Source organism: Mastigoproctus giganteus, chromosome 3, assembly GCF_048544385.1.
Source record: "Mastigoproctus giganteus isolate SK-2022 chromosome 3, ASM4854438v1, whole genome shotgun sequence".
Taxonomy (NCBI): Eukaryota; Metazoa; Arthropoda; class Arachnida; order Uropygi; family Thelyphonidae; genus Mastigoproctus; species Mastigoproctus giganteus.
The window spans coordinates 196,739,034-196,853,565 of record NC_143577.1 but is presented as its reverse complement, the minus strand read 5'-3'; the positions used below and the strand labels follow the sequence as shown (position 1 = coordinate 196,853,565).

Below are 114,532 nucleotides of genomic sequence, written 5' to 3'. Positions count from 1 at the left end.
TGATGAAGTCGTATTTGGTACATGCAGAAAATTAAGATTGAAAATAAATTCGCACTATTAGAGATGATAAAAAAAAGTTAGGCAGACTATTACATTTAAAATTTCGGTTCTCCAAAGAAAAAAGAAGAAAAAAAATTTTGGCTCCTATCGATACAATGCCCGCAGAAGTTGACTGTGGCTTTTATGCAATTACAAAGGCCAAGTAAAGAATAAATAAACCAAATTAATCAGAAAATCACAAAAAAATACTATACTACTAAATTTATATCAAAAGTTAGAGAAAAACAATTTAAAATCAATAAATAAAATTCCACTTATGAAACTTTGGCTTGTACAACCCGTGTGGCTCCAGTAGCCTTGTCAGCAGAATTATGCTAAGGGTTTGCTTATATCTCCTTCACTGTCTTACTTAATATAATTGGATAATTCCATCCGCTCTAGATGCCATTTTATATCAATTGTTGACATAAATGAAAGTGGAGGAGAAATCTCAACAATTTCTCCTCCCCTTTCCTTTCAGTTATCACAATCATTTAACTCATCGTTAGAGTTTGATAAACTTCTGGCATCCCCTTCCATAAAGAATTCATTTGTGAACGTAGATGCAAAATACCTATTCAATTTGTCCGCAGGGTTATCAGCGGTTAACCCACAGACATCGTGGCCCAATATGATTCAACCCATTCCTTCTACTGTTAATATAAGCATAGAAGTCTTTGCTGATTTTCTTTGCCAGAGACTTCTCATAATCTGCCTTAGCTTGCCTAATCTCCTTTGTGACTTGATTACAGACTAATTTATACCTACCATAGGCTTCTGTAGCACCTGATAATTTATATGCATTCAATGCACTTTTCTTCTCTGCCATGTGTCTCAGTAGTTCATCTGACATCCATTTAGGTCTAAGCCTTGAAAAGTATTTATTTGTTGGTATGTAAAGTCTAGTAGCATCTATGATTACTTCCCTTGAATGTTTCCCATTTAAAATTTGCTGTTATCACCATTATCAGTTGGTCCCACTGCATAGAAGTTAAAAACTGTCTAAGACCACTGCAGTCACACTACGAAAGCAAAAGCCTTTACTCTTGATAGTTGCTGTCCTTTAATTAAATTCTACATTATTACACTGATCGCTGTAGAAGTAAAATGTAAATTTTAAGTAATATTTGATTGCTTCATAAGTTCAGAAAGATCAAAAGTATGGTGGAACAAAAAAGTCTGAACAGTGTGGTTCTGTGATAAACAATAAAAAGTCTGTGAGTACACCTAATACATTGATATATGGCACTCATGCAAGAAGCAATTAGTCATATACTGGACAACATAAGATTGAATAATTGTGGCCACTCTATTTATTGGATCTTAATCCTTGTCTGGATTTGTGAAGGATAATGTCTACAAGAATAAACCGCACATTGAAGAAAATGAGAATAACAGGTGCTGGGAAAGGTACCTTTGAAAAATCACTGGCTGCACTCATGGTAAATTTAATTTGACGCTTGTGAATGGCCTTTGATACAAAAGGGATCACATATTGAATATATTTTTGCTTGAATAAACTTCCATGTCGCATGCTTTTAATGACACCAAACCCCATTGTCAATGCAATTCATCAAAAAAATATAGGCTTCAAAACTGTGATGTCTTGTCTATGTATTTTGTGCATTTATTTGATATCTTATATGCAATATACAGTCGGGTCTGGGAAGTTGTAATGCACGTTAAAGAGGGCCTCTTATTTTGGCCTCGCAAAGTTGAAAGAACAAAATACACAATTTTCCTTCTAACTGCAATGAATATCTGGAGTGTAGTTGGAGCAGTCAGTGCAGTCACCGCAAGAGATGCAGTAGACTAGACCACTTTGTAGTAAGGTGGGAACTGGTGTTTTCACTTTAGAGATAAGAGATTGTAACTTTCTGCCTGGGAGTTGTACGCATTTTATCCCATGTGATTTTAGGACCCTAGAAACCTGTTGTGATAGGTTTCGGTAGTATGCGATAAAGGCGCTCGCGCTACGTGGTCATGTGTCTGTAGGTCATACCTGTCAAGGGTACTGGTGGGATAGCCACACCTCGCAAGATCCATCTTGACTTTAGCAATCTTTGTGCGCCTCTCATCTACAGAACTAGAGTGGGTCCAGGCATGGGTTAAGGTTCGTGCAGTTGCAAGAAGATGGCTGCGTGCATGTATTGACCGGAAGTTGGTAAATTGGCCAGCACACATTGGTTTACGATAGACAGTTGTCTTTAAGCGCATGCCCTCGCATCAGACAAGTATGGTATGGTATTGTCCAATTCTAGCTCGATGGTGAATTTTATGTAAGGTGACAGAGAATTGAGGCGGTCACCCGAATTTCTGGGGATAACCACAAACATCATCCACGTAGCGACACCAAAAGATAATGGGATCTGGTACATTCGTAAATGCACGACCCTCTAATTCTTCCATCGCGATACTACCCATGGTTGTGCTGTGCACTTGTTGGTAAATGGAATCAAACATAATTGCACCACTTGTTAAGTAGTCTGAGGGTGGTGGAGATATCGTCTAGTGTTAGTTCAGTTCTGCTGCCAAGGATTTGGTCGTTATCCAAGAGTTCCTTTGCACATGTAATGGCAAGTTCCACTGGGATGGATGGAGATGAAAAGTGACACTACATCAAATATGTAGTGTCACTTTTCACCTGATTTGATTTTCTGAGATGGATAGGGTTTGGATCCATTCTATAAATTCACTACTGTTGGAGACTTTGTTGGTGGTCTTGCCTACTAAGGGAGAAAGGAGCCCCCAAGACAAACATCACTAATTCATAACTTGACAAGCCACAACAGGAGACTAGTCTTAATGGTATACCTTCTTTGTGAATCTGCCAGATTCCACAATTCTACGAGCTACCAAAGATTCACAAAGAAGGTATACCGTTAAGACCCATTATCTCCTGTTGTGGCTCGCCAAGTTATGAATTAGCGAAGTTTGTCTCAGGGCTCCTTTCTCCCCTAGTAGGCAAGACCACCAACACAGTCTCCAACAGTAGTGAATTTATAGAACAGATCCGAACCCTATCCATCTCAGAAAATCAGATCATGGCATCATTTGATATAATGTCACTTTTCACCTCCATCCCAGTGGAACTTGCCATCACATGTGCAAAGGAACTCTTGGATAACGACCAAACCCTTGGCAGCAGAACCGAACTAACACCAGATATCTCCACCGCCCTCAGACTGTGCTTAACAGGTGGTGCAATTATGTTCAATGACTCCATTTACCAACAAGTGCACGGCACAGTCATGTATTTACGAATGTACCAGATCCCATTACCTTTTGGTGTCGCTATGTGGATGATGTTTGTGGTTATCCCCAGAAATTCGAGTGAGACTCTTAGACCACCTCAATTCTCTGTCGCCTTTCCTAAAATTCACCATCGAGCTAGAATCGAACAATACCATACTTAGACACCCTTGTCCGACACGAGGGCACGTGCTTGAAAACAACTGTCTATCGTAAACCAATGTGTGCTTGGCCAATTTACCAACTGCTGGTCAGCACGTGCACACGGCCATCTTCTTGCAACTGCATGAACCTTGTTTACCCATGCCTGGACCCACTCTAGTTCTGTAGATGAGAGGCACACCGAGATTGCTAAAGTCAAGGCAGACCTTGCGAGGTGTGGCTATCCCACCAGTACCCTCGACAGGTGACCTACAGACACATGGCCATGTAGTGACCAACAGGAACATCCAAGGTAATGACTCAACCGTAAGCACCTTCATCCCATACTACCCAAAGCTATCAACAGGTTTCTAGGTCCTAAAATCACATGGGATAAAATGTGTACAACTCCCAGGCAGGTTACAATCCCTCATCTCTAAAGTGAAAACACTGGTTCCCACCTTACTACAAAGTGGTCTAGTCTACTGCATCTCTTGCCGTGACTGCACTGGCTACTACATTGGGGAAACGGCTTGGAAAATGTCTTTCGGAACACGAAAGAGCCATCCGCTTAGCGGACATAGAACACTCAGCCATTGCCGAACGCTTCTGGTTAACCCACCACGACATTGACCCACACCACGATGTCGTGATTGTAGATAGGTCCCACCACTACTGGCGGTGCACCTGGTTGGAGTTGCTGAATACCACATGCTCTAATACCTCAGTCAACAGGAGCAGTGGATGTAGTGTCCACCCTATCATTGAAACAACCATTTTGTTTTTGATGAATGACAAACATTGGCAACATGCGTCACAGCCACAGGCTTCAACATCCAACAATTAACCATCAAATCACGCAGTACATGACTGGCAGTACACGCCCTCATGTTCCACACTCTTAACTGTCAGTTTTACTGACGAAGGATAGCAAACTAACCGAAAGCTTTTGTATGCATTTAATTTAATATATGTGTGTTTCCGATTAATATTAAACTTGTCATTACTTATTTTGTCTCCATTTCGCTGTGTAATGTAATAATCCAAAATAATAATAATGAATCCAGAGCGCACAGGCCTCTTTAATCATATTGAGCAACATGTTTTAGTGATGTGCATCTTCGTAGAGTTGATGCATTTCAAAACCTCTAACCCAGTGATGGTGGGGGGAAATAAAAGAAATGCTGGAAATTTTTTTTTTTTTTTTGTGTAAAATATACATTGTAAGCATTAGGACTGCCACCTCTCTAGATTTAAACTGGAGAGTTGGCAAGTCTAATGCTTAGTGATACAATTTAGTTGGACAGTACTTCCTGTTTTGCCAAAGTAGATTCTATAAAATTTATGGGGAAGAAGCATTTTCAATGTCAAGCTGTTTCTCTGAGGTTCTAAATTGCATGGATTTTAACAGCTAATGCCTAGAAGAGTAGTGTTAAACTGTAGAAGATTTGTGCTTGCCCTAGAGTCTCGGGTGCAAGAATTAATCTTTTTAAGCCAGTACTAAATGGTATCCTTTTCATTTGGGAGCCTGGGTACATTGCCCTCCCAAAGGACTGGCTAACATCTAGGGATATCTGTACAGTGTGGGAGATTATTCTCAAAATATAAACATAATGGCAAGAAGCTAGCTAATCTTTTTATAAACATTGTCAATTGCATTGATATATACAGGAATTTTTTCCAGAAGGGACAAATAGTGATTATCCCATTGTATAAAGCATTGGTTAGGTCACATCTGGAATACTGCATAGAGATTTGTAAACCTCATTTTACAAGGACATAGACCTGTTTGGAAAGGGTTAAGAAAAGAGAAACAAGATGAATTAGGGGAACAAAAGGATTTTCTTATCAAGAAAGACTAGCATTCTGTAAATTGCAGCATCTATGAATTAGGCATGATTGATTGATTGATTTTGGTTTTTATGGCACATGAGCAACTAAGGCCACAATGTGCCAAGTTAACATAAATTAGGCATCTGCAAGCTTTAAAGGGGTCAAGTAAGCTAAACACATGTGTGCACAAACACACACACAGAGGCATCAATTTAAATTGAATAAGGATGGTTGCTAAAATGGATGTGTGGTTATTTGCTTTAAGCCAGAAGAGTAACTGATTGTTGGGATAAAACCTTCACGTGTTGCAGAAGTGGGCAGTCTGAATAAATATAGTGGATTGGGCAAGTGAAGTAACTTTTTCTTTCTTTTGGTTGATGCCTTATAAGCTTTTCTTCCTTGGATCATTATGCAAGAAAGCAAAACTTAAAGGTGCACTTAAGAAACAATATTAAGTTCCACTTTTAAACTGGATGTGGATAGATTTGAAACATGCTCTCTTAAGTACAGCATGACTGACTACTCACTAACAAAACTACCATATATAGCCAGTTGTGTCACTGTGGGGAGCTGAAGGGGGCGGGTGACCTGGATAACTGCGTTGGATTTTAAAGAGTATGGGGGAGAAAACTGTGAATCGCATGGACAACAGAATATTTATTTTCACTACTGTTTATACTCCTGTTTTCTTTTATCAGATGAACATCATAAAATTTATTTTCCTACTAGCTCCATTCACTTTTTGTGGCTACGATTCTACATTTTTACAGCACAAACAAAATGATTTGCAAAACCTTTTGTTCTATAAGGCTTTTTCATTATAGTAGAAAAAGTACATTGTAAACCCTAAAACATTGCTCAGTCTATAGCACAGCTGCAGTCTTTGCAGGGGGTGCACTGCACCTGGGTGCCAACGTTCAATTGCCAGAATATAAGTGCCCGAAACTTATATAAAAATATGAAAAAAATTTTAAAGGAGGCACCAAATTTCAATTGGCACCCAGGTGACAAATTGTGATTGGCACCCGAGAAGGTGCCACATAACCTAGGAACGCCCCTGAGTCTTTGTATGTTAATTACCAACTCTGTTATTTTACTGAAACTTAAATTTGTTTTTACCCAAAATAAAAAATTGGAAATGGGTTCTAACCAGATTGTCTGCAATTAACCAGTCCCACAGATATTAAAGAAAACCAGGTACCATCCACAGTAACAGACAAAGTACATCACACTGTTTGATGTGTGGTATGTTGTGTTGTGATATTCTTCCAATATATTTACAATGCAGCATATATTTCCACTTAGACTTTTAAGATAATACTTAACATACAAATATTGCATTCAGTATTTGAATATTATACAATAGGGTATAAGCTGAATTTATTTTTTTATATTATTATAATTATCATGTTATTTTATATTATATTTATAGCAAAATGCAGGCTATTACACAATGTTTTAAATTTTTGTATATATAAATAGAATGTTAGCTTAGTATTATTAAGTCAAATTCAAAAATGGTACTTTCATTTAAAAAAAACCTCCATGATTTAGGGTGTTTTTGTTTTTTTTTTACCATTATTGGATTATGGCACTATAGTTTTACTTCGGTATCCACATCCTTCCATATAATTTTTCAGCCTTCCAAAAACACAAAATCTGCATGACAACAATTCAAGGCTGGAAAGAGGATGCTCAGTTGCTTCCAAGTGACTTCTAGTTGGTTTCCATATTGAGTCTTGTTTGGCCATACATTGTCTTGTAACTAGATGACATCTGTCAAACTGGTTCTGTTTTGTACAAAATCCAACTCTGGAGTTCGTACATGATTACACGGGTTCCAGCGTTGATGAACAGAGGTTAAACAGTCCACTGGCTGTTTAATCTCTGCTCATCAAATGAAACATAACATATAACAAAGTCTTGAATTTCTTTGGTTGTGGTGAAGATTGATGTTTCTACTGAATGCTGCATTACCTGCACTGTGGTTCAAAGTGCTTGTGATGTATCTCATCCACAGTGACTGTGTGATCCAAGAAGTTGTTTCCTTCTCCATATCATATTAGCCAAAAGCACAATCTCATTCACACACATTTCTGTTCATTGTTGAGACTCTTCGTAATCCACTTTGCACAGGCCTTCCTGTATACTGCAGTTTGTCATGGATGATATAAAGCACATCAACTGTCATTCACTGATCCACCCTGATGCTGTCTGCCAAGGCAATTTCTTTAACAACTGTGGAACTTTTTCATGGTCATCCTCCACAGTTTTTCTTCTTTCAAATTTATGATTTGCCTATATGTGCACTCATGGATAGTTGTCAGTGTATATCTTTTCTATATGCTCATGAATTTCTTCTAGGGTAAAGGTTATAATTAAACTTCACTTTTTACTGCCTACAGATGGAAAAAAATTTGTTCCAAAGTGCCACCAAGGGGGTAGCACCTTCCATTACAAAGGAATGAATACACCTCTTGCTGTTCAACAGGTTATTTACTCCTGCAAATGCTGGGTTTGAAGGCTGATTGTGCAAAGTTCATGTTCAAGTGCACAACATGATAAGCTGCATTCTACTTTGAGTATTTATCACAACTTTCAAAGAATTTATTCTTGTGAGTGATGAGTTCTTTTGTTTTTGTGTGATATACAAACAAAATAGTAACATCACAGCAAACTTCACCAACATGAAATTTCAAATGGAAAAAAATTTTTTTTTTTAATCACTAAATGTTACTAAACCACTTGTGTGCTGCTGTGTTATTACCCAAGATCTGTGTTGAAGTGAATTGGATTTTGCTGAAGGATAATGCTACCTACATAGATACATTTTGGTTAATCATTATTTTTCACTATAAAAGCTCACTTTCATTGTTACATATCTGCCTTGCTCTTAATTGTGCAACTGTTCCCTTTTTATTAGTGTAAACAATCACTAAAATGTCATTTCCAAAGTTGGAAATGTCACATCTGGCAACACTACATTCTGTTCAACAATGTGTTCATTCCCCCTGGCCTCTTAAAGGAGGAAAGTGTCATTTAAAGGAATTCATATTTGCTAAATTAAAAAATAATAATTATCTTGGAAATCTTTTTGAATTCACTACATATGTACATAGTAAATTTTTTATAAAATCAACTAGGCCATTGTTTTGTGCCTGTTCAGAGGTATATACTTTGCAGGTTTGCATATTCCCTGGAATAAAACAGGAACTTAATATTTAGATCTAATCACCTAATAAAAATAGACAAAACAGAATATTAAAAAAAAAATTTTTTTTTTTATTCAGTCATGCCGATCCCTATTTTTTGGAACTGCGTCTCTCCATAAATACATAAAACTTTCGGCACCGGTCAAAAGACAGGTCTCAGATGGATGGTAAGAAATGGTGTGAACAACTCTGTGGCCCTTGTGCTGGATTTTTGTTTTCATGGAACCCTGAAAAAAAAAAAAAAAAAGAGAAAATTGTAATTAATTATGATTAATTACAAAGTTGTCACTACTGAGGAGTTTCTCTTGAATTGGAAAAGTGCCAGTGTATTATTAATACATAAAGGGGGAGGCTCTAAGAGTGAAATGGGTAATTACTGACCAGTCAGTCTGATCTCCATGATAGGGAAAATCATTGATGCACTGATAAAGAGTGTATTACAGAATCATTTAGATAGAAATTAAATTCAAGGAAACACAGCATGTTTTTTTTTCCCTATTGTTTTATGTTTTAATGAATGTTTTTATTTTTTGGCCAGTGCAGCAAAAAATCAGTGCTTCCTTGCTCCATTCAGCTAATACTAATACTGTCATGAATAAGCAAAATCTTCAAATATTCATTTATTTATTTGTCCCTGGTCAAACATAAATGGAAGAAATTTGTTCTGTTGATGTTAACAGATATGAACATAGTGTTTGGGGAGCCACCAGTGGTTTCCCACAACTGTGCCATAAGTGCTCTTGTGAAATATGCATTACTCTGTAAAAGCCAGACAAAAGTATTGTGTGTGGAAATCCATCCACAGTAATAGATTTCTGGCTTTTGTTCTGAACCAGTTCTGCCAACCCAAAGGTTGCGGGTTCGAATCCCGCCTCTGGCTTGGATCAAAGTACTGCAAAAACCTTGGGAGGTGCACTATGGTCACAGAAGCCGATGCGCCAACAACTACCAAAAAAAAAAAAGTTCTGGCTTTTGGCTGCAGGGCCACGGATGGGACCCCACATTGCCCGTATGCACTGCTAGGAGGTAAGACAGACTGCTCGGTATTCTCTGGATGGTCTCTGCCAGGGTCGCCTGAGCTTCCTGAGCAAAAACCAAGTTAAAAAAGAAAAAAAGTTAATGTGGGGGGGAGAGCAGATGTTAAGTGTGGATGGAACAGTAACAAGTATTGGGGATGTAGAGGGGAGGCCTCCCCAAGTTAAAATGGAGATATTTCCATAAATCGAGCAGGGAAAAGGGGAAGTATAGTAGAATAAGCAACTTTGGTCAACTTGCTGAATTACTTCCAGTGCCACCAATTTCAGACCTATAAACTAACACGTCCATCAAAATCCACAGAGTGCTAACCTGCATGCCCACTGCTAAGAAATTTGGTACTAGTTTGAAAAGATTAATTCGTTGAGCTTAGCGAGTTCATTTTCCTTTGCATTTTGGTTACTATTATTTTAATTATTTCTGTATTATTTATTATTGGCGTAGCGAGTTAATTTTTCATTGCATTTCAGTTACTATTATTTTAATTATGTGTATTATTATTATTAGCATAGCGATTTCATTGCATTTTGGTTACTGTCATTATAATTATTTTTGTGCATTATTATTATTATTTTTTTTTTTTTTTGTATTTGTCTGCTGACATTATGAACGAGAAGTGTTTCTCGTGTAATAAATGTGGAGTGCAATTATACTGATTTCCGAAAGAACATTTAAGGTAATTTATTATAATTGATAGAACCAGGAAATATATAATGAAATGTAAAAAACAAAAAACTCTACTGAATAGCTAATTATTAACTAATTCCAAACTTATTACATTAATTAATATGAATAAGAGGTAAGTAGCAGCCATTTTCAATCCACTGCAGGATGGAAGCCTCCGCAAACAATTCATATTGAGGGAAATGGACCATAATCTGCTATGCACTGGTTAGCAGATCAACCATATTTAGCTGTCAGGGGCTTGAATTGCAGTCTACTCAAACAGTGTGTGCCACTGCACTCCCACTTCTGACCACTCAGCTACATTAATATGAATAGTGTAGTGATATTAATCAAAGTAATAGTTTATCGAATAATTAAATAATTTGAATTTATAGATGTAAAGACATAATTGAGTTGGGGAGTTTACTCTTCCCTTATAAAATGTGCAGTTCTATATACTGTATATGCCATTACTGCTTGTATTAACCTTATTTTTTTTAAATTATCATCCATGATTTTGACTTTTTTTTTTTCTGGGTTACTGACTGGCTGAAAGCAGTTGGTAAGTATGATAGTATTCAACATCAAGATAATTATGCATCATTATTATATAATAATGCTAGACTGTGTGGAGCTCATCTTTATGATTGGTGTTTTACAAGCAGTGAAAGGGAAACTTTATCAAATTTGCTTGGCCAAATATGGAGTTTCTCCTTCAACTGATTGTGAGGCGTTCAGTCCGTTTTTCAGCCATGCCCAAGGCTTTTGCTTTTAATGTTTACCTTCAAAGCCCAAGTACTTATAAAGTTATTGGGAAGGAAGCTCAATTTACCAAGCAGAAAAACCCTGAAGCATTTAATGTTGAACATTGTTAATAAGCCAGGATTCTGCCCTGTTTTGCTGAATTGTTTAAGGAAGCAAATAACAGCTATGCAGGAAAAAGACAAACTGTGCATGCAATGAATAAACAAAGTGCATTATCCCAATTGTGAAAATGATGATGCTGCTGTTCTTCTTGACCTCTTAAACCATACTGATACTTTGCTTGAATTGGCTCACCAGAATGCTAGTGAGCCAGTAAGTCTCACTGACAAAGTGAAAGAGTCAGAATCAACCAGGTAGAGTGAGGATATGGATATTTCTGATGAAAATGTACTGGCATATGTCTCAGGTTACCTAGCCAGAAATATTTTAAAGAGCAACAATTGTGAAACATATAAAAATTTATTATTAGGTCCAAAAGATCTTGATATTGAAAAAATGTTGTTGTATTTTAAAGATTTTAATGTGAGGAGTATGGATTGAAATGGCCATCAAAGGAATTGTTGAATACAATGATATGTGTATCAAATATCTTCTTTTCTGAAGTTGATATTTCATAAGTTTTTGAATGAAATGAAATTTGGTATTTCATAAGGAAAATTTTGTAAAAAAAACATGTTTTATTGACCTTGAGTGGATTTGGAACCAGAGGCACAAAGATAATATGCAAAAAGTGCTTATTCAGTCTTTCTTGAAAATTATGTTAAAACAAAAAGTGAAGTTGGCTTACTGGTCTAGTCCAGCATCAAAATCCCTTAAAAAAATTGAAATAAGCACATGTAACTGGGAAATGTTAAACATGTGCTGTGAAAGCTAGAAGGAAAAATTGTCATGATTTTTTTTATTAGAGATCAGTTGTATCAAAGCAATATTAACTGACTATTCTGAACCACATAAAACATGACAAATCCACAAATAAGATACAATTTCATTTCAATTGTATGTAATTCTATTGTTTGGTGAACTCCAAACCACTGAAGTGTCTTCTTCTGATTTTCAGAGACATTCCAAAGTAATCTTCAGAATGTCTCTGAAAGCCAGACCTGAAGATTATTGTAAATATGAAAAACACCTGTTCCTTTTTATTAAAAAAAAAAGTTCAGAATTGGCATCATAGTTTAAAAGAAAGGTTCTGATATTGAAGATGACAGCTCCCACTTGTTTTAGTCTAGTGAACTGTCCACAAGAAAATCTTAAGCATTTTCAGAGTTTTATCTGTATCAGTATCTTTCTTACAACTCCAGTATGAAAATTATCTGAATTTTGATGTTGGAGTTGTAAGAAACTGATTTTTGTATTTGCAAAGAAAGCAAAGCTTATCTCTCAGTAACAGCATATCACAGCATCTTTATGATTTATTGAAGACTGTGACAGTGCTTTATTATTATTAATTTATTTGTTTATGTTCTTGTACTGGGCATATGTCTTGCTTTTAATTTTATGACAAATCAGTATGTTTTTTTTATATATATATATTACAGGACAGTTCATGTGATGATATTACTATTTCAATTTACAGAAGACAACATTATAATTTAAATCTTTCATACGTAATGAGAAACTTTATAAATTAAAGGAATTTGAATAATAAAGTGTGAAGTTTGTCCTTTTTTTTTTTGTCAAATAAATAGTGATCTAAATGAAAGAATGCTAAATTTTGTTAAAGAAAATAAATAACTCGGCAATAAAACAGTCAAAATTTAGTCACATAATTGTATTCCAAATTTTTCATTGATTCCAGATTCTTTGTATTTTTGTGTAGTATACAAAAAAAAATTATTAGTGGCTATGGTTAGCAGCTGTATGATACAGTGGCTCCTCCGTAGCCAGGTGGGAAGGAGCAGCAGTGTGTAGCACACACTTCTTGATTAGACTGGGGTTCGAGCCCGTCACCCCCAAATATGGAGGATGCGGAAAGGTCAGGGAATGACCACCACATATTCCGGAGTAATATGGCCTTAGTTGCTAATGCTCCTAAAAACCAAAACAACAACAATATGATACAGTGTTCATTTCATAGGATGCCATAGCAAAAGTAATAAATAAAGGAAAAGAATTAAATTAAAAATCTGAAAACATACATAAATTACCATATGTATACTTGAGAAATGAATTTAAATTATAATGGAGAAAAAAGGGGAAAGAAAAAGGTAGTGGGGCGAAAACAGAGGTTTGAACTGAGGAGGAAGAAAACGATGGCTTTTAGCATTTCCACACGGCTATCACAACTGTTAATTTAAACTTGCCAATATTTTTACTTCTGTTATATTCCGTTATTCTTTTGTCTTTTACACTGTCTTTTATTGTATTGAAACAATAATTAATTGTGAATATGTCATACTAATAATCAATGAATTGATATATTGTCCGTTGCAATTACAAAGCTGTAGAAAATTCTCCACCCACTCTTCGTAATGTTCCAGCCTGTTTCTTAGGTCCGAAATTGGTGGTGCCACTTTCTATGCGTTTTAATGTGTAACCAGAATTAACATTATAGTCTATGGGAGTTGACACTCCGTATCTTATGTTGATCTAGGTCGGTATGAGATGTTTGGCTGGAGGGTCTTGGTTGGTCTCAACCTCTCTGGTCTTAGTCAGGTGGATGTGGTCATTGTTCCAGCAGTTTCTTGTGAAGAGCTTCTGACAGTATTGTGAGAAGGCCTTGTACACTCTGTCACTGTCCAACAAGTAGTGCTCCTGGTCTTTTGGACTGCAGTTAATTCTGGTAATCAGGATGCAACGAAGGTGGTCGTACAAGGGATAATCATGCATTAGGTGACTAATTCTCCACAGTGGCAGAGAGGATCATCAATAATTCTAAGAGTTAAGAGCTTGGCTCTAATGGATCAGAGTCCTGTCACCATGAAGATTGCATGCAGGCCAGGGAAGAACCATGGAGGAGACTTGGTATATGGTATATACCTTGGTGATTTGTGAGATAAATTTCCTAGTGACGTCTCCTTTAGTGGAGTTAGTCCATCTATCTTGCCAGGTCTGCTGTAGGTGGAGGTTATGGTGCTTCTTTTCAGCCTTCAAATTGTTTATGGGACTGATGTGCCTTTTGATAGGTGGTAGAGGAGCCTGCATCAGATCACTTCCAGGTCCAAAGGGAGGAAGCCTACCAGCACCTGCAGGGCATGGGTGCTGACAGTACAGCAGGCCTGGGTAAGGAGAATTGATCTTTAAATCGTTGAGCTTATTTCTATTTACTGCTATTTTTGCTCCTGGATACCATATCCCTGAGGCATATGTAACTGCTGGTAGAAATACTGCCCTGTACAACAGCAAGAGCAACGACAGTTGAGGCCCCAGTCCTGCTGATTGCAAAACAAGAGCCTGATTTGCAGAATTTTCTAGTTGTGCTCTGCTGTCTGCAGTCATGGCCAAGGTCAGGTTGTCATCTGTATAGGCCTGGGAGATAACTTTATTCGAGTTAGTGGTGAAGAACTCATCAAGTATGACATTTCAAAGGAGCGGCCCCATTATAGAGCCTTGGGGACAGCCCCTGTGAACCTGGTGTTAGACCCTCCAGTATGGTGCATTGACATGTATTTATCTGGCTGTTAGGTAGCTTCTTATGGTGCTATAGAGGCTTCCAGGAAGATAGACATGTCATCGATGGCTGAGGACACTCAGCCAGCAGAGTGAGTCGAACATCCCAGCAAAGTCTATGGCAGTAATCAGGAAATATTTTCTATTGGAGTTTGTGGCAGTTGTCTGGATATTCTGAAGGGCATCAACTGTTGAGCATCCCTGTTTGAAACCATACTGGCTTGTAGAGGATAAATTTGCTGCATTGTAGGAGATATTCAAAAAGCTTGCTTAGGGCAATCAGTCAATATGAAGATGGGATTTCTGGAGGCTTGGTTGGGTTTTCAGAATCAGGCATATGTTCACTGTCTTCCAATCAGATGGGAAAAGTCCTGTCTGCAACCAGTGATTGAAAGGTATGAGGTATTCCTTATGATCTCTGGCTCAAGTAGGTCTGGTCTTGGACATTTATTGTTGCAGAGTCTACTGGTTGCGGTGTGCAGCTCTACAACGGTGAAGAGTGGCTCTAGATGTTCTGGACTGTATGTACTGTTGTCCTGGCAGAGTTGCCATTGCAGACTTCTGTGAGGGTCCATTAGTTAGATAATTGTATCCCTGGATGTTATTAATGGATCTCTGATGAGGTTATGTTGCTTTGCAGGGTTCTTGTTGCTGTCATTACCTCCCCTTTTGGGGAGTTTGTTGGTTGTGACTTTGAAGACCACTCCCCAGGGGTCAGTGTTTCTGGTGGTGGCAATTAAGTGTTCCTATGATGTTCGCTTGTATCCTGATGGTAGCTGTGTTTATATTTCTGGCCTCTCTGTATTGCTGGCAGGGGGCTTCCAACTCCACGGCATGCCAGGACTGTTGTGCTTGTTGGAAGGCTTTTCTTCGGGAGTTGACCTACCTCCGTAGGTGCTGGAGTTCTGGGCAACAGCATGGAACAGCACGAGGAATGGTGAAGTTGCTTCTTTTTGTAATTATATTTGTGACTTTTCTCTGGTAAGTATCACGATCAGTGGGATGATAGTTATCAGCCTATAGCTGCTGGGCTAGGGAGCAAATCTTCTCCACAAAAAAGATGCTATACCTGTGAAGGGTGAATCTTGATTATGCAATTAATTTTTGTTCTGGATCAGTCACATTTATAAATAACAGAAAATTTTATGATATTGTGAAGTATTACACTTTTCCACCCACCTACTTCATAATACCACCTCTGGACCAAACACACGAAAACAAAAGTAAGGGAGAAGGAAGATGTGCGTTGCCAGGCAGAAGTTTAACCAAGGATATTTGAAATTGACTGTGTCAGTTATTGCCTTTCAAAGAGAAATGAAGTGTCCAGAGCCCAACCACCAGGTATGAAGCATGTGAAGAAATACATGTTGTAAATTTGTTAATGTATATATTAATAAATTACAGTGATATATGCAATGAGAGGGAATTCTGATATCATGCCACAATTTGGCAACACAACTTTGGAAAGTTCTGTTGTATGGGTTTAGCTTTATTTCTGATTTTTCATTTCTGGCTTTTTTTCCCTCTCCCCCTTCCACATCAGGAGATGAGCCACTAACAAGAGCTGCATGGGCCACAAGTGGCCTGTGTGCTGCAGGATGAACTGGAATGTTGGGTGATGGTGAGAATAACATATTGCACATCAGTAGATTATATAGTCATTGCAAGAGGGGTATTTTAATTTTATAGAGGACTGTAGCAACATGATATTGAAATGAGTGGCAATGAGATCAGTGTCAAACTGACAGGCGTCCAAATTATTTTTGGAATTAAGTGTATACATATATACTATCCTACAAGAAGTATTCAGACACCAACATATTTGGAAAAACACCCAAAACATTTTCAACCACTTCCTTGTAGGAAGTAGCATCCACTCCTCCTTCAGTCAGTTGCTAACTCAGCTGTAGAAGAGCATATTGGCCATGCCCTGACTTGGAATAGGAGTTCATTCTAAAGGTGTTTGGATCTTAGACCACCAAGGCAAGTTGTCTGGTTTTATTTTCCAAATTCTATGAGATTTGTTTCTTTGTTTTAGAGTTTTATGGCGCATTAACATCTAAGGCTATAATGTGCCAAATTCTATGAGATGGAGCTTTCGTACACAGAGGGGGGCCAATTTAATAGAGCTATCAGTGTAGGTACTAAGGAATTGTCCATGGTACCAGTTTATGTTTGAAAAAGAAAAAAATTGTCACACACCCTGCCAAAATATAGAAAAATTACTTTTTTTTTTTTTTTGTCAATTAGAACATTGCTTTTCCATAACACGTTTATCATCATATAACAGTGACAAGTTTTTTTTTGTTTTTTTATAAATTACTTATTCATTTCAAATAAACACTAACAAAAGCAATGCAGGACCAGAAACTAGAGCCAATTTTGGTGTAGCTGATTTAGTCATCCTTCAACTGGTGTGAGGATTTAAAACTATCATTATACACATGTGTGGTTAATTTTCTGTAATGTATCTCTCATGCAATGAGAGCCAATTTTGAAGTGGCACGTTACTTTGTTTTGTTGATTTATGAATATAATTACATTTATATAATGTAGTTGTATTCATAATTCAACATGTAACATTTAATGATTTACAGTATTAGTTATAAATACAAAATAAATATAAATCAGTAATAAATATAAAAAGGTATTTACTTTTATTTTTTCAGTGTTACTGTGGCAGTTCCATGGCTCAATGGAACTGCATAGCCAGCTGTCAATGGTAGTCAACAATATTCTCAAGCCAACACCCAAACTCATCCATCTGATCTTAAGGCTGAGTAACATGGCTCATTGTTCCATAGGACCCAATGATTCCATGGCCCAAGAATAATGGGCTAGGTACCACTGCAAATGATATTTGGCATTCATCCTGAACAACTTTTATATCCTTTCTTGCCACCATCAATATGAGAAGAAATTATGTGGGCTTATGGTGAAAACATATCACACAGCTCCTTTCGAATTGTGGATGCACTTACAGATGCTCCTGTAAACATCTAGAGTTCCAGTGTAATATTTTCTATAATATCACATTCACCTTGAGGATATCACTCAGTTTGCTGAGTAATATCCTCAAGGTGAATATGATATTATAATATACTTTTTTTTGACAATAGAGAGCTATTAAATGCTCAATTATTCCTATGAGATTCAACGGGGATTACCTTTATTTTTTTGCTATAGGATGGCTTCTTTCAACCAACTCTCCTAGTCCAACGCATTAATGATTAATTTGTAACAATGATATAATTATAAGATTAATCAAACGTCTTCCCACTGTCAGAACAGTAGCAGGACAACCCCATGGTATCAATATTGGATACCCAACTCAACCCAGGGTTCCATCCCCCTGCCAGTAAGGAAAACATCACATCCAACATCATTAAACTAAAATTAAAAAAGCTTAACTGCATATAGAGCAATATTCTCTTTATTCCTTAAGACTAAGGCTTTTCGAAACTACATGTTTAGAGGAATAAGATCAAACCAAAAAAACTGTCTTATGTAGTACTTTTTTGTTCTCCACGCATGCATATAAATGACCAATCATCAGATAGTAGGAATGGTCTACGAATATTAATTGAATTTATACATAACTTCATTTTGAGGGTTTCCGCAATAAGTAATTTATAGTAATTGTGTTGGATATTTATTATTTTTGGTCATTAAAACTAAATATATGTTGTTCATTTATTGCATGAAACGACAGTTCCGATGCATTTGATCGACCTGCCCGAACTGAAGCTTCACATTGTTCTGTTCGACTCTGAACCATCCCCATGGTCTAATCTACATAAACCGCATCGCAGTTTTTACATGCAATGCTGTATACAAGATCATGTTTAAAGGTAGATTTCTAAAAAACGTATATAATTTATTCGTAGATTTGGCTATAATTTTCATGTCAGTACCTTTTGCATATTTGATTACGTTTGTTTTACCATTGCATGACAAAATATGGTAGTAAAATGTTTTTTGTCCATGCCAAATTTACGTACATTATGTGTTTCCCGGTTTTATTTATTTTTTTTCATGCTAGAGTTAATTTTGTTTATAATGGTTAAAGAGTAAACCCTGTTTATAAATTTCTTTGTCAGCTCATTTATTTCTGACGTTAATAAAATCTGGGAGGAGGAATATTTAAACGTGTTAATAAATTGATTCGACTTGACTGATTTTTTATACGAATAGGGGTGGTAACTATGGAAATCTAAAAGCATTCCTTTATTAGCATTCCTTATCCATTCCAGATTAAAATTTACATTGGAAATAGAAGCAGAAACACAGTCCATTAATTTCCTAAATTTTACTACACATAGATTAGATCATAAATTAAATTTTAGTATATATACAGAAAACCCACTAATAAAGGAATGCTTTTACATTTCCATAGTTACCACCCCTATTCGTATAAAAAAATACGTCATGTTGAATCAATTTATTAAAGCATTTAAATATTCCTCCTCCCAGATTTTATTAACGACAGAAATAAATGAGCTAACAAAGAAATTTATAAACAGAGGTTACCCTTTAACCATTATAAACAAAGATAATAACTTTAGCATGGAAAAAAATAAATAAAACTGGGAAACAACACATAACGCATGTCAATTTGGCACGGACAAAAAAACATTTTACTACATACCTTATGCATGCAATGGTAAAACAAACTTAATCAAATATGCAAAAGTATTGACATTAAAATTATATACGTTTTTTAGAAATCTACCTTTAAACACCATCTTTCAATTACATGATCTTGTATACAGCATTGCATGTAAAAACTGTGACGCGGTTTATGTAGATTAGACCATGGGGGTGGTTCAGAGTCGAGCAAAACAACATGAAGCTCCAGTTCGGGCAGGTCGATCAAATGCATTGGAACTCAATTTCATGCAATAAACGAACAACATGTATTTGGTTTTAATGAACCAAAAAATAAATACCCAACACAATTACTATAAATTACTTATTACGGAAACACTCAATGAAGTTATGTATAAATTCAATTAATATTCGTAGACCATTCCTACTATCTGATGATTGGTCATTTATGTGCATGCATGAAGAGCAAAAAAGTACTACATAAGACAAATTTGTCTAGTTAACTTTTTTTGGTTTGCTCTTATTCCTGTGAACATGTAGTTTCAAAAAGCCTTAGTCCAACTTAAGGAATGAAGAGAATATTGCTTTATATGCAGTAAATTTTTTATTTTAATTTTAGTTTTAATGATGTTGGATGTGATGTTTTCCTTACTAGCAGGGGAGGGGGTTTGGAAACCTGGGTTGAGTTGGGCATCCAATATTAATACCATGGGGTTGTCCCACTACTGTTCTGACAGTGGGGAAGACATTTAATTAATCTTATAATTATATCGTTGTTACAAATTAATCGCTAACGTGTTGGACTAGGAGAGTTGGCCAAAAGAAGCCATCCTATAGCAAAAAAATAAAGGTAATCCCTGTTGTATCTCATACTTTTTTTTAGAATGTATAGAACTATTTAATAGTTGTATTATGCACCAATGTTTTAAACCAAGGACAAGCAGTCCACTGTATGAACTACTTTAAAAATGAAACAAGGTTGTGAGATTGACTTGTTTTTAAAAGTGCATCTTGACTTTAAATAAAATATGCTAGTTGGAGTATTATAATTTTTATTATAAAAAATATTAAATATGTAGGTACTTAATATATTTATGTAAAAATTTAAATTGAACTTAAAAGTAATTAATGTGATCTCTGTCCTTGATATTCTCCAGAATATTATAATTTTTATTTCTAATCATTAATCTGCAATCAACTATTTGCATACTCTTGTTTCAAACTATAACATTAAGAACATCCCAGACTGCAAATTATAAACCTATACAGTTACCTTTTAGTAATATTTTTCCTAATAAATAACATTCAACAAATATTTTTTTGGTTAGGAGCTAATCTTAGAAATGTATATTTTATGTGAAAAGATTTCAGGATTGCTTTCACTGACACCCCCCCCCCCACATTATCTAGATGGCAACTCTATTTAAGAATTCCTCTGGTCTTTTGGGCCCAAGACCTCTCTAAAGAGTGACAAGTGGGAAACAAACTATACTAGCAAGAGGAAAAATTAAGAAACATCTTAATTTCTATTGTTGAGGGGGGGGGGATCTGTAAATATTACTATATATATTGAACTCTGCCAATGCCAGTTACAAGCCCAGGCTAGCCACCATATCACACTAAAAACACTATTATTACAGAAACCAAAATAGCAGCTTTAATAAATAATTTTGTTACAGAAACCAAAATAGCAGCTTTAATAAATAATTTTCTTTTTATACTCTGGGATGACCTCATGGTCAGAGGAGTTCACAAGATAGAGAGAATACAAGAAACAGCACCGTATTAAGCAGTCACGGGCTTGAACCCGGGTCACTCAAGGCATGTGTACTTATGCTCCCTCATGCCTGACCACTTGGCTATAGCAGCCTTAATCATAGATAAGATGCAATAGAAGAGCCTACTGGAGATGTGCATTATCAGTGAAAGTCCTGTAGGAGAAGCTGGGATGAGGATGAACCTGAAAAAAATCTTCTCTCCCAAATTAAAGACTAGAATAGGATGTTGAAATGTTCTACTACATACAGTGCATATTGCAGAAATGAGGAAATATAAAATACTGGCCAAAATCAGATTTGACCTTTGGTGAATCTATAATTTATTCTGGAAACTTATGATCACAACAAGGGAGTAGCATTTGTGCTAAATATGGGGGAAAAAAACCCTGAAAGGGTGAAATGAAGTATCTGAAAGAATAGTCCATGCCAGATTTAAACTTTGGAAGCATAACAACTATAAATGTATATGCACTAATGCAAAAACTGAAGAGAAAGATTTTATGTGAAAAGCTACAAAGAGTAAAAGTATATCTCTGCTTTTTATATTATCTAATTGTCATTGGAGATTTGAATGCTGAAGTGTGCAGAAGAAGATAATGGGAAGAGAAGAAATAGGATGGGAGAATGAAAATTAAACATGCTTAAAAACTCTTGTGCCTTTTAATGAGCTGATAAGAGCAGGAACAATATTTGCACATAAGAAAACACCAGATAAGAAAACAGAAAATTAAATCAACCATATAACAATAAATAAAGGATAGATTCTCCTTAATACATATATCAGAAGCTGGAGAGGAGCCAATACGCATACAGACCATATATTTCTAACATAAACAATAAAATTAAAGCTGGCAAAAATTTTAAAACCAAAAAACTCAAGAATGAGGTTCCAATTCATGATACTGAAAGATAAAAATATTAAAGAATAGTTTACAAAAGAAGTAAATGGACTATCTTTAAATAAATATATACAAGTACAGCTGAAAAAATTCAGGGGAAGAAATAAAGGCAGCACAAAGAATGAATTTTGAATCAAATAATGCAACTACTAGAGGTAAGAAAGGAGATTAAAAAGAAATTAATACAAAATAAAGGAGCAGATGAACTTAGGGATACATACATACATAAATAAAGATACACAGGTCAAGAAAAGTATACAGGAAGACAAATGGGATTTCGTAGGTGAAATATACAGGCAGGTAGACAGGACATAAGGAGACTCTTCGAACTAACAATATTATCTGGAAGAAAGAATAACTAGGAGGGATATGTAAAGAATAAGGAGAAAAGAAATCCTGACAACTGAGAAAGAGATAACAGATAGATGGATTAATGGTGGGTATAAAAATTAACTGTTGATATATTGTATTCTTTGCTGAATAACATTTGGAGGGAGTAAAGATGGTAGGATTGGAAAATAGGTATAAATGTTAAAATAAAAAAATAAATAAAAAAAAAAAAGCAAAGACAAAACTGTATATAAAAACTGAAGGGGAACAATAGTTCTAAGTATTGCAGGAAAAGTATTACCAAGGAAAATACTTGAAAGGATGAAGCAAGAAATAAATAAGACTGGAGCAGGCACGTTAAAGAAACAAGGTGTCTTGCATTAATCAATTTGCAACTGAAAATAAATGAACCATCACAAGAGTGGCAAAATACACTATATATATATAGTGTATGTCTTTTTGACTTTAGAAGGGCATTTGACAGATAGAAAAGCAATTTAGAAATTAATGAAATACTAGGGGGCTTTGCCTCCTGCTTGCCAACCCCTGCACATGCTTTTCTACATAAGACACCTGTCAAAATGCACTGATCAATAACTAACCAGGAAATGATCTATGTAATTATTTACCTGTGCATTTGTAGTGGCGTAATTGCCCAGCCCACTTGTACCGCGTGACACGCAATCGCTCTTCTATCATTGGCTACCACCCCTCACACTGCATTCTCAAGGTCAAATAAAAATCACTATGTAATTATTTACATAGGTCACTTAGGAAATAGCCTTTGGCTTCGAGTTCCATAATGCATGAAGAATATTGTTGCATCCAAGAGAGCAGGACTAAAATATTTACAACTATACTAATATTTAAAATATTGACAAAATACTAAACTATTTACAAATATACAAACTATATTGAGATGATGGGTCCCTTCATCACTGACATTAATATACAAAAAAACATTACAATGGAACTTCAAATGACACCAAGCCTGGTCATGTATTAGACAGTGAAGCACGTGCATGAGGTTGGTGAACGTTATAGAGGCAGTTATCTTGCAATCAATGCATCCCACGTACACACTCTCTACATTGTCAACAGCAAGTGTCTGATTCTGCCCAGTAACCCATTTGTGTTCCTTCCATTTAACATTCACCAACCTCATGCACGTGCTTCACTGTCTAATACATGACCACACCTAGCATCATTTGATGTTCCATTGTAACATTTTTTATATTAATGTCAGCTGATGAAGGAACCCATCATCCCTATATGGATGAGGTATGACTGTAAATAATTGTTTTTTTGTAAATATCTATATAATAATAACATTATAACACACTGATTGAAATGTAAGTGGGAAATGACCTGTCATTTCCCGATTATATGAAATTTGTAGTGACGTAATTGCCCCATCCTCTTAGTGATATTTATTAGCTCAAATATCACTAGGAGGAAAATTTTTTAATGTATAGACAGATTAAGGGCTACTAGAAAAATTTATCAACCTTGTAGAAAAAACGTATACAGAACATTAAGATGCTCTGTAATGGCCAATTAACTAAAGAGTTTTCCACTAATAGCAAATAACAATGTGTACAATCCCCTGCAATTTTCCTAATTTTAATGGACTGGATAATGAAGACACCAAATAGAGTGAAGACAGTAGAACTGACAATCAGACTGAATACTAATGATATTAAGAGTAGGAGACCTCAGAATTACTTTACAAGTACAAATCACTGTTGAAAAAAAGCTGTAAATTAGGGTTGCATTTGAAAGTGTCTGCACTTCTGCCCAGACACGATAAGAGGGAGTATATGATGAGAGCCTTGTCGATCAATTCGGCTCTGGAAAGATTGTGCAAGGCTCAAGGGGTAGAATTTTTTTCAGCCTGGTCTGTACTTGTTTACAGGAGAGACTGCTTCTACAGGGATGGGATACACTTAAATAGAACGGGTGCAAGAATATTTGCTGATGCTATCAAGGCAGTGTTAGGTGGGTCGGAAAACTGCTAGCTTGGGGGGATACAAAGACTAATAGATTAACAGCAGCCACTGGCAGAGGTGAAAGTGATTCTTCCACTGCTTCTATTGGAATGAGCAGCAGCCAGGAAAACAAGATGCAGGGTAATTAGCATTACCATTAGTAGAGGCATTTGATGCAAGAAAGCAAGCTTATACAGCATCAGCCAAAAAAAAAAAAATAAAGTAAAATAAATAAATAAAAAATAATCACTTCCACTTCACCCATCTGTTCGATCGAAATACCTGTCCAGCTGAGCCTTAAACTTATTTAGGCTATCAACTGCCACGACAAGAGATGGAAGTCTCTTCCACGTACCAACCACCCGCTGGCTAAAGACAAAATTTCCGCACATCTATCCTACATCTGTCTTTCCTCAATTTGAATTTATGCCCTCTCATGTGATTATTCTGAGCAAGAGGAAGAATCCCATCAGCATTGAGCATACTCAAACCATTCAAGGCTTTGTACACCTCTATCAGATCACCTCGCTGGTTCCTAGTCTCCAGACACTGTAATTTGCAAAACTTAAGCCTTTCTTCGTAAGAGCACCCCTTTGTTCATTCACTAATCTTGTTATCCTTCTCTGTACTCGTTTCAGCATCTCTACATCCTTCTTGAAATGAGGCCTCCAGGCTTGTATACAGTACTCTAGGTGTGGCCTGACCACTGCCTTATACAAGGGAATAATCACCTCCTTATCCCTGCTAGAAAAATTTCTATATATCACTGACAATACACCATGAGCTACTCTTGCAGCCCATCTGCACTGCTCAGAGAACTTCATATCTGCCTGCACAACGACCCCCAGGTCCCTTTCATTCTCTACCACTGTCAGTGTAGTACCACAGAGTTGATACGTTGCTCTGGGGTTGCTGTTTCCCATATGTAGTACTTTACATTTGTCAATGTTAAACTTCATTTGCCACCTCTCAGCCCATCTGCTCAACCTTTCCAGATCCTGTTGTCAGTTGTGTCCTTGACAACCCTGACAACCTTCGTATCGTCTGCAAACTTGGACATTAAGCTTGATATACCATCATCAATATCAGTTATAAATACAGAAAACAAAGGACCCAATACTCAACCCTGAGGGACTCCACTAATAACATTAGTCCACGATGAGCAGTGTCCATTAATTACCACTCTGTCTTCTCCCCCTCAACCACCCCTTTATCCATAGCAGCAATTTGCCTCCAATGCCACACTGCTCCAATTTGTGCAGCAGTCTTCCATGTGCAACAGTAGCAAAAGCCTTTCTAAGATCCAAGTATATAATATCAAAGTTATTCCCTGCATCCAGTTCTTTTGTGACTGCATCATAGTATCCAATCAAATTGGTCAGGCAAGACTTCCCCTTAACAAAACCATGCTGTGTCCGAGCTATAACTGAATTCTTGTCTAGATGATCCTGCAGTGCTTCTTTAACCAGTGCCTCCATTAATTTTCCAGGAACAGAAGTTAAACTCACAGGTCTATAATTACTTGTGTCAGCCTTTGATCCTCTCTTGTGAATTGGGGTCACATTTACACATCTCCAGTCCATGGGTACCTCCCCTGAGTCCAAGGAAGCTCTCATAATTATGGCTAAGGGTTTGCTTACTTCCTTTGCTGCCTCCTTTAATATAACTGGATAGATCCCATCCACCCCAGGTGCCTTTCTTGTGTTTATCTTCAACAATTCCTCCTCCACTTTGCTCTCAGTTATTACAAGATTCTCTAGCTTACTGCTAGAGTTGAATACACCTCTGGCATTCCCCTCGCTGAATAACTGCTCATGTGAATGTCGATGCAAAATATTCATTTAGTTTGTTAGCTACCTGAGCCGGGTCATCAACAGTTGACCCATCGATATCAAGTGGACCAATCTGATTCATCCCCTTCCTTCTAGAGTTTACATAAGTAAAGAACTCTTTGCTGTTTTTCTTCGCATCCCTTGCCAAGGATCTCTCGTAATCTGCCTTCGCCTGCCTAACCTCCTTTGTAACTTGGTTACAGATGAACTTGTATCTATCATAGGCTTCTGTGTCACGTGTTAATTTGTATGTATCCCATGCATTTTTCTTCTCTGCCATATGCCTCATTAGTTCATCTGACATCCATTTAGGCCTAAACCTTGAACAATATTTCTTAGTTGGTATGTAAAGCCTAGTAGCTTCCAAGATAAGTTCTTTGAATGCTTCCCATTTTGAATTTGCTGCTGTTGGTAACATCATCATTTGATCCCACTGTATAGAATTTAAATACTGTCTCAGTCCATTGTAGTCGCCTTTACGAAAGCAATACCCCTTCCCTTTACCCCTAATAGTAGTTACCTCTCTCAGTAACTCCCACTTCAGAACACTGTGATCACTGCCACCTAGTGGTTCACTTATCTGCAGATTCTTAATGCATGAAGAATCACTACTGATAATCAAATCAAGAGTATTACTCCCTCTAGTTGCCTCCCGAACATGCTGATGTAGAAAACAATCATCCAATAAATCCACAAAAGCCTTGCTAGTGTGTGAGTGACCAACCCCCAAATTCCAGTCAATATCTGGGAAATTAAAATCCCCCATTATAAGACTCTCTGATGTACTGGCCCACTCTATTTCCCTGTACAGTTTTTTATTATACTCATCAGAGTCATTAGGCCTATAGCGCACTCCTACTCTCAATTTAGATCTCCCAATGCTTATGTCACACCAAACTGACGACACTGCACTGTTCAGCAATGTCGACTGGCTTCACTTCCTTGGATTTTATGTATTTCTTAACTAATAGCATAACCCCTCCTCGCTTCCTATCCTGTCTATCCTTTCTGTAGACATTGTACTCCCCAAATTCCAGTTCTGCATTCCTTATATCTGTGTGACACCACGTCTCTGAAATACCCACAATATCTGCCTTTGATGTTTTGAGCAATACCTCAAATTCATCAAATTTATTTACTAAACTCCTAGCATTGGTTTACACGCAAGTATACATGCACCTGTTCTTTTTCTTAGCTACCCTAACACAACCCATGTGTTTATTTGTACCCCAATGATTCCCAGCAGTCTCTGAAATATCCTGCACCTTATTTTCCAGGCTGCGGCTCATTCCAATAGAAGCAGTGCAAGAATCACTTTCACCTCTGCCAGTGGCTACTGTTAATCTATTAGTCCTTGTATCACCCCAATCTAGCAGTTTTCCGACCCACCTAACACTGCCTCGATAGCATCAGCAAACACTCTTGCACCCTTTCTATTTAAGTGTATCCCATCCCTGTAGAAGCAGTCTGTCCTGTTAACAAGTACAGACCAGGCTGAAAAAAATTCTACCCCTTGAGCCTTGCGAAATCTTTCCAGGGCCGAATTGATCGACAGGGCTCTCATCATATACTCCCTCCTGTCGGGTCTGGGCAGAATTGCAGACACTTTCAAATTCAACCCTAATTCACGGCTTTTTTTCAACAGTGAAAAAAAGTCATATTTCTTCTCCGTCACATGTCTCATTAGTTCATCTGACATCCATTTAGGCCTCAACCTTGAACAACAATATTGTTCAAGGTTTAGGGCTATATGGATGTCAGATGAACTAATGAGACATGTGACGGAGAAGAAATATGCATGGGATACATATAAATTAATGGGTGACATGGAAGCCTATGATAGATATAAGCTGGTCTGTAACTAAGTCACAAAGGAGATTAGGCAGGCAAAGGCAGATTATGAGAAATCTTTGGAAAAGGATGCAAAGAAAAACAGCAAAGAGTTCTTTACCTATGTAAATCAAAACCTTCAAAATACTCTAGAAGGAAAGGGATGAATCAGACTGGTCCACTGGATATTGATGGTTCAACTGTTGATGATCCTGCTCAAGTGGCTAACAAACTAAATGAGTATTTTGCATCTACATTCACCCATGAGGAGTTATTCAGGGAGGGAAATGCCAGAGGTGAGTTAAACTCTGGCAGTGAGCTGAATGATTTTGTAATAACTGAGAGGAAAGTGGAGGAAAAATTGTTGAAGGTAAACATAAAAAAGGAACTAGGGGTGGACAGGATCTATACTATTATAAAAAAAGGAGGCAACAAAGGAAGTAAGCAAACCCTTAGCCATAATTATGAGAGTTTCTTTGGACTTAGGGGAGGTGCCCATGGACTGGTGATGTGCAAATGTGACCCCAATTCACAAAGGAGGATGAAAGGGCAACACAAGTAATTATAGAACTGTTAGTTTAACTTCTATTCCAGGAAAATTAATGGAGGCATGGTTAAAGAAGCACTGTAGGATCATCTTGACAAGAATTCAGTTAAAGCTCGGACACAGCATGGTTTATTAAGGGAAAAGTCTTGCCTGACCAATTTGATTGGATACTATGACGTGGTCACAAAGGAACTGGATGCAGGGAATAACTTTGATATCATATTTGGATCTTAGAAAGGCTTTTGATACTGTTGCACATGGAAGACTGCTGCACAAATTGGAGCAGTATTATTGGAGCAAACTGCTGCTATGGATAAGTGGGATGAAGACAGAGTGGTAATCAATGGACACTGCTCATTGTGGACTAATGTTATTAGTGGAGTCCCTCAGGGTTCAGTGTTGGGTCCATTGTTGTTTTCTGTATTTACAAATGATATTGATGATGGTACATCAAGCTTAATGTCCAAGTTTGCAGATGATACGAAGGTTGACAGGGTTGTTAAGGACACTAATGACAGTACACTGCTGCAACAGGATCTAGAAAAGGTGAGCAGATGGGCTTAGAGGTGGCAAATGAAGTTTAACATTGACAAATGTAAAGTACTACATATGGGAAGCAGCAACCTCAGAATGACGTATCAAGTCTGTGGTACTACACTGACAGTGGTAGAGAACAAAAAGGACATGGGAGTAATTGTGCAGGCAGATATGAAGTTTTCTGACAGTGCAGACGGTCTGCAAGAGTAGCTCATGGAGTATTGTCAATGATATACAGGAATTTTTCTAGCAGGGATAAGGAGGCAATTATCCCCTTATATAAGGCAATGGTCAGGCCACACCTTGAGTACTGTATACAGGTCTGGAGGCCTCATTTTAAGGATGTAGAGCTGTTGGAATGAGTACAGAGAAGGGCAACATGATTAGTGAATGGAACAAAGGGTTGCTCTCGTGAAGAAAGGCTTAAATTTTGCAAATTACAATGTCTGGAGACTAGGCACCTGCGAGGTGATCTGATTGAGGTGTATAAAGCCTTGAATGGTTTGAGTATGCTCAGTGCTGATGGAATTTTTTCTCTTGCTCAGAATAATCATTTTAGAGGGCATAAATTCAAATTGAAAAAAAGACAGATGTAGGATAGATGTGCAGAAGTTTGCCTTTAGCCAGCAGACGGTTGGTTGGTGGAACAGACTTCCATCCTTTGTTGTGGAAGTTGAGAGCCTAAATAAATTTAAGGCTGCGCTGGACAGGTACTTGGAACGAACGGAGGGGTGAAATGGGAACATGTTTTTTTTTTTTTTTTTTTTTTTTTTGGCTCACGCTAATTTTGATTTTGCTAATTACATATGCAATTAGCCCAAAATCATCATCATATGCAACAACAAATAAATAATTTAAGTAATAAATCTTAAACAGTGGGTTTAAGAATAAATAAAACAAATAACAAAAATTAACCTACAACAAAATAGAATTGGTAAGAAATGGAGAAGAAACAGCTGAGTAAACTTGATACTTTTTGCACCTTTGGGGTCAGTTGTTGGCAAATAGGGGGTGATATGGAGAAAATATACAATGAATAGAATATAAAAAAAGCACAAGTGTCATAATAACATGATGAATAATATGTTGAAATCCAAGGATATAAATAAAATTAGACTATTCAATACAAAGCCTGGATCAGAAACATGAATGATGAACTAGGGATTGCTAACACATTAAAAGTGCTCTCAAAGAAATGCATGAGATAACAATAGTACTAATTAAAATTAGTACAGATAACAATCAAAATCATAGAAAGAAAATGGAAATGAATTGGTCATTTGTTAAGAAACCCAGATAAAGGGATTTCAAAGACAGCATTAGAATGGAAACAACAGGGTATGCCTAAAAGGGGCAGGCTTAAATCTGAAGAACACAGGCAAAAATGGTGAAATGAAGAGTTCTGACTTGCAATAATGTGAAAAGCAAAGAGCTATATCTGATGGAGAGCTGCTGTATGCTCTAACTGTAGTGAAGAGGATTAAGTGTATATGTATTTTTTTTTTAAATGAATCAATGTTTCTTGAGGCTATATTATGGCAGTTACATTATGTTTGTAGCAGTTCACAGGCTGATTTGCATGTTTTGTGGGCTCAAAAAACCCAGAATTACTCACAGGAAAAATTCTATTCCCTCCAACAGAGATCAGATAGCTACAGTCCTAACTGCAGTGGCCTTTTTTAAGAATTCAAGTCTCCCATATTCAAACCCAGACCTGTCCAAGCAAGTAGTAAAACCATTATACTGTCACAGAGGGGGGGGCCCATGTTTATGAATATATTTTACTTTTATGATTGATAAAATATTACTGAATATAAAAAATGCATTCCAGCACCTCTACTGGACACTGCATTAGTGTCTAAAATATTTGGATCTAGCCGTGTGATAATTTTGGTTGGTTTCTCTCTCTCTCTCTCTCTCTCTCTCTCTCTCTCTCGTGTGCCATAGATAGTTTTTTCACAAACACAAAAGTGGCAGAGACAGAATTCAAGAATCATTGCTTACAGAACCAAATGAGCAGTGCAGTGTCTAAATATTCATGCTTTTCTGTACATAAATGTTACTGTTCTGATTCAAATTTGCTACTCCTAAACACAGTTATTTTTTCCTAATTTTTATAAAAATTAGGAAAGCTGAATTTGTAATGTCATATTGCTTGCAGGTCTGTTTTCAATGTAATACTAACATTAATTGCTTGATGTACTTCATTTTCATTTTCAGCAATAGCACATTCTACTTACATATTTTAGTAGCCATTTTTAATATGAACTTGTAACATGATTAAAAACAAAAATTGCAACTATAACTATCATAGAATGATAATGATAGATAAACAAGCACTCTGTGCAGGCAATGTTTACATTTAAAAATTCAACGTGGACACTTAATTCAATGTGACCTCACTGTATAGCATTCTACAAAAGGTGAAAAAAAAATTAGAGATTAGAGGAGAAAGAAGGATTTTATTTGTTTGCATGCTATCCAAGAGATCATATGTGCATAGTTCACAGCAATTATTGCCCACTATGAGCTTTGGCCAGCCACAGCTTGGAGAGAAGGGGAGAGAAGTTGAGATTTTTCTTGGTGGTGCATTAACAGGAAGTCTCAGTAAGGGCAGGAGGAGGTGTTTGAAAGACAAGGGTATGTGAAAAACAATCTAAAGTGCCATTTTATGTTACCTGAAGAATATTGCATATATTCATTTTTTTCTAGGACCAAAAACTATTTATTTTAATAAATATATATACAGGAAACCCTTGATTAGTGCGGTTAATGAATCCTTGAAATATACCGCACTAATCAAACTTAAGAAACAATGGGAATAATTATAATGAATCCTTGAAAATTATGAAATTGTAAAAACATATTTTTTCTTACTCAATACGTACCTATAATGCACTGTGTAGTTCTTAAATTATTAAGGAATAAATTTAAAAAAGATAGTAAGATTTAAATTTTATTTTTTGCAAAAAAACTTATCTAAGTTCAATTGAACAGTGGTAGCTTTCTTCCTTTCCTCAATGATTTTGCGATAATCAATTTGCTTATCTAAACCCTCGACGAACGTTCATGCTTCTCTCTGCATCAATCTCTAGTATGAGTTCTTTTGCTTTTTAAAGTGTATTAAATAGTTCAAGTTTTTTGAATGAAATTTCTTTGGGAGCAAATTGCTTTTCTTCTGCTTCATTTTCGTCTTCTTCCTTGTATGCAGTATGCATGTTGATGCTCAATTTCAAGAAGATTGTCGTTACTTAAGTCTTTTGAATGCAATTCCAATAATTCTCTAACATTTTCTGAATCTACTTCCTCAAAGCTGAGGTCTTTTACAATTGTAGTAATTTCATCAATAACTTTGTTGACAGGATTAATGAAACCGCAAAAATCATTTGCGCATTCAGGCAAAAGATTCTGCCAGACTGCTCTCATGCAGCTGTTCGTCATTTCTTCCCACGATTTGTGTATGTTCTCAACTGCTTCTTTAATATCGTAATATTAAAGAAGTTTAATATTAATAATAAAATAATAAAAGAATATGAGTTACCAGAGCAAATTTCAATTTCAGAGTGGTATGGGGTGCTGCTGTCAAGCGTTTTGGAGTTGATTCCCATTCATTTAAGTTAGAAGATCCTGGTGAGTGCGTGTCAAGTATTTGCCGCTTCAGGCGTCGTTGTGAGTTGCCAAGCACCGCAAGAAAAAAACAGCGCACTAATCAAATTTGATAACACATATATTAAGGGGATAGTATCAAAAAAATTGTGCGCACTAATTAAAACTGCATTAATCAAGGGTTTCCTGTATACTGAAAATTACAGGTTTTAAGTGGGTTTCACTGCTTGCTTTTGCCACCATGCAATATATCATTATTGTTTATACTGAAGTAGTACAACAATTTTTCACAACATACATTAACAAAAAAAAAAAAAAAAAAAAAAAAGACCTGTATTGTACTGCATTTCAATGAACACATTCTCTGACATCTTAATATTCATTTTTAAGTGCATATATGAGGAAAATTAACCTGAAAAATTTTAGAAAAACTAGAAATACATAGACAAATGAACTGCAGAAAATATAGAAATGCTGCTACTACTAGACCAAACAAAGCCAAAACCATAGCAAACCTTAATGTTCTCTACACTAAATATGAGAAGAAATGGGCAGCTAATGGTAGCTGTCAGTAATATTGACAAATAATCTGGAAGATTCTTAAATGAAAAATATAGTGTGCATTGTTATTTGAAAAGCATAATGTAAACTTGATTGAAATCTGGAAAATTTTACACATATGAAATGGTTTTTATCTGATAGATAATATTTATTTTTACACAAAATGAATTATTATACTTATATACTAATGCAACATTTTTGATGACCTTCAATTTTTCCTGAGGAGGGTAGCAAGTAAAATTTGAGATTTTACATTATACCTCTAAACATTAACAATAAATACAGAATATTCACTTATGAACATTTTGCATGATAATTTTAATAAATAAAAACATTTTATTAATGGCATGAATTAATCTTAGCTCTCTAGAACAATTAAATTCTCAAATACCTACCTCTACTAAGTCCCAAAAGTAAACACAGCCATCTTCTGATCCAGAAAGAACTTCTGTATCACTACTGCTAAGACAGCTATCTATACTATAATGCTTGTTCTTGTGACCAGTGTATCTAGAAACAATACAAAAGAAACCTATAACTCACACAAAACCAACTAACTAAATAAGTAAGAACTGCTATACAGTGTGCAGCAACATCACATTTTGCCATATAATACATTGTCTGCAATGTTAGAAGAGAATGAATATAACTTTTAGAAAGCAAATAACTGTTCTTTGTAAACAATGCAAGAAAAAAGACAGACACTCGTGATTATCAAACTTGGATAGCAACAAGCGTTAATGTGAATTTACAGTTAAGTTATTTTTGGTAACTTTTAATTTCACTTATTTTATTTTTTTTAGCCTATTATTAACTTCATAAGTTGAAAAAATTTTTGTTAAAGTAACAGTTTTCACATTAAGGTAGTTGTTTTAATTTTTGTTAGCTGATTTTCTTTTTCCTTAAGAAAAAGAAAGCTAAATAAAAATTTGTTAGAAGAGGGTCAAGCTCAAACTTCCTAGAATGTGAATATTTTAAGTGGGGCAGGGCCTATGTAATCCGTGCACAAAGATTAACATCACAAAATCTAACATGCAGCTACACCATTGGAAGGATTTTATAATGCTATTTGTAACTGATCATAAATTAATGGCCCACCAAATTAAGCAGTAGGTGTTAAACAGACAAGTGGTTACCCAGGAAATGGTTAGGAAAACTCCCAGGTATAAACCATAATTGCTTGTAGGTGATTGTAAGTATATGTAAATTGAAATTTGGATTGCAAGAAAGTATACAAATAAAACAAGCAAATTTTAATAATATATAAAAATTGGAAGGGGAACAAAATTAATGATACAACACATTGTAATTAAGAAGAAATTACTTATAATTTGGGTTTATTAAAATATGACACTGTTTATATTTATGTGCATAAAACAGCATTTACAAATTTGGAATATTATTAAAATAAATTAAAAAGTATTGCAATAATCTGTAAAAAGATCAGGCATTAATGTAATATTAACACAATTTAAAACAATGAACTACTTTTTATTTATTTATTATTTTTTAAAATATTAATTAAAGTTCAGGATCTGACAGACTGTGATATTATCAGTGTTACAAACTAGTGATACTGCAGAAGATACTACTGCTGGGTTAAAAAGCTTAAATCCAATAGCTCTGTGAGCTATTGGATTTAATATTGCTCTGTGATAAAAGTAAGTAAGTACACCATGTATGGTATTTTCTGTAGGACCCTTTCCTGATGATGGCCAGGTCCACACTTGAATGCATCTCTTTTTATAGCTTTAATCCTTTTTTACAATATTTATATTTTAGAGTGGGAAAAATGAAATAATATAAGGCCACATTATAATAAATGTGCTATATACTACCTCATTAAAAAAAAATAGTAATTGTGTTATTAATACTGTTATGTAATAATTCTTAACATGACCTTACTCAGAAAGCATCTCTCCAGTATCTTTATCTAGTAGCTTCAAAGTACTGTCCAAACAGCCGATCAGAATACACTGTCCATCACGAGTGAAGTTAATACATGATACAGGACCTTGACAACAAAATAAAATGTAAATTAAAGTTTCATATTCATAAATTTATCATTTCAGATAAAACTAATGAAACAGAATTACATGGCATACTTCACAAATGGATTTCTGGAATCTTGACCTGCCAACTTGGCTTTCTCTTAAGTCTAAGTTAATTATTCTCTTATTAAAATTAACTTTAATTAAAGGAGATAATTCCTGTCATGTTTAACCATGAAACAATAAATTTATTTTCTACATCTAAAGAGGTTATCAAGCCTGTACACACTATGAGGTTATTAAATCCTAGCATATAAAGTCACAAATTGTCCTTTTTTCATAAATGGCTTACAAATGTTAAGTGATTTGAATTAGTTATAAGGGCTTTATAACCTTACAAGGTATTAAAAATAAACTTAAATCTTCACCATTAAATGTATAAAGAGGCTCCTTTAATTAATGTCTATTCAACCATTTAAGCCCTGCTCACAATTTAATTACCCTTATACTAAGCACACCTGAACACACTTGCTCCATGATTTTTTATTCTGTTGACAAGGCTACTTTTTTTTCTGCTGATGAGGCTGTCTAGATGCTTTTTTTGGGAGCTGCTTAGTGAAACTTTATTTATTGATTTAAATTGGGTTTTTTTTCTAACTTTTGATTTAAAATTAGTAGTGCAGTAATTATTTGTAATTCCCTGATTAATTTGGTGCATTTGTTCTTCACTTGCCCTTTCTAATTGCTTAAAAGACCACAATTGACTTCTGCCATCACTATGTTGTATTGATAAGAACACTAATTTTGCCGCCATTGATATAGGAGATAATTGGAGGTTTCTCGACAGTACATAATGTACAACAATAATATTCGTACAGCTTTTTGTATCGGTGATTTGGGATAAATATAGTATCACAAATAAGTCGCTCAAAAGTTCAAATCGCATAGGTTGGCGCTAGTTAGATGAACTTAAAATCTATTATAACTACTTAGAATTTACAAACATAATCATATAGCATAATACATATATAACTTAAGCTTGAATAAGAGATATAAAATACACATACCATAAGCTTGATATTGCAATATATATATTCAATAACGTAGCCTTCATAGCATAACCAGTCCATAGTGTTATTACTGCATTGGGTATACAAGTTTAGTGTAGCATTTTTAATTATATAGAATTTGAATGGAAATCATGCCTCGGACAAGAGCAGCAAAGCAAAAGGCTCAAGGTAATGGGAGTACTGTGGCTTGGTGGCGAACTGAGGGGGTGGTTGTCCTCTGAATCATAGCCTTATGAAATGTACTGCTTGTTTGATATTTGCAGACTATCGGGATATGATATTGGCAAGGGATGTCTTTGTCTTTAATTGATGTAAAAAGTGCGAGGATATTAGGCACCAACTCAGCATTGTTATGAGCCTTTATGAGAGCTTGAAGAACAGGGTGAATGCTTAAGGATTTAAATTGGGGGCCCATCACGCCCTCAGCTGTCCACCTCAATATCAGAGTGGCATTCCTCAAGGCAGAATGTGCAGGTCCCATGGGAGCTAGTTGTTGTCAGTGACTCTACTGTACCAGGATATATATATGTGCATGTATATATAGGTGTCATAAGTGCCAGGACACAGAAATTTGAGCTTGTGGGAAAAGATAAGTTTTTTGGAAAAGTTTACCATCTTTTTGATTAATTAAAATATAAAATTGTGTTTTACAAATTGTTTAAATAGTCTTAGTTGTGCTCGTTAGCTTATTTTTCAATTTAGCTAGTAATTTGTAAATTACAACTTACTATTCATACTGCTATTCATACACGGGGGGAACCAAAGGGCACAAAAATTCCCTTGGATTCCCTTGGATTGGAAAAGTGCAATAAAAGTGCAAAATTCTCCAATATATCACAGCCTAACAAAATGTGTAATTTGTGAAATGTTTACAGAACTTTCTGGAACGGGACATAATCCAGCAAAGAGAGAGCTGTATTCATGTGTGCTAGGTGCAGTAAGTGTGAAAAAATAGGTGCCAGCTCAGTGTTTTGATGGCCGTTTATGAGAGTTTGAACAGTAGGGTAGATGTGCTCGAAGAAATGAAAATCGGTGACTATCAGATGGTTGAATTTGAAGAGTCTGAAATTCTGCAAAGACAATACGAGGGAGTATATGTTGAGAACCTTGTCAATCAATTTGGCCTTGGAGAGACTGTGCAAGGCTCAGTGTGGTCTGTGCTTGTTAACAGAAGAGTATTTCTACAGGGATAGGATACACTTGAATAGAAAGGGTGAAAGAATATTTGATGATGCTATCAAGGCAGTGATAGGTGGGTTGGAAACCTGGTAGCTCAGGGGATACACTGGCTAATGGCTTAACTAGAGCCGCAGGCAGAAGACGAAAGTAATTCTTGCACTCCTATTATTGGTACCTGCAGCAGCCTGGAATGCAAGGTGTCAGGAAATTCAGGCCCTACTGTGGGTCATCATGGACAAGTAAATACGCAGGCTGTTTTAATTAAGAGTAACTAACTAATTGTAAATAAATTTGAAGTACTGATTAAGTCATCAAATGCAGACTTGTAGAAACACTGTATCACTCAGACATAAATGATGCTGAATTTGAATATAGCAAGTACAATGTATACAGGAAGGACAGACAGAACAGGAGAGGTGGAGGAGGAGTTGTTTGTTTGTTATTTGGTTTTAGGAGCATTAGCAACTAAGGCCATATTGATCCGGGGATATGTGGTGGTCATTCCCTGACCTTTCCGCATCCTCCATATTTGGTGGGCACCGGCTCGAACCCCGGTCTAATCAAGAAGCGTGTGCTACGCACTGCTGCTCTTGCCCACGGAGGAGTTCCGCTCTTTGTGAAGAAGCATATTTAATCTAAGGCAGTGCATCCAATTGACATGGGTGATGAGTGCAAAGTTGAGTCAGTGCGGTATGAGTGTGTTATAGGGCTAACGAGTGAAGAGTATAGAGTAGCCAAACAGCTACAGAAAGAATAGAGTGGGTCAGCAAATCAGAATGTCTTACAATGGAGGAATTTTACTTTCCAGATATTGACAGGAATTTGTGCGTTAGTCACTCACACACTAGCAAGACTGTGGATTTCTTGAATGACTGTTTTCTACAGTCATTCAAAGTCACACACGGAAAGGTTACAGAGCAATAAAAAGTACTGAAGCCTATTACAGCTACAAGGTGATGTGTAACAGAGCCACAGAAAAGGTTCGACAGGCAAAGGCAGTTTATGAGAAATCACTAGCAAACAGAGCAAAGAGGGGGATAAAGAATTCTTCACATATATAAATGCCAAGAAGAGCAGGACAAACCAGATCGGACCTTTACGTAAGGGAAAGGGGATAGTAATAAATACACCAGCTACCGTTGCAGATGAACTCAACAGTTATTTTGCATCGATATTTACAAATGAAAAGCCTTTTGTGGCAATGGGAAATTGTGGGAGCAAAGTTAAAAAATATGTAATTAATGATATTGAAATTTCGCAAGATTATTTAATGAAAAAAAACTTTCGAGCCTACAGACCAGTAAGGCTCCTGGAGTTGATGGAATATACCCTATAATCTTAAGAGAGGCGGCAAGCGAGTGCATTGAACCATTGAGGCTAATTATGCAAGCATCACTAGACTCTGGGGAGATTCCCTTGGATTGGAAAAGTGCAAATGTATCTCTCATACATAAAAGTGGCTCTAAAAGTGAAGTTGGAAATTATCGACCTGTCAGTCTGACTTCAGTAGTAGGGAAAATCATGGAGGCAATGATCAAGGGTGGAATTCAGGATCATTTGGATCGAATTGAAATTCTCAAGGATAATCAGCATGGTTTTGTAAAAGGAAAATCATGTTTAACAAATCTGGTTCGCTATTTCGAAAGGGTCACTCACGAGCTGGATTTAGGGAATAATTTCGACATTTAGATTATTTAGATTATTTTTATATAATATCGTTTATTTAGATTTCAGCAAAGCTTTTGACTCAGTCCCACATGAGCGGTTGCTTTATAAGCTGGAACAGGTTGGAATCACTGGGAAAATCCTTAGATGGATAGAAGGATGGCTTCAGGGCAGGAGGCAGAGGGTTGTGATAAATGGCTATTCCTCAGATTGGGTTGATGTAAGAAGTGGGGTTCCCCAAGGATCAGTATTAGGACCACTGTTGTTTTTAATTTTCATAAACGACATTGATGAAGGGATAGAGGGCATAATGTCAAAATTGGTAGAGTAGTTAATGATCACTGTCAAGCTGAGCTTCTTCAGAGAGACCTAGATAGACTTCAGGAATGGTCAGAAAAATGGTAGCTGTGCTTTAATCCAACAAAGTGTAAGGTATTAACACCTGGGAAACAGTAATCCCAAAAAAACCTATTCACTTGGTGGAGTTCAACTAAACCCAGTACTGGAGGAAAGGGACTTGGGTGTTACGATACGGTCAGACATGAAATTCTCTGAGCATTGTAAACAGGTTGCAAGGAAGGCCCATGGTGTCCTATCGATGATCTATCGAACTTTTGCAAGTAGAGATAGAGACGTGATAATCCCATTATATAAGGCTTATGTTAGACCACACTTGGAATACTGTGTTCAAGTATGGAGATCGCACCTAAAGAAAGACATCGAGCTTCTTGAAAGGGTGCAAAAAAGGGTAACTCGCCTGGTGGATTGGCAAAAGGGCGTCCTTATGAAGAAAGACTTCGAATATGTGGGTTGCAGAGTTTGGAAACTAGACACCTTAGAGGAGATTTGATTGAGGTGTTTAAGACTCTGAGAGGCATCAGTAAAATGAATGAGGACAAAATTTTCAAGATTATAAATGATGCTAGAACTAGGGGACATAAATTCAAGTTATGGGGGGAAATGTTTAGATTGGACTGCAGGAAGTTTTATTTTAGCCAGCGAGTTATAAATTACTGGAATAAGTTGCCTTCATGGGTGGTAGAGGCCGACAGTTTGGGGGAAATTCAAAGGTCATCTGGATAGTACTTTCGGGTAAGGGAAGTACATGGGATGATAGGTTTAATTTCCTTTTTATTTATTTTTTATTTTATTTTATTTTTTATTTATTAATTATTATTATTTAGTTATTTATTTTATTTATTTATTTATTTTTATCATTGTTTTGTTCGGATTTTTTTTTTTTTTTTTGGCTGGTGCAGCATAAGCCATAGGCTTTCTTGCACCATGCGGCCGTTACTAATACTAATACAACAGCATGTTACAGAGGCAACAAGAGTAAGCAATGCTCTTGATCTGGTTAACAATGGATCACTAATTCACAAAGAGAATCAAAAGGTGACATAATAACTGACTTGTTAGTTTAACTTCTGTTCCAGGGAAAATAATGGAGTCACTCATTAAAGAAGTAATACAGGGTCATCTAAACAAGACTGCAGTCTTGTTTAAAGACTACTTCAGACACGGTATGGGTTTGTTAGGCAGAAATCTTGTCTGACCAATTTGACTGGATACTATGATATGATCACAAAGGAACTGGATGCAAAAAATATTTTTCATATCATATACTTGGATTTCAGGAAAGCTTTTGATACTGTTGCACATAAAAGATTGCTGTACAAAATGGAGCAGTGTGGCATTAAGGGCAAGTTACAGCTATGGATAAAGGGATGGTTGAGTGGGAGAACACAGAGATTGGTAATCAATGGACACTGCTCTTCGTGGACATTAGTTTTGCCATTAGCAGAGTCCTCCAGGGTTTGGTGTTGAGCCCATTGTTGTTTTCTATATTTATGAATGATACTGATGAAGCATATCAGGCTTAATGTCCAAGTTTGCAGATGATACAAAGGTTGGCAGAGTGGTTAATGATAGTATGCTACTGCAACAGGTAGTAGAAAAGTTAATACCTTTTTTTTTCTTTTCTACTACAAAGTTAGTAGTAGAAAAGATGGGCTGAGAAATTGCAACTGAAGTTTAACATTGACAAATACAAAGTACTACATAGGGCAGCAGTAACCCCAGAGTAAGGTACCAACTATGTAGTACTACATCGAGGGTAGTCGAAAATGAAAAAGACCTGGGAGGTAACTGTGCAGTCAGATATGAAGTTCTCTGAGCAGTGCAGCAGATTATTATTATTATTATTAATATCCATATGATGCAAGGAAGCCTGAGGCTTATGCTGCACCAGGGGAAAAAAAAAAAAAAAAAGTTCCCGAGTAACCCTGAGAGAGAGAGAGAGAGAGAGAGAGAGAGAGAGTAAAAAGTAGAAGGGAATCACCAAGAAAGAGAAGAATGATGATATCCAGCTCAGGACCCTGGGTGTGCCAAGCCCATACTCACCAGATGTGAGCCCCCAGGGTAGGCTGCCAGGATAGCTCACGGGGTTTATCAATGATATACAGGAATTTTGCCAGCAGTGATAAGGAGTTGATAATACCATTGTATAAGGCAATGGTCAGGTCACATCCTGATTACTGCAGAGAAGTCCAGATACCTCATTTTAGCAAAGATGTAGAGCTGCTTTAACGAGTACACATAAGAGCAACAAGATTGGTGAGGGGAACAAAGGGATGTTCTTATCAAGAAAGGCTTCAGTTCTGTAAATTGCAGCATCTGGAGACCAGACACCTGTGATGTGATCTCATTGATATGTTTAAGACTTTAAATAGTTTGAGTAAGCTCAGTGCTAATGGGATTCTTCATCTGGTTCAGATTATGCACATTGGAGGAGTGGGGCATGAATTCAAGTTGAGGAAGGGCGGTTGCAGAATAGATGTGCAGAAGTTTGCCTTTAGTCAAAAATTGCTGAAACACACTTCCATCTGGTGATGTGGAAGTTGATAGCTTAAATAAATTCTGGGAAGAATGCGACAAACTATCGGAGGGAATGGATGAATGGATAGGTGAAATCGGAAGGTTTTTTTGTTTTTTTTTTAATCTCTTCTTTTGGCCGATTCTGTGTACATTTGCTTTCTTGCATCATATGCCACTACTAATGCTATGATTACCATTGATTAGCTTGTTGTCTTTCAGATCTGCAATATTATGAGACTTATTTCTGAATAGTATTAGTAGCAACAAACAATGGAAGGAAACAAGCCTATATAGCATTATCAAAAAAATAAATAAACATCATATGTTCATTTGTGCAATCCAGCTTTAAATTTATCAAGCTATCCAACTTAAAACGCCAAACAATGGAAATTTATAACAACAATCGATTAATCTTTCTGAAAGCAAATTTTTGCACAAGCAGCCTGCAACCATCTTTTTACAATTTAAGTTATGTTCAATTAGCTGTTGTCTAAGAAATAATAATGATACCATTATCATTCAGTTTCAATCAACTGAAGTTTGATTGAAACATTGAACATAATGAAACATTGAAACATAATGAAATCTCCTCACAGGTGATTAGTTTCCATGTTGCAATTGTTAGAACAAGTCTTTCTTGATAAAAGTACTCTTTTTTTTGTCCATGACTAATCTTGCTGCTCTTCCCTACACGTGTTCCAAAAAAACCACACCCTTCCTAAAATGAAAAATTTACCTACATGCACTACTCAAGTTGTGGCCAAACTACTGACTTCTTAAATGGGTTAACTGCCTCCTTGTCCCTGCCTGCAAAATTGCTGTATATCAATGGTTTGGATTTTATTGGCACATTAGCAACTAAGGCTATAGTATATTAATGGTAGAATCCTATGAGCTGTGCTGGCACTGGACAGCTTAAACATGTCAGCATGTACAACTATCCCTAGTTCTCTTTAATGCTCTACTACCTTGAGTAAAGGTGATATTGTTGTACACGGCGCTAATGATATTGAGAGCAAGAGATATGAGGATTTAATTAACAAGTACAGGGCAATGTTAGGAAAAAGTCTCCAGTTAGGATTAAATTCGAAAGTGTCTACAATCCTGCCCAAACACAATAGAATGGAGAATTCTACCCCTGGAGCCTTGCACCTCAGAGAGACTGTGTTGCAAGGCTCCTGGGGTAGAATTTTTCTCAATGTGGTGTATGCACATCGGAGTTTTGCTTATGAAATGAATGCAGTAAAAACATTCTCCCTGTTAACAGGGAGAATTGTTCTTACAGGGATGGGTTACACGTAAATAGAAGGGGCGCAAGAATATTCACTGATGCTGTCGAGACAGTGCTAGGTGAGTCAGAAAACTGATAGCTTGGGAAGATACAAAGACTAATACATCAACTAGAACAGCATGCAGAAGTGAAAGCGATTATTGCGCTGTTCTACTGGAATATGCAGCAGCCTGAAAAGCAAGATGTCGGGGATTATGAGTCCTGCTGTGGGTCATCATAGAACAAGTAAATACATGGGCTGTGTTAGGGTAACTAAGAGTAAGAACATGCATATATTATACTTACAGTTACACCAATGCTAGGAGCATTGTTAAATAAATTTGATGTACTGATTAAGTCATCAAATGCAGACATTGTGGGAATATCGGAGATGTGAATCACTCAGACATAAGGGATGCAGAATTTGAATATAGGGAGTACATTGTGTACAGAAAGGACATAGTGTCGCTTATCAAGTGGCGGCAGGAGCAGCCCCCCCATGCTCCAAAGTGTCTTTCTCCAGTACAGAAAGGACAAAAGAGGGAGTGGGGGTCATGCTCTTTGTTAAGAAGCATATTAAATCTTAGGCAGTACATTCAGTCAACTTGGGAAGCCAGTGCAACGTTGAGTCAGTTTGGTTTAACGTAAGCACTGGGAAAACAAAAATTACAGTAGGAGTGAGTTATGGGCCAAAATACTGTGATGAGTATAGCAAACAGTTATACAGGGAAATAGAGTGAGCCAGTAAAACAATGTCTTATAATGGGGGATTTTAACTTTCAAGATATTGACAGGAACATGTCAATATCAGTATGTCACAATATGGTATTACAAAGGTTGGCAGGGTGATTAATGACTCAGGGTAAGCTGCTGCGATAACATCTAAACAAATTATGCCAATGGGCTGAGAAATGGCAGTTGAAGTTTAACATCAATAAATGCAAAGTACTGCATATGTGTAGCAGTAATCAAAGATTAATGTACCAACTGTATGGTACTATACTGAGGGTAGTGGAAAATGAAAAAGACCTGAGGATAATTGTGCAGTCAGATGTGAAATTCTGAGCAATACAGGCTGCCAGGACAGTTCATACAGTTTTGCCTGTGAAATGAAAACACGCAAAGTCATGTTTTCAGTGAATAGTCCATGCAGCAAATAGCACACATTATAAAACTGATTCACAGAACTGCCACAGGCAGTTCTCCTGTGAAGTTACTGAATTCTCCCAAAGCTACTGAATTCTCACTACTTTGAACTTTTTGCTTCTGATCTAGTATAAGGCATAATTTTAGCTTAAACCTAAATTAAAAATACCCACCTAAACTAAGAGATAATGGTATGATATTCCCAGGTTATGCTATACTGTTACGTATAAGGTATGTTCGTGTCAGACTGCACCTGGGATTTCTCCCATCGCCGCGTGTGTTTCGCTGTATCAAGGACGGTACACTGTCAAGCCAGAGACTTGAAAGTGCATGGGCCATGTCTGTGCAGTGTGATATGTTGTGCCCATTGTTTGTCCAGCTTATTGGCAGCCAGGCCCCTAGTGGTGCCCAATGTTGCCCATACCTCACCATGTGGAGGCTAGCCAGGTGTATCCAGTATCACAACAAATTGTTCTGGCAGGTCCTGCCACCTAGTTTCCTGGGATTTCAGTGGCTAGACCTAAAAAAAAAAAAAAAAAAAAAAAAAAATTTATGCGTTTGACATTAATTCTTAATGGGATTGCTATTAGAAAAACGCTGGTTGGGGTTGAACGCTAAATAGATGTGTTATACTGTTACAGTGTGCTACAAAATTAAGTTACATATTATGCTATATAGTTATAAAATCAAGTTTGTATTATTATAAATTTATAGAATTAATAAAAACACTTCTAATACAGCCAGGATCACATAACACGAGTTTCATTAATACATTTTTCAGTTACTGCTATTTTTAAAAAAATTATATCACTTTACACGATGCAAATTTCCAGTTAATGTGATCTTTTTTTATGTGATAGTTGAAAAAGATTTGAATCACATGCTATGCTTACTGCGTGTTGGACGGGCAATAAACAAGCTTTTGCCCGCTGCCCACCTCAGTGTGTTCCGTCAACCATTGGAAGAAAACGTGTTACTTCTTTGTCTCCCGCTAATAAAGTCACTTGCAGAATTGCATTTAAAAATTCTTAATTAAGAATTGTTATTGTTGTTATTTGGTTTTTAGGAGCATTAGCAACTAAGGCCATATTGCTCCGGGATATGCGGTGGTCATTTCCTGACCTTTCCGCATCCTCCGTATTTGGTGGTGACGGGCTCGAACCCCGGTCTAATCAAGAAGCGTGTGCTACGCACTGCTGCTCCTTCCCACCTGGCTACGGAGGCGCCAATTAAGAATTTAAAATTCTTAATTTTTAAATGAGCCAGATGAAAATGTTACCGCAAAGGAGATAACAGTAAAAGAACTAGATGAAATATTTGAGGTACTCTGCAATATTTTTATTCTGCCAGGGCCTAGAGAAAATTTTTGTAAGCTATCGGAAATTGACTGATGAAAAAAAAAAAAAAGACAACACTGTTCAAACATTACTGTAACAAATAGTTTCTTCACTGTGTATTCTATGCCAGAGATTCCCACATTTTCTGGGTTCATGGCACCCTTAGTGTCTCAGTAATTTTTTCACGGCGCCCCAGGCCAAAAGAAATACCTAACAGTTCTGTTCATTTAGTAGTTAGGTCCAAACAACGTTTAATAAGTAATGTTGATACTGTGCAAACTACCTCGAGCTAGTAGTTCGCACAGTATCCAACAGATGTCGAGTATTGCTGCGTTTCCCTCGAAAATTTAAAATATTCCGCAGCGCACAGTTTGGGAACCACTGTTTTATGCTAGAAATATTTAATTCTATAATTATTTTCATTATCTTTTACATGGTATACAGTTAAAGTTATTTAAAAGGTATTTTTAAAATTCTTTATGGACATTCCTGACAGTCAAGGACCAATTATAATTTTTCCTATTGATTATTATATTCGATTAACGCATTTTCGTTTTGCACGATGCACTCGTGGACGAATTAATCGTGGCCAGCCTGTATTAATTATTATTATTGCTCATTATCTCTCCCTGATTGGGTGTTCCACCTCGTGATGGGTATTGCTACCAAGTACACAGGGTGGTGGTTGTTATCAGGTGTTACTGTTGGTCGAGGAACTCTGACTATCCTACAGGTGTTCAGAATTGCGACTTTCTGAGTTCCTTGTAGGTGTTCGCTGGGAGACCTAATGCTGCTACGCCATTACATAGGGTCTTTGGCACCATACCTGTGGTTGACACGATGATCAGGATGGTCGCCAGTTGTTGCATATGCCACTACTCGGATTTCCTGTCTTAGGTTCGTGTACTTCCTGATTTTTTCCCCATGGGTTTTCTGCAGGTTGCCAGTGTTGGGTACCACTATGTCACTCAGATAGTTAGCCTTTTTCCTTCTTGTCCACAAGGGTTATATCCGGTCTGTTGTGCGGGATTGTCCTATTCGTTATTTTGGCGCTGTCCCAGTACAGCTTGTGGGTTGGGGGGTCTAGTACTGCCTGGGGGTTCATACTTGTAGTATGGTACACTTTCTTCGATCAACTGGTATTTCCTTGCTAGCTTCTGATGTATTATCCTGGCTACCTGGTCGTGTCTACGAGTATACTCACCTTGCATCCCACGGTGCTGTGTTGGATTGTTTCTGAGGTCAGGTGGCATCGTTGACATGTGTCATCGGACACTCTGGACTCCTTGGCGATGTATGTTCTATAGTTCCTGGAGTTGATTGCCTGGTCTTGGATAGCGAGCATGAATCCTTCAGTCTTGGGGGAAGAGCGTTCCGCTCGTGAGCCATGCATTGGAAGCAATTTTATCTATGTGATCTTGATGGAGATCACTGTAGTGTCTGCCATGCCCATCTTGCTAGCTCCATTTGTGCCTCCTGGTTAGGTGGGGACTCCTCGCTTAGGTTTAGTGGGGTATACCGCTTGTCTATCTTCTTATGGCCTGCTGGAGTGCTGCTGTGTTTCTGAAAGTAATCCTTCAGGTTAGCAATAGCTGTCTTCTGTTGCTCAGTGAGGTCTATCAGGCCCCTTCCTCCTTCTTTCCGGGCAATCGTCAGTCTCTCCACGGCCGATTTTGGGTGATGTTGACGGCTCTTGATCATCATTGTCCTTATCTTTCTCATGATATCCTCCAGCTCGGTGTTAGACCAATCTATGACCCCGAAGGAGTATGTTAGCACTGGGACTGCATAGGTGTTTATTGTTTTAACTGTTTCCTCTGTTCAGCTTTGCTTTCAGCAGGCTTCTGAGTCTCTGATGGTATTTTTCAGCCAGGCAGGCCTTAATTTCCTTGTGCTGTAACTGCTGAGCCTGCATCATCCCCAAATATTTATGGTCCTCTCCTCTGCCAGTCTGCAGCTGGTAGTTTCGGTTGACTAATTTTCCCTGTTGCAATCCTTGGGTCTTGCATTTGTCTAGACCAAATTCCATCCTAATATCATTGCTGAATTCTTCAGCGATCTGGAGTAGTTGCTGGAGGTGCTTCTGGCTTCCCGCATAGAGCTTGATGTCATCCATGTACATCAGGTGGGTGAGGGTGTACAGATTCTTCCTTCCTTCTTTGAGGTTATATCTGTACTTGCTACTGTTGAGCATGGTGGATAGAGGGTTAAGTGCTAGACAGAACCACAATGAATGGGTTCAGGGCATCTCCCTGAAAGATTCCTCTCCTTATGGGGATCGGCCTGGTTGTGATGTTTTCGACCTAAATAGTGGTACTCCATTTCGCCATTGTTTCTCCTAGGAAGTTTGTCACTATCAGACTGACTTTGTAGATGTTCAGCGCCTCTATTAGCCAGCTATGAGGCACAGAGTCGAAAGCTTTGTGGTAATTGATGTAGGGTGTGTCCATGTTGCAACGCTTCTTGTAGGCTTGTTCCATAACCACAGCATCTATGGTTAATTGCTCCTTGCATCCTTTCTGCTGTTCGGCCATTATGTTCTAGCTCTCCAAGTGGTCTGATATTTTCCCGGTTATGCAGCTGGTCAGGATCTTGTACATTATTGGGAGGTAGGTGATTGGCCTATATTTCGTCGGGTTTCTTGTATCTTCGTCTTTAGGTTTCAGATACGTGATTCCTTGAGTGAGAAACTTTGGTATTGTCTCTGTGTGCCTTATCATTTGGGTGAACTGCTCTGCCAGGTGCTTGTGTGTGCAAGTGAGCTTCTTGTACCAATAGTAGTGGACATTATATATTCCTGGAGTTTGCCAATTGTGAGAGTTCTTAATCATCTGTTTTACTTCTTCCTGAATCTCCCACTCTCTCATTTCTTGTACGTCCTTGGTTTTCTTGCATTCTAGTTCTATCCAGGGGGGGGGGTTTCGGCTGTTTGGTCTTACTTCCCTGCTCCACATGTGTCCTTAGAACTCTTCAATTGTCTTCTGCTTGGGTGGTCCGTTCCCTTCTTTCCCAACTTCTCTGAGACTCCTGTAGAAGCCTCTGGACTTCACTGAAGATTCTGTTGTTTATTTTCCTGTGGGAGCTCTCTTTGTATCAGCATAGTTTGTTTCTTAATTGGTTTTTAGGAGCATTAGCAACTAAGGCCATATTGCTCCGGGGATATGCGGTGGTCATTCCCTTACCTTTCTGTATCCTCCGTATTTGGTGGTGACGGGATCGAACCTCGGTCTAATCAAGAAGCGTGTTACGCACTGCTGTTCCTTCCCATCTGGCTATGGAGGCGCCTATCAGCGTAGTCTCTTGCTGAGAGCGAGGAGGATCGGCTACAGCGTGTCCAAGTACTCTTCTGTTCCCTGATTTTTTTTGTCTCATGTTTGCTGTGGACGCTGTTTCTCTTGAGGATGCACTTTGCTTTTCCAACCAATTTTTTTACTCCTATTAGCCCCATTGCTACTGGGTCAATTGTCCAACCTTGACTCTTAATTCTTCTATCTTCTGCTGAAGTCTGTTTTCCATGCTGGAGGTTCCTTCTGTTTTCATTTCTTCTGCTGCTGGTCTCTCGTTTCCTCTTCCATTAATCCTCGTGGCTGCTACAGCAGCACAATACATGGCTGTGTGGATGGGCTCCGGTGTTGCACCATTGTTGTCGAGGTAATGCAATATTATTTGCCGATTGAGGTAGTCGATGACTCTCCACAAGGTTCTATTTGGCCTCTGCTTGTGAGTCTGTGTGGGGTCCATTCCTTCGAATTCTGTTAGAGCCTTCTTCCACTCGTCCTCTATTCTAGATATCATGACCTAGTCTCTTTCCACTTCAGCTGCTGTGGGTTGTATTTCTTCTTGCTCTTCCTCCTCTGGTTGGGTGGTGGTATGTTCTTCCTCCTCTGGTTCCGTAATCTTTATCCTTTGTAGTTGATCACTCATGTCCTGCTTGATTTTTTCCAAGATTGCAGGAGCTATCAGGTTCTTCGTGACGATGGTCCTTCTCGGGTCCGCTATTCGCTGTTCGGTAACCTGAATATCCAGGAATTGTTCCAGCCACTTGGTATGTAGTCTCACCCTGTAAGTTGTCATATCAGTCTCCAGCTTCGATATTTCATAGTATGCTTGCATGATGTATGTATTCATTTCAATGCTCCACTTCATGCATTGGCTTTTTTTCCCTTCCTGGGTGGTCACTAGCACAGTTGCACAGGAAGCACTTCCAGTTGTTGAGACTGGATGGTCTTGCCCTTCTCTTGTGGTAGTCATTTGGGGAACACCACCACATGCTCCACCGTCTTCCTCGGGAGACGGTCTGTGATTTTTCAAACCGACCCCTCTGCCTAAGGCCGAACGCGAGTGACTTTATCCTGCACCACACTCGATGCAGTATGATTACTATTTCTCTGCAACATCATCCATCTATGGAGGTGGACCTGTTTAGCTTCGGCTTATATCCAGTGGTAGTTCTCGGGAGTGACACCAGATGACACCACAATCTGCCTTAGCCACCACTCCGACCTTGTAATAGGTAAGTCCCTTGGAACAACTTTCACAATGGTTATTTATTTAACAATTTTTATTACTATTAATTTTATTATTATTATTATTATTATTCTAATTCATTACTATTATTATACCAGTCTCCCAGTGTGATGGAGCTGTGTTCACTTCTGCCAAGGCGGTACTGAAACCCGGGTCCATCAGGCTGGTAGTCCAGTGTTGTAACCACTGGGCCATCGTACCCTTATTATTATTATTAGCAGCAGCTATGTGGTGTAAGGAAGCCTAAAGCTTATACTGCACCAGCCAAAAAAAAAATTTTTTTTTAAATTATCAAGTACCCCAAGAGAGAGATGATATCCAGCTCAGGACCCTGGGTGTGCGAAGTCCATACTCACCAGATGCGAGACCCTGGGGTTAATTATACTATTAATTCAGAATTACATAAAAGAATATTAAGTAGTGTTTATATCTTTCTTATATTGATACATTGAAGAATGGAAGCAGAATTCTCTCCTATTTTTAATCTCATTTTTGGGAAATTTTCAGGGCAAAGTAAGAAAAGATTTTGCCTATATTATCAGGTAAATGTATTATAACTGCACTACTAATTTGTAACAAGAAGATGACAAAAACAAATAATGTTTAAGTAATACAAAAGTTCTACTTAAAATACTTTGATAATTGTTCCACTTGGGTGCAATCAATTATCAAATAAGATGCCTCAAACCCTTCTGTACCATACTAAAAGTGTTTACCAAAACTTCACCACATGATGTTCATGATGTGTTGGTTAGCCATGAGGCAAGAACAACTCCTGTTTAGGAGTTGTTTATTGTTGTGGGAGAGTATAGGGGATGTGGGTTAGCCTATTGATGTGATATTTGGTATTAAGAATCCAGACTAAAACTAGGTTGAAGGGGATCAGTACTGCTGTACCAAATTTACATTTCTTTAGGTTAAGGAACTGGAACAACAAAACAACAACAAAAGGCTATGGAACTGGAAAAACAAAACATTTTCAGAATCTATATCCATCCACTCCCGATTCTGAAAATGTTACATTGATCTGACTTTTTCTTCTTGAGCAATGCTCAAAACACTTTCCTTTATATATACTGAGTGATCACTGAATTAATGCCACCTACCTAATACTTCATAGGTCCTCCTTTTGTTCTCAGTACAGCAGCTATCCGACGTGACATTGATTCAACAAGATGTCAGAAGCGTTCAGGAGGTATGGCCAACCAAGCTGTGTAATGCGGTCAGCAATGCAGGTATGGAGGTGATTGTTGTATCCAGACACCTGATATGCCTTTCCATAGTGTCCCACAAGTGCTCTATGGGATTGATATCGGGAGAGTTCGGAGGCCAATCGATATGCTAGAAGTCAGAACTGTGTTCCTGAAACCATTCCTTCACATCAAGTGCCCAATGGCTCGGCACATTGTCATCTTGGAAGACACCATCGCCATTCGGGAAAAAGTGTAACATAGCGGGGTGTACACAGTCAACAAGCAGTTGACGATAGCGGAGACCACTGATACATTGGTCCACATGCACAAGGGGTTCAAGTTCCTGCCAGTGAAACATACCCCACACCATACAACCACCTCAACTGGCTTGTACTTTTGATACCATGCATGATGGATCAAGAGCCTCATGTTGTTGACGCCAAATCAGTATATGACCATCCACGGTGTAGAGTAAATAACGTGACTCATCCGACCAGCGCACCTTCCAGTCTTCTAACGTCCAACTTGCATTCTCTTTGCACCAGGAGAGTCTTTTACGCCAGTGAACCTTGGTTAGGAGAGGATGCCGTAGGGGTGTCTGCTGGTATAGCCCATACGTGCGACGCATGGTCATGCCAGATATTGTTCTGGGTTGGCCCATGTTGTATTGGGTAGTCAACTCTTCAACAGTGCTGCGTCTGTTCGCCTGTACGAGTCGTCAGATCTGGCACTCACCTCTAACATTAACCTTTCGCTGACATTTGCAGTTTTGCCATCGGGTTGTTGTTTGACCATTTTTACGTCAGTCCTGGTACACTTTAACTACGGCGGCTCTCGAACACTCCACCAGTTCAGCTGTTTGGGAAATCGAGGCATTAGCTGGCACCCACAATCTGTCCTTTATCAAAGTCTGATAAATCCTTCCTTTTACCCATCATGCTCGGCATTTTACTACCTACTGAACCACTGACACCTCATCTATGCTACGTAGGTCGACTAACCCTGCACTTTCGTACCTCACGTGGTCAATGGGTCGCATTCAGTTTTCACAGGGGTGGTCATAATTCAGTGATTACTCTGTGTATAGTAGATTTTTCTTGGGAGGCAAGTATGGAAAGTAAAGTACCCAAAATTCTCTGTATTTTATCATCATAATATATTATGACCATGGCACAAATCTTTGCATCTGTATAATTACTGCCCATCAGTTGAAACAGAAAATGATCCAGTTTGCAAATGTTCCATATCATTAGTTATATCAGATGCCATTTCATTCAAAATAACCATTGCCTTGGAAGAGCCATGCTTTTCTGTGACTTCTGATTAAGGAAATATTTGTCTGAATTAAGAACCATATATTCTGTTACAATCATGCATCTGTTCATTTGTATAAACATCCAGCTCAACATTTTCCACTTTCAATAAAAAACGTTTTTTTTTGTCATCTTGACATTTTGTATATTAGGAAAATATTCTGTACACTTTATATTGGTCAATAACTTAAGTTTTCCTGCCATGTGATACACTAATGTCACAGTGGCACAAGCCACAGCTCCAATTCCTTTTTCGTTTTTTTTTTCCATAATAATTTGTCTTGCTTTTGCTACTGACATTGCTATTCGTAAATTAAGCAATGCAATAATAACCATAACCTTATTGACCACAAAAACAAATTACTGATAAATGATCATGACAAAGAATACAGCTTTTATTCTAGAGCTGATAACTGACAACAGATTTAGGGAAAGCAATAATGGCAAAAACATCTTATGTAAGCTGCATGCCCTAGATAAATTTACTTTGACATATTAATAATAAAATACTCATAAATATAATGTTTTCTGAATTCCTGAGAACTGTACAATTTTGATTGTGCACCTTACCCTGTACAACCGAAGCTAAAATTAACCTTAACCACAAAGAAAATTAAAGCAATTTCACCTGATACTGCATTATGGGAAACAATAACTTACCAGAGGGGTTGAAAGCTTTCTCACAATTACATAATATTACCCTAGCACATATGCCTAATTCTAGAAACAAATCAGGATACTCGGTTTCTTTCTGTTAAATGTATAGTGAATCTCCTTTTCTTTTTAATTGAGGTATATGGTTATATTCTCTTCAACGTAAGGAGAGTTCCAGTGGAAAAAAACATTTTTTTGTATTCAAACTAAATTGAAGAGACAGTTCAGACAAAACTGATATTCTAATTATGGATTTCATGTCTATTATATGACAATGGCACAGCACACAATTTACTGTGTGTTGAATCGCTGACTGCTTGGTATAATCTGAAAACTACATTTGGATTTCTACCTTATGTGTGTGTGTGTGGGGGGGGGGGAAATAACAATGCTCGTAAGATTTTATTATGAAATGTTGTATAATTTCCATATAATTCCCAAAAGTCCATAAACAGAAATACGAAAAGTTATTATTATTAAGTTTAAAAAATAAAAAGCAACCTATACTTACTTCCAAGGTGATCATTATACATTTCTCCCTTACGTAAATCATAAATTCTCACACAAGAATCAAGGGATCCAGATACAATTTCATGGTCAGATACACAAATTGAAGTTACACTATCTTTAGCCTCATCCAACACCTATTAAAAAATGAACTCATCAAATATACATTAAGGGTATACATATCTATTTCTTTTGAAAATAAAAAAAATTTATCTCTCATTCATATGGCAGTTCCATGTCAACAATCATTTTACAAATGAATTTTCTTCATTAAATGACAAAAGTGTAAAACAAGAATGACTAAGTTCTCTTCCAATTTAACTAATAAATATATATTTAATGTACACCAAAAATTCAAGGTATCAGCTGTAGAAATGAAACATCCTAAGAAAAAAAAACTAAAAATGCTAATAATTTAGCTTTATGCTTATAACCATATCAATGGTTATTCTTTTTGTGTGTTTAATGCTTTTTAAATATAAGAGGTGATTAAAATATTAAGATTTCCTAGGCCATTTTCACATGCATGCAATTTCAATTTTAGAATTGCACAATGTATTATAAAATTATATCTTTTAAGAACTATTGGGGGGGGGGTCAGAAAGTAACAAAAACTGAGTATATAAGTCATAGGTACAATTTTTTTTTTTTTTTTTTTTTAGTGTATTTACCCAGAAGTTCAATACATACTTTGTATTGAACTTCTCTGTATCTCCCAAACCAAAAATCTTCAAGTTGGGCATAAAACCAGGCTTCCACAGCTGCTTTTAGCTTTTCATCATCTTAAAAATGAGTTCTGTGATGAGACTTGAGATCTTTGAAAAAATAAGTCACTTTGGGGTAACATCTAAGATGCATGTGAGTGGTTTAATCGTTAAAATCCACATTCATGAATTTCAGCCTGTGCATCCTGAATTTGTGCACAGGTGGTATATTATCATGGAGAATCAAATCCTGAAGACCCATCTTTCCTAGTCTTTTTATCCCTCCTACCATCTTGCAACAGTAGCATAACTGGGTGATACTTCCCCAAACATTCTTTCATGGATTTCTTTAGCATTTATATCCTCTTTGAACAAAAATTTATTACTGAACAATGCTTGATATTCATTCTTCTTCTTCTGCCTACTAATATAAAATATTAAATTTTAAAAACTGAATAAGTCACTGACAGAATTTTTTTTCATGTTATTTTATATAAGGCATTAAACTATCAAAATAACCTATTCTATAATTTATAAATATTTTATATACCCTGTTTTTGAACTTTGACCAACCCTCATATTTCTGTACACAAGAATCGCAACTATTAGGCACTTATCCCAATGTGATAATAAGTTTATATATTAGATTTCTGTAAAATTTGAACCCTTGTTGATCAAGCCATAAATGAACTGCATTTTCTACCTCAGCAGCATTTGATTGAAATCTTTATCGCCCAGGTGTTTATCCAGCTGTCTGAATAAGTGAAAATTGGGCATAGTTTGGACTGTATGGTAGGTGACTGAGAATTTTCCTATCACCTACTATACAATAATCATTCCAGATAACAAGCACAGGTTGCATTTGTCTGATGGCTTCCCACACTCTTTGTAATGTCTGGCTGTGTGCATTACTATTAACTGTTGTTCTATGTGGCATGAACTCCAAGAGAATCATTTCTCTACTATCCATCAGCATTTGCTTATGCTGCAACCTTTCTGGCTGATGAGCAATAAATTTTTTGGGCTTCAATGAAGATGTGTACCATCATTCCTTGTTTCACTTTGGGAATAAAGAAATGGACTTATATTATATCATCTGTCACTGTGTTCCATAAACTTGTTTCCTTCCAAAGCATATCATAATGTAAGAGATGTGAACATGTGAGAAACAAGTTGTGAAACTGTGAGTTTTGTGATTATCCGCAAAATGCCACGGAGCACTGCCTTTGTGGTGTTCCAGTTTCTGTGCAATGCACTGTTAACATAACACATTTAAGGGAGAAGCAATGGCTCTAAACAACTGTCTTCAGTTTTCCTATAATGAATTTCTGAACATGCACAGTGATTTGCTTTCCACTGCAATCTCTAGTGCAAATACTCAACTACATCCTGATGCACAGTATTAATGGTGAAATTAACATTTATTACCCACAGGAAACAAATGCCACTGCACTTCTTTTCCAGTTGGGGTTTCTAGATACTTTACTCTTTCCAAATGAGGATCAAAATGACCACAAAATATTAGCATTAGTCACATGGTGCAAGGAAACCCAGGCTTTTACTGCACTAGCAAAAAAAAAAAAAAAAAAAAAATCCATATTTCACTCCCAGAATGGGTGACAATTCAACTGACCTTTTGAATTCTCCAAGTTGACAACTTCAACTACTGATGGAGGTAACTTATGCCTGTAATCGAAAACAAAAATTTTATTATCCAGTCTCTTACTCCGTAATTTGAATTTATTACCCATAGTTCTAGTATCATTTATAACCATGAACTCTCATTCCCAAGAATTGGGAACGAGAGTAGCCTTGTGCAGGCAAAGCTTTTACGGCTCCTGAAAATAGAGAAGTTTTTTTCTGTTTTATTATCTTAAATTGGCATATTAACTTATTTTCTAGAGTACCTTTATATTCCTAGTTACGATACTTAGTTTAAATTTTAACTTAGATAGAGATTTTGTAGGTTATTACTTAGCATTGGTAAGGGTATCCAATCCACATGTTTTACAAGTTTTGCAGCTCTGGCAAACAGGACATTTTTTAGCTATATTTAGCCGCTTAATTGACTAATTGTTATATTAAATTATTTTCTATAAGTAGCGTATAGACCTAGACAAGATCCTTGGTTTATTCTGAATTCAGACAGCGAGATTTTGAAAGTTAATTAATACTTAAGTGTCCATAGATTTACCGTTCGTAACTTTCCACCAATGTTATACGATATGTTATATTCCGAACTAGATAGCATTAGCTTAGTATAGTATAGTATATAATATTATCAATTAATCAGTAAAATTTATTAATCTTGTTAAACTTCATTGTCAATTAAATTGTACTTCTTAACTAAATACATATAATGACTTAGATTTTACAAACATAACATAATTAATTAATATATAACTTGATACGGAAGCTATACAGTGGTACCTTGGATTGCAAGTAACTTGGTCTGCGAGTGTTTTGCAAGATGAGCAAAAATTTTTAATAAATTTTAACTTGATAAACGAGCGAGGTTTTGCAATACGAGTACAGTCAGTCCTCGTATAACACGTGTTTACACTACACGAATTCAATCATACACGATTTATAAATACAGGAACGATATCTTATATAACACAAACCGAATTCGCTTATGCACAATTCACCTTTGTGTTTACAAGAAATGGCAGTCGAACGCAGAATGACTCCCAACCGAACGCAACACAATAGGAATGAAGAGAAGATTCTGAAAATGTATTTATTTTTTTATATCAATGAAGGGGAAACACATTTCACCATAATAACGTAAAAACCAACACAATTCCAGCTATCGGTATAATCGCAAATGCAATTACATCGAGTTTACTACCAGTTTATAACAGATTCCACTAGCAGGAACGCAACTGGAAATTGTTTTTATTGTTTTATGGTAGTAACCCCTAGAAATGTGCTTTAGTAAAATGTGAGGTGTTAATAGTGTATCTCTGCCTTTACGGTGTTATTTATTCAGTCGCTACACGTGTGCAGCTTTGTTTATGTGCCTCCTCATTTTGTAATAATGCAAGCAATGAATCTGTTTAACGATAATGCAATGTCACATTTCCGTGAAATCCTCAAAAGGAGGCAAAAACAAGTGTCATTAGATAGGTTCCTTGTTAAAGTCACACAAAAAGAAAAAGTCAACAGATAGCAGTGATTCCGTTAGTGACAGTGAAAGTCATCCTACCCAATAATTAATAAATTCGATTGCTTTATGTATATTAAATTTAAATATTAAAAATATAAAAGGTATGTATGTATTTTGTATTAATCATTTTTACAGTATATGAATATTTTTGAGTTTTGGAACAAATCATCTGGGTTTCCATTATTATTATGGGGAAATTTGCTTTGATATACGAGTGCTTTGGATTACGAGCACGTTTCTAGAACGAATTATGCTTGCAAACCAAGGTACCACTGTATATCGGAACTCTGAGATAATACTCGATACTGAAAAAAATATATAGACATATAGTGTTATAACTGCGTTGTACTGGAATTGAAAGTGAATCTAAATCGTGACTCAGACCAGAGCAGCAAAGCAAAAGGCTCAAGCTAATGGGCGTACTATGGCTCAGGGGAGAACTGAGGGGGCAGTTGACCACTGAATCACAGATTTTTAAAATGCACTGCTTGCTTGATGTTTGTGGAGCAATCAGGTATAGGACATGATATTGCCAAGGGGGATGTCTTTGTGTGTTTGCGATGTAAGAAGTGTGAGGAAATGAGGTGACAACTCAGTGTTGTTATGGGCCTATATGAGAGCTTAGAGGACAAGGTGGATGCCCTCGAAGGATCTAAATTGAGGGGCCCATCAAGCTCTAGGCTGCCCACATCAATGCCAGAGCTTGCACTTGATCATCACGCAACACAGCGGCAACCTCCAAGGCAGAATGCGCTGGTCCCACAGGAACTAGTAGTTGTTGGTGACTACTGTCAGGGAAACGGGGAACATGGTATGTAAAAAGGATAAGTGGAACAGGACCAGGGTATGTCTGCCAGGGGCAAAGGTTGATGATGTTGTTGAGCAGATATCATCTTTTAAGGGCACAAAAGGTAATACTGTTGTACATGTTGGCAATAATGATATTAAGAGTAGGAGATCGGTGGAATTACTTACAAGTACAGGTCACTGTTGAAAAAAAGCTGTCAATTACGGTTGAATTTTAAACTGTCTGCAATTCTGCCTAGACACGATAGGAGGGAGTATATAATAAGAGCCTTGTCAATCAATTTGTCCCTGGAAGGATTGTGCAAGGCTCAAGGGGTAGAATTTTTTTTCAGCCTGGTCTGTACGTGTTAACAGGAGAGACTGCTTCTACTGGGATGGAATACACTTAAATAGAAAGGGTGCAAGAATATTTGCTGATGCTATCGAGGCAGTGTTAGGTGGGTCGGAAAACTACTAGCTTGGGGGGGGAATACAAGGACTAATAGATTAACAGTAGCCACTGGCAGAGGTGAAAGTGATTCTTGCACTGCTTCTATTGGAATGAGCAGCAGCCTGGAAAACAAGATGCAGGGTATTTCAGAGACTGCTGGGAGTCATTGCGGTACAAGTAAACACATGAGTTGTGTTAGAGTAGCTAAGAATAGGAACCGGTGCATATATACTTCTGTATACACCGATGCTAGGAGTTTGGTAAATAAATTTGATGAATTTGAGGTATTGCTCAAATTCATCAAATATTGTTGGGATATCTGAGATGTGGTGTCACACACAGATATAAGGAATGCAGAACTGGAATTTGGGGAATACAATGTGTACAGGTAGGATAGACAGGATAGGAAGGGAGGAGGGGTTATGCTATTAGTTAAGAAACACATAAAATCCAAGGAGGTGAAGGCAGTCGACATCGCTGGACAGTGCAGTGTCGAGTCAGTTTGGTGTGACATAAGCATTGGAAGATCAAAACTGAGAGTAGGAGTGTGTTATAGGCCTAATGACTCTGATGAGTATAATAAGAACCTGTACAGGGGAATAGAGTGGGCCAGTAAATCAGAGTCTTATAATGGGGGATTTTAATTTCCCAGATATTGATTGAAATTTCTGGATTGGTCACTCACACACTAGCAAGGCTTTTGTAGATTTATAGGATGATTGTTTTCTACATCAGCATGTTCGGAAGGCAACTAGAGAGAGTGATACTCTTGATCTGATTATCAGTAGTGATTCTTCATGCATTAAGAATCTGCAGATAAAAGAACCACTAGGTGGAAGTGATCACAGTGTGCTGAAGTGGGATTTACTCAAAGAGGTAACTACCATCAGGTGTAAAGGGAAGGGTTTTTGCTTTCGTAAAGGCAACTACGCTGGTCTAAGACAGTATTTAAATTCTATACGGTAGGACCAACAGATGATGTTACAACAGCAAATTCAAAATGGGAAGCATTCAAAGAATTAATCTTCGAAGCTACTAGGCTTTACATACCAACTAAGAAATATTGTTAAATGTTTAGGCCTAAATGGATGTCAGATGAACTAATGAGACATATGGTAGAGAAGAAAAATGCATGGGATACATATAAATCAATGGGTGACATGGAAGCTTATGACAGATATAAGCTGGTCTGTAAGGAAGTCACAAAGGAGATTAGGCAGGCAAAGGCAGATTATGAGAAATCATTGGCAAAGGATGCAAAGAAAAACAGCAAAGAGTTCTTTACCTATGTAAATCAAAAACTTCAAAATACTCTAGAAGGAAAGGGATGAACCAGATTGGTCCACTGGATATTGGTGGTTCAACTGTTGATGATCTTGCTCAGGTGGCTAACAAACTAAATGAGTATTTTGCATCAACATTCACACATGAGGAGTTATTTAGGGAGGGGAATGCCAGAGGTGAATTGAACTCTGGCAGTGGGCTAGATGATTTTGTAATAACTGAGAGGAAAGTGGAGGAGAAATTGTTGAAGATAAACATAAAAAAAAAAAAAAAAAAAGGCACCCGGGGTGGACGGGATCTATGCAGTTATATTAAAGGAAGCAGCAAAGGTAATAAGGAAACCCTTAGCTATAATTATGAGAGCTTCTTTGGACTCAGGGGAGGTACCTATGGACTGGAGATGTGCAAATGTGACCCCAATTCACAAGGGAGGTTCAAAGGCTGACACAAGTAATTATAGACCTGTGAGTTTAACTTCTGTTCCTGGAAAATTAATGGAGGCACTGGTTAAAGAAGCACTGCAGGATCATCTAGACAAGACTTCAGTTATAGCTCGGATGCAGCATAGTTTTTTTAAGGAAAAGTCTTGCCTGACCAATTTGATTGGATACTATGATGTGGTCACAAAGGAACTGGATGCAGTGAATAACTTTGATATCATATATTTGGATTTTAGAAAGGCTTTTGATATTGTTGCACATGGAAGACTGCTGGACAAATTGGAGCAGTGTGGCACTGGTGGCAAATTGCTGCTATGGATAAAGCGATGGTTGAGTGGGAGAAGACAGAGTGGTAATTAATGGTCACTGCTCATTGTGGACTAATGTTATTAGTGGAGTCCCTCAGGGTTCAGTGTTGGGTCCATTGTTGTTTTCTGTATTTATAAATGATATTAATGATGGTATATCAAGCTTAATGTCCAAGTTTGCAGACGATATGAAGGTTAGCAGGGTTGTTAAGGACACTAATGACAATATGCTGCTGCAACAGGATCTAGCAAAGTTGAGCAGATGGGCTGAGAGGCGGCAAATGAAGTTTAACATTGACAAATGTAAAGTACTGCATGTGGGAAGCAGTAACCCCAGAGTAACGTATCAACTCTGTGGTACTACACTGATAGTGGTAGAGAACGAAAAGGACCTGGGGATAATTGTGCAGGCAGATATGAAGTTTTCTGAGCAGTGCAGACGGTCTGCAAGAGTAGCTCATAGTGTCTTGTCAATAATATACAGGAATTTTTCTAGCAGGGATAAGGAGGTGATTATCCCCTTGTATGAGGCAATGGTCAGGCCACACCTTGAGTACTGTATACAGGTCTGGAGGCCTCATTTTAAGAAGGATGTAAAACTGTTGGAACGAGTACAGAGAAGGGCAACAAGATTAGTGAATGGAACAAAGGGTCTCTTACGAAGAAAGGCTTAAATTTTGCAAATTACAGTGTCTGGAGACTAGGCACCCGTGAGGTGATCTGATTGAGGTGTATAAAGCCTTGAATAGTTTGAGCATGCTCAATTTGAGATTTTTCCATGATGAGATTTTTCCTCTTGCTCAGAATAATCACCTGAGAGGGCATAAATTCAAATTGAGGAAAGACAGATGTAGGATAGGTGTGGAAGTTTGCCCTTAGCCAGAGTGTAGTTGGTTGGTGGAACAGACTTCCATCCTTTGTTGTGGAAGTTGATAGCCTAAATAAATTTAAGGCTGGGCCGGACAGGTATTTGGAACGAACAGAGGGATGAAATGGGAGAGTTTTTTTTTTTTTTTTTTGGCTGATGCTGCATAAGCTTGCTTTCTTGCATCATGTGCCTCTACTAATGCTAATGAAAATTTTAGCCATATACAGACTTCAATCATATCCCCTCTAAGGTGCCTAGTTACCAATTGGTGAGTCAAAAAAAGGCACATTGCCAGTTTTTGAACCTTTTCAAGAAGCTTGTGGTTTTTTTTTTTTTTTTTTTAAGGCATGATCTCCATACTTGGTAGATATTGTATCTCAATCACTGCCTTATGGGGTAATATTATGGACTCCCTATCTCTATAAAGAAATGTCTGGTAATTCACTGGCAGAACATCATGGGCCGTCTTTGCCACCTGTCTACACTGCATGGGAAACTTTGTCTGCCTGGATAGTAACCGCTCTCCCCAAATTCCTTTGTTGCGCAATGATTTTTAATTCAACTCCTCCAGGTGTGTAAGCTCTGTAGTATTCCAGCATGACCACACAAGTCGCAGGAGTTTATAACTAATTATTTCACAATATTTTCATTAATTGAATTTAGTGTTCATGTAGAATCTAACCAGAGTCAGCTCAAATGCATGTAATTACTTACACCAGCTCAGTTTATGGTATTCACCAGCAACAGTTTTGCCACACAAAAAAAATTAAAATTCGCATGACATAAAGTTACAAGGGTAGGAAACTTTACTTTTTGATTACCCCTTATTTTTTCAATTTCATTTTTTCCCTCTAGAATGCATGTAAATTTAAAAATTGCTGTTCTAATTCCAACTAAATGGTATAAGTCCTTTACACTAATTTTCTGATCAACACTCAACTGTTTTATTTTTTTTGAATTGATAATAAAAAAAGGAAGTTCCAAATGATAACTTCCTAAAATACTATTCATTATGAAAAGTACAAGTTGATTTTGTGTGCATGATAAAAAAAAAAAAAAAAAATCAGTGTCTTTCAACAATGGATATTGCTGTGAATTTATATTAATGTTTAGCTGGACAGATACATCATTAAAGTAGTTGGACAGATACATAAAGAGCTGTATAATTTGTTAATACAAATTATACAACTATACCAACTTGACAATACGTAGATGTACACTGTATAAAATTTGCATTCTAAAAAAAAAAACACGGCATTTAATAATAATGCTGTACAATATATACACAATATTCAGAAAAAAAAAAAAAAAGATGTAATTCTGACACGTGGATCAAATACAGTATTGACCCCTACAAACAAATTAAAATCATATGCCACTAAGAGTTGGACACAAAGGCTGCTGAGAGACAACCTTGTTTAATATGGGAAGACAGCTGCAAGCTGGAAAGTCATAATGAGTTGTGGTGTTGTGTCAAGCTTTTTCAGGCCACTATTCAAGCTAATCCTCAGGGAAAAGGCAGAGATACTATGCCACCCTAAGATTAGCCTTGCAAGCTTGCAGGAACCAGAATTTCTGATGTGGCAGTGATTGGGCTATTGGGGGGGAGGGATTCCCATATTGACAGAACTCTTTATACTTCAGCATGACCAACACAGCATGATATTTGATATAAAAAAAAAAAAAAAAAAAAAACAAAGAAGAATAGTCTAAGCAAATAATGAAATTTTGAAAAGGAATGGGTCTGCTGTTCCAAATTTATTCCAAAATTTCTGAAAGGGCAAATTGTATGTGGAGGATTGGAATTGGATAAAGCCTATCCAGGGACCACAAAGGTGTAATGACTGAAACGTACCTTCATTTACATGAATAGATTTCTCTGGGGGACGGGGTACAGAATCACAATGATTTTAAAAACTTCACGGTGAAAATCTGGTATCAATACAACTTTTCCTTCGAGTGATGTTTGAAAATATAAAACTAATACAGATTTCTCTTGAGAAAGGAGGCGAGGGGGGGGGGGGGAAGAGGTTACTGGAGTTAATTACACCAAAATGGATCCTAAAACCTTCCCAGTACTAAAAAAGCATATGCTGAAAATTTGGTGTTGATCTGACTTTTTCTTATTTAGTAATACCCAAACATCCAAAACATACTTCCCATTTACATTCATAAAATTGAGCCATTAAAAAAAAAAAAAAAAAAGTGAAATTTCTGTTAGCCCCTTTTAATGAGATTTAGGATGGCCTGACAATCTTTCTGAAAGACGTGAATATAAGTTACATGCTGATGGTTCGGCACGGTAAAGGAAACAGGTGCTTTAGACATGTGCACGCGCATGCGGCCATTTTACATGCTTTAAGCTGTCATGGACTTTTACAAATACATATGCTATCGGTAGCATTCCATTTTGGTTTTGAAAATTCTATATACAACTATTTCTTTATCACTTTTAAAAATTTAATAATATTTTTAAGTAGCAGAAAAAATTGCAACAAAACCATTACAAATTCATGATACCATTTATCAAATTCAGTATACAGCAAAAGCAGAACGTCTCTTCAGGTTAGCTGTTTAATTTTCATGCTATCATAATGAAAGCTTAATCTCATTGAGTATAGGGCTGTTATTCTTCATCATCAACCAATGTGATTTGTGTCATGGTTAGGCAGTTAATTTTCACACATTTAAGTACCCTGCTCATTGTCACCAATTATAGTTTCTGGGACTATTTTTAACTTCCCACCTTCTAATCTAATGTTCTCTGATGCAACTTATAGACCAGGGTATCATTCAAAACAAATGTTTACACAAGAAAATTTTCCTCAGGAGAGTGATATCAATCATGACGATACTATTTAGGATTTCCTCCCACTTTCAACTTACAACAGTTAAACACAATTGCTTATGTATGGCATTCGGTTAAGAGTGGTTTTGGTTTTTTTTTTTTTAGGAGCATTAGCAACTAAGGCCATATTGCTCCGGAATATGCGGTGGTCATTCCTTGACCTTTCCGCATCCTCCATATTTGGTGGTGACGGGCTCGAACCCCGGTCTAATCAAGAAGCGTGTGGTGCGCACTGCTGCTCCTTCCCATCTGGCTACGGAGACGCCGGTTAAGAGTGACACTTTAAGAGAAGCCTTCAGGATAATGAGGCCACTAACATTCTCTGAAGGATCTTTTAAGATAAATTTAGACCTCAATGTGTATTGTTGAAAATCAACCAGAACAGAAACCATTAATACTACAAACCCAATGCAACATATAAGTTATAATGATATAAATGGATAAAGATGTTAAGTTGATATGTTTTCAGTGATGCCAAAATTATATTTCTTGTCATGAAGTGGTACTAGAAGATTCTCAGTATTAATAATTCTTTTGAGATTTCGATTATTAGAGTGAAAATTACTAATATTAATATTTTTTAGAGTTAACTGGGCAGGATAGATGAATGAATGTCATTATAAAATATAAAAAATTCCAAGTAACAATACCTTTAAAGACATTCATGAAGGGGATAAAATAACCTTGTAATTATGTTGCTTCACCATTTGATACAAGTCTCAAATTTTCACGAAAAGCAGCCATGCTAAGAGTAATAGTGGCATGTGATGCAAGAAAGCAAGCATATGAACTTATGTAGCATCAACCAACAAAAACAAAAACAAAAAAAAAAAAAAAAAAATTCACACAACCATTCCCTCTAAAGGTTTGACCAGTTCCTTCTTGAATTTATTTTAGTTTTAGATAGAAGTTTGTTCCAGCAATTAACCACCCACTGGCTAAAGGCAAATTTCTTCACATCTATTCTATAACTGTCTTTCATCAATTTGAATTTATGCTACCTTAGGTTTGTAATCTAAGCAAACGGAAGAATCCCATCAGAATTCAACGTGCTCAACCCATTCAAGCCTTACACACCTCAATCAGATCACCTTGCAGGTGCCTAGTCTCCAGTGGCTTTAATTTGCAGAACTTAAGCCTCTCTTGGTAAGAGAACCCCTTCATTCCCCTCATCAACCTTGTTGCCCTTCTCTGTACATGCTCAAGCAAATCTACATCCTTATTAAAATGAGGCCTCCAGACCTGTATGCAGTACTCAAGGCATGGCCTGACCATTGCCTTATACAAAGGGATAATCACTTCCTTTTCCCTACTAGCAAAATTCCTATATATCATTGACAAAACCCCATGACTTGCTCTGGCAGCCTGTCTACATTGCTCAGAAAACTTCATATCTGACTGCACAATTACTCCCAGGTCTTTTTCATTTTCTACCACCCTAAATGTAGTACCACACATTTGGTACATTCCTCTGGGGTTACTTCTACCCATATGTAGTACTTTGAATTTGCCAATGTTAAACTTCAATTGCCACTTCTCAGGTCATCTGCCCAAATTTTCTAGATCCTGTTGCAGTAGCACACTACCATTAGTGTCATTAACAACCCTGCCAACCTTTGTATCATCTGCAAACTTCGACACTAAGCCTGATATACCTTCATCAATATCATTGATAAATATACAAAACAACAGTGGACCCAACACCGAACCCTGTGGGACTCCACTAATAACATTAGTCCACAAAGAGCAGCAGCCATTGATTACCACTCTGTCTTCTCCCACTCAACCACCCTTTTATCCATTGTAGCAACTTACCCTTAATATCATTCTGCTCCAATTTGTACAGTAGTCTTCCATGTGCAAACAGTGTCAAAAGCTTTCCTGAAATCCAAGTATATGTATCAAAATTATTTTTTGCATCCAGTTCCTTTGTGACTACATCATAGTATCCATTCAAATTTGTCAGACAACACTTTCCCTTAACAAACCCATGCTGTGTCTGAATTATTGCTGCAGTCTTGACTAGATGATCCTGCAATGTATCTTTAACCAGTGACTCCATTATTTTACCTGGAACAGAAGTTAAACTAACTGATCTGTAATTACACATGTAACCCTTCGATCCCCCTTTGTGAATTGGGGATACATTTGCACATCTCCAGCCCATGAGGACTTCCCCTGAATCCAAGGATGCTCTCATAATTATGGCTAAGGGTTTGCTTAGTTCCTTTGCCACATCTTTTAATATAACTCGATAAATCCCATCCACCCCAGGAGCCTTTCTTATATTTAACTTCAACAAAATTTATTACAAAATCATTAAGCACCCTGTTACAGTTTGATAAACTTCTGGTATTTTCCTCCCTTAATAATTCCTCATGTGTGAATGTAGATGCAAAATACTAATTTAGTTTGCTAGCTATCTGACTGGATCAACAGTCGAATCATCGATATCAAGTGGACCAATCTGATTCATCCCCTTCCTTCTAGAGTTTATATAAATAAAGAAGTTCTTGCTGTTTTTGTTAGCATTCTTTGCCAAAGATTTCTCATAATCTGCCTTCACTTACCTAATCTCCTTTGTTACTTGATTACAGACTAGCTTATATCTGCCATTGGCTTCTGTGTCACCTGATAATTTATATGCATCCCATCCATTTTTCTTCTCTGCCACGAGTCTCATTAGTTCATTTGACAACCATTTAGGCCTCAACCTTGAACAATATTTCTTAATCGGTATGGAAAGCCTAGTACAGGTCAACCATCACTAATCCTGCAGTGTTACCTGGGGGGGTGCCGGATTAGTGAGTTTGCCTGATCACTGGTGGTTATTTTGTATTTTTTTTTTTGGCTGATGCTGCATAAGCTCATACGCTTGCCTTCTTGCATCACATGCCACTACTACTACATACAGTTTACTCAACCTCCTACCTTTAACACGTTGACTGCCAAGTTAGTTTAAGAAAAATTCCCCAGGGGCCAAAAAATATTTAGCAAATAATTTGATTAGTAATTCTAAAATAAATATTGTAATGTCAGTGTTGTAGTTTTTCCTTAAAATATATAAAAAAAAAGTATTTTTTTATATCGCATATATGTGGCCAACGTGGTCACATATGTTGGTTACTTTATTTCTGTCGTGTTGGCCACGTACGTGTGACACTTTTACGGCATACACATGAAGATCGTTTGTGATTAGTTTATTGTATGCACAGCGAGAGCTGCAATAAAACTAATTACGATAAAATAAACTCTCAAACATCGCAATAAGTTTGTCAGTATTATTAGAGATTTTGTGAAAACAAGTTCGTTAGGGCACTGTATTATCCATCATATTGTGTTGTGATTTTACGCAAGTTTGTACAAGTGTGTTGTAAAAAAAAAAATAAAATTAAAAGGAATGGCTAAAAGAAAATTACTAAATAAGAGGAACTGAGAGAAATTTCTGGAATTTACAATTAAGCAGAGTTAAACTTCTCACAGACACACTGCTGTAGAGTTTTTTCAACGTTCAACTTTATCTATTATGGACAACGTACAGTGTTTGCGCTTTCCACCATGAGAGGCACTTCCTTCATGCATTGGAACCATGGCTGGGGTTAAATGTGAGCAGGTTATAATAAATGTAGAAAAACAAGTGAAAATGGCTTGCCAGTGTTTTTGTGCCAATGAGTTCGCACCAACAGCTGATGCTGCAACCAACGCCACCAAAACAGTAGCGGCAGGTTAGTGTGCCGACCCGAGAAATTTGAAATTACGTTCATGGAAATTATATCCAAATTAGCGGTGGAACCAGATTACCGGTGGCCGGATTAGTGATGGTCGACCTGTAGCTTCCACGATTAATACCTTGAATGCTTCCCACTTAGAATTTTCTGTTGGTAACATCATCAGTTGGTCCCACTATACAGAATTTAAAAACTAACTGAGACCACTGTAATCACCTTTACAGAAACAAAAACCCTTCCCTTTATCCCTGATGGTAATTATATCTTTAAGTAAATCCCACATCAGTACACTGTGATCACTGCCATCTAGCAGTTCCTTTATCTGCAAATTCTTAATAAACAAATAATCACTGCTGATAACCAGATCAAGAGTATTACCCTCTCTGGTTGCCTCTGGAACATGCTGCTGCAGAAAACAATCATCCATATTGAGCCCTTCATAATCAGTATGAAGGGCTCAATATGGGAATCCTAAGGATGTGACAAGCCCCCTTAAAGGAAATAATAAAAGAAAGGTCTTGAGAACTGAATGTCTGTCAGTATAAATAAATATGAAATAGCATTACTTTTAGTTTTAGGTGTACTTTAAATGATGCCTTCAAGAAAACATAAGTATACTTAGTTTGGAGAGGACCTATGCATTATGCAATTTTTTTTTTTCCAATATAATAATCATCCTACCTAAAGGTACAGGCCACTTGTAGTTATGAACAAAACAATGCATGGTATTAATTTATTTATTCCAATAAATTAATACCATGCATTTTGGAAGACTAATTTCTGGTAGAAAGCTAGTGGTATTGTGCTCCATTCCTCCCTTAAAGAATTTGTGAGCTCCACTTACAAAACGGAAAGTCTTGGCCTTGCCCTGCCCTAATTATGCATCCCAATTCATCCCATAGATATTTAATTCAGTTGAGACTAGCCAATGTTCTGATGTACTCTTCAAACACTTGTTCAGAATCCATGCTTTGTAATGTGATCACGGTTGTGTTTGAAGATGAAAGGGCTGCTTGCATAAAAGTCACACAATGTAGATCACACAGGACATCAATGTAGGATGAAGAATCCCTTGTTCCATGTACTTCAACCAGTGGACTTAGTTCATACCAAAAAAAAAAAAAAAAAAGTCCAAACCATGATTTCACCACTTCTCAACTTCACAGCTGGGACAAAACAACTCAGGTAGTAAATGTTATCCAGGCATCCTCCATATTAAATGCAGTCTTCATAATGGAAATGGGGTTCATTGCTCAACGGAATTGATTTATATTGATTCAAAGTCCAGGTTTAACCTGCCTTGCACCATTCCAATAAACACATACATTTTTTTCTGTTACTGAAAGACTTGTGGACAGCTGCTCTTCCATGAAAATTCATGGCATGCAGTTTCCTACATGTTGCAGAAACACTAACAGGTTTACCCATGGCATCTTGCAGCTCCAAACTCAGGTTCTCTAGGATCTGATGGCAAGATACAGTAATCTGCTTATCTCGAGACATGTTACTATTGTAAGTTAGTAGTTTAGGCCAACATATTCATTTCTTGAGCTCAGTATCACCTATTGACTTTCATTCCTTCATCATATCATCAAGATGCCATTTATTGACTCTGGACTGCTTATTCCTAAGCAATAACAAGCACAGACATTTTCCTCCATGTGATATCTAACTATCATCCCTTCCCCAAGAAACTGTTAGCTCTTTCTGTGGGCTCATCACTGTGCAGATATCTGAAATGAATCCTGGGCTAAACAACAATCAATGTTATAGCCAAAATATTTGCATATTTCATAGTCATACACAACCTTATACCATCATAGGGTCCATCATCTATGAGTTTTGGTGGAATAGTATATGTGTATTAGGCACTAAAATCTTGATTAACCACCTTTCACAATAAAGCACTGGATAACAATGTTTTACATATATCTAGCTCAGTAAAATAGTAAAAATCAGGGCTGGGGAAACTGAGTTTCACATTGACTATCAACGAGCATCATTTCACAATGATGCTAATTGATAGTTTCTCCATCACCCATAATAAATATTGAATAAAATATTATTTTTAAAAATCAAGACTGAGGCTATATAAAATAAAATGAAAAAAGAAGTAAGTGTAAAGCATTTTACTGTCAGACAGTGTGACCCACAGCATTACCTGGCAGTAAAATGCTTTACTGCCAGGTAATGCTAGCATATTTTTAATTTTATATAACCTCAACCTTATAATTAAAAACAGGAAAAACAGCTGCAGAAAAAGATGCAGTATCTAGAGAGAGATACAGTACAGGACAAAAAAAAAAAAAAAAATAGAAATAAAGATATAATAAATATAAAACAATGTACAAAGATAAAGAAAATACTAAAAAAAAAAGAAAAAAAAAGAAAAAAAAAAGGGCACTCAACAGGCAGACACTTTACTGTTTTAATCTAAATTAATGTTATATTGCACCAATGTTATATCACCACAAAGCATCACATTTTATAGGGTTCAGGTCTGGGGATCTGGCAGGCACATTCATCTAGTAAATGTGCCTTATGAGAAAGTGCATTATCAACCATAAAAAGTAAATGAGGAACAACTGCCACCCGGAACAACAAATTGACCTCTAAGATTTCATCTCTATATTAATCAGGATTCTGAAGAAGAGGACCATGTAGCCATTAATAGCAATGCCTCCCCACATCATTATTCTCCTGCTGCCAAAACTGTCATTTTTCCCATATGTTGCAAGTTGATATTATATGTCATGTTCACTGCAGGTGTAACATCTTATTTTCAATGGTTAGAAACTTCACTGCCTTGTCCATTACTCTCCAAAATGACTATAGTAGCAACTAAACTTTCAATTCAGAGCCAAATAAATAAAAATTAACATGTTCATTGCTGGCTTGACCTATGACCTTAACGAACCAAATTCAAAAATTATAGGGTTGAGTCAATCTGGACTGGGAAGGACAGAAACATTTTTGAGCTTTCTTCTCTATGACTAAATTAGTTAACTGCTGGCAAAGGATGTGTGACAAAAATATCCTGTTCTTCTTTGGTAAACTCAGAAGAAAATGGTTCTTAAAGTCAAGAGGTTTTTCAAACAAGCAGATTAAAAACACCCAACACACACAGTTAACAATTTAACATTATTATGATATAGTTTAGGTGGAAATGAGGAGCCAATAAGCTATGAAACAGTGCCACACGGGTGATGGTATCTGCTGAGAATAAGTAACAGCAGTCTTCTCCTACGGTGAAGTGTTACTTATTTGAGATAGTGCAATATCATGGCAACTCGTGAAGGAATTCACAATATGAGATATACTTAATGATGCCTTGACCTATTAACTATTTAACTTGTTGGCTATGTACTGAAATGACAATTGCACTAACTTGTACATTAGTTTGACATGTGTGAAGATTTTGATAAAAAAAATAGTACTAAGTAAAGGTTTATGTTACAATAACGTATTCTAAAGTTAGTGTATTAACAAGGATAAGTGTTAGCAACAGATCTCGATCGCATACTTACTGATTCTTATTTTTATTACTAAAAATAAGAACAAGTAAATGCTGAATACTGCCAATTAGTTATAGCTAAATTTCCGGGCTGAAAATGCTAAAACAAGCAAAAAAAATAAATAAATAAAAATATATATATATATATACCTGAATGGGATCTTTGCTTTTACTTCTACAATCCCATACTCTGATAGTACCATCCACTGATCCTGATAAAATTAGTGTTGATTCCTCATTAAATTTGACTGAATTGACTTGACCTATTAAGAATAATGCAGTTTAGTCCATGTATTTTCATTAGTAATTCTTCAAAATAAATTCTAGCGGCAAAAATATATATCCTCTGCATGCATTGTAGATATAAAGAATCCAACTTCAGCTATAATGTTAGCTTATTTTTAAATTTAGCTATGGATTTAATAAGTTACAACTTAATATTTGTAAAAAGTTTTGTTATCAGTGATTTTGGTGCAAACATCATATTTCATAACTAGTACTTTAGCATATTGTAGTAGTAATTGCAGTGTTTTAAATTGTTGTTCTAAAATAGTTCAAAATACCTAATCATATAGAATGCATATTTTTGTATTTAATTAGGCATTTAGAAAGTCAGCAGTGTTACTTAGAAACCTAACAAGTATGCACTCTGTCACATAATCTGGGAATAGAATAGCATTATTATACTCTTATCTCTTGGTTCATGGTAATTTTAAATTAAATTTAGAGAAGAATCAAGCCTCAAACAACAGCATCAAAACAAAAAGCTCAACGTGGTGGAATGCTTTAGCATAAGAAAGAACAATCAGCAGTTCTGCAAATCACGGCTCCATTTAGTGTGCTACTTGTTGTCTTTATGCGGAATTATCTATAGAGGAACATATGGCCAAAGAGGATGTCTCTGTGCACATTCACTGAAGAGTGTGAGGAGATTAAGTGCCAATTCAATGTTCTGATGGGCTTACATGATGGCTTGTGGAACAGGTTTCATGCTCTCACAGAAATTAAAAATTGGAACCCATCAAGCACTTAGCTGCCCAGCAACAACACTGAAGACTACAATTATGCATTACACACAACAAAATTCTTCACAACTCAAAAAAACTTTTGGCCTGTACAGCATAAGCCTCAGGCTTCCTTGCACTATATGGCTAATAATAATAATAAATTCGACAAATTTGAAGAACTGGTTAAGTGATCAAATGTGTACATTGTTAGAATAGAAAGCGCTGGTCTCACAGTATGCAGCTACTGCCAGTAACTCTAGTGTGAGGTGGAAACGGGAAATATATATTTTGTGAAATGGATAGGTGGAATAATAGCAGGGTATGTTTGCCAGGAGACAAAGTTGATATCATTATAGCACAGCTATCATCTTTTAGGGGCATCTTTTAGATGCACATCATCACTTTTAGGGTGATGATGATGTGCATATTGGTACTAATAATATTAAGAAGTAGATCGGAGGATTTACTTAACAAGTAAATGTTGAGAAAAAGTCATGAATTGGAATTAAATTTGAAACTGTCTACAATTCTGCCCAGACACAATAAGAGAGAGAGTACACAATGAGAACCCCATGTCAATCAACTAGCCCTGGAGAAACCGTGCAAGGCTCACAGGGTAGAATTTTTCTGAGTATGGTCAATTCTTTGTAACAGAGGATACTGCTTTTAGAGGGATGAGATCCACTTAAATAGAAGAGGTGCAAAAATATTTGTTGATACAATCGAGAGTGTTTGGCAAGTCAGAAAACTGCTAATTGGGGAGTAACACAGATTAATAGATTAACATCAGCTGAAGGATTAAAGTGATTCTTGCATTGCTTTTTTTTGGGACATGCAGCAGCATGGACAGCCAGGTGTTGAGGATTACAAGGCCTGTTGGGGGTCCTAATGGGACAAGCAAATATACAGGCAGTGTCAGAGTAAAAGCAGGTGCATGTGTACTCACATGCACTCTAATGCAAGGACTATAGTAAACAAAAAATAGAGGCTCACATCTGGTGAGTATGGGACTGGCACACCCAGGGTCCTCAGCTGGATATCATCATTCTTCTCTTTCTTGGTGATTCCTCTCTCTCTCTTTCTCTCTCTCTCAGGGTAACTCAAAAATTTTTTGGCCTGTACAGCATAAGCCTCAGACTTCCTTGCACTATATGGCTAATAATAATAATAAATTCGACAAATTTGAAGAACTGGTTAAGTGATCAAATGTGGACATTGTAGAGATAACAGAAACAAGGTGTCACTCAGACATAAGAGATGCAGAATTTGAATATGGTGAATATGACAATGTTTACAGGAAGGACAGACAGAACAGGAGGGGGGGGGGAGGCTAGTTATGATCTTGCTTAAGAAGCACACAGATTCTAAGGCAATGCACTCCGTTTGCTGGCTGTGAGTAGCCAGTGCAAATGTTGATGTAACATAAGCAGTGGGAAAACAAAAATGATTAGGAGTGTGCTATAGGCCAAATGACTATGATGCATATAACATATACTGAAACTATACAAAAAATAGAGTGGGCTAGTAAATCAGAATTCCTTATAATGGCACATTTTAACTTTTCAGATATGGACTAAAACTTGTGGGTTGGTCACACAAACAGTAGCAAGACTTTTCTGGATTTACCGGATTAATGTTTTCTACTCAAGCAAGTTAGAGAGACAACAGGAAAAAGCAATACTCTTAGTATGATTATTCATGCATTAAGTGATAGTGATCAGAGTGTATTGACATGAGATTTTCTTAAAGATGTAACTACTGTCAAGAGTGAATGAAAGCATTATGCTTTTAGGAATATGACTACAATGGTTTCAGACGGTTTCTAAATTTTATTCAGTGGGACCAACTGTAAATTCTAAATGGGAAGCAGTTAAGGAGGTAACCATAGAAGTATTAGACTTTTTATACCAACTAAGAGATACTGTTCAAGGCTTAGACTTAAACAGATGTCAGATGAACTGATGAGACTAGTGGCAGAGAAGAAAACTAAATGGGATGATTATAAATTATCACAAGATACAGAAAACTACAGTAGGTATAAATTAGTCTGCAATAAAGTCACAAAGGGGTTTAGGCAAATTATGAGAAGTCCCTGGCAAAGAACTTAAAGAAAAGTATCAAATATTTCTTTAGTTATGTTAACACTAGAGGAAAGCGATGAACAACACTGGCTGTACACATATTAACCGCATAACTATTGATCCTTTTCAGGCTGCTGAAAAACTGAATAGATATTTTGCATCTACAATTACATGAGGAATTTTTTTAGAGATGGGGATGCCAGAGTTTATATATCAAATTCTAACAAAGAGCTAAATGATTTTGTGATAACAGAAGAAAGTGGAAGAAAAAAGATTGTTGAAGCTAATCATAAATCCATCCAATTATATTAAGAGAGCAACAAAAGAGGTAAGCAACCCTCGTGGGTAGCACAGTTGGTAGAATCATCATCCTCCCCACACCAGGTGGAAAAGACCTGAGTATGAGTCTCATCAACAATGTGAGGATTTTTTTGAGTCTTTTTTTTCACAACATGGCTGAGTTAGTTAGTCAGTCTCAGGTGAGGGTAGCATGGTTTCTTCTTCCGGAAACTCAGGTTTCTCATCCAACAAACATAAAATTGATCACAGAACACATGCAATTTACAGACAGTTCACAGAGCAATATGGTCTTATTCACTAATGCTCCTAAAATCCTATAACAACAACAAAAGAGGTAAGCAATTTGCCATAATTATAAGAGCAACCTTGGATTCGGGAGAGGACTTATGGACTGGAAATGTTCAAATATATCCATAATTCACAAAGTGGGATCAAAGGGCAACATGAGTAATAACTTGACTTTGGATTATACACAATTGCATATATAAATTCATATTATGACCATTGTAGTCATGTGCATATAAATGCATATAACAAAAATATTACAAGCAATACTGCATATTCCTTAACTTGATCTCTGAACTAAGTAACAAGTCAATATATTGCAATTAAATTAGGATAATAATAAAATATTTCACTGAGCATGGGAAAATATCTCTAATCGGCATGGGAAATGTTTTTTAAGATACAAATACAAATCTTACATTAAGTTGATGTTACAAATCTTACATTAAGTTGATGTTATGTTTATATATGTATATTTTTATTTATTTTTTTTTGTTTTAGAAAGGAAGAATATGGTAGAAAAAAAAAGAGTAGCCTTATGTTAAGGGGAGGCAATGAGCAGAGTCCTTGTAATTTTGGAAAACAGAAGAAAATGTTTATTTCTGGTTGTTGAGGGAGTGCTACCGGTAGAAAGTAGGTAATAAGGGGCAAGATTAAAGAGGAAAGGAAATAAGTGCTTTGAGAGTAAACCGCACTGTATGTAGAAAAGACAAAAATAACTGGTGGGCCAAATAGTACTATCTGAGGACCTTCAAGGAAGGGAAGTAGTAGGCAGTATATGAAAGTAATGAAAACGAGGTGAAAGAGACCAAGCAATTTCAGAGCATAACGTAAAAATTCAAAAACCCCCTACTACACTATCAGAGAGTGGAAATCTGGTAGATGGAGAAGTCTCTAGTGGCGAACCTTTATTCTGAAGTTGAGGGAGGGCAGTGGTGATGCAACAAAAAGGATGGATAAAAGGGGCCACTGATGAGTGTTGCCCATCACATGGCACAACTGGTAGAAAACCAATTGCGCCATGTGATAGAAAACAACTGGTAATTCTTTGGGAAAAGGATACTGGAAAGAGAGGGTAATGTGCAAATTAAGAAAATAGTGCTAGCAAATGAAAGGAAAGAAAAATAAGATAAAATAAACACATAAATACTCCACAGTTTTAATGCTATTTTGCTATTAATGTTATATTGCACCAATTAGGATCAACTCATCACCATCATGCTATGGAATACATCAAGTGAAATTTTTTTGTTAAAGATGAAAAAATTAAATCTGTTACATAACTTCATATGGAATTGTGGAATCCCAATCATGGAAAAGATTTTACTATGGATGACATTGTGTTCTGTGTTGTTTGTGAAAAGAATGTTCCATGCAAGGAAAAATTCCAGGTTAACCAATGTGTAAACAACATTGCACATTATGGCCAAGCAAAGGAAAAGCAAGAAAAAATTTGCCATGTACATCCAAAGAAGAGAAAAGTGATATTCAAAGATCTGTCTTGCCCTGGTAAGCAACAGTATCCCTTTCAATAAGCTAAATAATTAAGTCTTTCAAAAAAATATTGTATAAATCAAAATATTCCAGAAGAATCTACCTTAAGAAAGAATTACCTTAACACCATTTATTACAACATTATTTGCAAAATTTGTCAAGATATTGGAGAAAACTACATTTGGATGCCTGTTGACAAAATGACAGATGTTTGTGGCTGATATATTACACATTTTATATGTAATAAGATGTGTAAAAAATTAGATGCAGAACTATCACATCTGTATTTACTTTCTTGTAAGGCCCTCAAAAAAGTGATTATTCTACAGTAGCAAGATTCTGTAATGATTTTTTACAGTTATTATGGCCAAAATCAACCCATAGCAAAAGATTCTGCATTTTTGTTAGTGACACTCCTTCATATATAGCAAAAGTAGCTTCTGTGTTACAAGTTTTCTATCCAAATCTGATTCATGTTACTTGCTTAGCCCATGGCTTACATAGGTTGGCAGAGGAAATTCGGGAGAATTTTGGTGAAATTAACAAACTTATTTCTATTATAAAAAAGAAATTTGTCAAAAGCATGTCTGAGAATAGCAACTTACCTACTCTTCCTCTCTCACCTGATCCTATTCTCACAAGATGGAGAACATTACAAGCAGTGCATTTTATGCTAAAAATTGATTCTATAAAAGAACTTGTTGATTTTTGGACAGTATACATTCAACAGCTATTGGTAGTGTTAAGGCAATGCTTTCTGATTCTTTGGCCAGTAAGCATTTATTGTTCATCCAGATTCATTTCAGCTGGTTACCTAGTTGTATAACTGAATTTGAAACATGGAGACTTTCTTTAAGCAGCATAATTGGAGAGATAGAAAATGTTGAATTGCAAATTTCAACCGTGCCTGGATGCATAGGAGAAGAAACAAGAAGAAAATATAATAATGTTTTAAAAAATAACTCAAGATTTCACACTTTAAGGAAAATAGAAGAATTCATAAATGGGAAAAGAAATGAACATCCATTTCAAGTAGAGGCTTCAAAAGCTCACATTTTAAAATACAGCCCAGTCACTCCTGTAGAAGCAGGAAGGTCATTTTCTACATATAAAATGGTTCTGATGATAAATGCCACAAATTTACAATGGATCACTTTGAGAAATATATTATTGTGTATTGTAACAAAAATTATTCCAAGAGAGAATTTGAAAGGGAAAACTTTTACAAAAAACTTTAACTTTATTACTTTAACATGTTTGAATATAAAGAAATTGTGGTTCAATTAATTGTAATAAACAAGTAATAAATGTAAAAACTGTAGCGCATATATTAGCATTTTGGTGCATATAATCCAATGTCTAATAATAACAAACCTATGAACTTGACTTCTGTTCCAGGTAATGTAGTGGAATCACTGGTTAAAGAAATAATACCAAGACCATCTAAACAGGAATGCAGTTATACAGTAGTTGCAGGATTGATTTGTTATGCAGCAATCTTTTCTGACCAACCTGATTGAATACTACAATACACTAACAAAAGGAACTGAATGCAAAAAATAATTCTGATATCATATACTTTTATTTCAGAAAACCTTTTGATACCGTTCCACGTAAAAAAACTGTTGTACAAATTTGAGCAGTGTGGCTTTAGGTGTAAGTTACCACTATGGATAAAGGGATGGGATGAGAGGGAAAAGACAGAGCAGTTACCAACAGGTAACTCTTCTTGGAATACTCAACAGGAATACTCTTCTTGGACTAATATTATTAGCAGAGTCTCGGGGTTCAGTGCTAGGCCTATTGTTGTTTTCAATTAATGATTCTGATGAATCAGGCTTAAAGTTTAAGTTTGAATGATACAAAGGTTGGCAGAGTGGTTAATGACAGTAATCAGGGTATTCTACTGCAAGATCTAGAAAAATCAGGCAGATGGGCTGAGAAATGGGAACTGAAGTTTAATGTCGACAGATGCGAGTAGCAGAAATTTCAGAATAACATACCAATTGGGTGTTACACAAAGCAGCAGAGAAAGAAAAAAAATCTGGGAGTGATTATATTGATAAACAAAGTTTTATGAGTAGTATTGACAGGCTGCTAAGATAGCTTGTGGGGGGGGGTGAAGAAGGATCTGTCAGTGATATACAGGAATGTTGCAGCAGGAACAAGGAGATGACCATCCCAATGAAAAGGCAATGGTTAGGCCACATTTTAGGTACTGCATACAGGTCTGGAAGCCTCAGGATCTGTTCAAACAAGTGTAAAAAAGAGAAACAAAATAGTCAGACACAAAAGCGTGCCTTTAGCAAGAAAGACTTCAGTTCTGAAACTGCATTGTCTGGAAACTAGGCACCTGTGAGGAAATCTGATTGAAGTGTTTAAAGATTTGGATCAAGTAAGTTAAATTTTGATGGCATCTTTGCTCTTGCTCAGACAACACTTATAAAGGGGCATAAATTTAAATTGAAGAAGGATGGTTGTAGGACAGATGTACAGGTTGTCCTTGACTTTATGAGTTAAGTCGTTCCTAGCGCACGCTCGTAAAGTGAAAACTCATAAAGCGGGAATTTATTTCCCATAGACAATGTTAAAAATAGGGATTACATTCTCAACAATGAAATTAGTTTATGTTTAAACAATGGTTGATTTATCCAAATAAATGAAAACGTAGCCTGTAAAATCAAGCAAATTATTATAATAAAGAAATTATTTATGACTTACAAATGTTAAAGAATGTTTATTCTTCATCATCAACTAAATGCACACTCGTTGATCACCCACTATTGGCTCGGCACTCGTTGGTTTGTTGCACAAAAAGTTGTCTTCTTCAGAAATGCTTTGAGGCATTTGTTTCCAAGATAATCTCTTTTAATTATAAATTTCACAATTACATGCATAAGCATTTTTTTAACAGCACACACAAATTGCAACTAACACGATTTGCATGAGGCAACAAGTTTATGAAGCTTAAAAAAAGGAATGAAGAGAAGATTCTGAAAATTTATTTATGTTTTTTATACAATTGAAGATTTCAGTAAATGGGAAACACATTTCACCATATGTAAAAAACCACACAATTCCAGCTATCGGTATTTTCACAAATGCAAGAAGATAGTTTACTACCCGTTTATAATTGCTTATAGTAACAGAAAAGCCTAATAAATCGGAAAGTGGAAATTGTTTTTATTGTTTTATGGTCGTGACCTCCAGAAATCTGCTTTAGAAAAATATCACAAAGCCATTTAAAATTAATTCTTATAACGGAACATATGATAATGATGAAAGTGTAGTGCATTTTAATGATTAATTCAAATCATTTCAATTCAAATTAGTTACCAATTCAGGTAACTAATACAATTTACAAACCACGCTCACGACCTAAGGTCACGCTCATGACCTTAAAAAATTACAATTTTGAGAGATTAATAGCTTAGTTATACAGCGAAAATTTCAACTTCCGAGATCTTGAAACGAATTACCAAAAAACAAATGTGTTATTGGGTTCACATTACGATATTTTAATGATACGATCTTTTCATCCCCTCTAGAGGGGATGAAAGTGGAAATTTTTTTTTATTATTATTATTATTATTGCTGATGTATAAGTTTGCTTTCTTGCACCATTTGGTACTACTAATATCCTTGGTGCAATTAACACCACAAGGCATCGGTATCTCATGTATAAATTATATAGTTAAGTATACAAATTATGTACAGTAAACCCTTGATTTATCAGACCCCAATATAATTATTTATTATAATTATTAGCCATATGGTACAAGGAAGCCTGAGGCTTATGCTGCACCAGCCAAAAAAAAAAAAAAAAATTTCCGAGTTACCCCATGTGTGAGAGAGAGAGAGAGAGAGGGAGGGAGAGAGAGAGAGATAGAAATTGAAATGCATCACCAAGAGAGAGAATAATGATGATATCCAGCTCAGGACCCTGGGTTTGCCAAGCCCATACTCACCAGATGTGAGCCCCCAGATTTCATGGACCGGACAAATAATAATATAATAATGTACATATTAATATCAACCATATTATTTTTTTTTAGGTTATACAAAACTTCAGTGTCATTAATTAAAAATTAATAATAATTACTTACTTTTATTTTTATAATCAAATTCACAAAATTGTTTTTTATTCTTTCTGAAAACGTGTTCAAATAGCTGTTTTCCTAGATTACAGATAATAGCAGGCGATGACTTGGGAACTAAAGTGCAGGTCTACCGACTCGCTTTGTTTCAGTCTCAGTCTGCCTCAAGCTATCGTGCAGTCAGGTTGTATACACAGTGTTTCTGTGATTTCTGAATTGTGACCTTATTTATTAAATAATTTTGCAATCCTTACAATTTAAAATGGCATCAAATGATACAGGAGTTAAAAGAAAGCATGTGAACTTAAATGGGACACAGAAATTAGAGCTAATTGAGAAATTAGAACATGGCGTCTCAGTAGCACGTATTAGTGAAATTTACGGCGTAAAAAAAACACTGTCTCTGATATCCGTAAATCAAAGGCCATATTGCAACATAATTTTATATTGTACAGTACTCTATATTGTACTAAAGCTTTTTTTTTTTTTTTACATTAAGAACAATAAAAAATGGCCCCTAGGTTACATTCAATTTAACAGACACCCCTTCTCCCCTATTAGTCTGTTAAATCGTGGGTTTACTGTATTTATCGTCAGTGTGCCTTGCTTTGTGGGATGAAAATTCCAGTTTAAAGGAGGGGAAAAAAACCATGCAAACGTTACAAAAATTCTATTGTATTAAAAATGCCTATAAAATTACCTTTCTTAGCTTTAGCTGATGAGAAAAATGGAACCCAGCTTTTTTACACACTCACAGAGACAGACAGACAGAATACAGCAGTAGCAATGTAGTTACTACACTGGTGTAAAGTTTTAATAACAAAAACTTCATTGATACACCTGGCTTTGTTTGTATCCTAGTACTGTTTTCACTGTTTTATGAAAGTATGTCATTTCTGCTACTATGTAATATTTACATTGTTCATATGCCCTTCATTATGTCTTAATACAACAAGAAAAATAAGAAATGACAAATGAAAAATGAATACTTCACTGCATTAACATGTTCACTGCCTTTTATATTTGTGAGAGTTATCCCTGTGTGCCTTGGGGTGCTTCTGTGTGGGCACTGGAACAAGTAGGCAGTGCTTTTAGTAAATGGATTTCATTTATGGAGTCATCCATAGATGAAATCCATTTACGGCATTACTTGGAGTGATGACTATGGAGTCATTACTCCAAGTAATGCCGGCATCTGTTGTTTGTAGCATTCTAACATCAACAAATGCATCACTTGATTGAATTCTATTTCGGTATCAGATGACATATTATAAAGAGCTGATTCAATGTAATTAACTTAAACATACTGTCCATTCGTGTTCCTTTTCAGTCCTGATGTTCCAGGCTGTGGGTCCATTATAACAACCCTTTAGGATAAAATTTTATAGGAAAACACTTTTTACACAAAATTTTATAAGACGACACACACACTAAGGATGATGTTTTGTTTCGCATAACTAAGGAATTAAAATTCAGCAAGCATAATCTTCAAAAATTTTACCTTTTTTTTCTTCTGGAAAATACTAAAATAGATAAAATAACTTCATAAGCAAAGAACATATGAAACTGTCAATGAACTATACAGCTTTTATAGTGCTCTCTAGACAGTGCGATTGACACTAAGCAAATCCCACCCATAATGCAGTAGACCATGGTTTAATCATTGTGCCGATATTGCTCAGTGGTTCATTTCTGATCAACCTGATTGAATACATTTTTTTTTTTTTATGTGAACCCCAAACACGAGAGGTATTAGAACCTATAGTACTTAGTACTGTGCATGGGTTGGAGGTTGAGAAGACGAAAGAAGATATTTGTTCACATTGAACTTGAAATTCTGTAGACTGTAATTTTCAGGAAATACGTATGAAGGAAGGTTGTTCCAGAAAACAGCAGTTGAATGAATAAACGAGGAAGATGAAAAGTTGGTTCTGTGGGTTTGAAGTTGGACAGTAAATGGATGTTGGCTGGTGGCGGCACATGTTCGGACTGTTTTGAAAGAGAGAGAGAGCAGGAATTATAGAAGCCAATTCAGAAGAACAGTGCCCATGGAAGTATCTGTAGAAGAGGCATGCAGCAGAAACAGTATACGTCTATGAGAAAGCGAGTGGAGAGCCTCTGTTAGAGATGAATCATTAATTAACCTAACTGCCCTCTTCTGAATGGAATCAAGAAGCCTAAGAGAGGTTTTGGGGGCACCACCCCAGATGTGGGAACAATATTCCATGGCAGGCGGATTTGCGATTTAAACAGAGTGAGCAGCTGTTTGGAAGAAAAGTAACACCGAGAGCAAAAGAGAAAACCAAGTTTTTTTAGATGCAGAGGAAGCAATATTTGTAATGTGCTTGTGCCAAGAGAGATTAGAAGTCAGGGTAATCCCCAAAAGAGATATATCATTTTGCCTAGAAATCGGAGTGTCACTAAAGATAAGCATAGGAGCAGAAGAATCCTTTTTGCGAGATATAAGACAAGACTGAGTTTTAGAAGGGTTGAAATCAACTAAGTTGTCTTTGCCCCACTGGAGAATTACCTGAAGATCGGCATTTCAGGAATTGGTAGCAGATTTTCGAGAAGTTGAAGCTGATTAAGCAGGACAAGGTTTCTCAAAATGGAAAGTGGAATGCAATGTGCTATCATCGGCAAAACTATGGATAGGATTTCCAGTCAATGGAAGAAAGTCATTAATATACAAGAGGAAAAGAGTGGGGGAAAGAACTGAACCTTGGGGGCCACCGGCATTAGTGGAGAAGTTAGAAGACAGAGAGCCATCTACCATCACCCTCAGTGAGTGATCAGAGAGAAAACTGGATAACCAATTACTAAAAACAGTTGGCAAACCATAAGATGGAAGCTTGTTTAGAAGACCTTTATGCTAAACACGATCAAAAGCCTTTGAGATGTCAAGAGCAACTATCTGTGTTTCACCAAACCTTTCATTGAATTTGTCCATAAATGGGTAACATAAGCCAGAATATCACCAATGGATCGACACTGACACTGGCGATCGTTGATCAGATGGAAGGTTTCTAGGTAGTTTAAGAGTTGGCGGTTAATTGATTTCTCCATTACTTTAGAAAGAGTAGAAGTAATTGCAATGGGACGATAATTGGATGGGAGGGATTTGTCACCCTTTTTAGGAACTGGCTGCATATGAGCAAATTTACAAGCAGAAGGAAAAACACTTTTGGAATAAGAAAGTGAAAAAAGGCGGCAAAGAATAGGAGTAAGTTCGGGAGCACAGGTTTTGAGAACAAGTGGAGAAATACCATCGGGACCTGGTGCTTTCTTAGCATCAAGATTCATCAAAATCCTTCTGATATCCTTTTGATGGAAGACCACAGGAGGCATTGAATGGAGCGTGTTGGGAATGGTGGGAGGTGTTTTACCAAGATCATTAATACATGAGCTGGAAGAAAAATGGGATGCTAGAAGGTCAGCTTTATCCTTGGCTGAATTGACAACAGAACCATCTGGTTTGGACAGAGGTGGGAGCAGAGATGGGCAAAAGTTGCAGCCAATAGCTTTGGCAAGAGACCAGAATGTTCGGCTACCATTAGGGCAAGAAGCAAGTTTTCTACTCTTAGCCTGTTCAAACTCTAGTTTGGACTGATTAATAACTGCTTTACAATTGTTGCGAGCTTTGGTGTAGGCAGAAAATAAAACTGAAGAATTAGAAACAAGCCAATTACGATATGCAACATTCTTCTCTTGAACAGCCTTAGCACATTTATTGGAAAACCAAGGTTTAGATAAAGGACGAGATTTTAAAGTGGAGTGTGGGATAAAGGATTCCATTCCTGCAAGAATAGTTTCACTGACACGATTTGAGCAAACGTTGACATCAGAAGTTTTGAAACAGTAATCCGACCAAGGAAAAGAAGAAAAGAAGTCTCGCAGGTCATCCCATTTGCATTCTTGTAATGCCAAACAACATGAGGTTGGGAATAGCCATGAGATAAAGGGTCCATTGGAGAAGAGACAATCACCAAGTTGTGATCTGAAGTGCCTAAAGGACCTCTCACTTCAATCGTGTACTTAGAAGGGTTGTTTGTGAGAAAAAGATCAAGCGTATTGGCTGTATGATTAGGATTGCCTGGTATTCTTGTAGGTAAATGAACAATCTGTGCTAGGTCATTAGTAATTGCAAAAGCCTCAGCATCTCAACCTGCTGGGTCGGTGTGACTAGAAAACAAAGCCAGCTGGAGTTGTGAACATTAAAATCACCAAGGAAAATTACCTCACTATTAGGAAAGTTGGACTGGAGAAAGTCAAGTTGCAAAGAGAGGAAGTCAAAGAGCTCCAAGTGATTAGTGGAGTTCGGAGAACGGTAGAGACAACAGATGAATTTGACACAATGAGGTAGAGAGATTTTAAGCCAGAGAAGATCAAAGAGAGGAGATTCCAAATTGCCAAGTCTCTGACAGGGAATATCAGAACAGACATATGCACAAGTAGCACCTTTGAGGTGAAAGGAATCATACAGTGAATAATTTGGGCATCTGAGATGAGCAGTAGTTGAATCAACCGATAACTGAGATTCTGTCAGAAAAAGTACATGGGGTTTGGCAGACTGCAAGTGGAAATGGACATCATTGAGATTAGAATTGAGACCACGTATATTTGTGAAATGAATTAGGAAGTCCTTGGGAGGTTTAGATCTTTTCGCAGATAAGCTTGCTCTATTATTTTGACAATTCATGGTGTATTCAATAGTAAGAAAAAGTGGGTGGGACATGCTGTATGAAGTAATGAAATTTTTGGGTATGGTGTACATGTGGTAAGAATATACCCAGATCCTTGACATAATGTAGCCTCAACAATGCTCCCCGCATACACACTACTCGGACTCCCTGCAGTCCCTATCTGACAGAGTAGAGGTAGCAAGATTATACACTAGCTGATCCGGAAGCCTCCTAGAGAGTTACTAATAGGTTCAGTCTGGTGTACTAACTAGCGGCCGGCCTGCAAACACCGTTTTAGAGCTGTACCCTCGAAATGTAAGGAATATTGGATCTCGCCACGACGTTCATCATAACCTCAAAAGTCATCAATCATAATCATACTGCATGATGGAAGAGATAGGGAAGGGTTGACCAGAACTAACTCTAGAGACTAAACATGGGTTCCACCACTTCAAGCCTCCAATAAGCAAAGTGGTGGTATTTCACCGGTTGATGAGAGTTATCTACCACCTAGTACTGCCTGGTAACATAGAGGGGCGGCATTCCTCCATGTGGTGTGGGCGTCAATACATTTATTGACCCCAACTGAATGGACATACATCTGTGTTGAGGCACAAAAACTGCAGTTCGTTTGGAAGCAACTTTGCATTTGGGCAGTGAATGTATTAAAGAAAATAGTTTTTATTAAAACTACATATCTCTCTGGTATCCTTTTTCACAGGAAACTAGCTCACTTGTAAAGTGAAAACTTGTAAAGGCATAACTATATTACATGATACATTAAAAGGACAATGGCAGGGGAAAAAAAAAAACCTCTTGGTACATAGCTCACTGAGAGAACTCCACTAACAGAGGCTTATTTTCCTTGGAAGTCTGAAAATCATAGGCAAAGGAGAAAGGATGACTGTCCATTAGTTTAGAGGTTGAGAGACATAACTCTCAGTGTTGGTATACATAGGATGGTCTGTTGTTACTGGATAACTTAGCAAACATCCTAATGAGGGTTTCTGGTGGGGGAGGAAGAAGATCAATGAAAACTTTGACAGTTGTTTAGGTGGTTACTGCCATGTCATGTAATCAAACCAGGCAACATTATCGGGGTTCTTGACAGTCATAACAATCCAAACTGCAAGACAAGACGCTAAATAGTGTTGAAAATTTTCTAATTAAAAATCAAGAAAACTAATCAGCTTCATTCTAACACACACACACACACACACACACACACCAACTTAGAAAATGTCTAGTGCAACAATTTAAAATTTCTGCTATTTATGTGAATTTTATTTTCATGATAACTCACCAATTTGCAAAATATGCATTGTTCTTGTGAGCCAGGTTTTAATTATACCATTTGGATAAAAAAGAAAACAACAACATAAGAATGGAAGACTCTGAGATCACTTTGAGAAATACATGCAACTGCAAGAGCAATGAAATGGCCACCTGGCTGTATGCATCGTGACATCACCATCTGAGATCTCAGTACAGTAAATAGCTGTTGATCATATGGTAGAATTTGAAAGTGCAAGTTGATACTGACATCTTCAAACAACTAATGTGTTAAGCCTTGTGTGGTTTTAACCTTTCATCACTCATTCCCTCAATTTAACAAAGATGCTCTTGTGACATCTGTGAGACATCCCTTCGTTTTAATTATGAAAAATTAATTTTTTGCTTTTGCATTTAAATGAAAACTGATCTATGATTTACTAAACTCAGATAAAAAAATACTGAATTAAGATAAATAAGAGAAATTAATAATAATAATAAATAATGTTTTTGTAATATTTCTTAAAAATGCACTGTTGTTTTTCCCTTAATCGAAAAATAGACACTTACTTGGTGTCCAACTGATGCCACAGATGTTGGCATTTCAGTTCTCAGACATGACACCCAAATAAATGTAAAGACAAAGCACCTCTTGGGTGCTGAGGCTGATAGTGCTTCGTCTCTCAAACTGAAGTATTTTTCATCTTATTTTTTGTCTGATTGTTTGGTCTTATTTTTTTATTTAAATTTAAAATCGCATTTATTTATAAAATTTATAAAATACAGAACAAAGATAAATATATAATAACAAAAAGAATATTTTGAGCCTTAGAATTATTTATTCAGTGTAGTAATTATAGCAATCGTTACAAATAAAATGGATGTGTTCCAACAAATGAAATTGTCACATATTTCACATTTCTATCTTGTCTCCTGTTCATTCGTCAGTTCATTCAAATTAATATTAGCATATGGTGAAAGGAAGCCTGAGACTTTTGCTGTATGAGCAAAAAAAATAAATAAATAAATAAAATACTTCAATTGAAATATATACATGTTTCACTAATAAATTCTAATTTATTTAGAATGTGCTAAATCAGAACAAGTTCTCTTCTCCTGGAACACATCCCTCCCACGGCAAACAGGATAAAAGTGTAATCAACTTTATGGCCATAACATTCAAAAGTAGCAGGCAATTGGTGTATTCTAGCCAACAATCAGTTTTTAGAGGGGGAAAAAAAAGGCAAGAAATAATTTAAAGTGGAACAATTTGAAACTGTATTCTTAAATCTGCCTGTTTTGTAACAAAAAAAAAAAAAAAAAAAAAAAATTCCAATTACTGCATGGAAAAATTGAAGATGAAACCATACATCTAGTTTTCTCAATCTTTAGTAGACTGCAAGCATTATATAGTATTCTCTAATTTACATGGGGCACCAGAACAAATATGTATATGTTTTTTTTATACATTTTACAGTATATAAATATTACTTTAGCATAAAAATGAACTAAATGATTAGACACTTATTTGCACAGACAATATGTACTTGTAAATAAATTATGTTAAAAATTTATTCCTTGGCAAAGAATCCCAAATGATGAGTACTTGCAGAGCACCAATTCAAAAACTCTCTCTCTCTCTCTCTCTCTCTCTCTCTCTCTCTCTCTCTCTCTCTCTCTCTCTCTCTCTCTCTCTCTCTCACACACACACACACATCTAACAGATGCCACGTGAGCCTGGGTATCTGTTAAACACCAAAAAAAAAATTGATTTCTCTTAATTCATAGAATATTGAAATGCAAACAGAAAATACTGTTGGAACTTCATTCGATATACATTTGAACAATATTGGTGGGAGACGGTAGACAGGATTTGATTTTATTTCCAGATTTAAAAAAATACAGAAAAATTTAAAAAAGCAGCATCTATCATATGCTATGTTAGCAGCAGAAGGTTAATTCTTTATTATTATATTAGCAAATGGCCTATTTATTAGAGCTAAAGAGGTTTCAAGTGGATAACTCTAAGGAGTCACGCTCATTTTTAATCAAACTGTTAATACGTACCAACGTGTCCTCGAAATTTTCGAACCGAATGCGAAGTAGTAACATCCCACAAGAAAATCACTTTGTCCATACCACCTGATACAATATGGGCATTATCACAACTGCCTTGGGCATCTAACACTTCATAGCCATGTCCAGAATATGTCTGCAATAATATTTCTCGGTGAGGATTCCAAAGTTTAACTGTCTTGTCACTTCCACATGTTATGCAGTAATTTCCATCCACTGATAAAAAAATAAAATAAAATAATTAAATATCAAGATACATTTGAGGCAAAACTTTAATTAAATTTGGTAAGACCACTTTGGGATTCTTACAGCAGCTTGTACAGGAGAATAACTAAAAACATTTGCCTCACTCCACCTCATTACCTGATGAGAATGTACATTAGTGAAAACTATGCTCAAGATGATTGTGATTTATGAATGATTTTGATGCATTTATACACTCAGTGATCACTGAATTATAATCACCCCATCCATAATGGACTATGCAGCATAGTACACAGTATAAAAATCTGAACAGCTTCTTACGTTAGAGGAATGGTAATCTTTCATCTGGTTGTGAAAAGTGATAAAGCAGCAGTTATAAGATGTACTAAAGATATCATGGGGTTTTGAGAGGGTATGATTGTGGGAGCCTCATTGCTATTGGGTGCTTCCATATTGGAACACATCATGCCTTGGTTGCTCATGGCCTACTGTGGTTAAGGTGTACAAAGAATGGTACCAAATGGGTCAAACCACCTCCTGCCGACAAAACCGTTAAGGATTATGCAAGGTGAACATTCGTGATAAGTGAAGGGTGCAGAGCATTGTATGGGCTCAATGGTAAGTCGCTGTGTGATGACATTGCAATACAATATGGGTAATGTAAGAACAATGTTCCAAATGGCAAAGCACCACACACACTCAGATGTTTGGGATTCCACAGCAGACAATCCAAGAGACACCCTCTCTTCACTGCTGATCACTGTTTGACAGCCAACATTCTGGGTGTCAAAAATATGCTGCTTAGGACACTGGAAAACTGAAGACTGAAAATGAAATGTGTTGGTTGGCCGAGTCCAAATACCTGGTGCAACATGCTAACGGATACCTTTTGTATGTATTAGTGGAGTCTCTGAGGGTTCACTGTTGGGTCCATTGTTGTTTTCTGTATTTATAAATGATATTGATGATGGTATATCAGGTTTAATGCCTAAGTTTTGCAGACGATTTAGCAGGGTTGTTAAGGACACTAATGACAGTACACTGCACCTAGAAAAGTTGAGCAGATGGGCTGAGAGGTGGCAAATGAAGTTTAACATCGACAAATGTAAAGTACTACATATGGGAAGCAGTAACCCCAGAGTAACATATCAACTCTGTGGTACTATAATGACAGTGGTAGAGAATGAAAAGGACCTTGGGATAATTGTGCAGGCAGATATGAAGTTTTCTGAACAGTGCAGACAGTCTGCAAGAGTAGCTCATGATGTCTTGTGAATGATTACAGAAATTTTTCTAGCAGGGATAAGGAGGTGATTATCCCCTTGTATAAGGCAATGGTCAGGCCACACCTTGAGTACTGTAATACAGGTCTGGAGGCCTCATTTTAAGGAGGATGTAGAGCTGTTGGAACGAGTACGGAGAAGGCAACAAGATTAGTGAATGGAACGAAGGGTTTCTCTTATGAAGAAAGGCTTAAGTTTTGCAGATTTACAGTGTCTGGAGACTAGGCACCTGCGAGGTGATCTGATTGAGGTGTATAAAAATCTGAACAGCTTGAATGGTTTGAGCATGTTCAATGCTGATGGGATTCTTCCTCTTGCTCAGAATAATCACCTGAGAGGGCATAAATTCAAATTGAGGAAAGACAAGTGTAGGATAGATGTGCAGAAGTTTGCCTTTGGCCAGCGGGTAGTTGACTGGTGGAACAGACTTCCATCTTTTGTTGTGGAAGTTGATTGTGGAAGTTGATAGCCTAAATAAATTTAAGGCTGAGTTGCACAGGTATTTGGAAAGAATGGAGGGGTGAAATGCGAGTGGTTTTTTTTGGCTGATGCTACATAAGCTTGCTTTTTTGCAACGTATGCCTCTACTAATGCTAATGTAGCAGAAGTAACATGAATCCATGGACTTATTGTGCATTGTGCCCACTATCCAGGCAGGTGGCAGTGGTTGCTTAATATGGGGAATGCTATGCTGGCAAGAACTAGGATCCCTGGTGAGTATGGACCAATGTTTTGCTGGTGAGGTCTACCTCACCAGTGAAACATTGGTCCATACACACCAGAGTCAGGTTGCATTTTTTCCCCAGACAGAAATGGGGGTTTTCCAAGGCGATCATTTGCCGTGTCATCAAGCGCATTATCGCCTTCCAAATTCTTCTAACCTCAATGCAATTAAACACCTATGGGATGTTTTGGAACAGGAAGTGAGCTGTGTGGACACACAACCGTCATCTATTCTGACACTGCAGAAAGCCTGGCTACAGATCCCTATAGACATCTTCAGACATTAATGGAGTCAATGACTAGGTGAATAGCATCTATTATCTGTGTGAACCATGGTCCAACACAGTATTAAGTATGTAGTCATAATTCAGTGATCACCCAGTGTAAGTAGGCTAGGTTAGTTATGAAGCGGCTAATATTTATTTTTTCTACTGCTGTTATTTTCAGGGTAATAAAAACTTTTTACTGCCCCTGTGGGAAGCCGTAGTCTCAACAGCCAGCATTTATGAGCAAACAAACCACAGATTCAATCAGAATGAACAAATTCTTTAGCCCTTCCACATGGAAGAGGTAAAGAATTTGGTGTTGCTTTTAACAATGATGAAATTGTAAACAAGAGTCTAAAATAACAGTATTCTGAAGGAAATACAGTATAGTTTCATAAAGAGAAAATCATGTTTAACAAAGTTAGTTAGCTGTTTCATACAGTCACTCACAAGCTGGATGTAAGAAATAATTTCAACATTGGTTAATTTGATATTAGCAAAGTATTTAATTCAGTCCCACATGAGAGAATTACTGTATAAGGAATGAGGGGAGGGATTCACAGACTAAAAGATTAACAGTGGCCACAGGCAGAGGCAAAAGTGATTCTTGCATTGCTTCTATTAGAATGAGCAGCAGCCTAGAAAGCAAGGGGCTGGGGATTTCCAGGACTACTGGGAGTCATAGTGGAACAAGTAAATACATGGGCTGTGTTAGGGTAACTAAGAGTAGGAACAGGTGCATGTATACCAATGCTAGGAGTATAGTAAATAAATTTGATGAGTTTGAAGTGCTGGTCAAGACATCAAAGCAGATATTACAGGGATATCAGAGATGTGGTATCACACAGATATAAGCAGTGCAGAATTGGAATTGGGGAGTACAATGTGTATAGAAAGGAGACAGGAGAGGACAGGAAGGGAGGAGGGGTTATGCTGTTAGTTAAGAAACACAAAATCAAGGAACTGCATCCAATTCACATTGGTGGACAATGCAATGTCGAGTCAGTGTGGTGAGACATAACCACTGTGAAAGAGAAATGAAAGTAGGTGTGTCACAGGCCTAATAACTCTGATGAGTATAATGAACAATTGTGCCGAGAAATAGAGTGGGTTAGTAAATCAGAATGTCTTATAATGAGAGATTTTAACTTTCCAGATTTTGACCGGAACTTGTGGGTTGTTCACTCACACACTAGCAAAACTTTTGTGGATTCATTGGATGACAACATGTTCAAGAGGCAACTAATACTCTTGATCTGATTATCAGCAGTGATTATTCATGCATTAAGAATTTGCAGATAAAGGAACCACTGGGTTACAGTGATCACAGTGTATTGATGTGGGATTTACTTAAAGATGTAACTACCATCAAGGGTAAAGAAAAAGGTTTTTGCTTTTGTAAAGGTGACTAAAGTGGTCTCAGACAGGTTTTAAATTCTATACAGTGGGATCAACTGATGATGTTACTAACGGCGAATTCTACATGGGAAGCTTTCAGGAACTTAATCTTGGAGGCTACTAGGCTTTTCATACCAACTAAGAAATACTGTTCAAGGTTTAGGCCTAAATGGATGAATTATTGATGAATTAATTCAGATGAATTAATGAGGCTCGTGGCAGAGAAAAAAAAATGCATGGGATGCATATAAATTATCAGGCGACACAGAAGCCTATGGCAAATAGAAGGTAATCTGTAATCAAGTCACGAAGGAGGTTAGGCAGGCAAAGGCAGATTACAAGAAATCTTTGGCAAAGGAAAAGAGTTCTTTACTTTTGTAAACTCTAGAATGAAAGGAATTAATCAGATTCGTCCACTTAACATAGATAAACTGAATGAGTATTTTACATCTATATTCACACATGAGGAGTTATTCAAGGAGGGGAATGCCAGAAGTTTATCAAACTCTAACAGGGAGCTAAGTGATTTTGTAATAACTGAGAGCAAAGCTGAGCAGAAATTGTTGAAGTTAAACATAAGAAAGGCATCTAGAGTGGTGGGATCTATCAAGTTATATTAAACGAGGCAGCAAAGGAAGTAAGCAAACCCTTAACCATAATTATGAGAGCTTCCTTAGATTCAGGAGATGTTGTTGTTGTTGTTGTTAAATTTGTTGGTGCATCAGCAACTTAGGCTATAATGCACTGGTTACTGTCTAATATCTTCTTAGTTTGTCTTACACATGATATGGTTCATATATTGTGATATTTATTTATCAATTTTAGAAAGAGAAAAATGTCATTCATGTCCTCACGATCTCCTAGAACATTCTGTAATGATAACCGGCTGGAGTTATGAAAATGAGAGAAGAAAGCAGATTTCCGTTCTTGCAGATATAGTGGGCATTCCAGGATGATATGTTTTACTGTTAGTGAACATAAGCAGTTGCTGCATTGTGGAGGATCATCGTTTGTTAGTAGGTAGCTATGTGTGAGGAATGTATGACCAATGCGTAATCTGGCTAGGATGGTTTCTTCTTTTCTGTTTCGTCTCAGACTGGATTGCCATTGCTTGGGTTCTCTCTTGATTTCAAGAAGTTTATTATTTGCTTGACCTTGCCACATGCGTGTCCACTGTTGTTTATACATCTGTTTGATAATGGATTTATGGTCAATATAAGGAGTCCTGAAATTAGATGGTATCACATTTGTAGCACATTTAGCAGCTAGATCTGCCTGCTCGTTTCCTAGTATTCCAGCGTGTCCAGGGATCCAACAAAATATTACTAGCTGTCCATGTCCGTGAAGTTCTAGTAGCTGTGCCCAAATTTTTTGTACCAGCGGATGACTAGGGAAGAATTGACGCTGTAGAGAATTAACAGCACTCAATGAGTCCGTATATATGATGGATTTGGTACACGACTCTTCTTTGATATTCTCTAGAGCTAGAACAATGCCGTATAGTTCTGAGGTATAAGTACTGCATTCAGACGGAAGCTGTCTGGAGATGGTGATATTTGGTAATACTACAGCGGTACCAACTTTACTACCAATTTTGGATCCATCTGTATATATTTGAATGAAAGTGCTAAACTCAGAGGAGTGGGTCTTATGAATTTGTCTAATGTTGGAATCTGGAAGGTTATTCTTTCCCCATTGCTGAAAGTGTCTATCAATATGTATCGGGGGCATTTGCCATGGCTGGGTTTCCATGCTAGTGTCCTGAAGAATGTTAGTAAAATTCAGGCCCCAGCTTGTGATAAGAGCTTGAAGCCTAATGCCAGATGGTTTATTGAGCCGTGGTTTACTTTCATAAAGTTTACTCCATTTGGGTATAAAGAGATATTGCCATATGGGATGATGTGGAAGACTGCTGATTTTGGCTGCGTAATTTAGTAACAGAACTTGTCGTCGAAGATGTAGCGGTGGCTCATAGGCTTCGGTATATAGACTTAAGATTGGTGAAGTACGAAAAGCCCCCAGTGCAATTCGTAGGGCACTATGATGTACAGGATCGAGCCATTTAAGTGCACTCGGTCTGGCCGAGTCATATGCAGGAGACCCGTAGTCTAACCTGGATCTAATCAGCGATCGATATAGCTGTAGCAACATGTAGCGATCTGCGCCCCATGACATGGAGGAAACTACTCTCAGAAGATTTAGTTTTCTAAGACAACTTGTACGGATATGTTTTATATGCTCCAGGAAGTTTAATTTTTTATCATAAATTACACCAAGGAATCTAATACTAGGCTGGAAAGTAATACGATGAGAATCTAACTGTAGGTCTGGATCAGGATGTAAAGAACGTTTGCGACAGAAGTGTACTGCTGTTGTTTTTGGTTTAGAAAGTCGATATCCGTTGTTTTTGGCCCAAGAGACTATTTTGTTAATAGTACCTTGTAGTTGTCTTTCAATTAGTCGCATATTTTGAGAGTGACATGAGATGGCAAGATCGTCAGCATATAGGTATGCATCAACTGTATTAGGTATACACTTGGTTATGGCATCAATCCTAATGGCAAAGAGTGTAGCGCTCAACACTGAACCTTGGGGAACTCCCTCTTCTTGTACATATGCTCGAGACAATGATGAATGGAATCGGACTTGAAATGATCTATTGCCTAGAAAGTTTTTAATGAATATCGGCAGATGACCCCGAAGTCCACATTTATGTAAGTCCTGAAGAATCCCATATCGCCAAGTTGTATCGAAGGCTTTCTCTATGTCAACGCATATCATGACTAGGTGCTCGTTTCTGAGGAAAGCGTTCCGGATATTTGTTTCTGCTTTGATAATGAGATCAAGTGTAGATCTTCTTCTCCGGAAGCCATGTTGGTTTGGACTTAGAATGTTTTCCGTTTCTAGAAACCACGTCAATCTAGCATTAACTATTTTTTCTAATGTTTTTCCCAGACAACTGGTTAGAGAAATAGGGCGGTAGTTTCTGGGATCTGTGTGGTCTTTTCCTGGTTTCGGGAAAGCTAGCACATAAGAATGGCACCAGCTAGCAGGGTAATACTCCTCTAGAAAAATTCTGTTATACAGTTGTAATAGGGCAGTTAATGAATCCTCACTTAAATGAAAGATTCAGGAGAGGAGAGGTTCCCATTGACTGGAGGTTTGCAAATGTAACCCCCAATTCACAAAAGGGTTCAAAGGTTACACAAGGACTGTAGGCCTGTTAGTTTAATTTCTGTACCGTGGAAAATAATGGAGTCACTAGTTAAAGCAGCATTGCAGGAAAACCTAGACAAGATTGGAGTAATAGTTAAGACACAGCATGGGTTTGTTAAGGGGAAGTCTTATCTGACCAATTTGATTGGATACTATGATGTGATCACAAAGGAACTGGTTACAATAAACAATTCTAATATCATATACTTGGATTTCAGAAAAGCTTTTGATACTGTTGCGCATGGAAGACTACTGTACAAATTGGAGCAGTATGGCATTAAGGGCAAGTTGCTACAATGGGTAAAGGGATGATTGAGTGGGAGACAACAGAGAGTGGTAATCTATGGACACTGCTCTTTGTGGACTAATGTTATCAGTGAAGTTCCCCAAGGTTCAATGCTGGGCCCATTGTAGTTTTGTGTATTCACCAATTAGCATTAGCATTAGTAGAGGCATTTGATGCAAGAAAGCAAGCTTATGCAGCATCAGCCAAAAAAAAAAAAAAAAAACCCACTTCCACTTCACCCCTCTGTTCGTTCAAAATACCTGTCCAGCTGAGCCTTAAACTTATTTAGGCTATCAACCTCCACCACAAGGGATGGCAGTCTGTTCCACCAACCAACCACCCGCTGGCTAAAGGCAAATTTCCGCACGTCTATCCTACATCTGTCTTTCCTCAATTTGAATTTATGCCCTCTCAGGTGATTTTTCTGAGCTAGAGGAAGAATCCCATCAGCATTGAGCATGCTTAAACCATTCAAGGCTTTATACACCTCTATCAGATCACCTCGCTGGTGCCTAGTCTCCAGACACTGTAATTTGCAAAACTTAAGCCTTTCCTCGTAAGAGCACCCCTTTGTTCCATTCACTAATCTTGTTGCCCTTCTCTGTACTCGTTCCAGCAGCTCTACATCCTTCTTGAAATGAGGCCTCCAGACCTGTATACAGTACTCTAGGTGTGGCCTGACCATTGCCTTATACAATGGAATAATCACCTCCTTATCCCTGCTGGAAAAATTCCTGTATATCATTGACAATACTCCATGAGCTACTCTTGCAGCCCGTCTGCACTGCTCAGAGAACTTCATATCTGCCTGCACAATCACCCCCAAGTCCCTTTCATTCTCTACCACTGTCAGTGTAGTACCACAGAGTTGATACGTTGCCCTGGGGTTGCTGTTTCCCATGTGTAGTACTTTACATTTGTCAATGTTAAACTTCATTTGCCACCTCTCAGCCCATCTGCTCAACCTTTCCAGATCCTGTTGCAGCAGTGTAGTGTCAGTAGTGTCCTTGACAACCCTGCCAACCTTTGTATCATCTGCAAACTTGGACATTAAGCTTGATATACCATCATATCATCAATATCATTTATAAATACAGAAAACAATAATGGACCCAACACTGAGCCCTGAGGGACTCCACTAATAACATTAGTCCACGATGAGCAGTGTCCATTGATTACCACTCTCTGTCTTCTCCCACTCAACCACCCCTTTATCCATAGCAGCAATTTGCCTCCAATGTCACACTGCTCCAATTTGTGTAGCAGTCTTCCATGTGCAACAGTATCAAAAGCCTTTCTAAGATCCAAGTATATAATATCAAAGTTATTGCCTGCATCCAGTTCTTTTGTGACTGCATCATAGTATCCAATCAAGTTGGTCAGGCAAGACTTCCCCTTAACAAAACCATGCTGTGTCTGAGCTATAACTGAAGTCTTGTCTAAATGATCCTGCAGTGCTTCTTTAACCAGTGCCTCCATTAATTTTCCTGGAACAGAAGTTAAGCTCACAGGTCTATAGTTACTTGTGTCAGCCTTTGATCCTCCTTTGTGAATTGGGGTCACATTTGCACATTTCCAATCTATGGGTACCTCCCCTGAGTCCAAGGAAGCTCTCATAATTATGGCTAAGGGTTTGCTTACTTCCTTTGCTGCCTCCTTTAATATAACTGGATAGATCCCATCCACCCCGGGTGCCTTTCTTGTGTTTATCTTCAACAGTTTCTCCTCCACTTTACTCCCAGTTATTTCAAGATTCTGTAGCTTACTGCTAGAGTTGAATACACCTCTGGCATTCCCCTTGCTGAATAACTCCTCATGTGTGAATGTCGATGCAAAATATTCATTTAGTTTGTTAGCTACCTGAGCAGGATCATCAACAGTTGACCCATCAATATCAAGTGGACCAATCTGATTCATCCCCTTCCTTCTAGAGTTTACATAAGTAAAGAACTCTTTGCTGTTTTTCTTTGCATCCCTTGCCAAGGATTTCTCGTAATCTGCCTTCGCCTTCCTAACCTCCTTTGTAACTTGGTTGCATATCAACTTGTATCTATCATAGGCTTCTGTGTCATGTGTTAATTTGTAAGTATCCCATGCATTTTTCTTCTCTGCCATATGCCTCATTAGTTCATCTGACATCCATTTTGGCCTAAACCTTGAACAATATTTCTTAGTTGGTATGTAAAGCCTAGTAGCTTCCAAGATATGTTCTTTGAATGCTTCCCATTTTGAATTTGCTGTTGGTAACATCATCAGTTGGTCCCACTGTATAGAATTTAAATACTGTCTCAGTCCATCGTAGTCGCCTTTACGGAAGCAATAACCCTTCCCTTTACCCCTAATGGTAGTTACCTCTTTCAGTAAATCCCACTTCAGCACACTGTGATCACTGCCACCTAGTGGTTCATTTATCTGCAGATTCTTAATGCATGAAGAATCACTGCTGATAATCAAATCAAGAGTATTACTCCCTCTAGTTGCCTCCTGAACATGCTGATGTAGAAAACAATCATCCAATAAATCCACAAAAGCCCTGCTAGTGTGTGAGTAACCAGCCCCCAAATTCCAGTCAATATCTGGGAAATTAAAATCTCCCATTATAAGACACTCTGATTTACTGGCCCATTCTATTTCCCTGTACAGTTCCTTATTATACTCATCAGAGTCATTAGGCCTATAGCACACTCCTACTCTCAATTTTGATCTCCCAATGCTTATGTCACACCAAACTGACTCAACACTGCACTGTCCAGCGATGTCGACTGGCTTCACTTCCTTGGTTTTTATGTGTTTCTTAACTAATAGCATAACCCCTCCCCGCTTCCTATCCTGTCTATCCTTTCTGTAGACGTTGTACTCCCCAAATTGCAGTTCTGCATCCCTTATATCTGTGTGACACCACGTCTCTGATATCCCAACAATATCTGCCTTTGATGTTTTGAGCAATACCTCAAATTCATCAAATTTATTTACTAAACTCCTAGCATTGGTGTACACGCAAGTATACCTGCACCTGTTTCTATTCTTAGCTACCCTAACACAACCCATGTGTTTATTTGTACCGCAATGGCTCCCAGCAGTCTCTGAAATACCATGCATCTTGTTTTTCAGGCTTCTGCTCATTCTAATAGAAGCAGTGCAAGAATCTCTTTCACCTCTGCCAGTGGCTACTGTCAATCTATTGGTCTTTGTCTCCCCCCAAGCTAGCAGTTTTCCGACCCACCTAACACTGCCTCGATAGCATCAGCAAATATTCTTGCGCCCTTTCTATTTAAGTGTATCCCATCCCTGTAGAAGCAATCTCTCCTGTTAACAAGTACAGTCCAGGCTGAAAAAAATTCTACCCCTTGAGCCTTGCACAATCTTTCCAGGGCCGAATTGATCGACAAGGCTCTCATCATATACTCCCTCCTATCGTGTCTGGGCAGAATTGCAGACACTTTCAAATTCAACCCTAATTCTCGGCTTTTGTTCAACAGTGACCTGTACTTGTTAAGTAATTCTGCCGGTCTCCTACTCTTAATATTATTAGTGCCAACGTGTACAACTATATCACCTTTTGTGCCCTTAAAAGATGATATTCGCTCTACAACGTCATCAACCTTTGCCCCTGGCAGACATACCCTGGTCCTGTTCCACCTATCTTTTTTACAAAGCATGTTCCCCGTTTCCCTGACAATAGAGTCACCAACAACTACTAGTTCCTTCGGGACCAGCGCATTCTGCCTTGGGGGTTGTCTCTGTGTCACGCGATGCCCAAGTGCAAGCTCTGGCGTTGATGTGGGCAGCTGAGAGCTTGATGGGCCCCTCAATTTAGTTTCTTCGAGGGCATCCACCCTGTCCTTCAAGCTCTCATATAGGCCCACAAGAACGCCGAGTTGTTGCCTGATATCGATACACTCCTTGCATCGCGCACACACAAAGACATCCCCCTTGGCAGTATCATGTCCAATGATATTGATGAAGGCATATCAGGCTTAACGTCCACGTTTGCAGATGATAGAAAGGTTGGCAGGGTTGTTAACGACAATAAAGAAAGTGTGCTACTGAAACTGGATCTAGATAAGTTCAGAAATGGCAACTGAAGTTTAACATTGACAAATGCAAAGTATTGCATATAGGTAGCAGTAACCCAAGAGAAACGTACCAACTGTTTGGCACTACACTCAGAGAAGTGGAGAATGAAAAAGACCTGCAGGTCATATGAAGTTTGCTGAGCAGTGCAGACAAGCTGTCAGAGCAGGTCCTGGGGTCTTGTCAATGATATACAGGAATTTTGCTAGCAGGGACAAGGAGGTGATTATCCCGTTGTACAAGGCAATGGTTAGGCCACACCATTAGGTCTCCAGACCTGTATACAGGTCTGGAGGCCTCATTTTAGGAAGGATGTAGAGTTGCTAGAATGAGTACAAAGAAGGGCAACAAGATTGGTGGGGGGGGAAGGGGTGCTCTTACTAAGAAAGACTTAAGTTCTGCAAACTGCAGTGCCTGGAAACTAGGCACCTGCAAGGTGATCTGATTGAGGTGTATAAGGCTTTGAATGGGTTGAGCAAGCTCAATGCTGATGGGATTCTTCCTCTTGCTCAGATTACCAACGTGAGTGGGCATAGATTCAAATTGAGGAAAGACAGTTGTAGAATAAATGTACAGAAATTTGCCTTTAGCCAGCGTAGTTTATTGCTGGAATGGACTTCCATCTCTTGTTGTAGAAGTTGATAGCGTAAATAAATTTAAAGCTGAGCTAGATAGGCATTTGGAGTTAATGGATGGGTGAAACAGGAGATGATTTTTTTTTTTTTTTTGGCTGATGCTGCATAAGCCTGCTTTCTAGCATCGTATGCCTCAGCTAGTGCTAATAAATTCCCTAGTCAATTTCAAACAAGCTTGGTCAAGTTTACATCTAGTAACATACATCTTTCCTCCTTACTGTTTACACCTTTGTGGCCCAAAACAAAGGAAGATGTGTACTGTTACATTTACTATCAACTTAATGATGAGGAACTAAAAAAAAAAAAGGGGCAAGAGCACATGCATGGTGTTTCCAGAAACTTGGAAAGCACTGACATACAGTTTAAATTCCACTTTTACTGACAGAAATTAAGACCTCAGGTTTTTAACATGGTAGGAACTTTATTTACCAGATCATATTAACTAGCTCCTAATGTTAATTTAGTATAGGTAGTTAGGGGTGCCAAGTGAAATTCTCATAAAATCGATTTTGTGACAATGAATATTTGTTAATCTACATTAAATTTATTTTATAAACATAAAATTGTTTTAATTTTTTTTATTATAAACACGTAGCATAAAATTCTTTGCCAATATCAGGTATTGGGAACTCTCTTGTTTAGTACTTCACTAAACATGGTAATCCTGCACTTTAGTGTCGTGAGTCAGAGTCAGCCCGCAAGTCACCGCCAGCCACCGCAAGCTCCAACCTGTCATGAATCGTATTCTGATGGGCAGTTCCAACTTGCTAAGCATGCGTGACACTCACTATGTGCTGGAAATTTTCACGAAGCATGCGTGACACTCTTGGTATCTGCCAGTCTATGTGTTGAGAATCGACATGCTGCATGCGCGACACTCATTGTATCTGCCGGTCTGTGTATAGTACAGTACTGGCAATGTACTACATAAGTACTCGCTGTAATTTTTTATTTTATTTTTTCGTTTTCTAAAAGAATAAAAACAATTTCCTGATTACATAAGAATTTGATAATAAAAATAAAAGTAGATAGTTATAAAAACAATAATGGAATAATGGATTTTTTATTAGAAATATTGGATTGCCAATTTGTGAGGTAAATGACTGCAAAGTTAAAATAATTTCTTTTATCATATATGTTTATTAGATGAGGAACTGCATCATTGCTAAGTGTAATAAAGGAAGTTGGCTGTGCATTTATCAGCATTTTCTTAAGTTTAAGTTCAGAGGGGTAAATATCTATAGCAAAGTGTTCAAAGTTTGTATTTAATACTAAGATGTAATCCATATACCTGAAAACTAAAAGTTTATGATTGGAATTGCTTGTAATAAATAATTCTTCATAATAGTGTAAAAACAGGTAAGATACAAGGCTGGAAATTTGTGAACCCACAGAAACTCTAATAATTTATTTGTATGCTTGTTTGCCATCGAAAATGAAATTATTCAGTATGCCAAGATTATTATTATTAGCTATATGGTGCAAGGAAGCCTGAGGCTTATGCTGCACCAGCCAAAAAAAAAAAAATTCCTGAGTATTCCTGAGAAAGTTGTTGTTGGAGGTTTTACGGTGCAACCAGCCAAAAAAAAAAAAAATTCCTGAGTTTTCCTGAGAAAGTTGTTGGAGGTTTCACAGTGCAACGGCAGCTAAAGGCCATTATGCACCCTGAGAGAGAGAGAGACAGTCAAAAGTAGAAGGGAATCACCAAGAAAGAGAAGAATGATGATATCCAGGTCAGGACCCTAGGTGTCAAAGTTTGCAAGGTTGTTAATAACAGTAATGACAGTGTGCTGATTGACAGGGTTGTCCCAAGTACCCTCATTAATATTAAGTTTTTCTTGGTATTTGTGAAACAGATGTTTTACACAAACACCAGTAGGTTATGTGGGATAGAAGTGAAAAGGTTGGTGAAATCAAAAGTTTCTGTACTTGTTATAGAGAAATTGGATATGAAAGTGTCTAAAACAGCTTGGTTGTTATTAATAATCCAGGTAACAGTAAGATTATTAAAAATGGTTTTGAGTAGTCTGAAGAACTGCTTGCAAGGTAGGTAGCAGCCACTATTTTTGGAACTGGTGATGAATCTGAAACCTACCGGTTATTTGTGGAATTTGCCAATCATATAAAGGAAGGGAAGGGTAGAGTTTTGTGTTTTGGAATGCAGTTTCTTATGTAAAGCAATAAGCTTTTTTATTGTAGCAGTAGGATTAAGACTGCATGGTGTATATGTGGAACTATTTTCAATTTCAGTTCTGAGTTGGTTGAAGTAAAATTGTTTGCAAAAGATAGCAAAGTTATGCTTTGTCAATTGGGGTGATAATGAAATTGTCTTTTAATTCTATACAGAGGCGTAGCTAGGTTTTCGGTGCCCTTGGAAAATTTGTGGCTATGCGCCTTTTTTCGGTAATTGGTAAATACGTAATAAATAATAAGTACAGTCGGATCTCTGTTTAACAAACTTCTTTATAGCGACTATTTCTATTTAGCGATAAATGTTTTCTTTTTACCGAATTTTTTTTTTCTTCGTTTTATGGAAACGAAAATTTTCTTTGTTTGTAGAACGAAGAAAATTTCCATATAACGACTGCATTACGAGACTTAACTGGGTACACATCTTTCGCACCCATGGCCTTCAAAGCACGCAATAGTGCTGTTATTACGCCCAAATTAAAAGATAATGAGATTACCATCTGCAACTCAGTGGGACCCGTAAAACCTATCCGACTACCTGTCCCACATACTGAGAAGTCGAGCTGGTCAACTACTATCTGTGTATCCATAGCCAGTGGGCAGACCAAGGCTCTCGTCAACCTTCTATTGTAAGCACACCGTTAGAAATTTAGAAGAGAGTGGTTTCCTTTATCCTGACAAGCGGTCATCTGTTGTTTCGTGGAAGTGAAACAGCACCGTTTCAAAGCCTATCATCGAGCACAGTATGAGATACAGAGGAAATTGTCTCCAACACTACTATCATAGTTTTTTTCTTAAAAGTTATCTATGGTGTATCCACACCGATATTATATAGATATAAAACTCTTACTCTTAACATATTATGCCTTGTTGCATTTAGCTATTTTAAATTATTTCACTTTGTACTTTTGTTGCTAACAAATTAATAAATTCATTCTGAATTTCTGGAGATAAATAATTAGCGTGGTGTTTAATATGCAATTCCAGAGCATTTTTCATACCAACATCAAATTAACCGACAAATTTTATTGTTTAAAAATATGCCACGATTTTTTTCTTCGGTATCAATATTACTAGCATGTCCACGAAATGCCAAATTATTTTCAGCACAGAACAATATACATTTCAATATTATTTTCAATATATGATGCCATTTCGAAATTTCGCTTCTTATTTCAACTGTTTGAGCTTTTTCTTGGACTTCCATTTCAGTGGCATCATCATTTATTTCATCTTCATTCAAATCATGTTTGTTTTCTTTGTCACGTTCAGGTTTGGAGTGGTTTATTATAATCCAGTTTTGTAAACTAGAGGAATGTTTTTTTCTAATTTCCTCTTTATGCAGTCTTTCTACGCGGTACTGATGTCCACTTTTTTTCTTTGGTGGCATGTCTAAAATTAATATGGCCTTTATTGTTTTATTTAAATTATAAACCACAATATTCACAATTACCTGTTTATATAGCAATCACAAAAACACTAACTTGTAACTTATTCAGTTTGTACATAATGCGTGAATTGCGAACTACTATGCATTCGAGCATGCGCTAATGAAGCAATCGCCTGATTGGTTTCTTCAAAGTTACATTCTGGACAGCAAATAGAGCTATGATGCTATTTGGTATGTATTCAGATGAAGGGATGCATGCAGGCTTGAATCGACATGCGAAAATTAATATTCACCCTCCCTGTGCTGCCATCTTGATTCGACATCATCAAAGGGTACCATTTCGTCAGCTAGCCTCGGGTGTCACGATAGATTGGCACCGTACTGATGCCACCTAAGCCACTTGGCACCCTTGGCATTTGCAGAATGGAATGTAGTGGTTATTGTAAAGTTTGTAGGATTTGGCAATAGCTTTTTTGAAGTCTTGATAGATAATGGTTATCCCGTTTTATTATTATTATTATTATTATTATTATTAATATCCATATGATGCAAGGAAGCCTGAGGCTTATGCTGCACCAGGAAAAAAAAAAACAGTTCCCGAGTAACCCTGAGAGAGAGAGAGAGAGAGAGAGAGAGAGAGAGAGAGAGAGAGTCAAAAGTAGAAGGGAATCACCAAGAAAGAGAAGAATGATGATATCCAGCTCAGGACCCTAGGTGTGCCAAGCCCATACTCACCAGATGTGAGCCCCCGGGGTTATTTTGAAAAGCTTCATGTGAAATGGTATATTTATAAGCAAGCGTTGGCAAAATGTGTAATATTTCAATATAGTTTTTTTCGATGTTCTTAAGATTAACTTGGTTAATGGGTCTAAATTTGAATATTCATAGCAGTTTTTAGATTATGGTCATTTATGATGTTGAGATTTCCAGTAACGATATGCCCATGATGTTGATCAACAAGTGGAGGACATACTGCATTATTGCAACGGCATGGGAGATCATTAAGTGAAATATTACCTAGTTGGTGGCAAGTTGTTTGTAGTTGCATATTTTTAAGCCTAATGGAGGATCATAATTGAAACAGTGATGCATAACAAATTTGTAAAGGTTGTTAAAAGGTAGTAGGTAATTGTATTTGTTAAGAATGGAGGACAAAGGTATAGTGTCAAACCATTTATGAAGAAATATGTTACATTCACACATAAGGAGTTATTAAGGATTGAGAATGCCAGAAGGTTATCAAATTGTAGCAGTGTGCTTAATGATTTTGTAATAACTGAGAGCAAAGTGGAGGAAAAATTGAAGTTAAACATAAGAAAGGCACCTGGGGTGGATGGGATCTATCCAGCTATATTAAAGGAGGCGGCAAAGGAAGTAAGCAAACCCTTAGCCATAATTATGAGAGTATCCTTGGACTCAGGGGAGGTCCCCACAGACCGGAAATGTGCAAATGTATTCCCAATTCACAAAGGAGGATCAAAGGGTGACACGAGTAATTACAGATCAGTTAGGTCAACTCCTGTTGGGGGTAAAATAATGGAGTCACTGGTTAAAGATGCATTGCAGGATCATCCAGACAAGACTGCAGCATTAATTCAGACACAGCATGGGTTTGTTAAGGGAAAGTCTTGTCTGACAAATTTGATTGGATATTATGTAGTTACAAAGGAACTGGATGCAAAAAATAATTTTGATATCATATACTTGGATTTCAGGAAAGCTTTTGACACTGTTGCGCATGGAAGATTACTGTACAAATTGGAGCAGAATGGTATTAAGGGTAAGTTGCTACAATGGATAAAAGGATGGTTGAGTGGGAAAAGACAGACGGTGGTAATCAATGGGTGCTGCTCTTTGTGGACTAATGTTATTAGTGGAGTCTCACAGGGTTCAGTGTTGGGTCCACTGTTGTTTTGTATATTTATCAATGTTATTGATGAAGGTATATCAGGCTTAATGTCGAAGTTTGCAGATGATACAAAAGTTGGCAGGGTTGTTAATGACAATAATGGCAGTGTGCTACTGCAACAGGATCTAGAAAATTTGGGAAGATGGGCTGAGAAGTTTAACATTGACAAATGCAAAGAACTGCATATGGGTAGATGTAACCCCACAGGAATGTACCAACTGTGTGGTACTACACTTAAGGTAGTAGAAAATGAAAAAGAGTTGGGAGTAATTGTGCAGTCACATATGAAGTTTTCTGAACAATGCAGGCAGGCTGCAAGAGCAGGTCATGGAGTTTTGTCAATTATATACAGGAATTTTGCTAGCAGGGAAAAGGAGGTGATTGTCCCTCTGTATAAGGCATTACTCAGGCCACACCTTGAGTACTGCGTACAGGTCTGGAGGCCTCATTTTAGGAAGGATGTAGATTTACTTGAGCGTGTACAGAGAAGGGCAACAAGATTGGTGAGGGGAATGAAGGGATCCTCTTACCAAGAGAGGCTTAAGTTCTGCAAATTGCAGTGGCTGGAGACTAGGCACTTGCGTGGTGATCTGATTGAGGTACACAAAGCCTTGAATGGGTTGAGCACGCTGAATTCTGATGGGATTCTTCCACTTGTTCGGATTACGAATCTAAGGCGGCATAAATTCAAATTGAGGAAAGACAGATGTAGAATAGATGTGCGGAAATTTGCCTTTAGCCAGCAGGTGGTTAATTGCTGGAACAGACTTCCATCTGTCGTTGTGGAAGTTGATAGGTTAAATAAATTTAAGGAGGAACTGGACAAACATTTAGAGGGAATGGTTGTGTAAATTTTTTTTTTTTTTTGGCTGATGCTGCATAAGGTCATACGCTTGCTTTCTTGCATCACATGCCACTACTACTATATTCAATGTACTGAAAAGTAATAGTTCGATTTCTATAGTGACTAATGTCTTGTATTATGTGTTTAAGCTGTATATTGGTGAACATGAATTTATGGCTGAATGTGACAAGTGCTTTAAGAACAGACTATTTAATGCTAAAAAGGAATTGGTAAATTTTTCGGAGATGAAGTGTAGTGTGGTCCCATGAACTAAGGATATTGGAGAAATTGAATTTGATATTTTTAAAAAGTTTGTTTCTTGTTATCTCGAGCATGTCTGTGTATTTTGGTTTGCAAAATATGACTGAGTTTAAAAAAATTATAGATACAGTGCATGGTGTTCAAGGATCTATAGCAACATACTATTTTATTGAAGAATTTATTATTTAAACCGTATGGATAGAGTGATTTGTGAATATATATATATATATAATTATTGATAAAAAAGTAAAGAAAGAAAGTTAAAACGACAATAACTGTAACTAATATATAAATAATATTTATGAGTCAATGCAAGCAATCGCGCAATACATCCATAATGTCTATAATATTAAGGATAATATAAAGAATCATTAGAATAAGCAAATCAATCCAATGATAATACCATCAGGGACCTAAGAAAACGCAAAAAAAAAAAAAAAAAAAAAAAAAAAAAATTATTATCGCTTTTTACCGACACTCTAGATGACTTCAACTAGGGCCAACCACCCAGAATGAAGGCAAAAAACGACAAGAGGTTCTCTGTTTCAGTGATGATCAATATATGCTAAGTAATTTAAATCTAAACCAGTATAGGCCAAATGTAAATCGAATATAAATAAATCGAAAGATGATAATAAAAGTTAAGAAAATTTAGAAATATTAGAATCAAAGATCTTCATTCTGGGTGGTTGGCCCCAGTTGAAGTCATCTAGATTGTCGGTAAAAAGCAATAATAATTTTTTTTTTTTTTTTTGCGTTTTCTTAGGTCCCTGATGGTATTATTATTGGATTGATTTGCTTATTCTAATGGTTCTTTATATTCCTTAATATATTATTTATATATATATATATATATATATATATATGGGGCTTAGAGGGGAACAGGTATCCTGTGTGTTATCAGACACTCAGCCTAAAACACTGATGGATCCAATATCTCTCTATTACAGAAGATTTAGGAGAAGTCCGGTTGGCCTGCCTCCCTAAAATCCACTCATGCACACCTTCTCGATGGTAAGCCCTGTTACGTCACTTAGGTGGCAATGAACGTGTAGAGTGGTTCTCTTCAGGATGCCTGGTCAGCATGAAGAGGAAAAGACCAACCCCTCCAGCAATATGAAAGCACGACGAAACAAATGGCCCTCAGTCCCCAGCAGCTTTCACTCTCCCTCTTACGGCAGCGAGAGGATTAGAGTGGAAGCAGAGGGTGCTAAGAATCTCTGGGTACGACCAGGCTGCCATGCACGGAAACTGAACTTGGCCTGTTATAACGTAAGAACACTCATCGGTGAAGACAGGATATTAGAGCTGGAAAAGGAATTAGAAAATGTGAATTGGAATATCATCGGTTTGGCTGAAACAAGAAGAAGAAATGAATCACTTATAAGTTTATCAAGTGGAAATCTGCTGTACACCAATGGAAACAGTGAAAGGAGTGAAGGTGGAATTGGGTTTCTGGTCCATAAAGATTTTAAAAACAACATTTTGGAATTCAAAAGTACATCACCAAGAGTGTCAAGACTAATACTCAAGATTTCTAAGAGATACAAGCTAAAGATTATAATGATTTATGCCCCAACATCGAGCCATGATGATGAAGAGGTTGAAGAAATGTACACTGAAATTGAGAGTCTTCTAGATGAGCAGAAAACCCACTACACTATTATTATGGGAGACTTCAATGCTAAGGTTGGAAAAAGACAAAACAGCACAGAAAGGGGAACTATAGGAAATTTTGGAATTGGTGAAAGAAATGAAAGAGGTGAAAGACTTGTGGAATTTGCAGAATCTCAAGGACTGTCAGTAATGAACACTTTTTTCAAGAAAAGGGTGAACAGAAAGTGGACATGGAAGAGTCCAAATGGATTAACTACTAATGAAATCGACTTCATCCTCACTAACAGAAGATATATTGTGAATGATGTTACCGTCCTGAATAAGGTAAATGTTGGAAGTGATCACAGAATGGTAAGATGTACACTTGATATAGATGTAGGAAAGGAAAGGAAAGGAAAAAACTGACTCGAGTAAATAATACAAAGGTCTTTGAAATAACAGAGGAGGAGAAAAAGCAGTATGTACTGGAACTTAAGAACAAGTTTGAGCTTCTGCAGACTGCTGAGGACCAAGATATCGACGAGGAATATTACAACTTTTTGAAAGTGATAAAGCCCAAGAAACCTATAGGGAAAAAGAAATCCAAAGAAGAAAAAATTAGTCAAGAAACACTTGTCATGATGAACCGAAGACGACAAATGAAAAGCAAGAAAAACACTGACAGGGAGAAAATTGAGTATACTGAGTTATGCAAAGCCATTAGAAAGAGACTCAGAGAGGACATAAGAAGATTTAACACAAGAAAAGTAGAACAAGCATTAAGGGAAAACAAAGGATTTAAATCAGCAGCCATGAGCAGTAATACAGAAAGACAAATGATACTGAAACTGAAGAATAGCGATGGTGTACTTATAAACAGCAGAGAAGGCATAATTCAAATAGCAGAAGACTACTATAGAGAATTATACAAGGAGCAGGGGAATGATGCCAGCAGTGGGGAAGATGGATTGCAAAGTAGCAACACATACGACATACCCAATATTCTTCCTGATGAGGTAGAACATGCATTGAAGAAAATGAAGAATCAGAAAGCCCTGGGGGAAGATGAAGTTACTGTAGAGTTGTTAAAATTGGGAGGAAGAGACATAACACAAAAACTGGCAAGGCTCTTCACAAAGTGCATTAGAAAAGGTGTGACGCCTAAGCAGTGGAATAATGCAATCATAGTTTTGCTGCATAAGAAAGGAGATAAATCAGAAATTGGAAATTATAGACCAATTAGCTTGTTATCCCACATCTACAAGTTGTTCACAAGGGTCATTACTAACAGATTAGAAAGGATACTGGATGAGAATCAACCGAAAGAGCAAGCTGGCTTTAGGACAGGATTCTCAACTATGGATCACCTTTATGTAATATCACAGCTAATGGAGAAAGCAAATGAATATAAAACACCATTATGCCTGGCATTTGTGGATTATGAAAAGGCATTTGACTCCATACAGCATAAGGCAATGTTTCGGGCACTGGAAAGACAAGGCATTGATACCCCATATATTATGATTTTGAAGAAAATATACGAGAGTGCTACCTCCTTTATTAGACTAGACAAAGACAGTAGGAAATTTAAAATTGAGAAAGGAGTTCGACAAGGAGACACAATATCTCCGAAGCTGTTTACTGCTGCCCTTGAGGAAGCTTTCAGAAGATTAGACTGGTCGCAGAAAGGAGTCAATGTGAATGGAGAGTACCTAAACCATTTACGATTTGCAGATGACATTGTGGTCATAAGCCATGATCCCAAAGAATTAGAGGAAAATCTTAATCAGTTATGCACAGCTAGTAAGAATTTTGGACTAAAGATGAATATGGCTAAAACAAAAGTAATGATGAACAAGTATGCCACGGAAAGGGAAATAATGATTGAAGGAGCAGTAATTGAAAAGGTGGAGTCATATACTTATCTGGGACAAGTTATTAGCTGTAATAATGATAAATGGCTGGAAGTCAAGAGAAGAATAAATTTTGGATGGATAGCATTCAGGAAATATAGTCACATACTGAAGAGCAGTATCCCAGTTTGTCTGAAACGTAAAATAATGGACCAATGTATACTCCCCATCATGACTTATGGAAGTGAAACTTGGGCACTCACCAAAAGAATGGAAGAGAAGCTGAGAACTACACAGCGAAGAATGGAACGAATCATATTGGGAATAAGACTGTTAGATAAGAAGAGAAACACATGGATTAGGCAACAAACTCAAGTAAAGGACATTCTTATCAAAACTAAAGAACTAAAATGGTCTTGGGCAGGACACATAGCTCGAAGACATGATGACAGATGGACTAAGAAAATAACAGAATGGTATCCAAGAGGAGCTAGAAGAAAACCTGGAAGACAAAGGCGGAGATGGATAGATGAAATTCATGAGTTTGTGGGTAGTAAATGGATGTCCAGTGCTCAAAACAGAAGGAACTGGAAAGTTGCTGGAGAGGCCTTCATCCTGCAGTAGATTGAAAATGGCTGATGATGATGATGATGATGATATATATATATATATATATATATATATAAAGTTAAAATCATTGGATCTATAGCATTAAGTACTATGTATTTTTATTTAATTCACCTTTTCACAAATGTAATAATTCACAAATTATTAAAAATATATTCATATTATTATTTTCAGGCAATACAAAATATATTACCTGAAAATAATAATTACCTATTTCCATTATCGTTTTTATAATCAAATTCTTATGTAGTCAGGAAATTGTATTTTATTCTTTCTAAAAACGAAAAAAAAAATTATTGCACGTACGTAGTATATTGCCAGTATACAGTCAGCGTCGCGATGTTCAATCAAGTCTGAACTGCTCGTCAGAATACTATTATCATTATTACTATCATTAGCTATATGGTGCAAGGAAGCCTGAGGCTTATGCTGAGGCACTAGCCAAATAAAAAAAAAAAAAAAAATCCCGAGTTACCCTGACAGAGAGAGAGAGAGAGAGAGAGAGAGAGAGAGAGGAATTACCACGAAAGAGATGAATGAATGATGATATCCAGCTCAGGACCCTGAGTTTACGATTCACGCTAGGTTCGAGCTGGCAGTAACGTAAGGGCTGACAGTGATTCATGACACTAAACTGCAGGATTTCCCATAACATTATCAGTTATTTACCGTAAGTTAAATCATTCCCAACCTTTATACAACGGCATAGGAAGGAAATACTCCCCTTCTATTCCGTACCGCCTATAGAAAAGCGGTAACTGTTATTCACTTATATAACTCATACTGATAAGTAAGTGAAGTAGTAAACATAATATCAAGCACGTCCCAGACACCGGACATTCGCCAAATTCCTTTACATCGTTTATCAAAAACAACTGATGTTAATTAACTTACCATTAAATCTAACAGCGCGAACGGCACCTTGCTTGCAATGAAGTTTCGTCACTTGTACTCGTGGTAACATAACTTATTATATATGTATATATAAAAAATGCCGAACCTCAAATATTATGATGAATTCGGTTCGAAGTCCTAGGTTCGACAAATGCTGTTCAATGCATCCTGACATCAAATTAGCCTACAAATAAGTGTCTGTGCATGCCAATAAAGTGTGGCACAAAGCACTGAACACAACCGACATCAGCTGATAGAGTAATAGCATGAGTCGCAGCTTCTAAACACATTTTTCATTCGAGCACAAACATCCAATCACTAGATCTTATGTATAGCTTAGCTTAATTTTCAGCACTCACCCCGTATGAGGTGAGTACTGAAAATTAAGCTAAGCTATACATACGATGTAGTTATTACATTACAGCACATAAGGACTCCTTAAAAAAAAAAAAATCAAGAGTCAACTTATAATCACATATACGTTGTATTATCTGTCGTTTATAAACACATAAACGACAGATAATACGACGACGTAGAAAGTACGACACAGAGTAGTAACATATCACACTTCTCGGTGACTTACGAAGCTGTAAGCAAACAGTTTTGTGATTGAGAGACTGCTGTCCAATAGAATCAAAACAATCGACTTATTCAATCCAATAAATTTATTCGGTCAAAATTAACCAACAAAATACTCAACTGCCGATACAAATTATTTACAGCATAAATGTAAACTTCACGTACATGGCCTTGGAAAAATTTTAATAGCATTAGTAGAGGCATTTGATGCAAGAAAGCAAGCTTATGCAGCATCAGCCAAAAAAATAAATAAATAAATAAAAAATTAACCCCACTTCCACTTCACCCCTCTGTTCGTTCGAAATACCTGTCCAGCTGAGCCTTAAACTTATTTAGGCTATTAACTTCCACGACAAGAGATGGAAGTCTATTCCAGCAACCAACCACCCGCTGGCTAAAGGCAAATTTCCTCACGTCTATCCTGCATCTGTCTTTCCTCAATTTGAATTTATGCCCTCTCAGGTGATTATCCTGAGCAAGAAGAAGAATCCCATCAGCATTGAGCATGCTCAACCCATTCAAGGCTTTATACACCTCTATCAGATCACCTCGCCGTTGCCCAGTCTCCAGACACTGTAATTTGCAAAACGTAAGCCTTTCTTCTTGAGAGCACCCCTTTGTTCCATTCACTAATCTTGTTGCCCTTAGCATTAGCATTAGCATTAGTAGAGGCATATGATGCAAGAAAGCAAGCTTATTCAGCATCAGCCAAAAAAAAAAAAAAAAAAAAAACCCACTCCCATTTCACCCCTCTGTTCGTTCGAAATACCTGTCCAGTTGAGCTTTAAATTTGTTTAGGCTATCAACTTCAACAACAAGTGATGGAAGTCGGTTCCACCAACCAACCACCCGCTGGCCAAAGGCAAATTTCCGCACATCTATCCGACATCCGTCCTTCCTCAAGTTGAATTTATGCCCTCTGAAGTGATTATTCTGAGCAAGATGAAGAATCCCATTGGCATTGAGCATGCTCAAACCATTCAAAGCCTTATACACCTCTATCAGATCACCTCGCCGGTGCCTAGTCTCCAGACTCTGTAATTTGCAAAACTTAAGCCTTTTTTCTAAGAGCAACCCTTTGCTCCATTCACTAATCTTGTTGACCTTCTCTGT

General features: G+C 37.1%; 1 protein-coding gene across 1 annotated transcript; it reads right to left on the bottom strand.

Annotated features, from left to right (window-relative positions):
* Positions 1-8,551: 8,551 nt before the first annotated feature.
* LOC150088549 (WD repeat domain-containing protein 83-like) lies at positions 8,552-113,419 on the bottom strand. The gene is made up of 7 exons (XM_090370228.1): positions 112,841-113,419; positions 89,183-89,407; positions 72,048-72,160; positions 53,802-53,934; positions 34,974-35,082; positions 33,464-33,578; positions 8,552-8,704 (listed from the first exon to the last, which is right to left on the bottom strand). Exons 1-7 carry the CDS (start codon positions 112,908-112,910, stop codon positions 8,552-8,554), a joined length of 918 nt encoding a protein of 305 aa, XP_090226354.1. The 5' UTR covers positions 112,911-113,419.
* Positions 113,420-114,532: the final 1,113 nt, after the last annotated feature.

What these genes read in the sequence shown, in the direction of transcription:
- LOC150088549 (XM_090370228.1), bottom strand. Translation starts at nt 112,910, where the DNA reads ATGTTACCACGAGTACAAGTGACGAAACTTCATTGCAAGCAAGGTGCC. An exon ending in ACTGGAGAGATGCTTTCTGA is followed by an intron (nt 33,579 to 34,973) that starts GTAAGGTCATGT and finishes TATTGTTTCTAG; the next exon opens with ATACACTGGTCACAAGAACA. An exon ending in ACTTTTGGGACTTAGTAGAG is followed by an intron (nt 8,705 to 33,463) that starts GTAGGTATTTGA and finishes TTTTTTTTTCAG; the next exon opens with GGTTCCATGAAAACAAAAAT.